The sequence below is a fragment of the Lutjanus erythropterus genome, chromosome 4 (genome assembly GCF_056507025.1).
Source record: "Lutjanus erythropterus isolate fLutEry1 chromosome 4, fLutEry1.hap2, whole genome shotgun sequence".
Classification (NCBI taxonomy): domain Eukaryota; kingdom Metazoa; phylum Chordata; class Actinopteri; order Lutjaniformes; family Lutjanidae; genus Lutjanus; species Lutjanus erythropterus.
In genome coordinates, this window is record NC_139320.1 from 887,662 (window position 1) to 1,031,840 (window position 144,179).

The following is a 144,179-nucleotide window of genomic DNA, read 5'->3' on the forward strand; positions in this document are numbered from 1 at the left end:
ATCAACGTGAGGCGTGATTGTGTGCTGAGCTGTCTGAGCATCCACCTCAATGAAGACCTGGGCACACTGGTTAAAGAATACATAGTAAGTATGTCAGCTTACTGTCCTTTGTGCCAGATGTAATTGATTTCCATCCAGATGTGCCTGATAACATGTGGCGTTCATGAGAATGGGATGGACATGAGGACACATTGACCTTGACCACCAATAGTTCATCATTGAGTCCAATGGGTTGTTTGTTTAGAATGAGAAATTCCCATAAGGCAAATGGTGGTAGTGCTGTCACTTTGTAGGAAGTAAATCCACTTGGTCCAGAGGAGCCTGAGGATAAAGTGGGCCGGGTCCTGGCACCTAAACGCCCCCACTATGCCAGGGACGACGATTCTCGCCCAAACAACAAGGTGAGGACACAGACACTTCATAGTTCTTATGAACCAGCAGTTTTTACTTCATTGACATGTGTTTTGGAAGTGTTTATTAAGAAATGCCTTTCAGATAATGTCAGGTCATTTTGATTCTTGGTTCTGATCAACTGGATTCTACTGTGTTTGTTTGTGGGGGGGTATCACTAGGATGCATGTTGTGGACTGTCTGCTTACGAACTCCTCGCCTCGAGAACATCATACAGAAGGAAGCCTTCTTGTCTTCTTTGAAGAGTACGTGGACATGTTAATTGGAACTCTAACCAATACAAGACTGATCAGCTGTTCTCCATTTCACTCTCTCTCTCCCTCTCACACTTTGTGTGTCTCCACCTACTCTCCTCTCGGTCTCTCTTTTTCTCTCCCTCCTGCTGTTTCACTGTTGTCCCCTCCTATCCTCTCCCGTTCTCCTTCTGTCTTTTTCTTTCTCTCATACTCACTTGTTATCTCCCACCAGTGTAACTTTATACATACATTGAGCATGGGATTTTAAAAGGGTGTCAAATTTGGTCTTAATGGGTTATTCTAATTTTTTTTTCTACAATGTAGTTTACAAAGGTAATGTCATTTCTGTCTTGCTCCATTAGCATACCTTGTAGTATATTTAGGATTGCTGTCCATGGAGAGAAACAGTGGGATAATTATTGTTTTTCTCTGTCAAAAGACAGCTGAGGATCTGAGGCAGTCAGTAAAGCCAAAGTCGGATGTCAAGAGGTAAGTCATAAAGCAGTGTAATTGGAAGCATGAATTGTTTTTGCTGTTGGGGCTGAATCTATTGACTAGAAGGGGGGATTTCCAACAGGTGTGGGGTAAAGGGAGAGAGAAGGTTAGGATAGGGAAAGGTTGGTCCTTTCTCTTCCTTATCGTCCTCCCTCCAACCCTCCTCTTACTCCTACAGTCCTCTCTTAGGCCAATGCAAGACAGCTTACTTTTTTACGGGCACTGAAAAGTTTAATCATTTCAACTTTTCAATGCTGCCCAGCACCTCCCCTGTTGATTACATCACAAGGTCAAGTTTTGTCACTAGGTAGCAAAAAACTGGGCAAAACACAATGTGAGTCAGCTTTAGACTTAACAGGCTTGATGCACACACTCCACTACTTCCTGAGTGGAAGACTGCATCTTTATTTCCTGTACCATACTATTGTTTTAAGTGATTTGTCAGGTGCATGCTGGGTGTGCCCAGGCTCAACTCAAACATGTGAGAACAAGACTACTACTTTAAAGGATAATTGTCAGATTTTTAATTGTTGTCACCTTAGCAGAAAAGTGCACAATATTCAGGAGTACTACTGCACACCTGATTAATCACTTAAACTTATAGTATATACAGGAAATAAAGATCTTCCTGTCAGGAAGTAGTGGAGCTTGTGCATCAAGTCTATTATCCCAGTGAGGAGGGTAAGAAGGAGAGAGAGAGAGGATGGCATGAGTGAGAAGATTTGGAGAGGGTTGGATAGGACAGGAGTAAACCTTACCCCTACAAGACCTTAGGAGAGAGGAGGTGAGTAGAGATGGTGGAGGGTAAAAGAGAGGGAGAGGGGGTTGGAGAGGTTTGCCTCCTTTCCTTCAATCCATTTTCCCTGCATCAATGAACAGTTTTTTATTTGGCTCTTACAGCTACTGGCTACGTATTTACATCACTGATCTCTGAACAAAATCAGTGGGGGGTTCCTGGTTCTGTATTTTTATATATCTATGTATTTTTAGTTGGTGTTTTGTTAACTGCATTTTTTATGGCAGGTCAAAGGCTTCATTGGGAAAAGAGCAGTCTCTGCAGTCTCCCCGGAAATCCCTCCGTCTTAAAGAAGCACAGAACCTTACCCTCAGTGGAGGATCAAACCATAAACATGTGAGAACAAGACTACTACTTTAAAGGATAGAAAAGTGCACAATTTGAGAGTAGGCTGTGTATAATCTCATGTTAACAAGAACACAAAATGCATCCTTATGACTTTTTCTTTTTTTCCAGGCTTTTAGGAGGTGATCAAAGGTCTTAAGGTCATTGTTACCTTGAACTTGCATCCATTTCATTCTCATGAATGCATATATACAGTGCCTTATATATCTTCAAATTAACACTCAGTTGGCCTAAGGATGAGCTGCTTAGATTTTGGTGGTCAAGGTTAGGGTCACACAGCCCATCGTTCTGTTCTCTTTATATTCCAGGACATTGAATCCAGAGAGGCTGAGGCAGACATTGCAGAGAAGACCATGGGCATCTACACAGTCCGAGCTGAGGGTCATGGTCCTGATAGTCCAGGTAATGGATGCTTTGCTGATGTCGGTGTTGTACTGGAAGGCGTGGAAGTTCTCCATAACCTGCAGAGTGTCAGCCATGCATGCGTGATGCTTTATGGACTGATCTACGCACTCAACTTGAGCTATCCAAAAAGCCTGAAGCGTACATTCGAGGTGTACCAGAAAATCCTGATGGACCTGAACTCAACCAAGCTATCACTGAAAGTACAGGCACTGAAACTCAAATTGCTCTAGTGATTTGGCTGGCAATAATGCACTTACACATCACCTGATTTTTCTTCTTTTTTTCCCAGTTAGACAGGATCTTGTGTTTAAATGATCACTTAGTTCTTGAAGGGTGCTTCAGGGAAATACCTGTTTGATAAATGTGTATCTGTACGTTTTGTTTTTTTTTTCTTTTGGTGTCCAAGCATTTAATAGGGGAGTGATGTAATGTGATGTATGAGTGTGGCTGTGTAGGTGGGTTCATAGATGGGTAGTTTCTAAAGTGTGTTAGCTGGCAGTGTTGTAGTGGCTCAGCTCAAACCAGATTTTTCTTGAATTGTTTCCAGATTCAATGGGAGCTAGTTAAGTGTTAAAAAGGTATTTGTTCTAAAAAGGTGCTTCAGTTCCTGCCAAAGCCTGTTGTCACTCAAGTAATTTTTTTTTTCTAATATTGAAGGGAAACTATGGCCAAAATGCAACCTAGGGTCTTGTTGTGAATGTACACAAGTCAGACTTATGACGGAAACGTCACTTTAAGATATAGCGTAATTTCTTTTCAAACAGCACTTTGAAACTAAGTTACGCTATATCTTAAAAGTGACCCTAGGTTGCATTTTGGCCATAGTTTCCCTTTAACAAAACCATCAGATAAACAAAACCGAACAGACCGAAAGACCACAAGTGGAGAGTATGTATGGGGTGGATAGGTAGTTTTATTAAGTTATTGCACTGGCAGTTTTGCACTTTGCTCTGTTGAGCTGAATTATTTCTGACATTTTAGACAGATTTATTGGACTTCTTTGTGTTGTTGCCTCATGTCATGCTTTATATGCAAATGTAGTTTTTTACAATTGAAAATTCTACAAGCCTTTTCTTTTTGTTTTTACAGTTAAGTCACTCCCATGTGGTACCAGCAAGGACTATAAAGGTTAACAGTGGTTATCCCAGCTCCGGATAGAGAAAAAAAGTAGGATGGGGAGGGATGTAGGATGGAGAGGAATGAGATGGATTAGAAAGATGGAAGTTTTTGTACGTGCATTAACATTGAAGAAGCAGAGTTCAAAGTGGACCACAAGGATATGTTCTGTCCTGTACCAGCTTCATGTCTTGGACTATGATATTGAGAGACTTTAATGTTAATAAATCTGTTGAATCAGCAAGGTGGTCTGATTATTCTAATGCATCATTAAGATTGTACTGAATGGAAAAGAATTACATAAATGTGATGCATTTTGATTAATTTGGTTTATTACATAAGCATAAATAACATGTAATTCAAACAAATATATGCTATTTATTTTGTATAGGTAACCTGATTATTATGCAATTCAAACAATATACTTTATGTATTTTAAATAAATACACTCATTGTTATTAATTTAAAGTAATTATACTTTATTAATACTAAATACATAAACCTGAGGATTATGCATTTCAAATAAATAGGCTTTATTACACTAATGAATATGCATCATGTAAAATTTATTTGGTAGGTTTGTGTTAAAATGATCTAAAATTACATAAATCTTAAAAGTTAGGGTTAAATATTTCTGTGAGTGCACGTGCCAATAAACCATTTCTTTTTACTTAGTCTCTCCTGATTGAAATGAAGCTCAGCGTAAGTTCAATCAGGAAGACCTTCTATTACGCTGCCTTCATTCATAACTTTCCTTTACTCCGTCTCTCTCCTCCTATTCCCTCTAATCAGCTGTTTGTGGGCGTTCACCTTTGTCTTTACTATCCAATCAGATTTTGCCACGGTCGCGATAGCCAGTCAATTTGCTGCTGCCAAAACTTTAAATCGCCTCTGTCTTTGCTCCATCAGTTGTCATTCAGTCAGTTGCGCGACCCTCCTCCACCCCTGTCTCCTCCAGTCATTGGACCCAGGTAGCCACAAGATGTTCACCTCGATCCTCCCTGACGCCCTCTCCTCCAATCTTCAGGTCCAGGCAGGAGGAGTCCAGAGCCACTTCACCTCACCAGTCTCTGCTTTGCACCTCATCACCACAACCACCACCAGTGTCTAGACCCCGGGGGGTTCTCTTCACTACAACTTCATCACCCCCATACATACATACATACATATTGTTTAACCTCAATGGGGTCTAACCGCCAAAGACTGTTCATGTTTCATATATCATGCACGTGCCAATAACCCATTTCTCTTTTACTTAGTCTCTCCTGATTGAAATGGCATGATATCACCTTTCTTTACCTTATCACTTGGGACTAAACAGGGAGATCAATTACAGATACAGATTACAATGTTTCTGGAACCCCTAGCCACAGCAATAAGGGACGAGAGCAGTATTAAAGGGTTGTCACATGGAGAAGAGGAACAGAAAATGTTTCTCTATGCAGATGATATTTTATTGACGATCCTATACTGCCAGTCCCTCATATTCTAGTTACAGTAGAGTCTTTTTCAAAATTGTCAGGTTATAAAATAAACTGGCAGATATCTGAATGCATGCCAATATCAATAGGATGCAGTCAATCAATATTAAGTACATTTCAGTTTAAGTGGGTCCAAACCGGAATGACATATTTAGGCATAAAATTATGTCCAGAGTTGGAAAACATAATTGCTATTAACATGTCTCCTTTAATTAGGAAAATTAAGTTGAATGTAGACAAATGGAAGCTGATTAACCTGACTCTATGTTGAAAAATTAATTTCATTAAAATGGTGGTGGCTCCACAGTTTAATTATATTTCTATGATGATCCCAGTAACGATTCCTGATGGAATCTTTAAACAATATAATAAATTAATTACAGAGCTCTTGTGGAATGGGAAAAAACCCAGAACCCAAGCCAGCTTAAGAAATTACTAGCTTCACGAGACTGTGGTGGATTAGCACTTCCAAATGTGGAATTGTAAAGCATAGCATTTGAGATGAGTAAATTGGTAAAACACTGGGGGACCTACATATATAATCCTGGGTGGGTTAAGATAGAACATAAACTTGCATACCCATTTAATGTTATGGATCTATTGTCACAAAAGAATACAGAGACAACAGGAAGGAATATAATTCAACGCCATTCTCAATGGGCATGGTCAAAAGCACACAAGATATTGTGGATTTCACAATATAAACAAAGCTATTCCTCAATATGGAATAATCCCTCTGTCTGTACTGGGAAAAAGGTATTCTTATGGCAAACATGGTTGAAGAAAGGCATACAGGTAGTTCGAGATCTGTACAGAGAACAATCATTTATGTCATTTGAGGACCTTAAAGAACAATTTAATTTAACAAATAGAGGGGATTTTTGGAGGTATTTACAGCTAAGAAGCCGTGTGGGTGCTGTTTTTAGATTGAAAAAAAAAGAGGAGAAAGAAAATGTGATACAGGAATTCCTTAATTCTCTGCAAATTCTACAATCTGCTTCAGTGTTCTATAAAAAAATGTCAGTGACCAAACTGTGTGAAAGCCTAAGAATAATATGGCAGAAAGATTTTGGTACGGACATAGATGAGGATGTGTGGCAGGATGTTATCTCAAAGGTGGGAAGGGGTTCAAGGGATGCTAGGAATAAATTCATCCACTACAAAATTGTTCATAGGTATTATTTTACACCTAATAAGTTGTTTAAAATGGGCTTAACCCAGGACAACAAATGTTGGAAATGTAACAAAGCAGTGGGTATATTTCTACATGCTCTGTGGGATTGTCCCTTAGTATTGCCCTTTTTGAAGGCAGTGCTGCAAAAGTTTAAAAGCTGGCTTAGACAACCCCTGCCAGAATCCCGACGGTTATGCTTGTTAGGGGACAGGTCTCAAATGCCACCAGGTCTGGCTAAGGCAGAAGCTGGAGTGATGGTAACAGGATTTATGGTAGCAGCCAGAATTATTCTGCGTATGTGGAAAAGCCCACACAGACCAGAGCTTACAGAGTGGCTCAAGCTTATGACAGAGATAGCTGCTTTTGAACTTATGATAGGCAGGGTGCAGAATAACTCAAGTTAAACTAGCCAAGCATGGCTACATTTTGACTATAGCATTGATACAAACTGAATAAATACCACACATAGCGACACAAAACACACACACACACACACACACACACACAAATAGTAATGTTTCTTCAATCATTTCAGATTTGTCTAAACGGTGATAGGGCATGAAAAACATGATATATATAGCTAAACTCTCGTTCGTTACTATGTGCTGGTTTTTTTACCCGGAAATAGTTGTAAACAACAAGGCGATTCGGGCTATGTGAGAGAAGAAAAGACGAAGAAAACCCGGTAATTCACTTCTGTGGCTTTTTTTATTTGCATCGTTCGTTGCTTTTTTTTTATTTGCAGCGGCGTTTCTCTTTATTTGCAGCAGGGTTTCTTTTTATTAGCAGTGTTTCTTTTATTGAGATTACTGGTAATCACGTTATCTATTACCGTTTGACATGAAATTTGTGTTGCGCCCCCCCCCCCCCCTTGCTTCTCTGTGATGGCTTGATTATGCCTCTATTCCAGATTGGACATCTCCATCCTGGTGTGCCTGTGTCACCCTCAAGAAATCGGTAGTTCCTGTTTGAGTGCTGGTGCAACTAAGGTAGTTAATGTTTCAATCACAAACTTTCCTCTGTGTGTGTGGGGTGTTTTATTTCATTATAATGATATTTATAATGAATAATAATTGTAAAAATTGTAAATGCACTTTACATTGAGTGAGCAATCTCAAAGTGCTACAGAAATGAACACTATGTATATATACCACTATCATTTTTGACATAGGGCTAAATTACAATGATCAATGATCATAATCTGCATTCAAACTGAAATTCGTATTGTTGGTTGCCTTTGTGTAATTTCTCCTTTTTCTTTTCTTTTCTTTTCTTTTCTTTCTAGGTCATCAGAGGGCGAGGCTAACCATCCTGTTCAGTATCAGGCTAAGAGTGAGGAGAAATAGATTAGGTAGGTGACTAGTTAACATGCACCACAATGTTTAACTGTAAATTGGTTGGCTGTGAGCATGTGTCTGAGAATGTGTATAACTATATTCAGCACACAAAACTGCATAGCAATGCCCCCAATTATCACTACCAGTGTGGGGTGCCTGACTGCTCACGGAGGTACAGAAAACACACAGGACTGCAAATTCATATGTATAGGCAGCATAGGTCCTACCTGCAGGCTGCTGGGCCTATACTGCCTGACACATCAGCTCTACCACCTGATACACCCTTGAAATGTCTGCTTGAGGCTTGTGCATTTAAGTGTGACACTTTGGCCTCTCTTATTAAGCATTTGAAGACGCACATAAGGGGAGGAATGGAATCTAGATGTCCATTTAGAGGTTGTGATTGCACGTTCGCACACGTGATGACTTTCGCTTTACATATTTCCAGAAAACATAGGTGTGCAGAGGATTCAGTTTTAGATGACCTTGTTTTAGACAGGTCTATTGCTACAGAGCCATTGCCAGGACCCAGTCAGTCATATTCAGAAGCTGCCGATGAACATAATGAACCACAAATGCCATTAGCTGTCGACGAAAACCTATTTTTACAGAACCTTACACTTTTCTACCTGAAATTGCAATCTAAGCTACTCTTACCAGCAAGCACCATTCAAACCATTATTGATGGCTTTCAAAGTGCTCATGAACTTGGCCTGTCCAATTCCCTAAACATTCTGAGTGAGAAACTAAAAGAACTCGGAATCCCTCAGGCCACTATAAGCAGCATCGTTGAGGAAATGAACAGAGATGATCTACTCACACTCTATAACAGGGGAAGGCTCAGTACAGATGCAAAGAGGAAGGCTGCTTGTAAAGAGTGTTTTAACTATGTTCATCCCATGCCTTTGCTCTTGGGCAGTGCTGAAAATGACAAAGAATTTTTTGCTCAGTATGTTCCTATACATGAGACATTGGTGACACTTTTCAAAAATTAGTTATTATTATTAGCGAACAGTATACCATGACATGTTTGCAGCCATCTACTGATGGTGTCTATCAGGATGTCAAGGATGGAGTAGGCTTTCAGAGTAATCCAATGTTGAAAGCTGACCCTTCTTCACTTGGTTTAATACTGTACCAAGATGCCTTTGAGGTTGTCAACCCCCTGGGCTCAGGGAAAAAAAAGCACAAGGTTTTAGCGGTTTACCTAACTCTGACTGACATCTTGCCTCACAATAGAGCTTCTATTGATCAGATGCAACTTGTTCTCTTATGTAGGGAACGGGACTTTAAGTATTTTGGGGTAAATAAAGTTTTTGCTCCCCTGATTGAGGACCTCAAAATTCTGGAGCAGAGAGGTGTAGTCACATCTGATGGATTTCCTGACTAATCCTATATCGTGTGGTACCAAAAGAACAGCCCAATCATACACAAGTCATTTGCAAGAGCAGGAAACTACTTCCACTGACTCTGTATGCAGCATCAAGTTTGACTCTCCTTTCAATCAGCTTTCACATTTCCATGTTTGCCAGCCTGGCCTACCACCATGTCTAGGCCATGACTTATTTGAGGGAGTCATAGCTTATGACCTTCCTTTATATATTCGCCATTTAGTTGAGGAGAATCATTTTACATACCTGCAGTTAAACAGGTGCAAAAACCAGTTCAGATATGAAGTTAACGATGGTAAGGACAAACCAGCAGACCTCTCTCCCAGCAGTGACAAGCTAAGTGCACCAGTCATTACAGAGGGCCAGGTTGCGTATCTTAAAGTCCTCATAGAGGAGTACATAGACAACAGGACAAGGCTTTTCCCCAATGCCCCCCTCAGACCAAAGCACCATTATCTGTGCCACTATCCATCTCTCATCATTCACATACTCATACTCATACTCATACATTTTACTAGAGAACAGTGATGAAGGGCTTCTTATGGGGAAGATTATGCTAGTTATTGTTGTTCATAATTCAGTCTATTTTGTGTCACAGAAACATACTTTTGTAAAGTTATGTGACACAGGTGTGTACTGTGACCTAGGAGTGGCCCAAGACAATTATGTGTGCATTAAGCAGGAAGATCTACTTGACTACTTTCCTCTTTCAGCATACAGCGTGTATGATCAGTCCCTTATTGCTCTCCACCATTCTTTTCCAGAGGCAGTATGAGCAGGGAGGAAAGTGGGGATACAGGATACGTGAGGAGAGACGTGAGTAGTACAGCAGAAAGTTTTTGTTTTTTTTGGTAGCCTTGAATAAAGTTGATTTTGTTTTTAATTTGCTTTGTTGATTGAACAGACTATAGTAGGAAATATGCATACAGTGTAGGGATGGCAAAAATGAGAAATTACAGTGTTTCACGATTCACTACTTAATGAGACTAGGTCAAGGAAGCAGTGTGGTCATACTTGCCTGGTCTCCCTGATGACCTTCTTACCACCATGCTGGATGAGCTTGGGGTCGAGTCTATTGAAGATCTGACCTTGGTGGAGTAGAGGGATCTGGTGAAATACCTCAAACCTATCCAAAGTCGGAAGTTAATGAAGGGCATCAAGGATGGTAAATTCATCTTTTCACCCATTACACTTTTCACTCTTTCATGTCACTGAACTAGGGCCTTAGAACATTGGCACAACTGGTAGACAACAGACTTTGTATAACTGTAATCCCAAACTCACACATTGGTTACCTGTCAAATGAAGTGATTAATCTCAGGTGTGCAGCACAGTTTATAGACCTTATTCATGTGTGCAGCATTTGTTCAGTGTGACGTAATGGATTGGGGAAATGTATAATAGGAATAAAAAATAATAATTGAAATTACAAACTCATAACTGGGCTGTTTTCACTGCTGTTTTCACATCTGGAAATACATGGAAGTGAATGCAGGTGATGCTTATTAGTTACATGCATTTCCAAACTTAATAACAAAAGCAGTGAAAAACAATCAGACCCTGTTATGAGTTTGTAATTCCAATAGTGTATTGGCCTGTTATTTTAACTATTGTTTTTTAAGTGGCATTATCAGAGCAATCTTTTAACATGTGTCAATGGACACTTCTGCGTTCTCCCAACCCATTATGTCACATTTGAACAAATGGCACTCGCGTGAATAAATTCCAATTACTTCATCCAATAGTGCTAACAGGAAACTAATGTGTGAGCTTCCTCCAGGAAGTACTGGAGCAGGACTACAGTTAAGCACGCAGTCTATTGACCCATAGCCCTACATCTTGCCCTATCTTAATTAATAAATTGTTTTTGTGCCTTCTAGGACTTGTTACTCTTAATATGGAGTTGGTCTCTGCTCCTGATCCAAGTGCTCCAAGTTCCCCAACTCCAAGTTCTCCAAACACAACATTCCAGCCTCCAAATCAGCTGTTGCCCAGCCCTCCAAGTGCTTCCCCAAGCACGTCAAGCGCTTCACAGCCTGGCGTTCCATGGTATATTGACTTTTGTCTCAACTGGGACCAGGTGTCATCAGCCATTCGACATAGAGTGGAAAAAGAAGAAAGACCATTGCCAGACGAGAGAAAGGCCTTCATGGTCGTGCTCGTGGACCAAATGATGCAGCACGACCGCAACCCATCCAGAGCCATGTGCCACAGCGTTGTGAGAAACATTGTCAGGTAGGGATGGGACTATTATCAATATTAGCTGTCAGTTAATCCCCAGCCCCACCCCCTTCAACTGTTTGTAGCGTTCACTGATTCATTCCCTGGACCTATGATGTCACAAGGGTGCAGAAGTGAAGACTTTGTAAACATGGTTTGTTTAAACAGAGCTAGTATATTCAAGAAAACCAGACTAATTCACATGATTTGTATGAAGGTCTTGTTCAGCCTGATGGTTTTTTTTAAGCGTGGTTCTTTCCTTTAAGTAATCCTTACATTAGCTGTACGCTTATGTGGTAAGTGCCACAATGGTGACATATTTTCTAATTATCCCACCCACATTTTCAGGAGCCATCCAAAATCATTTGGCGACATTGGCAAGCACGGTGATACTGCTGGAGACGGATGTCACTCTCTTCTGCAACAAGTAAAAACGAGAGTGGAGTACAAAAATAGGAATAATACTCTTGCTCAATGCCACAGAGAAAGAAGACTGCGCACGGGAATGGCAGGAGAGGCCAGACTGGCAAGAGGTCCTGTTGACCAATATGGGTATGTGGCAGTATACATGTAAAGTCTGTCAACATTTGATCGAAAGCATTGTATATGACCATGAATAACCCCCAACTTCTGAGCTATAACTGTCCCCAATAGTATTGTTACCCTGTGATGCCCACTTCTAGGTGTGTCAGGTAGGGCCCAGCAGATTTGCCAGAGGGGGAGACCGAGGCAACATTGGAGAATATGAAGAGGGATCTGCTGAACATCTACTCAGGCATGCCATCTACTGTCTTTTTGGGTAATTTTGTTTAGACTTTAGTAATTGGTCAAGATCTGAACACTGTGTGTGTTGGGCGGCTACAAGACCAAATTGTTACTTGGGTACTAACAATACATTTGTATGTCTGTATACACAGAGGAAGGAATGAATGGGGCAGAGAGAGCAGAACCAATGATGGAAAAGACATACATCATCCTGCGGAAATACCTTAACAAAGTGCCTGCTGCAGCGATGTCTGAGATCAAACAGGAGTGGCCATTTCTCTTCTCTCAGAAATGCCTATTCTCACACTTTGGCCTCCTGATGGACGTCGATGTCCTTCAGAAGCTACAGGAGGCAATTAGTCGACGAGGACAGACCATCCTGGATTACTGTGCAACACTGGACAACCCCAAGATCCGTGATGTTCTGGCCTGCTATGATCCAGACTCTGACAAGGCTGCCTGCATCCTGCTGCTCCTAATGTACTTCAAAGAACCGAAAGAGAGTTTAATGCTTGAAGTTGATGTAAGATTTTTTATTCAAATATTTAAAATTCAAAATGAGTGATTACATTATCAACATTTACCTTGTATGATTTACTACCTCTGACCAATGAACAATATTTATCCTTTATCCTAAATCCATGCTATTGTGTGTTACTATGTTACAGCCATGTGCCACTGCTGTGGACGTCAATACTGCAGAACTCCCCAGCACCCCCTGCTTGATCATTCAAGGTAATGTTACTTTGATCTAGTATGAACATTTCTAACTCATTATTTTGTTTTCATTCTAGAAATCTACATGACCACAATAAATAATAATTATAATTATAATAAGAATTACATTTGTATAGCCCTTTTTAACTGAAGCAGATCGCAAAGTGCTCATAACACATAATGTTGTATCTGTTCATTTCAGGTGACATGATGAAGCCCTCTGGATGGCTTATATCCATCGAGGGACATGTCGTGATGGGCCCACACCCTTTCTTTTTACACGGAGTAGCTGCTTTCTTCAGCAGCTATTACGTCTTCAACCTCGAGTATCCTGCCACTGGATCATCGACGCTGGAGTTCATTCAAAGGTATTTTATAAAGATCACTAATCTTGTAATTCACATTATAGTACAGGCTTCCAACTCAATGATTGTCTTGAGGTCTAAAATGCTGACAAACGAGGTACCTGAGGCTAGCCTGGTGAGACTAGCCTGATCTCACAAACTCATATTCAATTTCGCTCTGCAGATCAGTATGGGTATCTACACGTTATGCTGACAAATACCTGCTGGTCCAATCACAGCTGTTTATTCTGTTTTGGGGCAGGCTATGTGATTTCGAAACGTCTATTGCAAAATGCGAATGTATTGAATGAAGTAGAGGAAATTTTCTTTAAAAGCAGAACAAAATGCTCTCAGACCCTTAATTGAAAAGGATGCGTTTGTCATACTTTCAGCAGGGTTTGGTTTAATTTACCAACTGTTCAATTGCGTGAAGAAGCATTTCAGTGGCGGTGCACGTTGATAGGGCCTCTCATCAACCACTTGGCTAAAAAAAATTATGGTCACAGGAAGATCTAACAAGTTTGGATTATAAATCTATCAGGGTTTGATGTGGGAAAAAGCACAGTTGAACACCTTGATAAATGTTGCCTGCAATGCATACTGTAAGTCTGTTTAAAACTGAAACTATCTTTGCTTATTAACAGGTGCTTCCTGGGCATCAATCCTGAAAGAGGCTCAAAGACCAAGAAGCGGACAACAATGAACCCTCGTGTGAGCACCCTTTTGAGGAAACTTATTGACTTTGAGTGGGCATCATAGTTTTTTTGCAGAAGTAGTTGTCAGGCTCAGTTTTGAGTAGCCTAGTTCTTTATGTAATTTTTTAAGACAACTTTGCACTACAAGATTTTTACACAACGCTGTTGTTATAATGTTTGAGACTTCCTCTCTTATCTTGCCATGAAGGCCTTATTCCCATCCTGTCCATTACTGTTTTTGTGACACAGCTAGTTAAATAGTTGAATTGTGAGACAGGTAGTTGAATTGCAAGTTTGCACAATTTCGCTGCATTTTCTGCATTTTAAGATGGCTTTTATGCCTAGAAAGTTGAATTTCTTGAATTCTTGAAGTTCTTGGCATCTGCTGTACATATTGTACTGTACTGCTGTACAATATTTATTTGTTATTAAATATGCCATTGGGCTAACATTGACTTTACCTCAGAGTTGTTTGTTTACAATGATTGTAAATTCACAGTAAATGGAAGCTTCATCTGCATTACTTTAACAGTAAATTACTGGACAATTTTAGCATGACTTCCACAGTATACATTGTAAATTCACAGTAAATTATTGTCAACTTGTACATTACTTTCACAGTACACAATGTAAAAGTACAGGGCCTTGTTGTAATGATGTACAGCAAAAGGTTGTAATTCCCCAGTAATGTACTGTAATATCACAGTAATTGCTTTGTCATTGAAGCTGTAAAGTTACAGTGTTCAGTTGTGCTTTTACAACAATGCATTGTAATATCACAGATATAAAATTACAGTAAATTGCTGTGAGTATATTTCACAGTATATTGCTGTAATTCTTACTGTGAAAGTCATGCAAAACTTATCCAATTATTTATTGTAAATTCACAACAAAAAATTTTGCAGTGTATGTATTATATGTATACTAGGCTACACAATGTATATATCTATATGTAAACCTGTGCCTGGATTGTAGATGGTGGATTAATGAGTCGATCAGCAGTGGAGAAAAGCACTCTACTATTGATGATATTTTCATTAATGATTTTAGAGAAGAAAGATTGTCTAGTCCAAGGGTCCCCAAATGGCGGACCGCGGTCCGAGTCCGGACCCACACGCTGTCCTATACAGACCCGGACCTATAACCAATAAATTATTAAGAGATTTAAATTTTGACGGGACGCGTCTATTTTAACTGGCGCAACTTTTCTAGTCTTTCTGGCGCTTCTTTATCTGATGGGGAAACACACAGACCAACTGCAGAGAAGCTGCGTGTGGAGGAGACTGTTGTTAATGACAGAGTTTATTACAACAGAAACTAACTTGACGGTTAATGACATTATCACCAACCAGATGCACTTATAAAATTAAACAACTGTATAAGGAGGCCTGTAAGTAAAACAGGAGAGTCTGTGTTTCTCTGTGAGAAACTTTCAGCCCTTCTCACAGCAGAGTGAACAGGTGAGGGAGGAGAGGAGGGCAGACTAATCACTAATCAATCACTGATACCGTCGTCCTCTCGGACTGATTAAAAAATAGAAATGACAAAATTGGTGACAGACCAAGCCTGGGTGTCCACACAAATAAAGTCTTTGTGTAAAACACTGCAGAGTTTAACATCGTGCTGTTTACAGACAGTCTGCTGTCTGTAGTTTGACAGAGAGACAGAGAGGATCGTGTCTAGAAGGGAACCCTAGACCCGCGAAAGATCGCGCAAGTTTGATTATTTTAGTAGAAATGACGAACACAAATCTCACGAGAGTTGTGCAAATAAAGACTTACCTTCTAGACACGACTGAAAAAGGTACGCAGCTCCAAAAATAGAAAATCATGTCATGGTGTAGATGTTTTTAATGTGGCGGGCCACCATAAATAAAACACTATTCACTGATCCACAGAGAGTCACTGAAACACTGATCACTGACCTGCTGTGATGGAAAAATACTCAGATTCTTTATTTAGGTATTTTTACATCGTGGTATTAGTGTTTTTACTTAATTACAATTTAAAAATTGTGCATGTTATTGTTTCCTTTTTTGAAAAATCAACATTTTTATTGCTGTTGTTGTACTTAAATGGTATTCTTGTTGGTATTTTTTTTATTACTAAATACAGACGTGCAAACTCATAAGAGGAGAAAAAGATGACATGTTGGAAAACCAGTCCCCTGTCCCCTGTCCTCTGGGGGTCTGGGAGCATCTGTCCTGCTCAGAAGAAAAATGTTGTGATTTTAACATGTGAACATTCTGGTGACTGTTTCAGTTAAAAGAGTTAGTTCACTCTTCTGTTTGTGGTTTCTGCAGACATTACTACCTTTACTTTTACCTTTGTGCTAAAATAAAGTAAATACAGTAAAAGTAAATCTACATTAAAAGTAAAGTTACTTTGCTGAGTATTTTTACTTTAGCAATTTATAGTTGTTCATTTAATAGACCTGTCTTATCTTTTCTTTTGTATATTACCATTGTTCTTAAATAAAGCAAAAGTAATGTAATAGAAAAAAATGCAGAACAATATTTCTCATTTGATTACTCGATTAACTGGCAGAATAATCGGTAGATTATGCTTTAATTTTACTGGTTCGGCCCACTCGCGAAAGTTAGACATTATGATGTTCCGGACCTTTGCTTTAGGAAATTTTCTCTAACTGGACCTCTTTGAATTTTAATTGAATACCCCTGGTCTAGTCTGTTTAATTTATTTATTGGAGTCAGTCACTCTATCTCTATAAATTTCAGAATGAACTTGGGGTTTTGTTTTTCTCCACTTTCGCTCTGCTTCGTGACATTCTCTCTTAAATTGCCTAACAACCTCTCCATTACTCCAGTGGGCCTTTTGTTTGTCTAATGGGAGCAATGTTGTCAATGATGCATCGGATTTTTGAGTTAAACTTGTTCACAAGATCCTCAGTTTGTGATGCCATGAACAAGGATAACTCATTTATATTTTTCTTAAAGGTTGCGATTGTATTATTGTCAATGATACGTTTTTTTAATCATTTGGGTTCTCTTCTGTGGTACAGGAAAGGCAGACACATTAAACAAAATGCAGCAGTGGTCTGAGATGTCAACATCCAAGACAGACTGTTCAGTAATATTAAATCCTTTTGAAATGACTAAGTCCAGAGTATGGCCTTTATTGTGGGTCGGTCCAAAAACATGCTGAGTGAGGTTGAATGTCTCCAATAGGCTTATTAAGTTTATAGCATGCAGGTCTGTTTGGTTGTCAACATGGATATTAAAAATGCCTGAGATAATTAAACAGTCATAGTGAGTGGAGACCATGGACAGTTCAGAAAATTCATCAAAAAAGCCATGTTTAGGTGTAGGTGGCTACTATGAACTATTAATCAACATTGTAGCATCACAGGTCCAAGTCAGAGCGAGGTACTCAAAGGTTGTGAATTCCCCTAAGAGGACTTCCTTGCAGCTGTAAGAATCAGAGAAGACAGCAGCTATTCCACCACCTCTCTTGTCAGATCTGATGGTATGTGTAGATGTTAGTCCTTGTGTGTGTGAGAGTCAAGAATCACACTGGGCTAAGACAAAACTGCAGGATTTATTATTAACTGATGGAAAGCAGACCAGGTGGATACGATACCTGGATCCAGTATGGAAGAACTTAAAGTTAGGAGGTGCAGTCTCAATGAGTGTCACCACACCATTTCTATCCAGCCAGGTCTCAGTTAATAGGGAAAAGTCTAGGTTATGGGGGGTTTTAAGATCATTGACTAGGAAAGTCTTATTTGTGAGTGACCTTACATTTAATAAAGCCATATTTATTGTTTCTGGTGCACGGCTTTGTGGGGGATTCATAATTAAGGTCTGAACTGGTAATAAGTTGTTCAGATTCCTGCATGTTGCAGGGTGATTACTAGGTGTGGGTCTGTGGTTTATCATTAAAGGTATTTGTGTAACAGAGTGACAGTCAGAAAGAATCGGACTCACCAGGCACTTCTTCCACAAGGGGGGGCTGGCGGGAGCTGGTGTCTTTGTTGTGGGGGTAGGGGAGGAGGAGGGTTCAGGTGATCAAGTGTGTGATGTAAATATCACGTGTGATATCACGTGTATAGGATTGAACACCATGCTACAAGTTTGCTGCGAGCATGTGGCTACCTAGCATGTTCAGGTGAAGACTGTCACCTCTATACAGAGAGGAACATTCTCAGAATAGGTCGAAGTTGTGGATAAAACCAATGTTGTGTGCTGGACATATGGACTGGAGCCAGGTGTGAAGACTAAGGAGCCTGCTAAAACATCCCAGTCCGTGGCCAAGGGTGGTAATCGGACCCGAACTGAAGGCGGTTTTACCACAGCCCTTGAGAAAATTAAAAAGGCTGTTAAAATTGGCTTTTTTCAGCTCAGACTGCTGACGGACAGTCAACATGAGCTATTACTTTCTTAATTGTTGTAAGGGAGTCAAGAACTCCTGGGAGTTTCTCCAGGATGTTGGGGGTCTTCGTTCCAGGGAAACAGTGGGTAACAGCATTTACAAAATGGATACCTTGCACAATGGAGTCTCCAACAGTTAAAGTCGTTGAGGGAAAAAGAGGAGCCTGTGACCGTGGTGTCAGCCGGTAGTGGGGCGAAGTGGTTGGAGAGGTTTATGGACAGAGGCGAGGCAGCTCAGAGTCTTCCTTTCTTGCCTACTACCACTACGACCAGGTGGCCTGTGAGCTGGGAGTAGAACAGGAGGAGGGCCAGCACTGTGATGATGGGTCCCAGAGGATAGTATCTGAAAAGGCTGAGTTCATGGTTGAAATCACCTTGGATTGTGTGGCTGCGATGACAATGAACTCTGATAGAAGAGAATCCTTTTCTGTAGCTCATCTGACAGCCACCGGATATCCTCCTTGAGGTTAGTGATGTGTCTTTCTGCTGGCTGTTGGCTCTTGCACCTACAATCAAGTCCAATAATGGGCAATTGAGTCAGAAATTAAAAGGTGGATTAAGATCAGCGCCAGACATCCAGAGACACGAATTGTTAAAAATGCATTAAGACTAGTAACTAAAAGTTATTAAAAAAGCAATAAAACTGCAGTGGTCAGGTAACAAGCAGCCTTATGGCATCTGACGTCATCGGTCCTTAGCCCTATATCTTATTTTCGGCCCATAATTAAAAGACTGACAGTCTTTTGACTTTGAGCTTCTGTACTACAGGAACTGTTTGTATGATGAGCAAAGTTTTTCTGCTGAAATAAAGTTCTGTTTCAAAATAGAAAGTTAGTAGCCGCTAACCAATAGCACTGTTCACTTTCATTCACAGACTTGAGATGGCGTTATGCTGCACTTACTTTGTTTAGCATTGTCCGGCTGTTGAGATGTCCCCTGTCCTTCCGTCTGGTCGTCACCATTTAAAAACTCTAACGACTGACCACACAAAAAACAAAATCACGTTAATAGGCTCATGTGTTTGCCACAAAACGGGCAAAACATCATTCAGTTGCTATCCATCTCTGTCCATTGACAATATTAACAACTCGAAGTGGCCTGCTCCCATTATCACTTCTGGGTCAACTCCAGATTTGGGACATTCCCTGTCCAGTTGATTGTATTTGTGAATATGTTTTGCCACTTGTAAATTTGTCTCAACGCTTGTAAAACTGTTGTCTTCTTAATTTGTTTTCTGAAATGTATATTTGTTTTGGGACTTGTAAATGTGTGATGGTAATGTAATTTTGTTTTATGATATGTAAAAATGTTTTCCAAAATGTAAATTTGTCTCAAGCTTTGTAAAAGTGTTTCACATTTTGTAATGTTGGTTTGCACCACCATAGTCTTGCAGTAAGAAATTGGTACATTCGAGATGAGCCAGGCCTGTGCAGAATCGATCACCAGCAATCACTGCGCAATGTTCCGACTCGACAACAACAACAACAAAACATGTTGTGTCATGCACACATGGGCAACAATAACGAGATTGAAGCAGCAGCAATTCTTAGAGCCAGGCGCCACAACTGCTCTCCACCAATTGCAAGCACCTGGCTGTCACCTGATTGATGAGCTGACAAACTCTGATTGACTCTTAATTGTGAGAAGAAACACACCTAGTGTCGTATAAAATACTAATTTTACATTTTTATGTACAAAATTTTAATCTGTTAACAAGCATATATTTTGTGGTTGATAATAATAACACTTATAGATGGGCTTCTTGTTTGCAAATGTTACAGGGTTTGTGCACATTCAGGGGGAAAAACGGCATTGGTTGCTGGTCAAAAGGTTATAGTCAACAGTTGTATGCATAATATAAAATGTTAGCTAACAGTACTTAACTATCAGTATAGTAGTCAGGTCTCTGAATGAAATCACCCCACTAAGTTTGATATTCAAATAAATGCCGGGGTGGAATAATGGAGTACTTGTACTTGTATGAGTAGATTTTCAAGCCTGTACTTTTACTTGTACTTGAAGGATTGATTGAATCCTTCTGGTTCATGAGGGTGACAGCACAGACACTCTCTGCATCCACTCTCCATAAAACCTTTAGACTCCTTGAGGGCAGTTTTTCTTAGGCTCATACGCTGTGTGCTATTTTACTTTCTTTAGCATATATCTCAAGTTAATGCCATTATCGAGACAAAACACTATCACCAAGCAAGACACAATGGCTCAGATGTGCAAGAAGCTGGGCCAGGAGCACATGGCCCTGGCAGCAGTGTTGGAGGTAATGCCAAGATATTTTAAGGAGGCTGAAGCATGCTGAAGTCCCTGCTAAGAGGGTCGAAAAACAAATAGACTTAATGTATGCAGCGGACAGATTTAGAGCAGAAGAATGCATGATAGGTGTAACAAATTTATCAGACCATAGTGCCCTGTATCTGACATTAAACTTAAACAACAGGAAAAAAGGTACAACTTGGCAAATAAATGCAAGTATACTAAACGATATAAGATTAGTAGAGGAGAGTAAAAAGGAAATAAATCAATACAGAGAAGAAAATGAAACTGCAAAGTAGATTATACTATCCTTTGGGACGCTATGAATGCAGTCATTTGTGGTAAACTAATATCTCAGACGGCATACCGTAAAAAACAAAATAGATTAAATTTATACCAGAAATAGATTGAGAGCTCAACATTCTGGAACAACATAAATTCTCAAATGACTCAGGATTACTAAACCAAATTAAAAAAGTGAAGAAAATAGCGAATGAAATACTAGAAAATGAAGTATAAAAGAAAATAAGATATTTGAAACAAACAGTACAAAACTGGCTTAAAAGTTTATTTGCTTTGTATCCTGAGGAATAATGAAAATGCAAGCACAAAATACAATTCATAAAATAATGAACCATGCAACCAATATTTTAGAATTTGAACCAGAAAAAATAGATATTTGAAAATTATTATAAAAAATTTTGAAATTTTTAATTATTATTTAAATACACTGCATCTGCCAGCAACAGCAGAACACAGTTAGAAATTCATCACTGAAAAAGAACTGGATGGGGCTATTAAAAGACTAAAACCAAAAAAGACCCCAGGAAGTGATAACTTACCAGCTGAATTTTATAAAGTATTTAAAAGCGAAACTTTACCTTTTACTATTGGTAACATTCAGTGAACCCTTTAAAAAAAACAAAATTCTCCCTTGATGGAAAGAGGCCATAATTATAGTAATACACAAGGAAGGAAAGGACAAAGAATTTTGTGAAAATTACAGACCCATATCAATTCTGAATTGTGATTATATGATACATCCATTCTATCTAAAAGACTTGAGACCTTTATCCCAGAACTAATAGGCAAGGACCAATCAGGCTTTATGAAATTCAGCTTAAGTTCAATCAGGAAGACCTCCTTTATGCTGCCTTCATTCACAGCTTTCCTTTACTCTCTCTCACTCCTCTTACTCCTTCCAATCAGCTGATTATTGATGTTCACTTTTCTCTTTACTATCCAGTTAGATTTTGCCACAGTCTCATTAGCCAGTCAATTTGCTGCTGCCAAACTTTGAATCAGTTCTGTCTTCACTCCATTAGTTGTCATTCAGACAGTTGTACGACCCTCCTCCACCCCTCTCTCCTCCAGTCATCAGGTCCAAGCAGCCAGGAGTTCAGAGCGACTTCACCTCACCAGTATCTATTTTGCTACCTCATCACCACCACCATCAGTGTCTAGACCCTGGGGGTTTTCTCTTCACTACAGTTTAATGTCACAGTGAAGCGACAACATAGAAATATCTTGTGAGAACTTCGCAAATCAAGGGTTCCAGACACGACCTAATAAAAGTGTTTCAGGGTTCCGCAAACTCTGTAACACAACATTAAAATCAGACTATGATCTCGCCAGTAAATACCTGGTGAAATGTGAATAGTCAGGTTGGGTTATAAGATTTCTGAATCATATCATTTATGAACTAAGCTACATCCAGAGCTAAAGTTAGTTCAGCCGTTTGTATACCTGGCAAACAGGATGTAGTGGTTGTAGCACTGTGCTTCACCTCTCTGTGTCCTACCTCACGGTGAGTCCGGAACAAATTTCTTATCATGTGAAGGCTCCTTAACAGTTTAGGGAGTGGGACAAAAGAATTTCAAGGTTCATCTGGGGGAAAAAAAAAACAAATAATGAATAAACAAATTAAGTACACAACTCTTCAAATCCCAAAAGACAGAGGCAGGATGGCTCTGCCGAGCCTCATAGAATATTATTATGCTGCACAGATCTGACCTCAGTACGTTGGTGTGATACAAGATGGAAAGATATGATATTGAATTCAAAATGAACAGTTGTCATGCCCAAAGTATGACTACAAGTAGGGATATGTTCTCAAGAAAAATGAGAAAATGCTTGACCCAATCACTAAGTTTACTAAGTTTACTCTGGAAACCTGGTTTGCAGTAATCAGGAGGGAGAGAGAGGGAAGAGGGAAGTTAAAATTCTGAGTTGGGTGGCTTATGACTCCATGTTCATGTCAGACTGAGACATCCTTTTGATTTTACATGCTGTGCTTGAATTGATGTTGTTTTGCATGCATGCAGTGCATGTTTTTAATTGTTTCATATTTCTGGATTTATTTATATGGGTTTTATCAGTATTTATACCTATTTATATACAGAGTTTATTGTTTTTATATTATTGCATGGTTTTATGGTTTTATTTTTGTAATGCATGCTGATGGGATCTGTAGGTCGGCATGCTTTGAGGATGAGAGGAACTATGATTAACTGACCACACCCCCCAAGACTCATGATTGGCCAGCACAGGTCAGAGCGCTCTTTTTAAGGTGATTGGACACAGGTATCGGGAGGCCGGAAGAGGGAAGCAAGGGGCAAGGAGACACACAAGCATGACGAGAGGAGGACAACGTGCACACACACGTGGCATCGAGCTGGAGCACAGAGCAGAGGCGACCGCACAGAGGATCTGCACAGGCGAAAGGCAGCACAGAAGAGCAGCCAAGACGAGGCCCGGGCCAGCGCACGGACGCGGTGCGACGGAGACTTGGTCAACGCCTTCTCAAAGCTAAGTAAAAGAAAGTTGACCAAGCTAAGCTGTCCGGTGTGTGTGTGTATGAGGACACGTTCTTCTCCCCCACAGCAACTGCCACAGTCCGAGGGAGGAGGGACAGCAGAACCGCGTGGAGAAGAGACGCCAGGGGACTGAAAGGAACGGCGGGAGGACTACGAGGCCGACCCTTTACTACCACCCCTTTGAAAAGAATAAGTAGAAGCTTCCCCTTCCTGAACAATTTTATTTGTCACCACAGACCTGTTGGGAACTGTTTTAAAGACTTTATTGGGCAATCTGGTTGACTTGAAGATTTTTTTTGGACATTTGTATTTCTCTCAGCCATTTTAAAGAGCCCATTTTAACTGCTGTATTTTAACAGTTTTTATTCCCATTGTTTAATCCCTGCATTTGTTGATGCTGTGGTTTTATTGGTTTTAAATAAATTATTTAAAGCCACCAATCGAGTCATTTCTTAACAGTGGAAATACAAGTTGCTGGTATAAATAATAACTCCACACCCTTGTGTGACATTCAAACCTGAGACCTTGGATAGTAGGTTTGACCAGTGACAAAGCACAAAGCACAATAACTGACAAGGGTCAAATCAAATCCTTTCAAAAACTTGAGAATTTTACCTGGAGAATCAAGATTTGTTTAGGTACCTGCAGGTTGGGGATTTCTTTGTGAAAGAAATAAACCAGCTTTACCTCATGAGACAAACAGAGTGATTGAGACATTGTGCAGCACATTCAGGAACAAAACAGGTAGGGTGATATCAGCACTCTATCAAGGGCTAGTGATGAACAGAGGAATCTCCACACTCTATATTAGGGACAAATGGGAAAAAGAAAGCAAAATACAATTATCAAAAGAAGACTGGTTTAACATATGCAATATATAGCAAACAACTACTAGCTCCAGGATATGGAAAAAAATTTGTTGGAAAAACATAATCAGATTCTTCATCACTCCTAACAATAAAAAATAAATTTACATCTGTACAAGAGGCATGGTGGAGACTGTGGAGGAAAAAAAAATGTAGCTCATACTCATGTTTTTTGGGGATGTAAGAAATGTATGATGTATGGATTGAATTTAAGGCAATATTGGGATATGCAATACCAAACACATGGGAGGCCTTATACCTAAGCAACCTGACAAGAGAAACTGTTCAACGTAAGGATCAATACCTAATCAAAATCCTTTTAGCAGCAATGAAGAAGGCTATTACCAAGAAATGGCATAAAAAGGATCCTCCTTCTCTAAGTGAATGGAAAGACATTGCTGAGGAGATATATGACATAGGAAGACTCACTCTTTTACTGAGACTCCTACAATCAGAATTCACAGAAAAATGGACCAAATGGACTCAATATAAGGCCCATCACAGAGACACCACCTATGTTTCAGATAACCACTAAGGTGAATACTGTAATGCTCTATGTATTTGTAATGTACCTCAGTGACACACTTTTTGTTTTTTATATGTTTGTTCTGTGATAACAAATTAAAAAGCAATAAAGTTAAGTTATAAAAAAAAAGAAAAACAAATGAAGATGAACTCCATCTTGGCACGGCATACAGAAAAAATATGAGCTATCCGCTCTGAAACAGCCAATCTGCATGAGTGCATTACTAATGTGGAAGAATCAACAGCTGTATGCCAGAAGGATTTAAAAACTTAGGAAGCAAAGCTAGTAGAGCTGGAGGACAGAGCATGCAGGGATAACCTGCTAAAATTTAACCTGTAAGAGGGATCAGAAGACCAAAATGTTCTTGCTTACTTGATGGACAGTATCTGTAAGTGGTTCACTGGTTTTCAGTCAGCTCCACCGGAATTGATGAGATGTCACCGTCTCGGGCGGCTTCCCAGGGGGCCTGTCAGGAAACAGCAGCCCTCCCGTCCAATGATTATTAAGTTTCTTTGCTTCGCTGACAGGGATCGTGTGTTGAATGACGCCAGGAAGAATCCTCCAATGGAGGCCAGTATTCAGCTGAAATTTTCAGCTGTTTACAGCAAGACTACCACAAAAGATCAACAACCTTGCTATAAACTGATGCATGAGGCTTGTGTCAAAGGATTTCAGGCATTTTTGCTCTGCCCTGCTATGATTAAGTTCTTCAGAGGCAGCGAAATCCATAGGATCCAAAAGAGGACAAAGACTTTATCATATCCCTTGAAAAAATTTGAAGTTTGAAGTACCACTGAAGTCTCTAGGAGTTGTAGAAGTATGGACATAGCTACTGACATGGAAAATCAGTTTAATGAGGAATGATTAGATTTTATTTTTTTCCCTCTATTCTCATTTTGTATAATTTTTTTCATGCTGTTTATATATGATGACGATGGGAGACTTAAACTTTCTCTTTATTTGTGAGGCATAGTGACTGCAGGACACTAGTGTTGTGTGCCTGTTCACCTTGAATAATGTAGCTGATTAAGACGTGACATTTATTTGCCTGGGTCACTGCCAAAATTCATTCATTCCTTTTCCCCTGAGTGGAAGGTGGAGGTCATATGACTATTGCTCCTTTGTTATACTACAGCCCTGTAGTGTGCAGGGCAGGATGTTTATTTGTTTGTCTCAGCGTTGTCGTTATTGTAGTATGGTCCCAGTAAACTTAATCAGCCACCTAACATTATCACCATCAGACATTATATGGGCTTTGATGATTTAAATTGTGATGGAGACAATGAACAGCATTGCTTAATTATAAGTATACTGCTCCACACCAGTTGAAATGTATAAGTAATTATACTAATTACTCATATTTACACCTGAACATATAAGTCTGAACAAACACCATGATGAACTAGTCTCTTTTCTGACCACCACAGGTTGTGATGTAATTGGATGCAGTGAAACCTGGCTAAATGACAGCTCTTATATAAGTACTTTAAAGCTAGATGGCCACAGGTTCTATAACAAAAACAGATTTAGCAGAACAGGTGGTGGTTCATGTCTTTATGTGAATTCTTCTCTTTTGTTATTGGTGATGGTAAATCTGACTCTATTTTTATTGAGATGAATATTAACAATGGTAAAAACCTTATAGTTGGAGCAATTTATCGTCCCCCAGAAACTGATTTTGGCACCTTTCAGGTTAAATTGAATGAACTCTTATTTCCATAAATAGAATTAACAAAGACTGTATCATTCTCTGGGATTTTAATATTGATATCTCTAAAGATGATATTGCTAAAAAAGATCTTATTAACACACAACACTCTTCTTCCTTCTTACTTTTACCAGAGTAACACATTACAGTAAGTCATTAGTCATAAGTATTGATAACATCATTACAAACATTCATACTGTTTGTTCTGAATTGGGTGTGGTGCTTTCTGATATATCTGATCATCTTCATATAATTTTATTCATTGATCTTGCTAGAAACTCTGTAATGTCACATCATCAAACAAAAGCTAAAGTCCTAAATGAGAGAAATTTGCAGCAACTGCATGAAAGCTTGCATGCCAAAATATGGGATTTGGTTCATGTTTATGTTTTGCATACTAAAGGAATACTGAAGTCTATCAACCATAAAAATAAACTTTACAAATGCTACATTAATAACCCAAATGAGACAAATAAGAAAGAGTAAAGTACATAAAGGAATAAACACATATCATTCAAAAGAGCAAAAGAAATCACAATGCAGAACTCATAAATGCATCACAGGGAGATTCTAAAAACAGTGGACAGTGTTAAATAAGGTCCTCAGTAGGGGCCATAAGAATACTGTGCTCCCTGACAAGAAGATTTAAACATTTAGTGATACCTGTGACGATGATCTTGCGAACAATTTTAACAATCATTGTATCTCCATTGGTGAAAATATTTCCAACAAAATTAACCAACCCCAGGGTGCTTCTTTTAGGCACCTGGTAATTACCTAGTCTTTTTTTCTTGAAGCTAACTGATGGTAATGAAGTTTCTAAAATCATCATTAACATGAAAAGCTCACATACAGCTGGAGCAGATAAAATTTGTAGCAAAATTCTGAAAGCATTTGTGGAAATAAATGAAATTGTGGAGCCACTTCTCCCATTAATCTCTCACTACTTGTTGGAGATGTGCCAAAAATGCAAAGATAGCAAGAAATGTACTAGTTTACCAGTTTGTCTGCTGACAAAAATTATATGAACAACCACGGACCAATATCTATATTGCTTACATTCCAAGGTACTAGAGAGAATTGTGTATAGTAGATTAAGTGGTTACCTAGACAACTTAAATATTCTTGTCCCATCACAATATGGCTTCAGAAAGAAAAGCACTGCATGTATGGCAGTTCTTCATCTTATTGAAAATATTAATGATGCTACTGAAAATATTAATGATGCTACTGGAGAGTGTACTGGAGTGTGGCATTGGTATTTTCCTGGACCTGACAAAAGCATTTGATGCTATCAACTTTGAGATTCTGTTATACAAATCACATCATTATGGTGTCAGAGGTATTGCACTCAGCAGGTTCAGAAGTTACATGTATGGTATCTAAATGACCACAAATCATTCATTCATTCATTTTCTGTAACCGCTTATTCCGTAAGGGTTGTGGGCTGCTGGAGCCTATCCCAGCTGACACTGGGCAAGAGGCGGGGTACACCCGCCAGTTCATCACAGGGCTGACACATAGACAGACTCACACTCACATTCAATTTAGAGTCACCAATTAACCTAGCATGCATGTCTTTGGACTGTGGAGGAAGCCGGAGAACCTGGAGAGAACCCAAGCAGACACAGGGAGAACATGCAAACTCCGCCCCTGCCCCAGCCGGGGAGCTGGGGGAACAAACTCAGGACCGTGCCACCCTAAGTAACCACAAATCATTATGCAAATCCATCAAATACGGGGTCCCCCAGGGCTTTGTGTACCCTACATAAAAATTGTTTGCTGATGATACCAACTTGTTTTTAGTGCACAAGAATCAGTTTGAACTTCAAGAAATTCTACATAGGGAGCTTATGAAAGTGGACACTTGGTTTAAATGCAACAAACTATCTCTCAATATTAGAAAGACAAACTATATTGTTTTTTGCTCTAATAGGAATCAAAAAATGCTGAGCATATTTGCTTAAAATAAATGGGCAAGAAATTGTTAAGAGTAAATTCTACAAAATTTCTAGGGGACCACACAGATGAATATTTAAATTTCAAATATCATATTGATAATCAAACAAAAAACATTATCTAAATATGTGGGGTTTGTTAAAATAAAGAATTTTCTCAACACTCCTGACTTCGTACAAATCTCTATTTGAACCTCACATAAATTATTGTAATACCATATGGTGCAAAATCTTTTCATAGTCATCTCAAAAAATAAGAGATCCTCCAAAAAAAAAAAAGTTATACATGTCTTGTCATGGTCCAGAGTTAGTGCTCTTACCAGCCCTCTTTTCCACGAGTGTGGTCTTCTGAGGCTCACTGAGTGCAATGTCTTTCATAATGCATGTATGATGTATCAAATTGTTCATAGGTTAAACTACTGATTATGTCACCTTGTTCCAATCTGCCTCCCTCTACACACATGACACCAACTTGTGCATTTTGTGCAGAGGACCGCAGATATGGAACAAGCTAGATGATAACATAAAAATGTCACATTCTGTTTGCCTTTTCAAGAAGAAGTGCTGTTAAACAGAGCAAGGAATTTTAAACAGCTTTTCCAAACATCCTAATTTTATTTTGGATGCTAACATTATTTTATTTTGCACACAGAAACAAAATTATTTCATAAAAACCAAAAACTACCAGGGTCCAAATTATTAGCCCCCAATGCTAATAGTCAGTTGTGTAACCCTTTTGCTGAATAAGAGCCTGCAGTCGTTTCTGCACAAATCCATTTCAAAGCAGCTACAGATCCCAAAATCAACTGTGCAAACTCAACTAAGAATCACCAAAAAGCAGGTCTGCAATGAATTGGAAGTTGTTGGAACACAAGCGTCAGTGTCCATAGTCAGGCGTGTTTTACATCACCAGGCTGAGAGGCTGCTGAGCAAGAAGGAAGTCTTTGCTCCAGAAGTGGCACCTTAAGGCTCGACTGAAGTTTGCTACTGATCACATGGACAGTGAAAAGACCTTCTGGAGGAAACTTCTGTGGTCAGATGAAACAAACACTGAGCTATTTTGCCCAGTGACCAGAAATATGTTTGGGGGAGAGAAGGTGAAGCCTTCACAATACTTACTGTCAAAGCATGGTGGTGGTAGTATAATGCTCTGGGGCTGTTTTGCTACCATTGGAACTAGTGCTTTACATAAAATAAATAACCAAGAAGGAGGATTACCTCCAAATTCTTCAGGAAAAACTTGAAATTGTCAGTCAGAAAGTTGGCTCTTGGATGCAGTTGGGTCAGTGGTCAAGACAGTGACCCCAAACACACATCAAAAGTGGTAAAGAAATGCCTAAATCAGACTAGAATAAAAGTTTTAGACCGGCCTTCCAAAAGTCCTGACTTAAACCCCATCAAGAACCTGTGGACTGTGATGAAGAAAGAAGTCTGTGTCAGAAAGCTAATAAATTTAGTTGAACTGCACCAATTCTGTCAAGAGGAGTGGTCAAAGATACAACCAGAAGCTTGTGGATGGCTACCTAAAGAGCCTAATTGAAGTGAAAATGGTCAAGAGACATTTATCCAAATATTAGCATTGCTGTATGCATATTTTTGATCCAGCAGATTTTGTCATATTTCTAGAAGACCTGTAATAAATTTATGAAAAAACCAAATTGGATGATTGTTTTTTGTGACGACATGCATTTCAATCATTCCATCATAAAAAGTTATAGGAATCACTGAAAACTTAGGTCTAACATGATACACATACTCTTTACAAGTGTATGTAAACTTTTGACCACAACTACATGTTTACAGACTATAGGAACAACTTCATCTCCTACAGTGTCCTCCTTGATCATGTCTAGAGGGGAACCCTTTATTTGCAAAACTCGTGCAACGTCAGTGTTTAGGCCAGAATAATCACTCATGAGATTTTTCACGGCTCTGGGGTTCTCTTCTAGACACAAGCATCCTTCTGCCTGCCAGCACAGCCAAAGGAGGGAGAGGGAGAGAGAGACTCTCATGCTGTTTGCAGAATAAGTCGCTTCTTGTTACTTGCTTTTGTAAGTAAAATCACTAAAAGGGTCTAAAAAGTTGTTAAAGCTGTAGTTACTTAAAGCAGTAGTTGTGCTATATGGACAAGCCTGCTTTCTGCCCCCTGGTTATGTGCGCATCTCTGTGATGAGTTTGCATTGAAAACTGTCTACATGGCTCTGCATTGCATCTTCTAGAGGGCACTTTATCACAGTTATTCCTCAGAAAGGCATTTTTCCAAACAATGGTGAGAGGGGTGTGTGCAAAGGCTGCATGTGTCTGCTCTATATGTAACAGTAGAGCATATGAATAGGAATTCTGGCAAAAAACAAAAACAAACAAATAATAAAAAAAACTAAACAAACAAAAAAATTTATTAATTAAATCAGCAAGTCAGGCACATCTCTGATCAGTGCTTTTTATGAACAATAATTTACATCTTACAAAATGAAATAGTTTATTAGTAATTATTAGTTTAAACAGCAAATGTTTACATCACTGTACATCATATTCAAACAAACAGAGGCTTTACAATCATGCTTATACATAGTTGTTGTGTTGGTACATCACGACATACTACAGCTATTTGGCATTAAATTGCAATTACAGGATTTATCGTGTGTGTGTGTGTGTGTGTGTGTGTGTGTGTGTGTGTGTGTGTGTGTGTGTGTGTGTGTTTGTGTGTCGGTGTACACTCCTTAAATTGATAGTTTTAAAGTGAAATTACACCCAAGATCACACAAGAAGTCTGGAACACATACTGAGCATAATGATGAACAGCAGAGGAGTGGCTCACTCTGCAGAGTGGTCTACCCATATCTGTCAGTGGTATTGTCATGATCACAGGTCAGTCTCAAAAGAATGGGTCTTAATATGAGCCAGCCTTTGGAAGAGAAAGGAAGAGAGAGAGCCAGTAGAGATATGGATGCTTGATTGAACAGAGCTTTTTTCAGCTTTTTGTTGAGATCACATCCTTGGGTAAGATAGTGAACACCAAATCACAACAGAAGGAACAGCCATCTGGGTGTGAATGGCACCTTGCATGGCAGCCTCTGTCTCTGCTTAGTGTGTGAGTGTTTGTGTGAATGGGTTAATGGTACATGTAGTGTAAAGAAAGAAAAGCACTTAATAAAAGCCATTTGCCATATTTCATCGTGTGTTGAGTTTGACCAACAAACTTAATTAATGGCTTGATTCCACTGGGCATGGCTCAGCTGTGTTACAGCTGCACCACAACCGTTGGCTGCCATCCTACACAATACTTGCGATTCCACCAACAGGGCTGCAGCGTGTCCCAGAAGCAGCTCTCTGCTCTGCTCTACTTAAAATATGCAACAAGTCTATTTTTTAACAAATGCTGCATGAGTCTGTGCAGTGCACATTAAGGGGCCTAAGAATCAGACACAGAAAAAGCAGAGAGAATGCAGAAGCCCATGCAGACTCACAATCATTTAACTATGTAACCTAGTTATTCATTGTAGGAGCACAAAAAGCAAGTTAAGAAGACCAAATTAACAAAGTCTGAGCAAATAAACATAATCAGGCAGGCAAAATGCTTCACTGCTGAAATGGTGCTGGTGGGACCTGCTGCTTTGTATAGGGTGGATCAAAACCATGGTGCACATGTGCTGTGCCAAGTGAAATCAACAGATTAGGAGCATTATGGCTGATTCACTCTAGGGGCCCTATCTTACGCTGATCTAAAGTGCAAGTGACAGGCGCGAGGCGCAATGAATTTAATTTATTCAAGGAGTGTTTACCTTTGCCATCTTGTGCCAGGGGCAGGAGTGATATTTTGCCCTGCCCCGCCCTTTGCGCCACTAGCAAAGCGGGATACACCTATCAGATGTGCCCATGTGACCTCATTAATTCACAGGCAAGTTTAGGCCAAACATAAACATGTAATAAACCAATCACAAAGTCATGCAGTCAAATATAATGTCTTGTATATTTTATATGTCATAGATCATAATTGTTTAATCATTGCATTTCTGGATCATAACAAACAGGCAGACACAAACACTACAGCTGCTCCAGCTGTCATGCTGACTCATCTGATATAGACAATCTGACAGCTGTGATCCCGTCCCGTGTGCACTTTGAAGGTCTGTTTAGATTTATCAGGCTTTATAATTATATATTTTTTTCTTTATTATTGAGTTTATCTTTAAAGACACATGTGCGCACGGCTGTTTAACATTAATGAAAAGTGTTCTGTGATTATGGAGAAGTGAGTGCTCCTCAGCCAAGCGCGAGACACACGCGAACCCTTTTAACTTCAATATTTACAATTTATTGCTGATAGAAAACATGTTTAAATAACACTTAACTAATCCACACTCCCGTGTGAGGAAGAGAATGACCATAAATGAAGGTGTTTTGTGATTATGAAGACGTGTGTGTGTTTCGGTCAAGCCTGCCTGGTGCTATCTTGTCCTGAAAGACCACAGACTTTGCACTTCGACCAGGTTTTGGCTGGTCTAAAGCACAAGCGGTTTTCACCCCAATGTGCTGAGCACAAGATAGCAAACGTGCCTGGCCACACCTTCGTTTTGCCTTCATGCTTAGACCTCCCGCCCACAGCAGCACAGACCCAGTGCAAGTGCATTTGCTATCTTACCCACATGGCAAAAATGGCACTTGCACTGGTGTAAGATAGCAAAATCACTTGCGCTGGCGGCGCAATGGCTTTGCGCCAGGCGTAAGATAGGGTCCTAGATGTTTAAGCAGCCCATATGCCTGGTATTACCTGTTGTTTTTCATTTCAGCATCCATATTAATTTCGTCTTGCTCTGCTCCTTTCTCACTCCAAAAAAGAAAAAAAAATATTGTAATTCAGCTTTAGTTTAAACTGTAGCCTGTTGGCCAAAATGCACTAAAAACTCGCGCATCAATTCAAGCTTCTATTGCACACTGCAGGCTTCACACCACAGAACCAACAGTATTTAAGGAAACGGTCACTATTCATATGTATCTATTTATAAATGCCAACTTGAGTTGAAAGTTAGGGGGTCAAAAAGTGTTGGCCTATAGGGATTAATATTTGTGTGAAAATGACACATTTTCTATCCAGGGAACAGAGGTACACTATGCCAGTGTTTGTGGGTTCCAAACCTAACCACTTTAGTGTTTTACCTGCTAGTATTAATAATTATTATTGAGACAGAATAACATAATTTCAACATTAATCAACATTATAATAAATAATTGAAACTGTGCATGCTGTGTGCAGCTTGACCTTTGCTGCGGCTGCATGTGAGGATGAACTGCCAAGTTCACTGTCTCTAAACTGCCTCATGGGAGCAATACTTTACAATTCTTCATATTTTAAACAAATGAAATTTGTTAAAGTCATTTGGTGTTTTCAAAGTTATGATATTGAGCAGAAACAGATTCCATATTCTGTTCACATTCAGAGGCTGCTGCTGACCACAGCAGAGGGATCGCATAGTGCACGCTTCAATGTTCAACATACTTGGCTTTATAAAGTTAATGATCACAGTTAAAATGCAGAATTCGGGTGTGTTTTGGATAAACTATTAATCCAGTTCTTGAAGCTTTGGGCTTTCACCTAGAGATTACGAATTTCGCAGCAAACCTCAGTCTGGCACATTTTATCTTTCCAGTGCAGCACACAGTTTACATCTTCCTTGTTTAATATTTGGGAATATTTCCACACAATGCTGGTGGCAGACATCATGTTGTGTGTCTAATTCAGATGGTAGAGCCACAAGGTACTGTGTTAACTGCATTAATGATCAGAGTGTTTGAATTCATGGTGCTTTTTAAATAATTAATTAAAGGACTCGGTGTGCTCATCCAGTAACACATAAGAGCAACAAAACTCTATAGATGGCGCCTATGATAATAGTTCATTTCTTTAATAAAATATTGTCCTCTGAGGGGAAAAATCCTCACCTTTTTTCAGCTCAGTCTATATAATGACTGAACGGTGTGCAATAGTCATGTTTTTGTATTAAGGCAGCAGAATAATTAACATCAGTTTCACTCAGTTTACATCACTGAGGATGTTTTAGACCACAGCAGACAGCAAACTGAACACCATCAACAGTGAGGACATGACGAAGGAGAGACAGCTCTGGACAGTTCATCAACATGGCAGTTCAAAATGGTGTGGGTGTCTGAGCAATGGCACTTGGGCACATGTCAGACTCGTAGAGCGAGCAGTACCTGAGCAAAATTGAAGTGGGATGGAGACGCTCCATCCTTTAAAAAAAGCCACTCTGCGCTCCATCCAATCCTCCCCGCTCGTGCTCCCCACTCACTCCCGCTCCGCTCACATGCAGGGTAGTGTTTTTTTTCCTTTCTCTCTTTTCTCTTCTCCTTCTATTCAATCAGCTCTCCCTCCTTCCTTGACTCATAACAGCAAATTTCTTCTCTTCAAACTCTTCTGCAAACTCTATGTAGAAAAACATAACTTTTGAACCAGAGTGTGTGTGAGCTGCCGCAGTTTGGCAATGGTGCCGTCATGCACTGTTCAGGCATGTTGTGTGAACCAGCTGTTAGCAAGAACATAGCAACTTTTTTCCAGCCAGCAACAGTCTGGTACAGTCAGAGTTTCATAAGTTACATTTTGGGTGGAGTATCACTTTAGTTTGCTCACTTATTGAGTATTCATATACATTCAATATTCAATGGGGATTTTCATATAATATTATTTTATGGATTTATTTTATTAGATACTTGACTGTTTGTGTTGTAGGTGTGGGGTATAATTCAGTGTTGCAATTATTTTACAATGAAATGAAAAATTAAAAGTATTGAAACTTGACTGGTAACACTTTCAATTCGGTACACATGAAATAATCATTATTACTTAATGTAGTATTTGTTCTCCAGAAATTCATCATTATTCACGAGTTCATAAATATCAGTAAGTTAAAATAACAGTTACTGTTCTTGATAAACTCCAAATCAGCCACTAAGTGGCACAAACTAGTAAAGACTAAATCTCTACTCTTTTTGTGCCCTCTCAAGTAAACCATAAGTACTTGCTTACACCATTTTTACGCCAAAATTAGCTTGAATGTGCATGTAAACATGGGTGACCCAGCTAAAAGTGGGGGACTGACCCTTTTCCCATTGACCCCATTTACCTGTTTTTATCTCATGGACAGAGGACATAACAGAGAGAAAGGGATTTTTAAAGGTGTCTGTGTTCAGCTCTATGTACTTTTGTAGCTTGGTAATGAATCTCTGAGGTCTGAAGTTTTGTTTTTTTTCTGTATTGCTGCTTGTAAGGCTTCTGCCTTATTTTACAGTTTGCATTCAGCTGACAGGAGTTGTGTTAAGTTACAGCTGATGAAAACACAACAATTCCTGATTCTACTGCTTTTAGATAACAAGTAACAAGACTTCTATTGTGAAGGATTTTCATTCATTCATTCATTATCCATAAGCACTTGTTCTTGTGGTGTCCTGCGGGTGGGATGGGGGGGCTAGAGTCTATTCCAGCTGACATTGGACATGAGGAGGGATATGTCCAAGTTAGTGACTGCCATGCTTGATCACTAAATACACACCATAAATACCCGTGACAACTCAAATGACTATTTATTTGGCCCTGGAATTAATGACAATTGTACCCTTTTCCATTTAAGAGAAAAGCCAGATGTTAGCTGGTGTTAGTAGGTTTTTTGTCCAGTGTAAAAGGGGCTAAAGTGGTCCCTCATTACCTCACAATTACCTTACTATTACTTACTCTTTGAATAATCATTAAGGGGAAGTCATCATTATCTACAATATAGAATCAGTTATTCAAGGACTACTCATTAAAGATTTCCTTAATTATTAAATGGTTCATCACTTGTCCGTAGGGCTGGGTACCTGATACTTTTATGGCAATGACCAAATTGCTTTGATACTATCAAGTATTGAAAATTGCCTCGTCATTCGGTACGAAGTTTTGATATCTGCAGTGAGAAGTAAGCACACAACATGCTTGCACCAAGATCTAATAATGCTGGTGATTTGCTGCCCAACATTAAACATTGTAGAGGCATGCTGAAAAACACTATATCACATCCAGAGACAGGGATTATTGTTTTACCACGATTTACTTATAAAATTAGTATTGAAAAAAGTGTCGTCCAGGAACTGGTATCAAGTCAAGGTATTTGTATCCGTACCAGTATTGAACATTTTTGAACAATGCTCAGCCCTACTTTTGCTTAGTAACTACTCACATTTTTGTATACCTTATTGTAAAGTGTTACCAACTTGCCCATGCAGCTAAGGGATTTTTTACCTTACAAGAACTTTTAGGGTTCTTGCCAACCCCACACTCAGCTCCTGAGTTTTACTCCATGCATTACACACCACAGTGTGTGTGGGCCTAAAAAACACCTTCAGCACACATTTATAATAGACATGCAGCATCGCTAGGATAAAGTAATTAACTCTCCTTGATATTTTTTCCCAGATTCGGGATCAAAATTGGAGATTTCTAAAACCACTACACTTTCAGTGCTAAGTGAAAATCAAAGTAAGAAGATGTCATAGCATGGGAATTGAGTCACACGTATCCTGATCATTTTTCTCTTAGTGCATATGGCTCTTGGTGATGTTCATTACTCTTACTGCTTCACTGCTTTACTTCACTGCTTTCCCCCATTTGATCAATCCAAGGATTGGAGAAGTTGGAGACCTTTGGGGTGCGTCTCCCTGCCCTTAAACCAACCCTGGCCCCAGTCTGTGAGCCTCCTCCACCTTCCTGGGCCTGCTGAATCCGAAAGGCCTCTCTCAGGTTCTGAGCTCGGACCTCTTTACTCTGGATCTCCTCAACTACTCGACTAGGGAACCAGCCCCTTTCACCATCGTGGAGCCTTTCGCCCATCATCCAGCCTAGAACACAGAAGACGATCACAGGTGACATGAAGATGTAAAGTGTAAATTACAAAAAACAATACACAAAGGGCCTGATTTACTAAGATCCCTAAGGGTGCTAAATTGCGTGAGCATTCTAACATATTGCACATTTGGTTTGTGTGTGTTTTGTGGATGATGAACTAAGAATAATTACAAAAATGACAACAGGTGCAAACACTGTGGAGACTGCGGTATTTAAAAGAGGGTTTTACAGGTGTCCAGCATGGGGAAAGATGGAAAGCAGAATGACTGCAAGTGCAAAAATTAAATTCAATCCAATAGAATTAGAGGTGTTAGTGCAAGACATAAATAAACATATTGTTGAGCTACAGCAAAAAAAAAAAGTCAAGAGCAACTGTTGCAATTAAGAGAAGGCAAGACATAGAGCAAAATCGAAGATGGGGTAGAGGCAGTGGTGAGGTCTTTCTGTCCAAGCAGTCCCACAGTGGAGCAGCCAGGGACTGGAGAGGGAAAACAGGTATGCGCTGAATACAGGAGCACACTGGGGACAGAAATGTGCAAGCTTCCAAAAAACTCAGTTCAAAATGTAATGTTGGTGAAAAAGAGGAAATAGGAGGATGTCAATTTTCTTTAGGCTACAGTGGCTGTAAATTCAGTTTCTGTGTAAAGGATTATTGAATGAAAATAAAAAGAAAAGCATAGCCCAAACAGCTGTTCAGAAATGACTTGAAATCAGAGTGTCTCCTCCTTGCCACAATAACAGCACCTGTCTGTGTGCATCACTGGGCCATTTAGCACTTCCTTTCAAATGTATTAAATACAGATGTGGTCACAGTCACCGCAAGTGCATGTGCTAAACATATATGCATTTTATCCTCCCAGTATTTTGCACTGTTAGTAGATCAGCTTCCATATTTGTTTGCAAGTGATATCAAGTTTGCACGCGTTTTTACACACACAAATCTTTAGTAACTCAGGCCCAAAGTTTTTAAGCTAGACAATTATTTTTCAAGAGAAAGCAGATTTTTGCATCTACGCACCATCATCTGTTCTCTCTAGAAGGTTCAAAACATCAGCCATCTCAATGGAGAGTTCATCTGGCTCTTGAGATGAGTATGACTGAATACACTGCACCTGTGGAGAGTCTGATATATATCATAGATAGTTTAATTTCACATCTCCTGATGCATACTGAGAACTGCACTTAGTGTTGGTGTGATATTCTGTCTCACCTGGTTGGTGGGCACTGGTAGACATAAAGCGTGTGCGCCGGTTAGGGGTGAGAGCACACATCCATCGAAGCTTATCACTCCTGTCCACAGGATGCCATTGATTAGTGAGCAGTTAAAGATACATTCATTGTTGTTAGGCATGTTCGTCATTCTTCCACTAGGGTGAACTATTTAAGTTGAACATACAAAATGACTCTTGGACAGAGATATATTCTATATTTTTCTCATTTTGTCAACCAACCCCATGAAAAGAGCAAAACCAACAATGAAATGATCCTACTAACAAGTTTTGTCTGCCTGATATATTTTTTCTGTACCAGAGAGTTACCCAAAAACTAAAAACACATCAATGAGCCACATTGTGTCAGTGACATGTTCCTTTAGTACCATGAACACATAAGTTTATTGTGTGTTTTTGTGTAGTTCATTTTGGCTCAATCTAACATGCCTGAAATACTCATTAGAGTACCATACCTACGACTTGTTGGTTTTGCCATCCTGGTTTTATTTGTATTTAACTGAAAAGGCCCAAACCATCTTGATACCTGGACTTTTGTGAACAAAAAAAAAAAAAAAGATTTTTATCTGTTATTTCATATTTCAAATGCCTTGTGCAGAAAACAATCTACCTACATATTGATAATGAAGAAGTGCAATTTTCTTTCTGCATCTTGTGTTGTGTTTAGCCAGTGAGCTTTTGGTGCTGAATGCCACAAACAAGGTAAGGAAGCCAGAAACTATTGCAAGATGAACTAAGTGCTACACTTGGTCTTTTCATAATGTTTGCTAATAATAACAAAAAAATGACACCAGCCTTGTCCTAATAATCTACTAATTTTCAAGTGACTATGATACTAAACAATCCTGAGGCATTCAATCTAACTTTTCATATTTTATCAGTTACAGCAACTGGTGAGACCAGAGCAGAGTTGGTAAATGTGACCGAAGTGTCTGAAGTGTACATGTCTTATCAAAACAATAGTGGCTTCACAGTTAAATTCTGCTTTACTGAACACAAAATCTCAACATTCTTTATTAATAAGATGAGATAAGATAAAGATATTTGTGTTATGCTCACTATCTGCTGTCATTAAAATTTCGATAACATAAATGTTAATGTTTCTTTGCCCCAGCACAACTTTACATCGGTGCTATTTGAACATCTACTCTTCAGAGGTGAATTTTCCACATAAAAGTGACCACTGATCCTACAAAAATGCTTGCCCTAGGCTTCCGGTTGTGCAGGCAAGATGGAGTAGTTGCACTTTTCAATGCTCTCGACCTGCTAACTTCTAAAGACTCCTAAAAGTTCTACCGCAACAACATAACCAGCCATAAATACTTAGATATAATCACCAGCATTATCCCACATCGGAAATGTGTTTAAGATCTAAGAGAGATGAGCAAAAGAAGGTAGACTCTGCATCCAGTTATGTTACAGTTACGTCCGTTACGGCTATGCTAACAGCTATGCTAGCAGAACACAAGACAGCACTCCAGGCGGCATTCAACACAGCATTCTCCAAACTCGAAACAAAGTTGGACAATATCCAGGCCACCTTACTGGAGCACCAGCAATGTCTCTCTTCGCTGGAAGTGTCTGCCACCACGACCAGCCAGGATATGCAAGCCATGGAGATAAAGTTAACTGCAACCATGCTAAAAGCCAAGCTTATCGACCTGGATAGCAGAAGCCGCTGGAACAATATTAGGATTGTTGGCCTTCCCGAGGACACCAAGTGTCCCCAGACTACAGTGTTTTTCTGTCAGCTCTTACTCAAGGTCTTTGGGGAACATACTCTGACATCAGAACCAGAGTTAGACTGGGCTCATCACATGCTAGCAGCTAAGCCAGGCCAAGGTGGGAAGCCCAGGGCCGTCATGATATGCTTCCACAGATTCCAGACCCGGGAGCTGGTGGTGCGCGAAGCTCGAAAGCTGCGGGGCAAGCTGAAATACAAAGACAGTCCGATCCACATATTTGAGGACTACTGCCCTGAGATATTGGAACAACGCTCGGTGTATCACAACGTCATGAAGGAGCTCTACAACCTTGGCCAGCTCTCCACTACCTGGTTAAGTTGTTCATTATGACCACTGAGGGAAGGAGGAGATGGCTCACTTCCCTCAAGGACGCCCAAGATTTCATCAAGTCTCGCCGCCAACACAGCTCCGGGACTACAATTTTATCTGGCTATAGGACTACCATGGAAACATGACAGTCTATGCCAAATGGGGGCTGATTTCAGCTGCGTTATTGTTAGCGTTATTGCTCAGCTAAATTGAAATGACTAGCCCCTAGACTGACAGATAAAGGGCTGCTAAGAGTTCAGTACAATGTCGTGCTATGTTTTCTTTACAATGGCTACGTTCACCTGTGTTTACACTGTTTTTCTATTGTGTCATGTTACAGGTTGGGGTCAGACTCTGGCCCGGTTGTTTTTAGCAAGTAGCCATGTCTGGCGCTAGGTTAACTTGTCATTACTACCAAATTAAGGCTAATGAAAATTCATCAACATTTTGGACCGTACGTTCAATTTTCTATTACGGTGATTGTGTTTAATTAAGGTAAAACAGCTCTTCCTCTGTTAAACTTAAGAGCACTTTTCTTTTTTTTTTCTCTTTCTACTTCTCTGCAATGTTGCTTTGCTGGACCTGCTCATCTTTGTCTTATTTGTTGACTTACTCATCTCCTTAAATTTAAAGTAATTTACCTACTATGTTTGTGCCATGTTTTTCTGTTTACTCTTTATAATTTAGGAATCATCATCAGCACTGTCATTCATAAATGCTGGGGTTACTGTCCGCCATTTTGGTAACTCTACCGGGTAGCTGGTTCATTTGCACTTGAAGCTGTTTTTTCATTGAACTCATTGGCTATATTGAGATGTGGACAGATTGGGGCCAGGGCTGGAAGAACCATGCAGACACAAGGACAATGCATTACTGTGCAATGGACACATAAGGCTCCATTAATGAAATGGGAATCCCAGGTCCAGGGACTCAGGTTAAGTCGTTGGCCACGTTGTTCTTTACACGTGACGTGTATGTACATGTTCAGTGTATATGAAAGTTTTTTATTTTGTCTTGTACCCCCCCTTCCTCTTTTTTTCTCTCTTTCTTTCTTTTGCTCTTCTCTTTCTCCTTTTCCATCCTCCAGTATCCAACACTTCCTTAGTCTCTACAACTACCTGCTCCCGCACAATTACCCCCCTCCTCCCTTTCACACCGCAGCCCTGTTCCCCTACTTGGGGATGGTATGATATGACCAACACCAATGACACAGTCAGTAAGGGGTGCCACCAAGTCTGATAGGATCATGGCTCACATGCAACAGCTCAAAGGGGACTTATTTTTTATTCAGGAGACCCATCTCTGCAACAGAGAGGTACCATGGCTCAGAAAAGCCTGGATCAGCCACCTGTTTCACTCTAAATTTAATGAGAAGGCCAGGGGCACAGCTATTCTGATTCGTAAAAACATCCAATTTGAACCTCACAAAACTGTGGTGGATCCCGCAGGCCGTTTTGTTATCATTTCCGGCAAACTGCAGGACGTCCCGATAATTCTGGCTGTCTACGGCCCTAACTGGGATGACAGTTCATTTCTAACCAAGCTTTTTACATCATTCCCAAACACTGACAACTACCATTTAACTACTTGATAGATCCTCTAACAAGGTGTTTCCTCTAACCAAATCAGCTAAGACTCTAGGCTGGGCGGTATGACAAAATTTTGATATCACGTTTTTTTTTAAAATCATATCGGTATTTGATGAGTTTTTTTTTTTTTTATGCAACAGTGTTCTGACCCACATTTTCTTCTACTGAGAACAGAATTACTGCAGTTGACTGTCTTTAAACAGTCCATTTTACTGTCATAAGGATTGTATCATGTTTTTTTTTCATGTCCACACACAGCGAAAAGCATGACCCCTTCAAAGTATGGTTACCATCACATGGACGACTATACAATTAAACATCCCCACCCACGCTAGTCGGCACCAGAAATACTAGTTGTTTAAAATATTTAAAAATGAAATATTTATCAATATTTCATTCATGCATGATGCCAGTTATCTGATGCTGCACGGCACTGATCAGGCTGTGGCTCTGTCAGCCGGCAGCTCCTCTCACCCAGCGCGTATGAACCGATCACCGTGGCAACACCAGATGTTTACATCAGCGAAGTCGCACAGATGAATGTAGACTGTGACAGAATAAGCTGATGTATATTCACTCAACTAGTGAAACGTGACCACATTAAGCACAGACAGACACAAACCTGCAGGCGGAGATGCTGCTGCTGCTGCTACTACTAGCTGCTAACGTTAGCCACACTATGTGTCAGGCTGGCAGCTAATGTTAGCTCTGGGTCCCTTACCTGCAGACACTGTGACCCTCTTTGGTCTGAAAAGGTGAAGCATAAGCGTGTAAGGTTTGTATTGCACAGCGCAAAGTAGCGCACATTTCAGCGGCATTTAAAGTACGATTTGGCGATTGTAGACTGTGGTTAACGTCTTCAAATGGCTCTTAATACACACAGTATTTTTTCGGACAGTGTTTAACATTATAAATTAATAAATTCTGCCTTGTGTTTTCTTAGTGACTATTCTAAATTAAATTTTGCGTCTAATCAACAGAGAAATTAGTCGCCAGGAACATCCCTAGTACACACGCTCAAGCAAGCACACCTGTGGTGTTGGTGTGCAGCAGTGAATTGGGTCCCCGCTGAAACACTTTCCCGCCGCGCATGTTGTTTGGGCTATTCACTGGTATGGCAGTAAATGAAAAATTCATACCATAACGAAAATAAAGACCGGTTTTCGGTACGAACTGGTATACCACCCAGTCCTAGATTAAACCCTTTAGACAATGGAGGTTTAACTCTGTGCTCTTAGCTGAGGACCACTATAGACAATTTTTGCACTCCCAAATTACATTGTTTTTTGAGTTGAATGACTCGCCGGAAACAAAATCGAAACATCCCATACCGCAGAATTGATACGACAAATTAAAGATGTTGACAATAAATATGCATCCAACCCAGATCCTAATCTCTACAAAGAACGTCTTAAACTACAAACAGACTTCGATTTGGTATCCAATAATGAAGCAAAACTATGAATACTCAAATCCAGACAACGTTTTTTTGAATCTGGGGATAAGGCTGGGACCCAGTTAAAATTAACAAAACATTTGCCAAATTTTATACTGAACTTTACACTTTTGACCACCCCCCAACTGCATGACACATTTAACAATATTAGATGTCAAAACTGCAAGAGGCTTGGGAGGACTAATAACTGCTGCTGAGGTTCAAGAAGCCATTAAATCATTACAGAGTAGTAAATCGCCTGGTCCGGATGGCTTCACTGCAGAATATTATAAAACTTTCATTTCACTGTCTAAGCGCCTCTCGTGCTCTTTAACTCCATTTAGATGGGCTGACAATGGCTTTCGCTATTTGGGTAATTTTATATTATTTATTTATAGTCTATGTACAATATGTTCCATGCTAACTTTTTACCTTTGGTCGAGAAGACTGAGAGAGACTTTGACCGCTGGTCCACCTTACCATTATCCCTCACCGGTCGGATAAATCTGATCAAGATGGTTGTCATGCCTAAATTCCTCTACCTTTTCCAGCACATCCCCATATACATTACTAAATCATTTTTTGACAAATTAGACGGGATGATATCCAAATTTTTATGTGGGAACAAACTGCCCTGAATTCGAAAGACAACCCGTCTCCCAAGAAAATCTTATATTGGATGAAGGATGATTGTGATTCCCTGCCTGCCTGGACACAATTAGAAGAGGCAGCCTCGCACCTTTCTCTGTGCTGTGTCCTATGTTCCCAACTTCCCCTCCCTGTACTCTGAGCCAACTCAGGAAAACCCTTGGCTTGCAGGGCCCTTCCATCCTCTCCCCACTTTTTAGAAATCACACTTTTAAACCCTCAAACACAGATCTGACATTCAAAACTTGGCATAGTAAGGGTATCATCAGCATTAAGGATCTGTGCAAAGATGGTATTTTTTCATCTTATGCTGAACTCTAGTCAAGATTTCTTCTGCCAAGCTCCTATCTTTTTCGTTGTTTTCAAATTAGAGACTTTGTTAAAAAGAATTTTCCCCATTTTCTTAATCGCCCTCCTGAAACCCTGACGGACACCTTGCTAGCCGTGGACCCCAAACACAAGAAATGCATTTCAGTGTTGTACAACTCCCTTTGGTTGACTACCTTAGAACTTCTAAATTTGATCAGGACTGCATGGGAGAATGACCTGTCTATGGTGCTGACGGATCAGCAATGGGCCACTGCTTTAAACTTGGTCCACACCTCCTCCATCTGTGTTCTGGTCATGCCCTAAATTGACGACCTTTTGGCAAAGTGTTTTTGATACCATAGGTGGGGCTTATGGCCAGACTACTCCCCCTAACCCAGTATCAGCTCCTGACATTGACCTTTCTGCTGCAGCAAAGAGGGCTCTGACTTTCTCAACCTTGCTGGCTCGCCGGCTGATTCTGCTTGACTGGAGGCTCAGCCACCCTCCATCACATAACGGCTGGGTTAAAGAAGTTCTTTACAACCTGAAACACTTAGGTTTTCACTCAGTGGCTCCGCTGAGACATGCCAAAACACATGGCACCCCTTCTTGGAATTTGTCAATTCCCCTGTCCTAACTCTGGATGTGGAGGAGGACTAAGCTCTTGTCCCTTTAATCTCAAAATGTCTTATTCTTTAAAAATTTTTGTTGTTGTTGTTGTTGTTGTTGTTGTTGGTGTGTGTGTGTGTGTGTGTGTGTGTGTGTGTGTGTGTGTGTGTGTGTGTGTGTGTGTGCTGTTTGTCCCAGTCTGGTTTGGTCTGAAGTGGGTGGGTTTATGGGTGAGTGGGGCTGTGTTTAGAGGATTTGTTGACATACTGTTGTATAGCCATGTCTTTTTTCACATTGTTTGATACCGCTATATGTCACTTTGTTGGAAAATCTCAGTAAAAAGATTTGGAAAAAAAAAATGCTTGCCCTGCTCTGTTCTGTCTGTCACAAAAGCCATAGCACACTGACCCTGAAGAACAAATATGTTTATGTATAACTAAATGTGGAAGCACCTATGCCTCTTGTGTGTGATTATCCTGTCCTGTGTCACAAAAAGCTCACAAAACAATGACTGGTTATGAGCCTCGTAAGTATTGTTACACTGTAAAATGTACCCTGTCCTGAATAATGACAGACAAGTAGAGACTGGACAACAAAGCACCTTGTACAAAAATCAGGGATGTGCCAGGTTACTAATTTCCCTTAAGATTAAATGCAAATTTTAATTTCTACCAGTCAACCAGTCTAACAGTAAGAAAACACTCAGAAAGCATCTAAAATTGAGCACAATTAATTAATTGATAATGTTATGTTGTCTGTTGTTATTGTTTGTATGTACTGTTTGTTACAATGTCTCTAACTTTATGTTACTCTTGTTTGTCAAATTTTTTCATGAAAAACAGGAAAAATACACACACACACACACATATATATATATATATATATATATATATGTATATGTATGTATGTATGTAGTGCTTGACAAATTTATTAGACCACCACCCAATGTACAGTTTATGCCACAGGTGCCCTAAATTAACAGCACTGGTAATTACCAAAATCATTTTTTATGTTTCTGTAATGGTTAATACACCAGTATGTAGAAGGTATTTAACCGAAATTATATTTTTAATGCTAAAATAAAATATTTTTTGTTATCCATGAATTTGCAAATTTACTGTTTTACAAAAAAACCCAGAAAAAATAGTAAAACACATGATTATTTCTTGATTAAGAAATAATAATGTGAACAGAAAATTAGTTTTAGTGGTTGAATGCTATGCTTGATTAATTTCTGAAGCCCAGTGAGCCAGCTCAAATTTGGGTACAAAAAGGTGAATTCAGTTTGAAATTCCTCATTCCTGTTCAAAATGGTAAAACGTCGAGAGTGCACTGAAAATGAAAGAGTACACATTAAAACACTTCATGATGCTGGATGATCTTTGAGAGAAATAGGGAAAGACATAGTGTCTCACAGTGTGGTCAAGTAGGCTTTGGAGTCAATTGCAGAGTCTGGTACTTACAAAATGCGCCAAGGAAGAGGCAGGAAATGAAAGTTAACTGAAGCAAATGTCAGACACCTCAAGATTTTAAGTACTAGAGACATCTTTTCATGCTGTCTTGTCATTTTCTTGTTGTTAGCTTTACACAGTGTTCATTCACAACTGCTCAGTGGAATTCTAAGTTAATTCTGCTTCAGATACTCACATACTGGAGGTCTTGAGCATATAGCTGACTGGACGCTCCTCTTGGTTCTCAAGCAGCTTAAGATTAAATACATTGGCCAGTAGCTGGCCCTGGTCTTCAAGATCCTCGGTCCTCAACATGGCTCGCGTGCAGGAGTCAAGAACCTGGAACTTCTCCCCACTGACAACAAGTTGACTGAATAAATATTGTTGCCACTTTTGTCCATAACCTTTTATATCAATGAGGGCTAGCTAAATAAACACCTCTCAGTATAACTTAACGCAACTTAACTATATATATATATATATATATATATATGTATATATATATATATATATATATATACACATATATATATGTATGTATGTATTTACATAATTTACATACACACACAGTTGTTATTACAGAAGGATTTCACAGTGAGAACACTTTATCAAATGCTTACCTGGAGCTGCGCTTGGTGACCAGCAACAAATTGTTAAACAGGAACAAGTAAACTGGTTGGTAGAGCTTACGACTCCGCATGGTCCTTGTGCTCTTAGGTCCAGCCATTAGCTGCACTTCACCCTTCTTTAGCAACCAGCGTGAGTGGGAAATGATGGGCACAGACTACAGGGATTAACAGAGGTGAAAAGATAGGGGCAAACAGTAAGTTTTATTGTAATACTTTCAAATTTACAAAACTTAATATATTTAGAGGTCCTTGCTGACTTATGTGGGAAATTCTTCAATCACAAAAAGCCAAACAAAGCTTAGTGATGAACCTTAGTTTGTTTTTATAATCCTGTTATTCTGTAATACGGAATTACCAAATTATATTAAAATGACATACTATGGGCCTCAGTTGCATTTTATCAAAAGTTATCTTCATGGGGACCACAATTAGCAAGTCTAGCACTATTGGTGCTACTTTAGGAAAAGCATTAAAGCAGAGGTGTCAAACTCATTTTAGTTCAGGGGCCACAACCAGCCCAATTTGATCTCAAGTGGGCGGGACTAGTGAAATTAAAGCATAATCTATTGATTGTTCTAGTGATTAATCAAGTAATCAGATAAGAAATATTGCGTGTTCTGCATTTTTTTCGGTTACATTACTTTTGCTATATTTAAGAACAATGGTAATATACAAAAGAGAAGATAAGACAGGTCTATTAAATGAACAACTATAAATTGCTAAAGTAAAAATACTCAGTAAAGTAACTTTACTTTTACTGTAGATTTACTTTTACTGTTTTTACTTTACTTTCTACTTTTTTTTCAAGCACAAAGATAAAAGTAAAGGTAGTAATGTCTGCAGAAACCACAAACAGAAGATGGAACTAACTCTTTTAACTGAAACAGTGTTTCAGTGACTCTCTGTGGCTCAGTAAATAGCATTTTATTTATGGCAGCCCGCCACATTAAAAACATCGACACTGCGCTGCGCACCTTTTTCGGTCGTGTCTAGAAGGTAACTCTTTATTTGCTCAACTCTCGCAAGATTTGTGTCCCTTATTTCTATTAAAATAATCAAACTTGCGTGATCTTTCGCGGGTCGAGGGTTCTCTTCTAGACACGACCCTCTCTGTCTCTCTGTCAAACTACTGACAGCAGACTGTCTGTAAACAGCATGATGTTAAACTCTGCAGTGTTTTACATAAAGACTTTATTTGTGTGGACACACAGGTTTGGTTTGTGACCTGTTTTGTTATTTTTAATTTTTTAATCAGTCCAAGAGGACAACGGTATAAGTGATTGATTAGTGATCAGTCTGCCCTCCTCTCCTCCCTCACCTGTTCACTCTGCAGTGAGAAGATCTGAAAGTTTCTCACAGAGAAACACAGACTCTCCTGTTTTACGTATAGGCCTCCTTATATAGTTGTTTAATTTTATAAGTGCATCTGGTTGGTGTCGATGTCATTAGCCATCACGTTAGTTTCTGTTGTAATAAACTCCGTCATTAACAACAGTCTCCTCCAAACGCAGCTTCTCTGCTGCTGTGAAAACTGAATCGCGGGTGGATTAATATGTAGGGAAAAACCCAGAATGCGAGTTAGGTTTTGTCTTTTTGTCTTTATGAAACATCTTGCTGATGAAGAAAGTCAACAGATCAGATACAGACAGGGTCAGAGAATCACACTGACTTCCTCTGTGTGTGTGTGTGTCTGTACTGTACGTGTGTGTATGGAGGAGCTGCATTGACGCAGAGAGGAGAGATGCTGCAGTGCTAATAAATTACATCAAAATTTAAATGTTGGCGCTCATCAATACTCTGGTCTTTAATAACCCCCACATGCCAAACAGTGTGCTGTACACTTGTTCAGATTTAAACAGATTTTAGTCCTCAAATTACTCTAGGAATGTTTTTTACCCTAAAATTAATGTGTCACACTTTGCAAAGTCACGGACTGGACCCTCTGGCGGGCTGGTTTTGTCCCGCGGGCCGTACGTTTGACACCCCTGCATTAAAGGATAGTTCACCCCAAAATGAAAATCCAGTCATTATCTACTCATCCTCGTGCTGTTTGAGAGTCACCTTAAGTTTAGAAGTTGTGTTTGCTGCCCCTAGCTGTTGTGTGTAAATAGGAAATACTTGGGTAAGGCCCAACACCAAGTGTTCCATTTAAACTCCAAAATCACTTCTGGCCCTGGCTGAGCAATACAATGGCTTAAAGGGATAGTTCACTGAAAAATGAAAATTCAGTCATTTTCTATTCACCCTCATGCCGTTTGAGGACCGGGTTTATTTTGTTACTCTGCAAAACACTGCTGGAGTTTTGTCTGATGTAATCCAAGTCTCCTAAAGCCCCAACATGCTGTAACTCTGTGTGCATGTGCACATGAACATGGCTCCAAGCTAAGGATCTACAGTGAAGGTTCAGGCTATAAACATGGTGTAAATAACATTTTTTTAAAGTTAACTTAGCATGTTATTTTGGCGGTTGTTTTTTTTACATTTGTTCACCATTCACTTCCATTGTTTGGGAGATTCTGCAGTGCTGTTTTCCTGTGAAACTCCAGCAGTGTTTTGTGAGCTGGAGAAGTAAACCAGACTTTCAATCAGCATGAATGTGAGAAGATAATAACTGAATTTTTATTTTTGAGTGAACTATCCCTTTTGGAGCTTAAATGAAACACTTGGTGTCAGGCGTTCCCCAAACATTTCCTATTTATACACAGCAGCCAGGGGCAGCAAATGCAGCTTCTCTTTTAGACATTTGGAAAAGCTTAATTTCCTGGAAAATAATAAAATGACTTTTTGAAAGTAAGAAGCAAATAGTATAACAAACCACAAACCAATTAACAAACGTTCTGTTATATCTTTAGATATCATTTACTATGCACAGAGACAACATCTTCAGTCAGGCTTGCTTTATAACTGACAGGAGTCTGTTAACATTACTAAAATGGCCTAATAGTGGGGACATCCTGTCTTCACACCTTACAGTATGCACTCTGTGTGGGTCTTCATTACCTTTACCAAACAGCACCACAGCCAGTTAGTGGGCATGGCATGCACTAGTCTATACAGGCCCTTTCACAACATCCACTCCCTCTCAAAGTTTAACTCAATTGTAGCTCTGTGTCTGTGTCTCTCAAATGATATAAGAGTACTTCACCAACAGTTGTTCTTTTTTCTTTAACAAGAAAAATTATCAGCTCTTCAGCCTAGCTGTATTCTTTTTTCTGCTCTTTACCAAAATGTGCAGTCAATAGTAACACAATATGAATTTTCACAATGCTTGATTTTTTTATTTTTATTTATTTATTTTTATTTATTTATTCATTTATTTTGTCATTTTAGCTTCTATTGGATGGATGGTAGCAGACATGCGGCGGCAAAGGAGTAGAGAGACATAGGTATTACATGTATCAAAGGCCTGTAATCCTGGGCTACCAGGGTGCCCCAGTACCTGTTTTCCCCAACACAATTTCTATTTCAGTCTCTGGCTCCTATGTCGTTAAGTTGTGGTTGATTACTACACTAATTAAAGAAAGTAAACATTCATTTCTGTCCTTGACAATGTGTCCTTTCCCTCAAAAAAATCCTTTATATAGGCTGGTGGTCTCCTTATTTGGTGTACCATGCACTGCACTGCCTCCCTCTATATGTTTCACAGTATGAAGAACATTGTCCTCTGCTCATGTCATACCTATTTCCTGTGCCACTTCGCTCATTGCTGGTGGAGTTATTATATACCTGTCCTTGAGCTGCATCTCCTCACCTCCTCTGTATTACTCGTGGTATCCATTTTGGTCCTCAGCTTCTCACCTATCATTAACTTATCTTGTGATAGTTCAGTTGTTGATTGTAGAGTGTTCCTGTCAAAGTATCTGCATAATCTACTGTATGTGATTGGCTTGGCTTCTCATACCACTCCCATTGATTGAGTGCTGCACTAGCAGGAGGTTTTCTGTGGTCATGTCATGTAGTGCATGATGTTACTTTGCTTTCTATGTGAGGCTACCACATGTAAATTTTTGTCAGCCCCTCCATGTGGCTCATCCTTGGATGTGACTGATGGATCTTTGTGCACAGCCTTTGTGTTAATTGTTGCTTTTTGATACACAAACCTGAAGCAGAAGGTGTTCAGTGTTTATCTAATAGTAGATCAAAACATTTATTCAGAATTTCTCATTCTACTTTACGAGCAAAAGTTATTGACCTCAGTTTATGGAAGCAGGGTGTGACGTCACTGGTTACCTGAATCTATTCTGTGAGGGCTTTCAACATCTTTAAACCCAACCCAACCTGAACACAGACTTTTATATATACTGAACTATACTGAACATTTGTACAGGTGCATTAAATCCTTGAAAACCCTTGAATTTTGATGTTTTCAAGGTTTGAAAAGTGCTTGGATTTTGGATAAAGTGCTTGAAACGGCTTGAAATTGTAATCACATTACTTTCAGAATAAAATGCTGCCTGACTACATTTAGTTAGTAATCTTTTAAGATGATTTATCATTTATCGATTAATTCCCAAATAAGAATACAACTGATTAAACATGTATTAAATGACAATTAATCAATAGCCTAGAAATGGCATTATCTGCACCTCTTTTGGCATTGTTTTGTCTCACAGAGTCACGCATTGGATAAGGAAAAATTAAGAGAAAAATATTATTAATGAATAATCAAGCAATCAACTGTTAACATTTTCAACTATTGGTTAAAGAAAATGCACAAAATTTACCCTTATAGGAAGCTAAGTCTACTAACAGACAGGTGACCTCTTTGAAACATTAAACATTCTATCACAAAACATAATTTTGGTTGATAATTAGGGGTGCAACGGATCAAAAAACTCACGGTTCGGATCATATCACGGTTTTGAATCACGGATCGGATCATTTTTTGGATCAACAAAAAAGAACAAAGTGGGGGATTAGGATTAAATTACTTTAAAAATGCACTTGTCTTTGATCTTTGTCTGTCTTTAATTATCACCATAGTTATGTAATGTAATAATAATGATAATGGTAATAATATTAAAAACTTCAAACTTATACAGTGCTGTACTATGTGTATACTATACATACAATCAAGCCCGAAATTATTCATACTTCTGACAGATTTTGACTTAAAGTTACTGTTATTCAACCAGCAAGTTTTTTCTTGATTGGAAATGACACAGACGTCTCCCAAAAGATAATAAGATGTGTAAATGTACAAGAAGCATCATTGTGGAAAAAAATATTTCTCAGCTTTTATTTACATTTGAACAAAAAGTGGCATGTCCAAAATTATTCATATCCTTATCAATAATCAATAGAAAAGCCTTTATTGGCTATTACAGCAATCAAACACTTCCTATAATTGCTGACCAACTTTTTGCATGTCTCCTCTGGTATTTTTGCCCATTCATCTTTAGCGATGAGCTCCAACTCTTTCAGGTTGGAGGGTCTCCTTGCCATCACCCTGATCTTTAGCTCCCTCCTCAGATTCTCAATTGGATTCAAGTCAGGACTCTGGCTCGGCCACTGCAAAACGTTAATGTTTTTGTCCACTAACCATTTCTTCACCATTTTTGCTGTGTGTTTTGGGTCGTTGTCGTGCTGAAATGTCCGCTGGTGCCCAAGGCCAAGTTTCTCTGCAGACTGCCTGATGTTGTTGTTGAGAATCTTGATGTATTGCTCTTTTTTCATGGTGCCTTTACTGTGATTAGGTTCCCTGGTCCATTGGCTGAAAAACACCCCTAAAGTATTAGGTTCCCACCACCATGTTTGACAATGGGGATGGTTTTCTTAGGGTTGAAGGCTTCGCCTGTTTTATGCCAAATGAAGGATACATCATTGTGGCCAAACAATTCAATTTTTGTTTCATCTGACCATGAAACAGAAGACCAGAAGTCTTCTTCTTTGTCCAGATGAGCTTTTGCAAAGGCCAAGCAGGCTTTTGTGTGTCTTATCTGGAGAAGTGGCGTCCTCCTTGGTCTGCATCTGTGTAACCCAGCAGTGTGCAGTGTCCGTTGGACGGTCTGCCTTGAGATGTGGCCACCAGCACAGCCCAGATTCACCAGGATGGCCTTGGTGGTGATCCTTGATTCTTTTTCACCTCTCTCACTATCCTCCTGGCCAGCACAGGTGTCACTTTTGGCTTCCGACCACATCCTCTGAGATTTTCCACAGTGCAGAATGTGTTGTATTTTTTTAATAATACTTTGCTATGTAGCCACTGGAACTTGAAAACATTTCAATATGGCCTTATAGCCCTTTCCAGACTTGTGAACAGCCACAATGCGCAGCCGCAGGTCCTCAGTGAGCTCCTTTGTTTTAGCCATGACTGTTCACAAACCAACTGCAGAGAGCTGCTGTTTTTCATCTGTTGAGTTGATTAAAACAGCTGTTCCCAATGAATCAGGGTAATTAGATACTTTAGAACAGCTTGGACTATTTGGAATGGTACAGAACTTTGGATTTTCCCATAGACTGTGACAGTTTGCAAAGGGTATGAATAATTTTGGACATGCCACTTTTTGTTCAAATGTAAATAAAAGCAGAGAAATAATTTTTTCCACAATGATGCCTCTTGTACATCGTCTTATTATCTTCTGGGAGCCGCCTGTCTCATTTTAAAATCAAGAAAAAACTTGCTAAAAAACTTTAAGTCAAAATTTGCCAGGGGTATGAATAATTTCGGCATAACCATTATACACTGTACAGTATAATACACAACTATGCTCTGTAGTCTGGCTCAATGTCCCGCCTACAGCACAGCACATCTGATTGGTTAGAAGTCATGATCAATCAGCAGACACACTGTGTCACAGACGGGGTGAGACAGAGCTGCACCGGTGAGCAGAGAGGAGCTGTGTAGAAGTTAAGACAGCTGATATCACCAAAGTTTCAATGAACATCACAGTTTTATGATCTGTTTCTTTGGTGATAGCATAGTTACATCAGTGAAAAAAGTTATGGTCTGGATTTCACTCAAGGTGATGTGATAGTTTTTAAATCAGTCGCTCTTCACAGAGATGCGCTGCACACAGCAGCAGCTATGCATTGAGATTTTGGGTATTATAACTTATACAAAAGTAACAGTGACAGTAAAACTATGATGCTCACATGTGGTCCACGGATCACATGCGTGCCGAACTGTAGAGGGCGATCTGTACGGGACACGGATCAACTGTGGTCCGTTGCACCCCTATTGATAATAGCACAATAATATCCGATATAATGCGATGAAAAGGTGAATTGATCATTTTGTACATTAATATGTCAATAAACAGCTGTAAGGTGTTGGGAAAGCTTGAAAATTAAACTTAAAATTCCAGACTGGAATGGAAATTTCCAAGAACACACTGGCTGTAGTGTTGTTGTCAGAGAAGTAAGTGTTTCATTACAGCATGTTTCTTTAGTCTCTGATGACATATCATGGTCATTTCATGATTTAGTATCTTAAATACATTACATGTTTCTCCTTCACAAGAAAAAACACACTTTGTGTCTGAGATAAGGAGATAATGAACTTATGAACATTAGTATATTGCAACCATGCTTTGTCTTCCATATACAAACCCTATGTACTGATAAACATTATGTCCAAGCTGCTTTTAAAAGCAATCTAGTAACAGTAGTTTATATAAACTCTGTTCATTCATCTGTTTCTATTCTTTAAACCTTGCAGTGGCATCTTTAATTGGTCTTACCGATGTGACGTATTTACCACTGACTAATAATCATTTGAATGCAAATACCAAGGAAATATCGTGAGATGCTACCCATCTTCACAACTTTAAATAACCATGGCTCACATTGTGGAATAGAGATGGCTGGAAGCCAGTGCTTCCCAAACTTTTTCTGGCAAGTCCACCTTTCAGAAACTGAAAAAGGTTTGTGCCCACCAGACCCACAATTTTTATCAAACATTAACAATAACTGGGGATGGAACTCATAAAAAAGATTCAAAAGTTGAATTTTAGTGAACTCAAGGTCAGCAGGATAGACTAAGCAAACTTTATTTCTCCTAAATGGATCATTTAACTTTGTTTCACTCTTTATTTCTCCCCTGCCCCCCAGTTTGGGAACCACTGCTATAAGGGATAAAACACATCCAAAACAAGACAAAAGAGAGACACACTTCTCTGCTACAATTATTAACCCTTGGAATGGAAAGGACTTATTTTCTTTATGATGAATTCAGAATGAAGAGGCCTTGAAGAGGCTGGTCTCTAAATTGCCACACAGTAAGAGTCTGAAGAAATCCCCTAATCCATAGCATTACATTGCACTCCTTGAAATTTAGTAAATGATTGTCCTGATTCTCTCCTCCTGCTTTGTTACAGCCACATCAACAAGGACTTTTATTACGAAATGCAGGAAGGCAAAGAAAAAAACCTGGCTGCCACATTAAAAACAATACAGAAAACGGCAATATGCCTTTAGGAAAACAGAACTGTACGACTTTACAGCAGAAAATGCAAGATAATAAAACTTAGTTTACCTTGGACTTAAACTCCAGTGTTTTCTCAATGCTGATAAGTTCCTCAGTGCGACTCATTTTACGTACACCTTCATTACATTCTTTCACAATCTGAGGAAGACACAAAAATACAGCATCAGTCTATAACCTTAGAATGTCATATTATTTTGTTTACTGCCTCTCCATGTCCCATGTTTAGTTCTCACTGTTATGGGATATATAAAAAATATTTTTTTCCAATATTAAAAATAAAGTGAAAAAAAAAAATCTAGTTTCTTCATATTATGGAAATTCCATTGGCTGCAATCTCATTTATTGTTTATTTCAATAAAATCTGAGTTAACCTCTTGGAACTCTGAGGACACTGGCTGCACTGTAGTTTGGGCTTGATCTAATTAGTTAAGAGTTATCTGTGATTATGCAAAATTACGATAATAATATAAAATAATATTAAATAATGTTTATAATATTTCTATAATATAATAATAATGTATTCTTTAATGATAATGGCTTATTTGCTTTGCTCTGGTGTGATGCTAACAGAGTGGTTTTTTTTGGGTTTTTTTTTGTAGTAATCTGCCTCCCACACCTACAACACTAATCTGCTTTTGTTGCCAATCTGGACAAGCAGCAGGGTGTATAAAAGCTGCTTTAATATGAGTGGCAGACTTCACTTATACAATTTACCTTTGGCAATTAGACAGTGATTGTGGCCTGACGTTGTTTTCATAAACCAATTCTAATCAATACAATTTCATTTTAATCCTGTGTCTGTATCTCAGGGTAAAGACAAATTGAATATATGGTGAGGCATGTGGAGCCACTGCTTTGTCATAAAAAAACAAGCGCAAGTTCTTGTAGATTAACTGCGAGCTGGACATGGTGCAAAATCATGGTATGGCTACCAATCATATCTGACTTATTGTTGAAATGCAACTCCAGCCAGATGCACAACTATGAATCATTTCTAAATCTAAACTGCAACAGTCATTGAAGCAGCAATATGCCACATTTAGAATTAGAGGATGAGGGAACTGCTCACAAGCAGCTGGTTGTCTGAAGCACTGACAGCACCGGATGGCCTCACTCAGCTTGAGCCGGTCATACAATGATCACTCACTCACTTTATTCCCAACCAAAGGAAAACAAAACAACAAAGCAAATATGTTTTCTGGATTATAATCAGCAACTCTTTTGCTCCTTATTTTTCCTATTACTTTCTGTTAGTGGAAGTATATTCTGTCCTGGTGTTAATTAGGGAGAGGTCAATCATGTTTGTTATAAACTTTGCATAACACTGTACTCTGTCTGAGGACATGCATTTTATTACAATTATACATTTTATTACATACATACAATTATTAGAAGGCCCTTGGACTAAAATCAATATCATCAAAAAGGAGCAAGAGGTGACTTTATTTGACGTAAGTTGCTTCAGATACTGGTGAGATGATGACATATAAACCAGAGAGACTGTGAGACACCAAAACACTGTACAAATGTTTGTTTCCAACCTTAGAAAGTTAGGCAATAATTATTTAATCTCTCATCTCACCAATCAATGTAAAATATCCCGCTGATGATGCAAAGTAATATACTAGGGGTGTGTGCTTGTAGTTACCTGGTCTGGCAATGCATTGTGTTATTAAATGTAACAAAAAGATAGTCATAACATCATGTCAGCACCTTCCTTATAACTGCCTCAGTGTCCCTATGAGCCCAACCTGGGCCTGCCCCCTCACTAGTGCTCACCTGCTCCAGTTGCTGATGTGCTTTTATAGCATTCACTTCCCTCTCTGAATTTTCCTCTGCTTTTTTCAGGATATTCTGTGTAGAGAAAGAAAGTCAGATAAAACCAACAAAAAGTGGCCAAACCTCTCAGGCACTCTACAACTTTGGCATTAACTCAGATGACTGATGACTGGATGAAAGAAACTGATGAGAAAAAAGTTGTTTGTGCTGTATTGTTAGCTTTCAGTGTAGCATTTGTAATACTTGATCACAAGTTATTATTGAATAAGTTGAGATGTCATGGCTTTGAAGCATCTGCTATGACATGGATCAAAAGTTATCTCACCAACAGGAAATATACTGTACATTTTAATGATAGTTATTAAAGTTGTGGAGTGCCTCAAGGAGGCTGTTTAGGGCTGCTTTTGTTTTCTATTCTTTATTTATTTTTATTTTTTATTTTTTATTTTTTTACAAATGATTTACCTTTGGTCTTGCATTATGCCACCATTGCAAACATACATCAGCATAGACATCTGGAGAACTTGGTAGGGTTTTAAATGAGGAATTAAAATCAATAGAAGAATGGGTGGTGGTAAAAAAAAAAAAATGGGTTCTTAAAATAGAAAAGACAATAGGTACAAAATATTTGCTAAAAGTTGTGATAGCTTTGCACTTTACTATATGAGATAAAAAATATTGAACAAGTAAGAGATGCAAAGTTATTAAGTATTATTGATTAAGTATTGTTGATGATAAAATGTCCTTGAAAAGCCAACTTGATTGGATGGTGGTAAAAATGGGCAGAAGTATGGCTGCTATAAAACACTGTAGGAAATTCATGCCTGGCTGTTTGACCAAATGATAAGTACAAAAATTAGTGTCATCACAGTTAGATTACTGCTCAGTGATTTGGTCCAACACAACAGAGGGTACTTAAACACGTTACATGTAGCTCAGAACAAAGCAGCTTGCATAGATCTTAACTTTCCACATGGAACAACACTAAGTACACTGAGTACAATGCATGGTGTAAAAAGTGTAAAAAGTATGTTGCACTATTCTCTACTGCAGAGTTTGCACTATTCTCTACTGCAGAGTTTCCCAAACTTTTTTGCTGGAGACCCACTTTTTAAAAATGCCAAACCATCATGACCCAAGTCACAATCACCTTATCACTAAATTCTGTACAAATGCATTTGTGCATGAATTCGTTCAACGTTCCTGACCATTTTTACTGCCATTTCTGCATCACCCTATATTATCTTGACATTTTACTGAAAACTTACACTTGTTAAAACTTTATAAATGAGATATAAATAAATTTAGACTATATTTTCACTATTGTTAAAATATTAACGGGGACTCCAGGAAGAGTAGCTGCTGTTACAATGCAGTAGCTAAAGGGGATCTAATAAACAAACAAATAAGCAAACCTGTATTTATTACTGCAACTTTGACAAAAGTTCAAAATACATCAAACACTGCAGAAGTTTGCTATTTTGATGTACAGTATATACTTGTATGTATTTAGTTTTAACTCATGTTGGCACACTTACTTGTACTAGCAGCTTGAGCCTTGTGATTCTCTGGAAAGGAAGAATGAGGAATGAAGTGAAGGAAAGGCCCCTGACACGTGGATGGTTCTCCAGTGTAGCCATGGCCTCTCGAAATGCCTGGTTTCCCTCTCTGCACACACAGTCATGTTAAGATAACACAATGCTTAACTGATCTTACAGGTACATCAGACACATGTACAAACACACGCACACTCACTTTCTCTTTTCTCTTCAATGCAGTGATGAGAGATAGATAAAGCAACAAAAAGACACATCTCATATGTCATTAAAGGAATAGTTCATCCAAAAATGAAAATTATCATTATTATTAACAGTATCTACTCGTCCTTATGTTGTTTGAGGATCATGTTTAGTTTTTTATTCCACAAAACACTGCTAAGTTTCACAGGAAAATAGTGTTGCACAATCTCTCAGAACAATGGAAGTGAATGGTGACCACTTTTCAAATGAATAAACAACAGAAAGAATACATAAAATGCTTTCAAACTGCTCGTCTGGTGTAATTCAAGTCTCCTAAAGCCCCAACATGCCAAGCTGACTTGAAAGACCATGTTTTTAGCCTGAATCTACACTGCAGATCCTTAGCTTGGAGCCATATTCAATGCACACTGTCTGAACTGGGTGTGTTTGGTGTGATGGTGTGTGATGGTGACAGCCAGGGTTGGGAGGGTTACTTTAAAAATGTAATCCAGTACAATTACAAGTTACCTCTTAAAAATGTAATCAGTAACTTAGAAGTATCACAATATTAAAGTAATGTACCTGATTACTTTTAGATTACTTTTGGATTACTTCAATACCAAACATGCAAATAAAGACAAGAGAGTATGAAAGATGTGTCATCTGCTAAGTGTATTTTTTGAGAAACATACAAAGCTAAATAAATAAAGAATAATAATGATAATAATTGTAACAATCATTATCATTGTTATACTTATTAGATGTAAAAAATCACCACCTGAAAGAGGTATGTTAGGTATTAACACGCTCCAAAGTTACCTCCATGTAATTTGCCTGCCCTGGTGTCTGCACTGCCTGTGACATGAAATGCACAGATGCTGACTTTAATCACAGGTGTGTCAAACATGATCATCTGCTGAAACTGATTTCCTTTGCACTCAGAAGCAGTAAGTCTTAATGGCGTTGTGCCAATAGCCCTTTATGGCAGAAATCTTGCTATTATTACTAAAAATATGATTTGTTTCCGACCTCTAAAGCCAAGAAGGGCTTTTAAAGTGTTAAAAAGAGATTGGATGGTTATAATTAACAGCACAGAGCAGGTAAAATAATGCAGATGATAAACAAGAATATAAGACCAAACACACAACAGACGTTATGACGTTATGTTTATTGCACGTTACACATTGCATACCTCAACTTTAGCTTCCTGGATTTCTGAGTATTTTGGCAAAAGTTAGCGGTTTGTCTTCGTACCTGTAGATTTTTCTTAAAGTTGGACGTTGAGTCCCTGGATGATGACAGTATTTTGACAGCTGGGAGGAATAATTTGATGTTATTCCCCTTTTCTGATTTAAACTCAAAATGATGCCAGAGTTTCCATCCAGTGAAAGCATTTCTCTCCCCAGCAGTGGCCATAATGATGAAGGACCGTAGCTTACATTATGTTTACACACGGATTGAGGCTACGCAGCTGGTCGTTTCATGTGTTGATTTGTTGTGGTGTTGTGTCGTAAAGTGTCGCAATGCATGCAAACTGTGCATGTATCTGCTGCATTGTAGTATATCCCCTTTGTTTTTAAAATGTAATCCTGCTACGTAATCCCATTTCTTTAATTAAATATACTGGTAATCTTTTTTCCTGTAATAGATTACAGTTACCTTTTTTTGGTATCCTAATTACGTAATGCTGTTACATGTAATCTGTTACTCCGCAAGCCTGGTGACGGCATGTCAGGGCTATAGGTGACTTGGAATATGCCAGATGTGCAGTATAGAGGCATTTATATTTTTATTTTCTTGTTTTTTTACTTTGAAAACTGGTCACCATTCACTTCCATTGCCTGGGACATTCTGCAATGCTGTTTTCTTGTGAAAATCCAGCAGTGTTTTGTGGACTAAAAAAAACTAAACTTGACTTTCAATTGGCATGAGGGTGAGTAGATAATGACTCAAATTTCATTTTAGGGTGAAGTATCCTTTTAAGTTCCCACTGATCATCCATGGAGAAAGATTACACTGGCTGTGTTGATGACTCATTATTTTCATTTTATTCAAACTATTAGTTCACTTAGCTGATATTTGACTTTTCAACACATCCCATGAAGAGACCAAAGCCAACAATGTGTTACTCCTTATCACAATTTTTTTTTTTTGTTAAGTCTGAGCCATCGTAGACTTTAGCAGATGTTATAAGTAAGGGCTGAATATGTTGGGGACTATTTTCAGCATTGGATTACTGTACTAACATTTGGTGTTTTGAGTAAGTATTTCCAGCAACAGGACAGCGAATGTGGCATTAGGTCAAAAACTACAGCGTGTGTATTCATAGTAGAGAGGGAATGTGCAGCGGTGAAAAGAGTACTGAAAATCTGTACTCAAGTACACGTACTGTTATGTTGCTAAAATATAACTCAATTACAAGTAGAAGTTCTGTCACCATCACCTCTCCAAACTAGGGCTGCAAAATTTGTTGTTTAACCAGTAGTTGAGACTGTTAACAACTGATTAATCATTAAAAATTTATGATACAAAACATGCTTGTTTTTTTTCTCATTTTAAGAGTAAGTTTAATTTTCCTTACTCAAAAAACATTTCCACCAGACGTGTCTGTGTAGATTCTCAATCATCCAGGTCATGGTATTCGTAGCAAGGTTTGTCATAGGCAACTGGACTTGATAGAGTTCTTGAAGATGTTTCACCTCTCATTTAAGAAGCTACTACAGTTCCAGATTCCACTTCCAGAACTGAAGAAGCTTCTTGGATGAGAGGCAAAACGTCTTCAAGAACTCTATCAAGTCCTGTTGCCTACTACAAACCTTGCTACAGATCTCCACCAGACAAAACAATGTCAAATGAGATGCACTCACTGCCATGTCTATTGATTAAATAACCATGAATACATTAAATTGGTTAAATACTTAACAACAATTGATCGATTAATGATTAATCATTAACATCCTAATCCTAATCCTAATGTGTGCTGCCGCAGCATTTTGTTTTGTTTTTCATTTGTATGTCTTTGTTTTCATTGGCCCGTTTGTGATCACATCACCTTATTGGCTACCAAAATGCAGATGAAAGGTCTGGATATTAATTTAAATTGTACTCAGTATTCCACTATGATTTTAAAAGTAACTAAGAAGATTACAAATATGGAATGCATAGTTATGTACAAGTAAAAGTACAGACTTGGAAATGTACTCATAACAATACAAGTGCCCACAAAAACAGTTTAATTATAGTATTTAAGTATTTTTAATTAGTTACTTCCATCCCTGGGAACATGTCACTCAGTACAACAGCATGGCTAACGTTTGTGTTTTACACATAGAAAACTTGATTGAAAATAGCATTTCTTCCAAACCAACAGGTAGGGATATAAAGTAAAAAAAAAAGAATTTGGAGTTTAAACATCAAATAACAGCAGATACACTAAACTGTCTGTACAAAATGGGATTTAATATTTGCCTCCAATCTATTTACTATTTTTCTTTGAAATAGAAAACAGTGAACTAGGAAAAACATTTCTAAAATATTCCAAAGATACAGGAATATATTTAGAAAATATGTGGGCCTTGTTTACTTTCGTAAAACATGTTCCGTAGCTGTATGTATGCTGGTTAAACAGCTGTGTGAGTGACAGCAAAAGACACCAAGCATTTAAATTAACTATTAACAAGCACAAAGCACCATGACCTCAAACACGTCTGAACGTTCCTTCAGTTAGTACGGTAGCTACAACGACGTATCTCAGCTACAACAACACGATTTCTGTAACCGGCTTTGTGGGGAAATGCTTCCAAATATTAAACAATAAAGATGCAAAGTGTGCACTGCAATATTTAAAATCTTAGGCAAAACTCCAAGTGTTGCCCAAAGTGTTCAAAAACACTGGATTCATCCTTTCTCCAAAACACCTCTATGTAAAATACTGGCAGAGGTGGCAGAATGACAGATTTACATTCAACATTTGCTGTGGTGAAATGCAGCTCTCACTGAGGAAAGACAGTCAATATATATCCCGAAGAATCCATCTGAAATCTTGTAGCGAGTCAGAGCTTTTTGAGAGCTTTGGTTTTTAATTCTGAGTGATCACTGACTTCAACCATTCACCTCTGAACATGAACTGAATATGGAGTCTGTCTCTGCTTAATAGAATGATTTTAAAAACACCAAACGACTTGCTTTAACAAATTTCAACAAATTTCTTTCCAGGATCAATGTCTAGTTTTCAGAAAAAATATTAATCCATAGTATATACCAACACAGGCCCTCCCTTGAACCCTGCCCCATCCCTTCTGGGAATCTCCCCATGGCTGATGTGCCTCACACTTTTAGCTATGCACTGCATACTTTCATAGTTAAACATACTTTCAAGTATTTTTTCAAGATAGGTGTGTTTATGTGCATGCATGTCCTCCTCTGCATATGTGTATACATATATATATATACGCATTCATAATTTAAAACTAGAAGAGGTCATTCAGTAGAGTACAGATCTCTCCCAGGCAACAGATGGCAAAGTAACTACTGCAGTGACTAAGTGTAGTCTAATGTAGTGTAGCATACGTATACAGTTGTAGTATAGTGCAAGGTGTCTTATCTAGGTGCATAGAAGATTTTTAATCAAGTGTTTCTGATAGTCTTCTTTAAGATGCATAGAATAGCACAACAGTGTTCTAACCAAGTGTCCTGAGTTCACCTGACTGTATAAACTTAAAGGGATAGTTCACCCAAAAATAAAAATTTAGTCATTTCACAGGAAAATAGTGTTGTGGAATCTCCCAAAAATGGACAGGAAGTAAGGTTGGAATGGCTATTGCAAAGCACATCATTCTTAAGGTCTGGCATAAAGAGACAGCTCCTTGGCTTATAAAGTTCTCTAGTACTTTATATATGGAGAAAATTAAATAGGAAATGCTGGAAAAAGCAAGGACATTTAAACAGATATGGCAACCCTTTCTTCATGATATTACAGTATTGATGGAACCCACATGAGACATCAAAGGCTTTTATTTACACTTATATACTTGCTCCAACATATTTCTTAAAACTTAAATTGCATAAGTGGATGAAACCTGTGTAGTAGAGTACACCATTTAACTCACCTCCTCATATGTGAATGGAGGGGTGGGAAGGGCACATAATGTTCCTGTCTGTTGACTACCCCAGTGTTCTCTTTCTCCTCTTAAAAAGCTATAAATAAAATACTTTTTATTTTTATTTTTATTTAAAAATTGTGTCAATGTGCAAAAACTACTACTCCTGTACCTCTATTAGTGAATGTGAAGTAAAAGAGCAAAATGTATACATATCATAAAACAAATCACCTTTGTTTTATGATATGCAGCCTGGAAATAATCTGTCCTGGAATGAATGTAAGTGAAAATCTTTTAAGGATCTGCCAGCCTACATGAAGAAGAAATATGGTTTACAACTGAAACAGAAAAGGAAAGCAGCTCCTTTTCACCAGATTATTACATAATTAGCCACTGTGATTTTGCACAGTTTTGTCACATTCTTTTCAAGTGATATAACTAACATTTCCACACTGAGGCTCAGCCACTGATGTGATTGAATGTGATAAGTAATTAGACTTGGCACTCTTAACACCCTTATTAGTGTGATCAGACTGTTACACCAAACCTTCTGAATAGATTTTGCATAATGTCATTAACATCCAGTGGTGGACAGTAACGAAGTACATTTACTTGAGTACTGTTCTTAAGTACATTTTTTGAGTATCTGTACTTAACTTGAGTATTTGTTTTTTTTGGAAACTTCTGACTTTCACTCCACTACATTTCAAAGACAAATACTACATTTCTAGGAAGGTTGTTGTTACTTTTTGACTAAGCACATCGTTGCAGTCAGCTGTTGCTATTTCTTCTTTTCTAAAATGCAATTGGTCACATGCTGTGTTCCTCACAGAAAGAAACCAATCACAGTAGCTCCTCTCAAATGGGACTCATGTAAAAGCAGAAATACATCCAGACGCTCTGTAACAAGAACAAGCAAGCTCTCCCTCTTTCATTCAAACAAAAACCGGTAATGGTGACAGCAGGAGAAAGACAAAATTAAATCTCAAGATGTTATTATAATTATTAATTATTCCAGGTAGCTTTTAATGTTGGATTGTTTTTATCAGGGTGAAAAATACCACATAATTCACGTATATATACTGCCTCTGAAGCCAGAAAGAAATCTCAGTTATTTAACAGACTTGGAGAACTCCTTACAGTTAGCTTCAATCTGCTCTTATGCAATGATTTTAATACAGTTACATTAGAAAATGACAACAGCTGTCCTTTTTGATTTTGATTGTATTTCTATGCTGAAGTGTTTATAGGTGTTTCTATAGGCTTTGTGTAGCACAGTTGTTCTACAAGCAGGTCAGTGCATCATCAGGTGGTTTCAGAGAGTTACAAGCTTCTGTAAATGCATCATGAAAACAATACAGTATGTATTGATATTAGAAAATGTACTTTGTAATTTGTACTTTTGAATAATTAAGTATTTTTTAAAACCAAGTACTCTAGTACTTTAACTCAAGTAAAATTTTGACTGAGCAACTTTCACTTGTAGTTGAGTAATATTTTACCAGGAGTATCTGTACTTTGACTCAAGTACTGGGGTTGAGTACTTTGTCCACCACTGTTAACATCTACAGGACATCTAATAAATTGACTTTCTTAGTGCTATATATCGAAAAAGTTTGTTCATAATCTAGTCACAGGCCTCTGGATTTTCAGAACACACTTCATGTCTCAATTTGGAACAACCAGCAGGCCTTAGAGGTTTTTCCAGTAGCTGGCAGAGGTCCCAATTATTGAAGGGACCTGCCCTCTGCAGCGCGTGGGAACATCTCTCTCTCACTCAGGTATGTAGTTGACGAAGAGGGACTTATTATATCCAGCCACACCCTGCACATCACATTTGTCATAATCAAAAACAAACCTGTTCTCTACTGAAAAGACATGGGCTGCCAACATTCACAGACATAAAAAACACAGCTATGTATGAGGGATGACACCTATTGTTCTTTCTCACAGATCTCTCCAAACATGTATTTATCATAAATAGTCAGTCAAGCAGGCCACAATATTGTTCTAAGCACAGGCCTTCTAAAGACAAAAATAGTATTTGTCCAAAAAAAAAATCACACTACATTTTGATAAACTGTCACATTTGCTTCAACAAGAAATGGCTAAAAGCTACTTCTACACCACTCCACAATTAACTACTAATGTATTCATAAAATAGGTACTCACAAAATACGCCTGTAGTTCTTCTCCTGGTACACCTGGTTAATGACGTATTTGATGAAGACATTGAAGTGTTCCACAGCGTGGTAGTAAACAATATCACACACATCAGAAATCAAAATAGACTTCTCAATTCGGTGCTCAAGATCCATGAGGAACCTGAAAACACAATTACCCAGGGACATGACAAACAAGTTTATTTGCTGGACTACTACTTCAGAGATGAGATATATGATCAGATTTTCAATCATAAACTCATTTGTGCTAACCAGGACTTTGTTATACCTTTCACTGGCTTTCATGACTTCCTCGATGTTGGAGAACAGAAAATGCATGTCGGATTGGCTGAGAGTGCTGATTAAAACAGGGTTATGTAGGAAGTGAGTCTCCAAAATCTCCAAACTCTTGTAGTAGGATGCCTCTGAGGTAACAAGCTCAAACATGGCCTAGACAGAAAAGTAAATTATAAGGTCACATTAGCCATATTATCTTCATCCAGTGAGAAGATGATATGATGAGAAAATTCGGATGAAGTATGATGTCCTGTTGGCATAACTGCCTGAGGCACATACAGTATAAGGCTCATTGTTTTCATTTGACTGATTTTCACAGAAAAACTAACAAATAACTAGATTTAAATGATGGATGTATGCAACAGTGGATGAGGTTTGTTAACATGACATCTTTTGTTAACACGCATCTCACCTCATGGTGAGACCTTCATCAGATAATGGTGTTTGATTGTAAGCCCAATCTTGGTTCAATTATTATTTTTATTTATTTATTTTTTTAAGACTGAATATCACAAATAGGCATTGGCTATCTGTTAACACTAGGCCAGATAAACTTGAGTTATCACCTCTCTTAAACTGTTGAACTGTAAGAAGAACATTATACCTTCATGAAATTGGGATTTATGAAGAGAGCCTGGCTGCAGACGAGATGGCAGATGTCAACAACAAAGTCATTTGTTATCCATATACATGAAGTCTCCTGACCTCAACAGCTGGAAGTGGTAGCTTTTAAAAAAAAAAAATCTATCATCTCTCAGTTATTTTTTAAACCTTTATTTGATACAATAATGTAATTTTCTTGATTTATTTAAAGGACCACTGTATAGGATGTAGTGGAATCTAGCAGTGAGCTTGCATATTAGAAAGGCCTCGCCTCACACTCCCCCTCCAAGTGTGTAGGAGAACCTGCGGTGGCTGTGCAACCTGTTAAAAAAATGCAAAAGGCCACATCTAGGGCCAGAGTTTGGTTGTCTGTTCAGGGCAACTGTATAAACATGGTGCTGCAATATGGACCCCACAGAAGAGAAGCCACTCCTTCTGTGGCTATAAATTGCTCATTCTATGGTAATGAAAACACAACAATTCTTATTTTCAGGTTATTATACACTAAAACATATTTACAGTCCATTTCTGCCATATTCTGCCAATAAATCCCTATAAATCTTATCATACTTAAACTTTAAAAGACATGTGTGTTACGATTTAAACAAGGTGGAGGACCCAAATGCAGACCACACAGAGGAGCGGTTCAAACGGATATTTAATTAAAAAAACCAAAAGAACACAAGGGCTTACATAAATCCAGCAGGTGAGGGTCAAAAATCCAGGCAGGGGAAAAAAACAAAAACCCACATACAGAAGAACACTGGGAAATAAACAAGCACTGAGACGGGGCGAGAGGGAGTGACAATGAACCGACAAAGAAAAGAGGACAAGACACAGGATTAAATACACTAGGAAGGGGAAGAAAACAAGACACAGGTGAGGGCAATCAGAGACAGGTGAAAATAATCAGTGATCGCAAAGGGAGGGAACACAGACAAAGACAGGAAGTAAAACCAAAACACATGAGGAGGAACAGAAACTATCAAAATAAAACAGGAAACAACCAACAAGAATCCCAAACCATGACAATGTAAATCTAAGTCTTGATTTTATACCCACCTAAATGTAGTGGTGGAAAAGTTTGTATAACCTAAGCTTTATTGCTTACTTCCTTGTGCTAGTTAGTGCTTAAGGCATCTGTCTTTTTTAATGAGATGATTAAGGAATAATGTACAGTGCGCATGTCATTATTGTGAAATAAATCTCAACATGGTGATGCAGGATCCCAAAAAAAAGTGGAGGGGAATTGAATCATCTCCAAGACAAACATCTGAATATTCACCGATAGATAGTCCATATAGCCACACAGCCTCTCTCTCAGACTTATCATCATCACCATAGAAAAACACACAAGGAAAAAGGTTCATTTATTAATCTTTGTGGACTGGTAGTAGAAAGGTAGTAGTAGTAGTAAAAACAACAAGTTAATGGTGCAAACACTCTCCCACTAAACAGGTGAACATATATCTCAGGGACAATGAGATGGTGAAATCTTACAAGTACCTGAGTGTTCAACTGGACTTGACAGACAGAGCAAACGCACTGTATTACAAAAGCTCAGAGCAGACTGTATCAGCAGAGAGCACTCCTGAGGAATTTGTTTGATTCTGTGGCAGCAACAGCTATCTTTAATGCAGTGATCTGCTGGGGGAGCAGCAATTTGACTGCTGACAGGAAGAGACTGAACAAACTGAAGAGGCCAGCTCTGTCCTGGGATGCCCTCTCAACACAGTGGAGGTGGTGGGAAAAGAGAGAATGATAGCTAAGCTATTATCCATGACAAGAACATGTCCCACCCAGTGCAGGACACTCTGACAGCCATGGGCAGCTCCTTCAGTGACTCCTTCATCTGAAGTGTGAAAAGTCACAGCCTGATACTTCCTTCTTGCTGTCAGACTTTACAACCAGACCACTCCCAATAGACCACACACACCAAAACTGACAAATCCATTTCAATACCAATGTATACCAACTGTGCAAATGCTCAGTGTTCAATAAAAATTGTGTACTGTGCATAAGATCAATATTTTCTGTGTGAAATGGTGCAAACTCATCTGTTTAGTTACTTACTGTTTTATTTCTTCACCAATTTATTTTGCTCCTTTACTTATTTATTGCTTTTTATTGTTGCGTCTTGCTATTATGCCATTCCCTTTGCCGCTGTAACACAGCAAATTTTCCCATAGTTGCATTAATAAAGGATTAACTTATCATTTTATAACACACGGTTGTATAATGAGATGCTGGTTGTAGTTCATTTAATGCAACTTGTTACGTATTCAGCATTAAATGGGTGAATAAATATTAAGTCAAAATAAAATAATGTTCATGATGGATTGAGGATGAATTTGGGAGTCTGAAGCTGCTGTGTAGTCTGGTGGTACGGCAGTGGATACATTCAGTATCATTTGGCCATGCACATCCCATACTAGTTTGTGATATTTCCAGTCAGGATGCTTACTATTGTTCCAATGTAGAGTTAACAAGAACTTGGCACAACTTGACCAAAACAACTTGCCTTCTTAGGTTTTCTTAAGAAATAGAGCCATTCTGAGTCTTCTTTACCAGAGATGAGATGTGAGAGAGATGTGTAATGTCCACGATTGTTTCTCTATGATGCTGATTCCTAAGAAAGTAAAACTGCTCACCTGTTCCACATCAGCTCCACTGATGTACAGAAGGAGTGTGTGTCTTTGTCTCCTTTTCAGAAATTTAACAATCAGCTCCTTGGTTTTGCAGATGTTTTGCAGTAGGTTGTTTTCTGTGCACCACTCTGCAAGACTGTTGATTTCCGCTTAATATGAAGTCTCACTGTTTGAAATTCAGCCGATGACTGTGTCAACTACGAACAACAGAGTTGTCTCCATGTTGCAGGCTGCAGCATCAACAGGAGGGGGCTGAGCACACAGCCCTGGGGTGCTCTGTTTTTTAGCGCTAGAGTGGAGGAGGTGTCACTGCCAATTTGAGTCCAATATCCAGTTGTGTAGTATGGTAATCAAAGTGTTCAGTTTGCCAATCACTTTCATGGGAGAGATTGTGTTGTGAGTGCTGAGCTGAAAAAATCATACAGTATTCTGATATACAAGGATACCATGCGATTTATTTATCATTTACAACAAGGCTGTATAACCAGCTTTCGGTGTAGTTCCCTCTTGACTGATTGATTGGAATTAAAATGATGAACAAAAAGAGAGAACCAACTAATTTATAAGGCAGAGTGTGAAGGATAAATTTATCACAGCCTTAGGGAAGAAACTGCTCCTCAGTCTGGTGGTATGGCAGCAGATACTTCAGTACCTTCTGCCTGATGGCAACAGAGTGAACAGACTGTGGATATTGTCTTTTATTATCCTTTGGGCTCTGTGCAGACACCATACTTTCCCAATATCACTGATACTTGGGCAAATGGGCAAAAATAAAGTTCTGGATTCAGTGACCCGCTGTAGACTTTTCTTGTCCTGAGCTCTGCACATCCCATGATATCAGTTTGTGATGTCTCAAGTCAAGATGTTTTTTATTGCTCCTCTGTAGAAGCTGACAGTACATGGCATGGAATTTTTCAGCTTGTTCTCAGCCTTCTTTACTAGGGTGGAACTGTCTGATGTCCATGACAGGTTCTCTGTGATGTTGATTCCCAGGAACCTAAAACTGTTCACCAGCTCCACCTGTAGGTGTTGTTGTCCTCAAAGTAAGTGAAGACTTAAGTGGAGGGCAGTGGAGATGGCATCCTGTGTGTATCTGATGGTTTTGAATGCAAACTGGCTGGGATGCTGTTCTTTATGTGCTGGAGAACCAGTTTCTCAAAGCACTTCTTCAGAATACGGGTGAGTAAACAGAGCAGTAGTCATTCAGACTAGAAACCATAGATGTTTTAGGCACAAGGATGATGGTGGCTGTCTTGAAGCAGGTGGGAGGACTCCTGTGACAGTGATGTATAAAAGATGTCAGGCATCCTCAGGATAAAGCTACAGAGTTTACAGAGTTTACAGTTACCAGTGAATGCGCTAAGTGGAGGGAAATGGCAGAGTATGAGATGGTGCTGTAAATGTCCACTTTAGGTTTGAGTTTGTCTGTGAATAAAGGCTGCATCTTCTGAAGACTGTATAGTCTCTTTATTGTTTAAGTGGAGCTTCTTGTGTGTGTGTGTGCGTGTTGTTTCCTAGCTGTGGGAATAGTGTCCCTGTGACGATCAGCTCCGTCTGCTTCATGGGAGTATTAAATACAGTGAAGTATAGTGTAGTTAAGCATTTTGCACAATTTTTACACAAATAGTATAAAGGTATGAAAAAATGGATACCATCCAAACCTAGCTAGCAGATATTTTTAGTACACGGCCAGAGATGTTACCGGGTACAGCAGCTTTACTCATTCTCACTCAGTTATTCTCCGTATATCTGCAGTGGATACTGACAGCGGCTGATCTTCTGGAAGTGGAGCTTTGGAACTGAATGTTTGTTGAGAAGAGCATAAAACATGTTTAGCTTGTCTGGTAATGTAGCCTCACACATAAAGGGACTGTTCCTGCATTTGAAGCCTGTGATGTTTCGGATTGCTTGCTAGATATCTTTGTTGCTGTTGTTGTTGAGTCTCTGCTGATGCTTCTGTTTTAGCTTCTTGATGCCAGCTTTCAGTCTTGCTCAGGCAGTGCTGTAAGCTTCCTTGCCACCTGACTGAGAGGTAGTGTTTTTGGCTCTCAATAGAGCCCTCTCAATTTCCCCAGGTTTTCTGGTGGGGAAATTACTTTGTTATTGTATTTGTTCTTACCACATCATCAACACCTTTGCTGACAAGGTGCTGACATATGATGATGATGATGATGATGATGTATATTCCTTAAAGTAGATGTGAGTCTCCTGGATGGCAGAATCTTCATCTGTCCACACTATGGCTGTTTTTACTCATGGTTTGACCCTTTATATTACCTGGGTTTAGGTAGACAGAAGAAGCAAGAAAATATGGTCCGATTGACCAAAGTAGGGACAAGGAAGGGCTGGAGTTCAGCATGGAACATGCTTTACTTGTCAAGTGCAATACCTTTGTACGGGATGTTGTGGTGGAGCCAGGTCTTTGTAAACATGTGAGCACAGCAGTCTCTGATGTCCTGTTGCTGAGTTAGCCATATGTAAGCTGGTAGTGGAATATCTTTAATTCCAGACTGGGTTAGATTAGCTCTTTATCACTGTTCTTTTTTTCCTCTTTTCTTGAAGTGATCACACTGCTTATGGTTACGTTTGGCCAGGGTGGTCTGCCGGAGTGGTCAGTGAATGCCGTGGGTGGTGATCATCTCAAGGTCTGTTTCACTAAATCCAATTCCGTCACTTCCTTCCCCAACGCAGATGAGTGCATTTCTGTCACAACTGATACGTACTTTAGTATGTACTGCTGTCACCATGGTAATGTGCACACACACTGTGCTTTTGGACAGATAGAAGCAGCACCAGCTCTTCTGCATCTACATGATTAAATGTTTTTCAAACTGCAGATGAATCAATGCCAGCTCAACTCTGTACTCTCAGGGGAGCCTGTGCCATAAATGAATTTTATTTACATGGCTGAGTTGTGTTGGTTATGGAAGTATGATGTTTTATGATGGTAACATTTCAATTAATTACCCAACCCTACAACAAAATTGTAAATAAAAAAACTAGTTACAAACTAGTCAATGAACAAAACATGAACCTGGATCCACTTGCAGCTGTGCAGAAGTCGCACACATCGCTACTTTCCTATATTCATTCGCAGTCAATCAAAGGTAGACTAATCTCAGACTGTCAAGTTGTTTCACTTCATCTCCATATTCAGTCTGACATTGCTCCTGCTTGAAATGACGTTTGTGAACATTCTCAGTCATCCTAGGCATAGTATTCGTAAAAAAGGTTGTCTACAAACTGAGGAAGCCTTTTGGATAAAACGTCTTCAAGAACTCTACCAAGTCCAGTTGCTTACAAAAACCTTTTCTATGCTTGAAATGATCTCACTAGGGGTGGGGCAGTTCACTGTTCCCTAAGCAATCACTAGAGACCAAGGTCATTTTGAGCTGATGCTGGTGCGTTGTCATGACAGCATACTTTTGTTTTTTTCCCCCAGGGTGTTATTATGAGAGAATGAAAATGGGTAGAAGTCGATGCTAAAGCGTCGATTCTGATGCCTCCGCCTGCAACAGTTTCATACAACTGTGACTTTTTGTGTTCCCTACACCTGATTGAAACCATTGATTCATTATAAATCCTATTTGCAAGTGTCTCAGGAGTTTGAGAATTATGGCTCTATTGATACAGTATACAGTTAATGAGAAAAGATTGCAAGGAAAGAGCTATTACCTTTATTACCTAATAGTATTCAACATAGTTATTCAAAAATATATCAAGGTCAAATATAAAAAAGCTTTAAAATTGACCAAGTTATTGGCATAAGTGTGTTTTCAGAGACAGGTCTGTCAGGCGGCCATTTTGCGGCCATCTCGAAAGCGTTGGTCTCCAAAATTTAATCAGTTCATGTACCTGTTATAGAGTGTTAGCAAACAAGATTTGGTGCAAATCTGTCCACCCGTTCAAAAGTTATCGCGCAAACAAAAATCTGTGACGGACAGACGGAAGGACGGACGCATGGACTCACGTATGGCTGGACAACCGGTGAACAGTATGCCTCCAGCCCTGCACCTTCGGCGGGCGGAGGCATAATGAGTGTGTTAAGGGTAGTAACTACAGTGTCTTCATTCACTCCTCACAGCAGAGTTTGCAGAAATGGTAACAAGCTAATGTTTGAAAGTTAGCAACTACAGGTCAGACTAAAGACTGCTCTGGAGCTGCAGAGCTATTTCACTTCATAGCACACTCCTCTGGAAGCTGTGGGTAGAGTAAGAAATGTGATAAGCACGCTTTTTTGAAGTTAGCTCATAGTTGCTAATTAGCTAAATAAACAAAGACATTTATTTCTTTTCTGTGGCAGCAAACACGACACACAATCTTTCTATAATTATTACACTGCAAACTGAGCTCATATACACATTTCTCTTCTTTAGTTGACCTAAAAACAAAAAAAGCAAACAAACAAACAAACAAAAAAAAACAGCTTTGATAGCAGCGTCTATAGTGGTCCCCCTTGTTGTTATTACACCTCCTTGGTTGCAGTGCACAACTTGACAACCCATGACAACAGCTTAACAATAGCCTTAATCCTATCCATGGCACTGATTGGTCATTTATCTTGTTGTTTCAAGAAGCAGCTGTTACATGTCACAATGCCAGACCAGAGAAACAGCCAACTATGTGGAGTGGGCAGAATTTAAGGTCTGGACTCAGGCTAAATGAAAGTGGTTTTCTGTGGTCTTTTTGAACTACCTCTTATATGTACACAGACTAAAGAAAAAACATAGGGAAACAAGGATGCTTTTAGCTGTCCGCTACAGCCACTTAAAAGAATGACTCCATCTCATCATCAATGATATTACAGTTGGTGGTAGCTTCATTAGCTGCTGACTTGAGCCCTCCATAACTGAACTTGGGGACTGTTTGTCATTGATGAGGGTGGGGTGGGATAAGATTAGCTTTTGCCTTTTATTTTTTCCAATAGTACCTATCTTTGGTGTGAAAATAATAAAACATGTTTTTTTATGCTGGTGGTAGGGTCATCCATTTTCCCATAGTCACTAAGGGAGGCTCAGAGAAAACTATTTGTTGGTCGATGGCTAAATAAGATAAGTAACAATATATAAAGAAAAGTCCCTTATACTACATTTTCACATGGAAGCTTTTGGTAGGTTGGCAGAAATGGCCAACAGAACAGTGAGGGGCTTTAAAATCTGTTTTCAACTAATTAATCTTAAAAATGGGAATTAACCTGTGTCCAACATCACTCCACCTGCAGACACTAGGAAAGACTCCAGCATTCAGCTTCTCCAGTGCTGCTATCTTCTTTAAGTTAAGTTTAAGTTTAAGTCTTTAAGTTACTGCAGACTGGCTGAATTATGTTGGTTATGGAGGTATGATATCTGCTTTGGTAAATTTTCAATTAATTACCCAACCATTACCAATGTTAAAATGGTACATATAAAACCTAGTTAAAAACTAATGAACAAAACATGAACTTGGATCCACTTGCTGCCATTAAGAAGGTGTAAACACTGTTTCTTCAATTTTCTGAGTTACAGCAGACTCCATTGTTGTCTTCGTCTTCACCCTCCTGTGTATAAATTCACTGAAAACTGTTGGAGACCAATTTCCAATGGTTTCACAGCATAATTCCCTGTATATGGATGATCATTGTGGTTGATATCTGCCATCTGGTCTGGATCCAGGTTCTTTGCTGGTTTATTGCAAGGTGTTTTCCATTATACTGGCATAGCTTTAAGTATGTGTACCTAATAAACTGGCAACTGTGTGTATACCAATATTATGATCCGTATTAGTTTCATATCTACATTGCCAGTCCACTACTATTATCTACCTACTATTTGGTTTTGCTCATTGCACAATCCTCCTTTCTGGAGCAGCTTAGAGGATTTCTTGAACAGTGAATGGTGAAACCTTTCTGGTAACGCCTGCTTCTTGAATGGAATATTCTATTGTTTGTATTTCTCCAAATAGCACTTCATCTTGACAAAACTGCTTACCTCTTGCATTATGATTTCTTTTTGCCGTAACTGGGTGAGCAGGCCACTGGCCTGCACAGCCTCCAGATTCTGCCATAAGCTCAGTGAGCGAGCACTGTTCCTCAGCTGCAGCTGCAACACCGGAGGGGACACGATACCGGACCCTGCTACCTCAGTCCCTGCTGTGACCCCAGGAGAAAGGTTCTCACGTTGTCGTCGTTGCTCGATCTCCTGCTGCTTGGAGTTGTCCCGGTATTCCTGGTACAGGAACGCTGAAGGGTCAAAAGAAAATATGTATGCATGTAGCATTACTTTTTAAGTTTAGCGAAGGGCTGGATTACAGGGCTGGATGGATTACCACTGTGCCTACATGACATTTTCAGGACATTATGGGAATGGTTTTACCATACTTGCCACACTTATACAATTGTAACAACTGATTTCAGCAACAGTGAGGAACTCTGACTCTGTCATTCTTCTACCTTTCTGCCTACACTGAGAGTTGTATAATTTGACATCTGCTACACCTACATTTTAGCAAATATCCATCCTGTTTTGTAACATGCTGCATAAAGGACTAACAGAGCTGCAATAAATGTGAGACTTTCTACTACAGCAGTCTGACAAACATCCACCGACATCTACACTTATTAATTTTAGTCCTTAAATGCTTGTAATGTCTTGTACACGTGATGCCAATGGTTCAGTTACCTTTGCAAAAAAGCAAAAGTGACAATGGACACCCCTGTTTTGTCTTTTCTCTGGAAAGAGACAAGAAGTCAGAGGAGGCACCATTAATGATAACTGTTGCTTTGGGATTTTTGTAAATTGACTTGATCCATTAAATGAAATTAGAGCCCACATTAAATCTGTGGAAGACTGAAAAAAAAAATCCGTTTGACCCCACTAAAGGCCTTCTCCACATCCAATGAGAAGCAGAGAAGGTGTCCGGCAGGTGTCCAAATAGTTTATCACATTCAAAAGGCCTCTAATATTACAAGCAGAATATCTTCCTTTTATTAACCCTAACTGGACTGGATTAATTAATTTAGGCATAATAGTTTCAAGGTTTTATTGCTAATAACCTAGTAATAATCTTACAATCATGGTCCAGAAGGCTTATAGGTCTAAATGAGGATTTTTTTTTAAAGATCCTTTCCACTTTTGTTACACTTATTAATTTGATCGGTTCTCCTGTAGTGCTGGGATAAGCTGGTCCTGTTCAAACTGATAAAAATTCATACTATACTATTAAGAAAATATTTATTACACATTGTGCAGTTGGGTGTGAGGGTATTTTAATTGATATTTATGACAGCTTCCAGACCAACAAAGCAAAAATTAGTCTTGTTTATGTTTAGTGCACATAAGTTGGTAAACATCAGTATAATTGCAATTTTTCGCTCTAGTACTTCAAGCTAATGTGCTACTACAACACACAGTAAGAGGTAGAGGAATATGTTTGATGTTAAAGGAGCAATACAAAAATGAGCACAACCGTCCAAATAGCAGCAGTCCAAAAAGCAAATTGGAGCCATAGCCATGTATATTAAATAAGTTGAAATATATGGTTGAAATACGGTTGAAAATACATAACATGGAGTTGGAGTTCAGTGACTGCCTGCTTCTGCCTGCCAGACTCTGTTGAATATATTGCAGTTTAATCATTATAAAGATCTACTCCCTCTTCAAGATTACTAATGATTTCTTACAACTCAGAAACAGACATTTAATCATATGGCAAACATTCAGCATTAATTTTAACTCTAATTAACGTGAAACGGACAAATAAAAAGTACGGGCTGGAATAGAAATTTCAAAGGGGGACACCATGGCTGTAGTGTTGCCAGAGAAGTGAGAAATTCAACTAAGCATGCTACCTTAATCTCTGATGACACATCATGATCATTTTCTGATTTATTAAAAGAAATACATTACATATTTCTCCTTCGACAATATCTGCAATTATGATATGATATTTCTTCATCACTGTGTGTGGGGCAACAAGTGATGATTGACTGGTAGGTTTGGTTAATTTTATTCCATTAAAGCTAAGTTAGCTGATAAGAATAGATGCTCTTTTCAGGGAACACTGACTATTTGTATAAGAGGGAAGGTGACTTTGAACAACAGGGGCTTGTTGCGTAATCTTCCTCATACCGTATACTGCAGACTGCTTTGGTGGGTGTAGAACTGGACTGAGAATTACATAAGAGAGAGTGTAACAGGCATACACAGCCAAAGAAATGCACAGAGAGAAATGGTACCTGTACATATATCTGTAAACTACAGCCAATTGTTTCGCTCTTTGTTTTTTTTTTTTTTTAGAAATATTCCTGCCTTTTTGTTGACATTTTGAATTGTTTACCATAGCCCTGCATGTAAACTGTGTTGAGTGTTTGCCTGCAAATAAGCATTATGGTGTGTACACTACTGATAATGTATACATAGACGACTATGGTAAGTAAGTATAGCCAACTATCAGCTTAGAGAGACCTCAACCTTGATGAAGGAGTCAGAGATATGCAGTAGCATACAAGTCACTGGCAATCCTGAACACTGTCAGGTCTACTGTTAAGTTAATACATTGTTGTGCCTGTAATAAACTGTCTGTGTTCAGTATTAGTCATATAATATATTCACAAAAAAGAGATGATTTTGTAGCAACAGTTCTGGAGGTGGAAAACGTGGGTGGAATATATATGCTACCCTCACCCGTTCACAAGTCTTTTCTCACCAATGTTTTTGATGATGTTGAGGCTGTAGGAGATTGTCTGGGAGCTGTCTCCATTGCTCAGCAACCTGAAAGGAAAGAAAAAGTAAATAAAACAGGCAGGCAGGTGGGTAAATACATTCATTTTATGCTTCATTTTGCAATGATGAATTATGCACGCTGTCTTCTCCACTAAAAATAACAGTGTGAACCCAAGCAGGGGAATTCATCTTTGCCTTATTTGATGGGATGGATCTCGCTACACCTCTTCACAATGAGCTCCCCCTCAATCATTTTAATGTTGTCTCATAATATACAGTGTATTTGTCATTTTATTGGTCACAAGCAAGAGTGCTAAAATCATTATTCATTAATGTTTGCCTGTTCACCACAAAGACTATCTACTGAAACCCACAGTTTAAGCTTTAGGAAAAAATGATCATTTTCTTTTCTACCCTTTAAACCTATGTCTCCACTGTGATTTGGTCTGACCTGAGGTTGATGTTATCCCGGTCTGCTCCATCAGAACTGGGCTGCTGTGAGCTCGTGGTTCTTCCTCCGACCTCCTGTACAGTGCAAGCTGCAGCTGTTTGCTCAGACAGCATTTTTATGTCTCCGCTATGAATGCTGTGAGTCCGGTAAGTGATCATGTCAGCTGTAAAATCTCTATGCTGGCTGTTGGAGGCAGCAGATATGTCCACACTCCTCCCTCCTCCCACTCTTCCTCTTGTCCTATCCGCAGCATCCCTGTTGCTCAGAGCATGTCTGCTGCTGGCCTCACTATTGCTTGGCAACACAGTTCTGGAATGATGGAGCTGTGGTGAAAGCTGGGGGCTGCAAAAAACACACACTTTAGAATCACATCTATAGTAGCCATCTTTATGTAGGAAATGAAATTCTTGAAATTGCTGAAAAGCATATTCTCTCAGAACAATAAGGTTACACACTGCTGCCTCTATACACTTGCATGTGATTTTGACAGAAGTATATTTCATTGGTTAAAGTCAAGTACATTCTGTGCTTTTCCTCGACAACAGCCTTCACTTTACATCCTGTGTCCTGATTTGGTGGCTGGATCCACAAAAGTCTGCATTTGTAGCCCAAATACTGAAGGTTTCAACAAAAGTGGTCAAGATATTCAACCTTCTTTTGACCGAATTTTGTGGACACAACAAATGTATCATTTGTAGTCCTGAAAATCCCATAATCCCTAGACAAACTGCTCACAATATTGTCTGCGAAGGGGCCAAGGTCATTGTCCTGGACATTCACATTTGATCAGATGACAGTCTCTGAACAGAAACAGGGGTCACCATCTCCATCTCACACAGCACATCAGTAGTGGTTAACACATGACCAAAGTTTAACACTGACGCCTCATAGTTACAATGTATACCACTGGCATTTGCCCTTTGATAGGTGTTTGATGGGTACTTCCTTGTGATAAACTGGCTGATGTTTGACATTATGGGCCCTATCTTACACTGATCTAAAGCGCAAGTGGCAAGCACAAGGCAAGTAAGTCCTGTGACAGGGGCAGGAGTGATATTTTGCCCTGCCCCGCCCTTTGCGCCACCAGCGCAAAGTAGAATACACCTATCAGGTGTGCCCATGTGACCTCATTAATTCACAGGTGAGTTTAGGCCGAACATGCAATAAACCAATCAGAAAGTCAGCTCTCATCACCTTTAAGAGGCAGGTGCGCCAGCAGCACAAGCAGTGTCAGCATGACGGCGGATTTACCAGGAGGAAACAAAGAGAAAAGATTTTCAAAACCAGGAGACAGATCTCCTGGTTCGAGGAGTGAGAACACGATATATGGAGACAGCAGGACGTCTCTAAAACAGCTTCATGTGTAAATAATTTATTTTACATTAACGCCTGCAAAAACCAATACAATAAATGAACCGCAAATATCATGCAGAAATGTAACTGCTTATATTTTAACCTGAAGCACGTTGAAAGTATGTTGTATTTTATTTTTTATTATTCCTCTGACCCGCTGCAAAACAATTAGAGAGAGTTCCTGAAGTTTGAAGTGCGCAAAATTACTCACAGATATATCCAACCAGCTCTGATAGAAGCACACATAACTTTTTCTCTCAGGTTGGGCTGGACTTGTGTGGTCAAATATAGTGTCTTGTATATTTTATATGTCATAGATCATAATTGTTTAATCATTGCATTTCTGGATCATAACAAACAGGTAGACACAAACACTACAGCTGCTCCAGCTGTCATGCTGACTCATCTGATATAGACAATCTGACAGCTGTGATCCCGTCCTGTTAGCACTTTGCAGGTCTGTTTAGATTTATTAGGCTTTATAATTATATTTTTTCCCCCTTATTATTGAGTATATCTTTAAAGACACATGCGTGCACGACTGTTTCACTTTAATGAAAAGTGTTCTGTGATTGTGGAGAAGTGAGTGCTCCTCAGCCAAGTGCGAGACACAAGCGAACACTTTTAACTTCAATATTTACAATCCACACTTCCGTGTGAGGAAGAGAATGATCATAAATGAAGGTGTTTTATGATTGTGAAGACATGTGTGTGTTTCGGTCAAGCCCGCCAGGTGCTATCTTGTCTTGACAGACCACAGACTTTGCGCTTCGACCAGGTTTTAGCTGGTCTAAAGCGCAAGCGGTTTTCACCCCAATGCGCTGAGCACAAGATAGCAAACGCGCCCGGCCACGGCTTCATTTTGCCTTCATGTTTAGACCTCCCGCCCACAGAGGCACAGACCCAGCATATTTGCTATCTTACACACATGGCAAAAATGGCACTTGCGCTAGTGCAAGGTAGCAAAACCACTTGCGCTGGCGGTGCAATGGCTTTGCGCTGGGCGTAAGATAGGGTCCAATGAGTTGTAAAAGCATTAAAATATACAACAGAAATATTCACTGACTCTTTCACCAAATATACCATTATTTTTTGTCTCTGTCTTCCTCAAATGATTCCGCTACTTAATTGGGACACAATCAGGTTTACAGTTATTACCATGTTTACTTTAGAATTTCACATTAAAATGAAAACACCAATATGTGTCAAATGTCTACACTAGCTATTCCAAACTGTTTTCTAGAAATGTTTTGTCATCTGTAGTGAAATAATCTGCACAAAGTGTATAGCAGTAAAGGACTGTGGCCTTATTAATATGCTGTCTTCAAGGGATAGTTCACTGAAAAATGAATATTCAGTCCTTATCTACTCACCCTTGTGCCAACTGAAGGTTGAGTTTAGTTTTTTATTCCACAAAATACTGCTGGAGTTTCACAGGAAAACAGTGTTGCAAAATCTCCTAACAAATGCAAGTGAATGATGACCAGTTTTTAACAGAATAAAAACATAAAATGCCTCCATACTGCTTGTTTGGTGTAATCCAAGTCTTTTAAAGAACAATGTTTATGTGTTGTGACAGTGTACAAATGGCATGTCTGGGCTTTAGGAGACTTGGATTATGTCAGGCAAGGAGTATTTCCCAGTTGCTTTTTACATTTGAAAACTGGTCACCATTCACTTCCACTGTTTAGGAGATTCATTTTGGAGATTTGCGACACTGTTTTCCTCTGAAGCTCAAAAACAGCAGTGTTCTGAGTGCTAACAAAATAAACCCAACCCTCAATCAGCATGACGGTGAGTAGACAATGACTGAATATTCATTTTTGAGAGAACTATCTCTTTCACAGGCATGGTGAGATACAGCACTCTGTTGTCTAAAGTTTTGATCTGTCACATCAGACTCTTTCTCTTGTTGGCAGATGGATAAAAGAATAAGATTTAGATTGTTAATCTTATCTGTTGATCAAATGTAATTCCTGATGTGCTACACTGAGATCTTTGTGCAGTTCAGACAGCATGAACAGAAACAAAGAGATGAATGACACATCTATCAGTATGGTTTGGATAGGCCACCAAACAGGACAGGCATAAACTATAATGGACAGTCAGGCTTGCACAGAAAATCACTGGTACCCGCCCTCCACTCAGGATATATAGATGTCCAGAGTCAGACACTAGAGAGGCAAAGACCTTCCCTTCCATTGTGCTCCATAGCACCTTATTTTGGATGAAATATGAACGGCAGTCAATGGTGAGAAACAAATAATTTTTAGTCCCCCTTTGAATTGTGTCTCAAATTACACATATGATATTTGTCTTTGAAAACATAATTTTACAAGACAAGAAAGTCACAATTTGTGGTAGATTTGTTTAGTATTATGTGAAACTGCAATAACACTTTATTCTACAGGTCTATAATTTCATGGTAAGTAGGTGGTAATTAGATAGTAACATATTTGAAATTTCTATGAGCTCAGTAGTGAAACCATTTACTTAACACAAAGACCACGTTTGTATCTAATAGTCATGTCAGGGCAGCAGGGGATGAATTGCAACTGCAGAGCTTACATGTAACTTAATTGATAACTTAAATTGAATTGTCAAAGCTAAACTTCTGACTACTTCCTGCACACTCATTTAAAGTGAGTTGTTGCAGTTTGATTTCCAGTTAATTTCTGCATCATGATCTGATCTGATCATGCCAGCTTGTCCAACTGTCCAACGTCTGCTGAGTGGGCCACCTACTAGAAGTGACCTGTTGCAGCTTTATTTTCATCTAGTTTTTATCTAACTTCTGGAGGCCAGTAACATACTGGCCTGAACAACAATAATTTTAACAACAGCAACAACAAGCCATTCAACAACTCACTTCAATTTAGTGCAGGTCAGCAGAAGTTAGACAGAACCTAGTCAGATGTTAAGCTCTAACAATTCAGTTACATGCTTGTTATGCAGAAGTTACATATAAGTTCAGCAGTTACTGTTTGTCCCATGCTGCTCTGATGGGGATATTAGGTGTAAATGTGGTCTTAGTGTTCAGTACAACCAGTGTACAGTATCACTACTGATGTAATCGGTAGAAAATATAGAGAAATCTGGGGGTAAATTTTAGAGTAATGTGGAGTAATTTAATAATGGAAATTTTAAATACTGTAGGAAATTATTACAGAATTGCCATCTACTTATCATGGGATAATTTCAAAGAAATTTCAAATATGTTTCTATCTAATTACCACCTACTTGCCATGAAACTGGGGATCTGTTTAATAAAAATTACCAAACCCACTGAACTATATTTTGCATCTCACACAATATACTGTACATCAACACCAATAAAGCTGTCTTTTGTAACGCTATCTTACTTCAAGCTTTTTTGAGCCAGCGACTCTTAGCTTCAGTGGTTAATGTTAGCTTTTGGAGGGAGAATGTCATGACGTCACTCATGCAACTTTTGGGTGTGCAGTCCTTCTATTTAAGTTTTACACCAAATTGTGACTTTCTTGACAAAAAATATCTTTTAAACTGTCAAACATCATACAAGTGATTCATGGCACAATTTAAACGGGATAAAAAAAATCATTTGTGTCTCACCATAGACTACAGTTTTTCAAACCATGGGAAGTAAGTTCCCATGGTTGTCCATCGGTTGGGGTGTGACCACTCTCCTCTATAGGCAGGACACCCTGGGTACAACCTGTTCCAACTTCTCCCTTCTAGTCAGAGCTGAGGAACACTGTACGCCCCAAAAAACAGACACAATAACAGTTTCTTCCCACACATCATAACTCTGAGGAATAGTTAAATCATAACATGTCAATAATCCTCCAATGTCTGAACCGACTGGCTGATGATGACTCTTGGCAAAAACACACTAAAAGCCTCTGACACTCGCATTTTGAAGCAAACCAATTAAAATTTAAAACTAAATGGTAGAACAAACACTGAAAGCATCTTGACACCAGCCAAACGGCCTTATAGCTTGTACTCCAAGCTTGTTCAGATTTTGGAGTATCAAATGAGGACCAGAGTTTTTCTTCCTGCAGCTGTAGTATGTGTTTGAGGAGAGTCAAATAGACAGATAGACAGACACTCATCTCCTCCATGAAACATCTGCTCCAGTCTCTCCCTCATGTCCTTGGTGTACGTATGTTTTGCTGCCGGCTAAAACATCCTCAGTGAAAATGGTACAAAAACATGAATATAATGTAGCGTTAAGGTTAAGACCTCCTTTTCTGTGAACTGTCATAGTTTACAGTCCAATTTAGAAATTGTGACATGAGAATGGAGTTGGAGGTTGATGTCTTTAAACACATAGATGCGTATGAATGCATACAAGTTTAACAATGGTTCATAAAAAGCTAAATCACTCTTAGACTTTTGCTGACACTGCTTTTAACCAAACACCACTCTGCATTTAACCAAACACCACTCAATGTGACTGGTCACTGCTTGGACTACAAATAGAAACCAAGATGCTTCTAAAACCAAAATCTTGTCCCTTGCCCACAGATTCTACATTCCTTGGCTGACAGCTGACTGTTGCTTGGGAAAATGGTGTGATCAAGTATCAATAGTCATGTTTTACATGACAAGAAGAGCAAAGAAACAATTTTTTTGACTAAATAATTCATGCTGTTGTTTTTCTGTCCGTGTTCAGTTTCTCTTCAGTAAGTTGGACTCTGTCCCAGTGAGGGTTGGCCTCTATCACGGCTGCACCTTGTCATAATCCTGTTTGTGATATCCAAGGACAGGATCTTGAGGTGTAGTCGTGGAAGGGAGGCTTTGCAGTTTGGAGGGCTGAGGATTGCATTCCTTCTTTTTGCAGATGATGTGGTCCTGATGGCATCATCAGTCTGTGACGACCAGCACTCACTGTTCACATCTGAGTGTGAAGTGGCTGGGATGAGGATCAGCACCTCTAAATCTGAATCAGAGCAGCGGGAGCAGTATTGCATTCGCTTTACTGCACTGTTGTGACAAAAAGAAAGCTTAGCCAAAAGGAAAGGAATGAGATCGCGACTCAACAAAGAACTGCTGCTCCTTTGTGTAGAAAGGAGCCAGCTGAGGTGGTATAGGCATGATGTTTCTTTAACAAGCACACAGGCGACACAACATGTATCCCTGGTTTGGCTTTCTGGTCTTATGAAAAATAAGTGACCACTTGACTTTGAAGATTAATGCTTTTTGTCGTATGCTCATTCACTTGTAGCTGTTAGCTTGTCTTGAAATAAAAGAGCAACAGTCCTGTCACAGGGCTGGTCCTTGAACCTCGAGCACACTGCTTCCTGTGATTGCAGTCGTCAGTAAAACTGAGCACACCAATAGACTGCTGTTTCAGTGACAATGAATTAACCTTCAGGCAGACTGGAAAGGCTTGTGTGCTTATCTCAGACATGATAAGAGTGCCAAGTGTGAAGTATAAAAGTGGCGTATGTACAGTGTTCAAACAAGCACTGTGTGTGCTTGTTTGTTTTCTGGGTGTGTTTGTGTTCATTGGTAGGGTTGGGCAGTGAAGGTATGCAGACTCACCGTCTAGCCCCGGGCAACAAAGGTGATTTTTGGGGTGGGAGAGCATTAGAGGAGGAGACTCCTGCTCTGTTGGATGGGCTGTGGTCTGAACCAGGCCTGGTAGGATCTGGAGAGAGGGAAAGAGAGAGGATGGGAGAGGAACAATCACATATTTTTTAAAAATTAAAGCTGTTAGTCAGTTACAACTCACACAGGGGACAACAATAAATGTCAAATTATTTAGATTCTGACCCATTAAAAGAGAGCTTTACTGGTACAATTAAAGAGTAGTCCACTGTTATGGACCGCTTTTCTGTATGTAAATATTATCACATTTTTGTGGGTGGAGCTTAGTTGGATGCAAAAACAATTACCTAAACATGTTAGATAAACAAGTAAAGTTGGCAAGTTTTGCTTTATAGTTTCTTTACTCTTTCCCTGCCATTGATGAGATATCTTGTCAACTGCTGTTTTCACTTAAAAAAAAAAAAAAAAACACTGGCAGGGAAAGAGTTAACAATAGCACAAAAAACACAGGTCCATGAGTGTCACTTGATAAAATTAACATTAACCAATGCTAACAGACTGGTTGGCTGACCCATACACACTCACTCAATGAATGAACCATCTTTCTATGGACGTATCAGCAGTTGCTTTTTGTTTTTCTTTGTTCTTTGCCAATTTAATGGTCTGCATGAGTGACACTTGCTCCTCCACAATACACTCTCACTCAGAGCACTCACAACCTTTATTTATTCAAGGAAAGTTCACTGACAGTGATGCTCTCTTTTGGAGGAACACCCTAATCACATTCACTCAGTTACACAGTGACACCCACAAGATGCTCAGTAGCTGCTCAGTCTTATCTGCCAACCACTGAGCAGCCCCACTGGAGTAGTTAGGGATAAGGAGCTTTGGACCTCAGTGGCCACCTTAAGGACACCACCACTGTCCACAAGTGACAAGCAGAACCACTGACTGGAGAACAGTGAGGTAAGCCAAGAGGATGAGTGAGAAGGAAACCAGCCTGTGAAGCTGGACTATTTCCACATCTAATACAGTGAATTAAGGATTTATTTCAACCAACCCAGAGTTGTTTTTTTATTCCAGCGGAAAGGTGGAGCAATGGGGCAATTAAAGATGGAGGAACTTGAATTCAGTTGTAATTTTCTGTTTAATAAGGAAAATAAGCATAAGAATATTTTCAATATTTCGAATGTCATGCCACTGCAAACCAAATGTAGGTAAGCAGAAATGGATGGACGCACAACCATCAGAACAGTGTTGTGTGTGAAGTGCAGGGATGGCTCCCAGATGAGGACTGGTAATACAACAAACTTAAATTATCACCTCAGCTGTCAACATGTCCCTTTCATAAACCTAATGATCAATACTTATCAATACTGACCAACAGGTTATTAACTTCACTATTGTGATAGACTTTTCAGTGTATAATCACCTGAAAATAAAAAACAAAATAAATAAATAAATGAGTCCTTTATATCTATAGAAGGAGCAGCTGCTCTTCCATAGAAGTAGGCATGTTGCACCATCAGTCACACCAAACACTGTCTCTAGATACAGCTTTTGTGCAAGTTATGTGGCCACCATAGATTCTATTTAATATTTTATTCATGTACGATTCTCATTAACTGGTGCTTCCAAGGTCTTCTTCAGCTGCCTGCCACTAGTTGGGGCTGTGGTCCCATCAAACAGCAGCCCCCCTTGCTTAGCACATATGGCACACAGATGGCCCACTTTTTATCAGCAAAGCTGGACAGATGACAGCTCTTAAAACCAGCACTGTTTGTCAATGTTTTGATATAAAAAATGGAAATAATGTTGAATGTAGGCTGTGACAGAATAAACTGGTATATAACCACCAACTGGAGCAACATGTGACCACATTCAGCATAGACAGGGTCACAGCAGTATGTGTTCTTCTGTCAGAGCCATATGCTGGGTGGATAACCTGTGCGTAATTTTGCATATGGGTTGAAGTTGCACCTCAATCCAGCTCAGGTGGATTCAGCCGGGGACTTTGTGGCCAATCTCTCCATTCCCCTGCTCCTCACTTATCTCCCCTGCCCCTGCCAACCGGCTCCTTCTTCTTCCTACTTCACATAATACAGATGATGATAATTCATTCATTTTCTGTAACCACTTATTCCTGAAATGTCACAGGGAAGTCTATCCCAGCTGACATTGGGCGAGATACTCCTACTTTAGGAGCAACTTTTTGGAAGCCTGTTGAAAAGGAGAGGAGGCAGGCAGTGGCTTCCTGGTGTTTTTGGATGAAGAAGCAGAGTGATGACTGATGATGTGTTCCACTGTATAAACTTCAAGTTACAACTGACCAGTTCAGTGTGTAAAAAAACAAAGACATCTGGGCTCTTTTGGTGGCATATGATTGAATTTACTAAGTATCCACTCTGGATAGCACAGCAAAATTGTGCATCTCTTTTAAATTTGTGAGGATACAGTCCTGATTGGTAAGAAATTTTAATCAAACTTTTTTGCACTCTTATGCCTTTAATCTACACAACAGCTTAAGATATGATAGGAAAGGGGGAGAGATCCAGGGAATGACATGCAGCAAAGGGCCATAGGCAGGACTTGCAGAGGACTCAGAGCCTCAATACATGTGCTGAACACTCCACCACCAACACCAACACCAACTGAGCTACCAGGCCACTGTATTAATCAACTTTAAGCAGTTTTCACGCTGTTATGCAGTAGCACTGTTATTGTTTATGTAACACCTTTAGTAAGTGGTGGTAACAGCAAATGCAGATCATTACTACACGTCATAGAATTCTGGGGAAGCAAAACAAACTATTTATGTTTTAATAAAGAAGTAAATAACTGGTCTTTCTCCATCACTCTGTGATCCGATTTTAGTCCAAGTTGTGTCTGAACAGCAAAAGTGAAAAGGGCTGGTTACTGTACTGCAAAAGCCTACAATATCACTGCAGAGAAGGCATGCTTCTATACTGCCGTTGTCTTTTTACACTGAACCAAGCAGCGCCGGCGTAAAGCCACCCCAGTGTGTCAACACCAGCTCAACTGCGAGCCGATGTTGTGGAATTAAAAGAGGTGAGACATAACACACACCAGTCAAAAAGTAATTCTGCTTGTCTGCTCTTTTCAAATCACACATAGAGCTGATAATCTCATGGATTTATAACATAAAGCTTTTTATATGTTCAAGGATAAATGGAGCATTGCATCTTCTGCAACAGCTGAGTTAAAAAAAATTGCCTTGTGTGATGATCTGTGGGAGGATTTCTCCCTTCCTGTGTGCGTATGTGTGTGTGCATACAGGCTATGTCAGCTCTGGAGGAAGTCTCTCTCTCTTTCTCATCTCTCTGCCTCTGTCTGTGTAAACACACCTAACAAATATGTAGGATAAATCTGTGATTTGAAGAACACAGTCACAAACAGCAGAGAACATGTAGCAGCGTCCTGTCCCACCCAGACGGCTCACCCTTGCACACAGACATGGATTTGGCTCTGTTATGGCTCTGTTACTGCCTCCACTGGCAGATTAGAGGTGAAATGAAAATGATGACCCATTCTGCCTCCATAACTAAAAACAGACAGTGAGGCCAAATAAAGGTGTGCCTGTGGCTGCTCCTGACAGTTGCATTACTCCTGTGGCTACTTTCTGTAACTACTTCATGATAAAAGTCAAGTCATGTTTCAGTAGTTAAATGCTTTGAATGTGAAGCTGCAGCACTGGGAACTGTTCTGTTTGTATTAGCAGTACGTGGTGAGGGTCTAGGTAAGAAGACTTTGTAATTCCCTGCCCCACCATTACTGGCATTCCTGGTGAAGCACAGTCAGCTGGGAAAGCGAGGCTGACTCCAGACCACTGTCAGACACATGAAAAAAGGCTAAGTTGGGACTACTGGACGGTAATGAAGGACATTCATTGTGGACCTAAACAAGACCTGAATGAGTACTAAGGTAACTAAAGACGAATAAAGTTGTTGAGCTAAGTGCATAAGTTGAATTGCTGGTTTGATTCATTAATGCTTGCCTGTTGAGGAGAACTGCAGCTAAATGACAGATGTTGAATACCAAACTTTGTTAAAGGAGCCATGTCAAATCATGTTACAGAGTGACACAATATATGTATGAGGGTCAATGATGTGACGGTCAATGATGTGACACTCATATCTATGGTTTAAAGAAATTTAAAAGGAATAAAATTTGAAATTAAACTTCATAACTACTTCCATACATTCCCATTTTGATAACCTAGTCTAAAATGTCTGGTTTTAATCAATTTTGAGAGAATATTTGGGGAATGAAGGCAAAAGTGTGCATGTACTGTAATGATAAAACCTCAGTACTAGATAATGCAACTTGTTTTAAAAAGGTGAAATTCTCAATAAGACTTTAATGTACTAGTTTGGCATAAATTTTACATTAGTACAGTGGTTCCCAAACTTTCTCTGGCATGCATCTCTTTAGAAGCCAGAAAAGTACAGACTCCCCTACCTCACAATTATTAACAATCACTGACAATAATTGGGGGAACAAATGATAAAAAGGATTCAAAAGATTAATTTTAATGAAAAAAAGGTTAGCATGATAGCATCAGCAAACACTTGTTTGTTGATTTCCCCGATTTCTCCCAGAATTCCTATTCATTCAACTTTGTTTTACTATTTATTTCTCCCGTGGTTGTCCGTGCCCCCCGTGCAGTAGCTCTGCGCACCCTAGTTTGGGAACCACTGCATTAGTAGTAATATGTACTAAAAGTAAAAAAAACACCATTATTCTCAAGATTATAATTAATCTGGATTCCTAATGGGACCCCTGATGACTCAAGCTACTACATGCTGCTAGAGACTCTTTAAAATCTAATATGACATTTTTAGCTTATTGCCAAGTATGCTTTGGTTTACATGACCTGAGGAAAACACTGATAAGTCATTATAATTATAAAAGTATGAGTATTTACTTTAAAAATTATTTTAAAATCTTTACACCAAGGTCATGGTCATTGAGCCACTGGCAGTGATGCAGGCACTGCAGTAAACCCACAAGATGGGCAGGCCAGGTCATAAAAATTATGATTATATTAATGATTAAGAGCAGATGGGCTGCAGGTGATTGAAATAGGATGGAGTGTCCCTGTGTGTCTTAACTGTTTGTGTGTGCTTTACACACAATCTGAGGCACAAAGATGGCTGTTGGTACATTTTATTACATAGCTGTGTTGTGTACTTGATTCTGATTGGTCAATTACAGCTAAGACCTAAGATCTGTTATTTCTTAAAAGCAGACTGTTGCTATGTATGACAGACCATTGTTATGAAAAACAGACTGCTATGGGCACAGTTCTGATCATAGACTCTGCAGGAGCAGTAAAAATGTTATTAAATTACTATTATTATTTTAGTAAGTAACCATGTAATAAGCAGAATAATGTATGTTGAGCAGGATGTTATTTTGAAATAAACCCCTTCAGGATGATTCAAAATCGCTCTGCTTCGCCTCACGGTCCTGCATCACCCTGTCAGGATTTATTTCACAAAAAACAACCTGCTTAATGTGTATGATGTCTTACATAGTGCACATAGAAATGTCATCATAGTACATTAATTACTGAAAGTAAAATCTTATCATTGCTATCCTGTCATTGCTGTGAATTACAACATACAACAAAGAAATCACCTTGAAACTTTGTACTGCCTGACCTCATTGAAACAATGTTTAATGATCAGAGAAGCTGCTTTCAGTTTTGTTTCCATGTGTGCAATGTCACTGCAGGAAATACTGTTAATGTTTAAGAAGAAAAACTAAAAACTGTAGCTAGAAATTTGACAGGACAGAGGAAACTCTTCAGAGGAAACATAGAAAATATTTTTTTAGACAGCTCTGATGGAAGTCAGGATGTAATTGGCTGTTCTACTCCACACAGTTACATTGTATGAACTGAAACTGTATGTGAGACTATTTGGATGAGTACAAGAAGACAAAGCATTAATTATCAGATCCTGGCAATCCTGTCGGATTTAAACAATCGATAAAGTTACAGCTGCTATGTGTAAATGCTCACAGCATCTCTCTTATGCCCACACAGTTTCATCCTGTTTCACCTACTTGTAATCATCCCCAAATATCACCCAAATACACACACATGAGTGGCCAAAAAGGTTTCTAAGCAATGAGCAGGGGAGCTAAGGGGAGCTTGGCTCCTCTGAAAAGACACTCTTCTGAAGGCCTACTTTAAGACATGAATAGAGAGCTCTAAGACATCAGGTTCCTGAAATAAATAACAGTATAAATATGTCAATATGTGTGTGTGGTTATTCTCTTATTACATCCCAATTTCCAAACACTGACCTCCACAAAAAAACACAATGCTGTCTGCGCTGACACTTCAGTGTGCTGCTGCAGCAGTTGTGCTGTCCATGGTTCTGACACGAAGTGGAGAACATCAGTAGACAACAGAACTTTCAGCCCCAATTCCAAATGGCCTGTTTGTAAAATTCTGGTTTGTAGTTTTGTAACTATTCATAGAATAATAAGATATTGACTATAGCTTAGCAATTAGCCCTTATATGTATGAAGCACACATATGTAAGAATGCACAATTGAAGAAACAGAGTGTACTTCATGTTAGACAAACAATGAGAGAAAGGAACAAAAATGTAGAATACTTAATGTGAATAAAAAGTTAACAGATGTTTTCTCTTGGAGTATGATTTTATAAATACTAGAGAAACTTTTAAATAATGCATTATAACTCACTCAAACCCATTAAATTTTAGTCAACTAAATCTACTGTAGATTTACAATGAGCCTGTGTACTTGCTTCAGGCGTGTGCACGCAGATCAGGTCTGAGAGGCTACACTTGACATTTAGGCTAAAAACATGGTGTAAATGGTGTCGTTTTTGGTCAAATTTTAATGTTGCAGCTTACGGACACTTGGATTACACCACACAAGCAGTATGGAGACATTTTATGTTTTTTTTGTGTTTTTCTTTTACATTTTCAAACCTTTGACTTCAATTGTACTGGATTTGGCTGCAAAACTGTTTTCCACTGAAGCTTTGTGTTTTGTGAACTGGAGATCTTCACCCATCCTCACATCAGCACAGGGGGGAGGAGATATTGAGTGACATTTCATTTTTGGGTGAACTATCGCTTTAAGAACAAATTTGGTCATACCGGTGATTCTTGCATGAGGCCCAATGTCTTGTTTCCTGTCTGTCTACACATAATAATTACACACAAACATGATGCAAATAAGAAAAGTTTGGAGTTGTAAGAAGCCAGACACCTTTGATGGGACAAGACGAGCCATTTTCCTGGCCTCCAGTGTGCGCCAAATCTGTGTCTATAGGCTACTGGACTCCAGGAGACACAACACATTTATCTCATCTAGTGTTACTCCTGGTAAGAAAGAAAGCCACCTTGTTTCCCTGTTGGCATATCTTTTTAATATTTTTATAGCTTTTAACGTAACTTATTGCTCTAAGAAATATCTCAATATTTCAGCACCAGCACTCTTTGAAAATTTAGGTTTTCTAAAAAGTAGTTCTTGATTATCTTGATTGATTCTTTTCATTATGAACACAGTGAGAAATGGTAGTTGAATGTAACACAGCAAGTATATTTGTGGTGCAGTGATTTATCAAAAATGCTATCAAAGCAAATACCATATGATCAAATCTCTGATGAAATGCAAAGGATAAGGTTATCAATGCCTGTGCAAATTATCAATACAGAGTGATAATGAATGATTATAATTTCATTTAGACTCCAAACATGAAACACACATTACTGCTTTTAGCTTCCTTTATACTTCAGGTCATTAGTAATGAGGTGACTGTGTTTTGTGACATTTTTCAACATGGCTCAATGTTTTATGACCTAACTTTACACTTTTATCTGCGAGTCTGATGCTGTCTAGTTATGTATTAAGTTATGACTTTGATCCCTCCCTTTGAGACTGGGCAAAGTCTAAGCTCCAATACTTCATCTGGTGTGGCTCTACGAATATAGTGCATTCTCATAGAAAACTGTTTTCATCCTGTACTAAAGTGCTGGATAAAAACATTTGGTGACACTAATTGCCACTGTTAATCTATCACTCAGTTTTGGCGACTGTATGTTGTATTACTAATCCGTGAGCACAACGCAGGTTGGCAAAAAAAACTCCCACCAGAACAACTTTGCAAATCATTTCAGACTCTGATGACATAACAGCAGGTATATTGTTTTCAGTTGTTTTTAGCTTGAGATCATGAAGTGCTGGGGATGACATGTGGAAAGTATAAGTATTACTCAGACTATTGTGCTGTTCAAACAAAACTGGTTTCTCAGGTTGTAGCTTATTCATGCAGATTTATAATGACGGACCAAGCCTTTGTTCCACTTTCAATAACAACTGCACCAACTGTCAATGGGTCAACAATATAGAGCAATAATACATAGTATTAAAATCTGTTACCAAACCAGACAGAACCCAATAACATACCATGCTGCTAGTGCTTCAGGGCCAAAAAGTCAGCTTAAATGTTAATTGTGAGACATGAGCACAGGTTCCACAAACACAATATTAAATGACAAGCCCAGCAGAGGCATGATGTTCTCTTACTTTCAGGCTGCTCAGATGAGACAAGCCTCTTCTTCCTCATTGACCGGTAAAAGCGGGAGTTCCTGCGGATAGGCTCTCTGCTGAAACCACCTTTGGAGTCATCCTCATCATCGTCCTCGTCATGACTGGGTTGAATCACCGCTGCTCGTTTCTCTGGGGTTTCCTGTGACTTCTGTCCCCACTTGCCCCTCAACAGGGCAGTCACAGACATGGTACGTGATTCACGTTCCTTTCTTTTTCTTTTTTTCTTTTTTAAAGTGATTTAGGAAAATCCTGTTGACTTTGAAGCTGGGAAAAAAATATAATTAGCCAGAATCCAGGAGCAAATCCATGCCTAGAAAGGAAAAGTCCTGGGGACAAATAAATCCCAGAATGAGTACAGTACAAACAACAACTCTGAGAACAGAGAAGCAGTTCCTGGGCCCTGCGTACCTGCTGTCAGAAAGACAGCAGTGTTGTTAGCTACGGTGGCAGCCTGTGGAACCAGGGAAGTTGCTTCGCTTTTTTCTGCCTAAGCTGTAATTATTGCATTTATGACTCTCTCTCGCCTGCTCTTTGTCCCTCCTCTGTTTGGCTCCCTCCCTCCCTCCGTCCCTCTCTTTACACTCCCTGTTACGTGCTGACATTCCTGAACTCAACCTGGCCTTACCAACCTCCGTGTCTTTCTGCTTTAAAGCTCTCTCTGTTGTAGAACCTGAAAAGCCACAAACTACTACTGACAAACTATTGTCTGCTCTTGTCTCTCTGCTTTCAGATTTCTGATCCCGCCACAAAATCTATGTTATTACTCTTTGTCCTTCTTATTCAGGTAAAGGTTCAACTATTCAGGCTAAAGTAGAGAACAAATAATAAAAATACAGAATGCATGTTGCAGGTAGTATGTTATTTGCTTGGGCAGAACTGTGTATGAAAGTAATGGGTGTAATGTTCCTGGTCATGTCAAGCCAGGGCCCCATAAAGTATTATCTCTAGTCAGCTGACGAGGAGAGTTTAAAGTTCACTTTCTCTTTTTTCCTCTCAGCAATAAGCCTGCATTTTCTGCCTTTCAGCAATGCCGAGTTGTGACATCAAAATCAGAAACAACATGATGTCCTAAGAGAATGAGAGCATTTCCAGCATTTTCGTCCTGTGGAAAATGTTAGTTTCTGTCCAAGAAGGTGAAACAAATCATTGTCTTGGATTGCCCTTAAATGCATGATGGATTAGTTTAGGACAGGGGTCTGCAACTTTTATGATCACAAGAACAATTTTTAGCCCAAAAAAAAGGAAAAGGAAATCTGAAGCGGGAACTATTCAATTTTCTCTTATCCCTGAAAACTTTTTCTTTTATTTGGCATCCACAGCTTATGGAAACAGAAGAAGACGATGAAATATCAAATCTTTTTTCAATTTAAAGTACAAGCTACATATTTTTACAGTTGGAAAATGTAAGAATCACTTACACTGTAAAAAAGTTACTGCAATGGCAACAACGTACAGCAATACATTTTCAAGGTTTGAGACAAACTCTTTTCAAACAAATTTTAAAAAGTTTTTCCGACCTATAATCTTTAGTTGAGATAATGTACTTTTCTTCTGTAGATAAACTTGAATCTTTGAGTTTTAAAAACTGTAAAAAAAAAATGTATTTCATAATTTGGTCATAGTGAGTTGTGAACCTGGTTTGTCATTATTTTGATGCCTGAAAATTAAATGGTTTTAATTGAAAATATTAGTTTCACTTTCATTTGAATGAAATTACTCTATAGTTTTGTTAAAATACAATTTCTCAATTTTCAAAACTTGAAGATTTCAGTTTATTTAAAGAAGCAAAGTAAATTAGCTCAATGAGAGATCGTAGGTTGGCAAATTTTTTTTCAAAACATATGAGTTTGAGTTGGGCTAAAAAAAAAAAAAGTCTTTTGCAGTACATTGTCTTGAAATTTTGAGTTGTTTGAACTTTTTCGTAGACCCATAATAATGATAAATAAATATTAAAATGTTAAAGAAATAACCATTATCCATTTCTATGTATTTTTTGCCACAGTCACAGGGAGCCACTGGAGGGGAGCTAAAGAACCGCAGGTTGCAGACCCTGGTTTAGAATGCATGCAATGTCTATGCATTTTGTGTATACAATTTGTTCTGGTTATACTGGAAAACTCTTTAACCTTCAGTATTTATTTGGTTGCCCCAGTTGGTGGAGTGTACTGAGCTATCAGTCCTCTGCAGCAGCCATGGGTTCAATTCCAACCATCATCCCAGGTCTCTCCCCACTGTCCTGTCTTCACTTCAGTGGCCTCTATCAAATAAAGGCATAAAAGACCAAAAACAATTAAGTTAAAAACATTAAGTTTCCCCTTTTACTTAATACCTTATTATTATTATTATTATTATTATTATTATTATTATTATTATTATTATTATTATTATTGTCGTTGTTGTTGTTGTTGTTGTTGTTGTTGTTGTTGTTTTTGTTCTTGTTGTTGCTGCCCCCAGAAAGGGTCAACCAGTGTGAAATTTGAGCTTTAATGCTGTCATTTATGTAGAGTTTGTTTTTTTTTTCCCTTGACTGATTAGACCAGCTTTGGGTCGCCTGCAGACCCTTGTAGGAGGGGACTGGCCCATTGTGGACCTGACCCCTCAAAATAAACTGCTCCCAGATCCTAATGAGGGGAACAGTTAATTTGGGGTTGACAGTCAGCTGAGTGGTTTTATTTTGGTTTGTAAGGACAACTTAATTGACCCTGCCTTCCTTCCCTCCTCTGCCCACTCTAGAGTTCTTAAAGGATAAGACTGGTGTTATTCTATATTTTAATTCCATTCAGACATTCAAATATTATATTCAGTCCACTGAAACTGGTTATCTAAATCTATTATTTTAATAGAATTGAAAAAAAAAATGTATGCGAAAGGCAATGAGACAGATTTAACCTACTAATGATATATTCACCACATAAAAGACAATCTGCTCTCCTGGACATGAAAGTGCATAAGCTGCTTTTCTTCATAAAAAATATCAGTATCAATCTTAGTAATTCTGGTCATGTATTACTTGGTATCAGACTTAAGTAGCCAACATTTAAAAGTGCATAATTACTGCTGTTTAAATGTGCATCCATGCATAACAAAGGAAGGAATAGCTGGATAAATACAATACATAAACATAGATAAAACACACATAAATACAATTAATAAACCGAACAGGTACAGTTTGGTTTGTCATCTGAATTCTCCAAATCATTTTCCCAGCAGATGGCGTCCTTTCTATTAAAGATGTTTAATGAACACAGGTCATTACATGGTAATCAATTTCTTACATAGGCATGATTCATGGCTTGACTATCTTGATTCCTGACTTTCATAATATCTATAATGACAGTTTATAATGACAATTGTTAATTGCCTTTTGAAGAGTGACTGTAACATTTTGGCCCTGATATTTGCTTGAAGAATCAAAATAGTAGACCTATAATTGATGAAGCTCAGTCAGGGTTTACCATAGACATGTATCTCACATTATCAGTAGATTTACTTGATTATTCTCACATGTTTCAGAAAACATATATATTTTAGACTTCATCAAGGCTTATAACACTGTTGAGCACAATTTTCTTTGAGATGGCTTTCTTTTGTGATGCAATTAAAACACTGCATAGTAATGCCAATTGTTCAATCATGATTAAAGTTTTGATTTGATGTGAAATGTGATACCCTTTATGGCTGTCCATTTTTTGTGAATATATTAATTACTTTAAAACAACCAATAGAGGGCAGTAATTATTTGTTACTTTACTACTATTACTTTTTAGTAATTACTTTACTTGTTAAAAGAAAAGAGGAGCTCTGGTCATCGCTTAAATTTTGAAATAAAATGTGAATGATCAACTGTAGATTAACATCTTAACTGTCTCCACGTGTTGATTATCACATGGCAACAATAGAGGCAAAAGTTACACCTATATTTGATACTGTATGGAAAAATTCCACTTATTTGAAAAAGAAATTGTAATAAGATTATAATGACTAAGGTGGCCTTCATCTTTGGAGTTCACTAGGCCTACAATAAATTACACTTTTATAACAAATTGTATTACATATTACTTACTAATTACAGACATTACTGGGATAACCTGGAAGGCAATAAGACTTTGCTCAGCCCTCTGCGATTTCAAACAAATTACTCAAAAACTGCAAGCCCTGTTGCATACAGAATAATACTGGGTGAGACAAGATAAACTTTTTTGATGTGATCATGTAGAAATTGTACATGAAGATTATAAAACTTCCATAGTAGAAATAAGAAATATAATATCATACATTGTGAATATGTTACATTTCATATATAGCTGAATGTTATGACACATGTATATATTTATTATCAACTATTACATATAGAAAGCGGTATACTTCATTTTGTTCAAACTGGCATATTTACAGAGCCTAGACGAAGGATCTGCAACCTGCGGCTCTGGAGCTGCATGCAGCTCTTTAGCCCTGTACAGTGGCTTGCTGTGACTTTGGCAAAAAAAAAAATATGGAAATGAATAACGAAAAAATTGAGAAAACTTTTTTCAAGGCCACACACTGTAATAGATTTTTGAGTTTTGAGCCCAACTCAGACTCTTTAGTTTTTTAACGGTTTTATCAACTACTAATCTTTTGTTGAGATATTTCTTTTCTTTAGATAAATTTAAAGCTTTTAGAAACCCCAAAAATGTATTTAGAAAATATTGATTAAATGCATTGAAGTGGAAGTGAATGATGTTTACAATTTTGAGATTTTCAATTAAAACCATTTCATTTTCAGATCATCTCAACTAAACTTTTTTAAGGATATTTCAATAGTCAAAAAGTCCTTCAGTTGGGCTCAAAACTCAAAAAATCTATTGCAGTATGTTGCTGTGAAGTTTTCTAAACTCAGTTTTCTAAACTCAGTGTAAAGTGAATCTTACAACTGTAAACATATGTCACTATACACCAAATTAAAGAAAAAATTGTCACTCCCTACATCTATGGCTCAGTGGCTTTTCCTCTAAAATTGATGATGGCTTGTCTTCTTGAGTCTCTATAAGCTCACTGTGAATGCTAAATTTAAAAATAAAGTTTTTACAGAAAAAAAGACAATTAAATAGTTGCAGCTCCAGACAGATTTTTTTTTCTTCTTTATGACCAAAAATGGATCTTTTGATCATAAAGGTTGCAGACCCCTGGCCTACACAAGTTCTACTGGCTTTTTACTTGACATACTGGCTTTTGACTTGTTCTGCTACACCTATCTCAATACAGTTTCTTTGGAAAAAACACTGATATGTGCAAGTTTGCAGTTACTAGCCTCATAATTGATATATAAACACAACTTTTCACCACATTTTGACATTATTTGGAACAATAGAGACATTTTATTTAATAACAAATCACTCTTCTATGAAAGGTGTGTTCAGAATTAAATTCTGCTCGTGAGTCAGCTGTTCACTAGGGAGGGACTATTGTTGTCTTAAAGAGAATTTTTATCTAAATACAACTTCCCTGTAACACCCAAGGAATTTGCAATAGTTTTTGACAGCATTCTGGCACCCTGATACTTTTCAGAAGTATAATTAATCCTGCACATACCGTCCTCTCCCTAACCCGGCTGACTTTCTAGTGGGTAAGATTTGTTTTTCTACTGCATCCCCCTAACAATGATAGAGCTATATGCGCCTTTTTTTTTTTTTTAAAGCGATGTTTTCTCTATTCCCATGTTACAGCATATTGGAATTGGTTTGTTAATGGTATATATTTTTAGAAGGTTTGGATACTTTCTCATAAATATCTAATCACAAATAAGATTAAGGTGTCCTATAAAGTCATTCATACATGTTACCTCGCCAATCACTACATGCAGAAATTTAAGAGATATATAAATATGAGCTGTTGTTTTTGTGATGACTATGAACTTTACAGATTTATCACTGACCAGATTTTCAAAGACTTAGTTCTATCATGGGATAACATTAAGGTTGGTTTCTTTATTCACCCCACAAAAGATGACAAATATTTTTTCATTACAAATGTTAATCATATTAGCAATTTTTTAAATTCACAAAAGTAAATTCACAAACAAAACATTTTTTATTGTTTTCTTGAGGGAAACTGAAAGATATATAGTGTTATAACTTTCTTTTTCTTCGAACAAAAATTATATTAAAACGTATAATTTATGTATGTATTTTAACATTTATATGTAATGTATTTTAATGTACCCCTGGTGCTTCTGTTGCGTTTGTTTTGTATACTGTCCCCATGTATACTTTCTGTTTATCAATAAAGAGTTTTAAAAAAAAGGTTACCCAAGTTACCGGAAGTTACTCAGATGTCAAATTAAAATCACTGGCAAGAATAAATGAAAAGTTTTCACATTGGGCATTTAGTCTTCACAATAACCCTATTTATATTTAACCATCAAATCCACGACCAAAAAAGACGCAGTGTGGCAGTGACATGCATATACGAATAATATAATAAATATAAATAAATATTTATGTGTATACTTTTGAAGGCAACGTTCAAATAAATGTACTGTCCTAGAGCCTCATACTTTTATTGTGACAAACCAAAAACCTACCGGATGTCATTATCCAGTAGTCTACATGCTGGCTGCAGAGGACAGACGGGGACAGAGACACTGACTGTCGAGTGTTGTCGATAAAACAAGCCAAATGGCGGGCAGCAGGCTGGAAAGGTTCGGAACAGTGTTCAGCCGGTAAGAGAGGAGCATGTGACAATGTTTACAGATCTTTACAAAGCTTACAGTTCATATTAGCAACACTGCTAACCACATCGTCGGTGGCCTTGAAGGAGATCACGTGTAAAACTGGTTCTGTTGAAAACCATCTGGTCACATGGAGTTTTCTGAAATATGCCGCGATGGTACGGAGTTGAAACTATCAGTTAAATTGACGTTAATCACAGAACGTTACCGCTGGCCGGTGTTCATCTGAGGCCATCGCGTTAACCGGTACGTTAAGATTCACTATTTCTCAGACAATACTGACAGTATCACACGCGTTGTCTTCTTTGGATTCGGCAGACTAAACGCTATGGTGGCATATTACTGCCGTCTATTGGTTGTTTTTAAGTTCCTACGCGTTAAGAACTGTACGACAACGCTAAAATAAACACACTAGTATTTTTGAAGAGCATGTGACCGGTTCAGTGTGAAAATTTTCCTCCCAGGATGGCGAAGTTAAGACCCGCCCTAATCATACTATGATTGGCTAGTACTCTGCTTTTGTTGGTTTTGGTAGGTTTAGGAATGATGAGTGTGATTGGGTAGAATCCAGGCTCATGCCTTCGCCATCCTTGGAAACATACCTAAATGCGACGTCATAGGTATGCGACAAACACTTATGTTTATTTTTTTCGTATTGAGTAAGAACTTTGATGTACAACTTGCACACAAAGGATCACAGCAAAGAAAAAAACAAATTAAAGAGAAACAAATACATCTTTGAAACGTGAGAGGGTAAATAAATAAATAAACAGAGAATAAAAATTTATATATATTTTTTTCAACTTTTGTTTCAGAGAGTGTCATCTTAAATACATGTATTGCTTGAATTTCCTTCTGACTATAACAAAGCTCAGCGCTGCCATTTTTCCCTGTTCAAAGGGTTTTTGGAGAGTTTTTTTTCGAGGGTTTATAGGACAGGAGTGTTTCCACAATGTGCACATTGTACAGCCTTCTGAGGCAAATTGTGATTTTGGGCTGAACAAATTAAAGTTGAGTTGACCTGACATTGTATTAATAAGTTTACTCATGTATAAATTGTTAGTTACCTGCTGTATACCATCTTCCAGGAGACCAAACAATACACTAATACAAGCAAAAGTTAATTTAGACTATACGACTAGTAGGGATGGGAATTTTCGACAAACTTTTTGATCGATAATCATGAGAATTCACGATCAATTATCGATTTAATCATTAAAAAAAGTCTGATAGAAAAAATGATTAAAAATACCACAGGCAGGCTGTTTTTTCTCAATTAAGTATTTATTTCAAGAAGAACCTTTAATCCAACAATCCTCTTGCACAATTTAGGCTACAGTTTAAATGTGCAACTGTTAAACAATAGAAATAGACCTACGTGGAGGCGTCGGGACTCGGGATCTTAACAAAATAAGAGCCAGTAGGCTATTCTCTAAAACAAAATAAATAGGCTACATTTCGCCTCTTTTAAACACAAAAATAAAACATCATATTATTAACTAATAGTCATTTAATCAAAGAACAAAGTAGACTCGCAGCTGACCTTTTTTTTTTTTTTTTTTTTTGCCAAAAGGCACGGCTGAGAGATGGAGATCCCACATAACAATAACACATTATAGGCCTATAGGTTTACATGAAGGCTACGGTGGTAACTGTCATGGGCTATAGCTTACTTAACCTACTTGTTTTTGTTCGCCGTGCGCGCTTCATGATTACTACCTTCAGATACGGCGGCAGGGCAGAAGTGAGCTCGCAGGTGGTTTTCTCTGCTATATCGCCCCCCGCTGGTGGGATATTTTACTACCGCCACATAGTGAAATTCATTACATTGCTTTCTCGACGCACACTACATGAACTCTGTTTAACACTGTCGAAAAATCTAAAAAAAATTACGTGATCGACAAAATTCTTAATGATCAATTATCGATCATCGATTAATCGTGCTCATCCCTAACGACTAGTCAAACAGTAAGAAAAAACTCAGTAAACAATTAATATTAACCCCAATTTTTAATTTATTTTAATAATTGATCATTTTACACACCGTCTAAAACATATTGTGTATGTTAAGAGCCATTTGAAGCCATTAATCACAGTCTACAATCCAAATTTTACAATCCCAAATCGTATTTTAAATGTTGGTGAAATGTGTGACATTTGCACCATGCAATATGAACATTGCACATTAACCTACAAAACATAGCAACAACTCACTAAATACTCTACCTTTGCAGACCAAAAGGTATCACAGTGTCTGCAGGTTAACAACATTGTTCGACAGCATCGAGCTAACGTTAGCTGCCAGCGTTACACACAGTGTGGCTAATGTTAGCAGTGCTAGCAGCAGCAACAGACTTTGTGTGGACACCCAGGTTTTGTTTGTGACCTGTTTTGTTATTTTTATTTTTTTAATCAGTCCAAGAGGACAACAGTATCAGTAATTGATTAGTGATCAGTCTGCCCTCCTCTCCTCCCTCACCTGTTCACTCTGCTGTGAGAAGGTCTGAAAGTTTCTCACAGAGAAACACAGACTCTCCTGTTTACTGTTTTTTATAGGCCTCTTATACAGTTGTTTAATTTTATAGGTGCATTTCACTGCTGCACACCAACACCACAGGCATGCTTGCTTGAGCATGTGTACTAGGGATGTTCCATGGCAACTAATTTCTCTGTTGATTAGACGCAAAATTTAATTTAGAATAGTCACTAAGAAAACACAAGGCAGAATTTATTAATTTATAATATTAAACACTGTCCGAAAAATATACTGTGTGTATTAAGAGCCATTTGAAGACGTTAATCACAGTCTACAATCGCCAAATCGTACTTTAAATGCCGCTGAAATGTGCGCTACTTCGCGCAGACAGTGTCTGCAGGTAAAGGACCCAGCGCTAACGTTAGCTGCCAGCCTGACACGCAGTGTGGCTAATGTTAGCAGTGCTAGCAGCAGCAGCAGCAGCTCCGCTTGCAGGTTTATGTCTGTGTATGTATTTAATGTGGTCACGTTTCTCCAGTCCAGTGAATATATATCATCTTATTCTGTCACAGTCTACATTCATCTGTGCGACTTTGCTGATGTAAACATCCGGTGTTGCCACAGCAATCGGTTCATACACGCTGAGTGAGAGGGGCTGCCGTCTGACAGAGCCGCAGCCCCGACTAGTGGTGTGCAGCTGCATAAAATCTTAGAGGCAACAGATAACTGGCATCATGCATGAATGAAATATTGACAAATATTTCATTTTAAAATATTTTAAACTACTAGTATTTCTTGTGCCGACTAGCGTGGATGGGGATGTTTAATTGTATAGTTGTCCATGTGATGGTAACCATACTTTGAAGGGGTCATGTTTTTACCTGTGTGTGGACATGAAAAAAACATGATACAATCCGTATGACAGTAAAATGGGCTGTTTAAAGACAATCAACTGCAGTAATTCTGTTCTCAGTAGAAGAAAATGTGGGTAAGAACACTGCCGCATGAAAAAAAAAATACCGTGAAACCGATATGATTTTTTAAAAAAATGTGATATGAAAATTTTGTCATACCGCCCAGCCCTAGTCAGCACTCATAAATACTCTGGTTTTTAATAACCCTCACATGTGAAACACAGTGTGCTGTACAGTTGTTCAGATTTAAATGGATTCTAGTCCTCAAATTACTCTAGGAATGGTTTTAACCCTAAAATTAATGTCTTCTCTGTAATTACATATGTTTGACACCCCTGGTCTAGAGCCAGAGGAGGAGAAAGCGGACCGGTGGTCTAACGTTAAGCTAAAAGCTAATCAGCCTTCACCTCAAAGTCCGTCCCTGCTATAAAACTGGACTGAATTGAGGTCATTAGGTTTTTACTCTCTCACTCACACACACATACTTGTACTATCACGGACTATTTCCATATTGATATTATCAGCAACCTTGCTTGCCGCTTATGTTTATATAACGTTACTGGGCTCACAGTAACGTTACTAGTAGTTGTGAATTGTAGAGAACTGGGATGTTTATTACAATTTCGGGAGAGTCTGCTGCCTTAACTTACCGTCGAAACATATCTGCTCTCCGGAGCTTCTCCATTCCACAAAAGTTTTTCTACTCTGCCGTGTATGTCAGCACTGTGCATGCACAGCTTTCACTGCTGATTGGCTGTTACCCGTGCTGTGGCTCTGCGTGTAACCAATCAGATGGTGCTGTGGGTGGGACAATGCTGGAGACAGAGTAGGGACTACAGACAGAGAGGCGCAGTTGCATCAATGCCAAAATAACCCAGTTTTAAATTCATCTCTTATTGGCTGTCGAATAAAAAAAAAGGCAGATGCCTATATGCGTCAAAATAAATAATGTCTTTCAGATCAGCTTGGATTGTCGGGCTTAAGGAGACTTGGATTTCACCAGACAAGCCGTATGGAGTATTTTAAAGGGATCATTCACTCAAAAATGAAAATTCAGTCATTATCTACTCACCCTCATGCCGATTGAGGGATGGTTTATTTCATTTCGCAAAACACTGCTAGAGTTTCACAGGAAAACAGTGTTTCACAGTCCCCCAAACAATGTCAGTGAATGGTGACTAAACATAAAAAACACTGGGAAAGAAAAAAAAATGCCTCCATACTGTTTATCTGGTGTAATCCAAGTCTCTTAAAGTCCCAACATGCTGTTTGCATACCTTCACACCACACACACCCACTTCAGACAGTGTACATGTGCACATGAACCTGGCTCCAAGCTAAGGATCTACAGTGAAGATTCATGCTAAAAACATGGTAGAAATAACATTTTTTTTAGTCAACTTGGCAATTTGCGGCTGAGACTTAGATTTCACCAGACAAGCGGTATGGAGACATTTAATGTTTTTATTCTGTTGTTTTTTTCCATTTGAAAACTGGTCAGCATTCATTTCCATTGTTTGGGAGATTCTGCAACACTATTTTCTTATGAAACTCCAGCAGTGTTTTACGGACTTAGAAACTAAACCTGACCTGACAGAATGAGGGTGAGTAAATAATGAATGAATTTTCAATTTAGGGTGAACTATCCCTTTAAAGTGAGTCCCCTCTGTTTATCCTTAATAACTGATAATCCTAACTATAATACTTGTGCTTTGTTATTGGACTATCAGAGAGCTTTAGAGAGCATTTCTTACTGGCCATAAGTTCACACTTATTTATACTCCAGTACAGGTCATTTGTCAGAAACGTCTTTGCTGGGTTTCCGATTCAAAGTAGCCAACACCCGAGTCATGGTGGTAGGGGAACACTTTTATTGTAAACATTTTAAAGACTTAAAGTAATAAAAGAGCCAGTTCATTAACAAATAACCTTCTGAGTCAGTCTATCAGCACCTGATGTTTTGTTTTTTCTTAGAACACTAATTGCATTCTTAATCTCCTCAAATGTGATAGGTTTGTCACATGACTCCATTTTATTTTTCCTTGAAGAGTTCAAAATTTTTCAGTTGAATCTTGGCATTACTTAGAACTATGCAGATTTTTGTAAATGTTACCACAGTAACTGAATATTACTACTGTAATAACTCCATTAATATTTAATTTATTAACAATGTTACTTTTTGACTGTATTATTAATCTAGTTTTGGTTCATTGTGGATTTGGCTGTGAGACTACCAAACTTCCATAAGAATTTCCAACCTTTCAACCTTAAAAGTGCCAAATTATTTCCATATTGTTTTTCTTATTTGGCTTTGGAACAGAAATGTAAGATAACGTCTTCATTTTGTAATAAAGAGCTATTCCGTTTCTAATGCATAGAGTGAGCATATCTTAATGTATCTTTGTTAAAATAGGCTTGTGTGGTATAAAGGTATTGTGGTATACAAAGGTATTTAGAAATCTGAAAGGTATGATTTTCAACACCATCGTTGTGACTAAAGTTATCTGAAACACAGAAGTTGCTTTTTTCCTAATGATGGAAAATGGAGCTATAAAATGAAATTTGGTTATTACAATAAGGAACTTGGCCAACAGTTACAATTATTTGGATACAGAACTGGCCTGTCATTTCTGCTCTGTAGCCTCAGTCTCCTGTGAATTCATTTACATATAACTAGATATGGACTTATGAAAATATTGCCTCATATAACTTTATTTTGACATGACTTCTTCCAACTATAAACACAGTTTATTGATAGAAGATACATCTGTAAATCATCTCTGTTCACCCAAATGATGTGTTGGTCTCCATGGCAACAAGTGTCATCAAGTCCTTTAACAAGAATCCATGGAATAAGAGTGCTTATTATTCTGTGGGCCATAAGAATTTAAACTCTGCAAGACTTGTCTAAGAAGGCTAATTGCATACTGGACATAAAGCATTGTAAGCTAGACCATATCATATACGCTACAGTGACTTCACCAGCATCACCCAGTTTTTAATGACTTGTTTTGTCACATGAATAGCATCATACACCATATACCCTGCTGAAATGTCAGGAAGGTCTGAAAAAACAAAATACCACCTAGGGCTGGGCGGTATGACCCAAAATTTATATCACGGTATAAACTGAATCCCTTCACGGTAACGGGATTTATTGCGGTATACATGTTGCGGTGTAAAACTTATAATAGAAGTGTTTCTGAATGGGTTTTGTAGTCCCTTAGCAAAACTAAATTGATTTAAACAACAACAACAACAAAAAAGCAAAGATATAAAAAATATTTTTTTGACCATTTATTGTGCAGAAGAACAACAGAAATAAGGATAGTACCTGAGAAGTACAAAAATTCTTAAAAAAAAAATAAAGTGGCTATTGTAAACAGTACTTCAAGTAAGAGAGGTTTTCTATAAGGCAAATGGCAAAAACAGTGAAAAGGTTCTGTAATCCTGTAAAAATCTGTAAAAAAAAAAAAAAAAACCTAAGTAAAGAATGTGAGTATTTTTCCATCACAGCAGGTCAGTGATCAATGTTTCAGTGACTCTCTGTGGATCAGTGAATAGTGTTTTATTTATGGTGGCCCGCCACATTAAAAACATCGGCACCACGACATGAGTTTCTATTTTTGGACCTGCGCACCTTTTTCGGTCGTGTCTAGAAGGTAACTCTTTATTTGCACAACTCTCGTGAGATTTGTTTCCGTTATTTCTACTAAAATAATCAAACTCGCGCAATCTTTCACAGGTCTAGGGTTCCCTTCTAGACAGGACCCTCTCTGTCTCTGTCAAACTACAGACAGCAGACTGTCTGTAAACAGCACGATGTTAAACTCTGCAGTGTTTCACACAAAGACTTTATTTGTGTGGACACCCAGGTTTAGTTTGTCACCAATTTTGGCATTTTTATTTTTTAATCAGTCCGAGAGGACGACGGTATCAGTGATTGATTAGTGATCAGTCTGCCCTCCTCTCCTCCCTCACCTGTTCACTCTGCTGTGAGAAGGTCTGAAAGTTTCTCACAGAGAAACACAGACTCTCCTGTTTTACGTATAGGCCTCTTTATACAGTTGTTTAATTTTATAAGTGCATCTGGTTGGTGTCGATGTCATTAACCATCACGTTAGTTTCTGTTGTAATAAACTCTGTCATTAACAACAGTCTCCTCCACACGCGCTTCTCTGCAGTTGGTCTGTGTGTTTCCTGATCAGATAAACCAGCGCCGGAAAGACTAGAAAAGTTGCGCCAGTTAAAATAGAAGCGTCCTGTAAAAAAATAAAATCTATTAATAATTTATTGGTTATAGATCCGGGTCCATATAGGACGGCGTCTGGGTCCGGACTCGGATCGCGGTCTGCCTGATAGGGACCCCTGTCGTAGACTGAGCTGGTGTTTGAGCCGAGCGCAGGCTCTGGCTCTCTGCATACTCGAGCACATGTTTTGATTTCAAATGGGAAAATAAATTGCTTGTGTTAGCTTTGTTGGCGGTCACAGTTACTCCACACATCTTGCAGATGACATTTTTCTGCTCAACATCCGACTTCTTAAACCCGAACCACGTCCAAATCACGGATGTAGCACTGTTTTGGTTTTTTTTGCTTTTTTTTTACCAGCCCCTCCTTCTCCGCCGTTACTGTGCTTGCGGCCATTTTCACACAGAGGCAGGTGCGATGATGTCATCGACTGTATGACGGCAGAGCACAAATCTCTACCGTGGCCAAATTCATACTGTTTCTACCATCATACCGTGTATACCGTGCAGCCCTAATACCACCAAAAATCCTTGATGGACTTGAGCCTGTTTTGTTGCTCCATGTAGCCTAAATGATCTATTGTAAGGGTGTTTTCACTCTCCAGACACCTACAAGGCTAAATCTATCATGAATCTATCCAAAATTAGTGATAGTTCTATTTACCTGACCAGGAAGCCATTTATCCATATGTCCACATGACCATTCAAAGTACTGCATCTACCAATGTGTTCTCTATAGACGAAATAATTATCATTTTGTATTTGTGTGTTATAATCAAATATTGATCATATTATGAAGATTAGGTCATTGTATTTTATTGACTCTTCACTAAGCCCTGCCTCCAAAAAGCAACTGTCTAATCATAGCTTAGCAACCATAACTAGAGCTGTCAAGCTTTCCATGTCTCTCCATGTTGAAGGTGTGCAGGAGGCTCTGAGAAAAGCGATACTCAGCATTTCATGAGTCTGGATGGTGGCGTCTTTTTTGCCGTCTCTCAAAAATGTGAAACACAAAAGCACACGTGTGAGGAATGGATTAAACTCTGTCCTCATCTGCTCTAATATAAGCTGCGAACGTTATGTCTGGCTAGCTAGCTGCAATAACTTTTCCGTTAAATACCACTGCATATGCATTTCCTCTGTGGGGGTTTGAGAGGAGGATGTGGGCTGATACAGAATCTGATAAGATGAACAGAAAGTACAAAACGGCAGTTCACAGCAGTGGTGTTGACATTACTTTTAACATGGGGGTGATGAAGAAACATGTAGAAAATCTGTCTTAAGTGGCTTCTACTAACAGAAAAATGTTCCACTTGTTGATAATCCTCATATATCATGTTTGGGTGCTGACAGAAAGTAAACAGGACGATGCTGCTGCTGCAGCTGCAGGACAACAGGTCACTCAGTGCTTCACTTCCAGCACTTGTGTGGAGAAGTTTGTCCTGCTATGATAAGTCATCTCCAGGTTGTGAAGCTAAAGAGAGTCAAACTGTTGCATCTCTATCTAAAATACTCCCACCCTTTTGATGATCGCAGCAAGTCTTGTTCCTGCAGCTTGTTCTTTGGGTGAATCCATGTTCTGACCAGGCATAGCAGTTCATAGCGATGTGTCTACGCACAATATGCAAATCAATGTATTTGTATTTTAACAAACTACAGAATTCATCCTAATGATTTCAAAATTGGTGTGTGTCATCTAGACTACTTTGTGATCAAAAGCTAGTGAAATATTTTGCCATCATTGAAGGGTCTGGCAGTGGCGTTGTGTTGAATTTTGATGTTTTGCCATGAAACACGAATGGTCCAATCTGCACCAAACTTCACACTGATTAAGTGAGTTCCAGCCTAAACACTTGAAAGTTGAAAGGTTGCGGCTGCAGTGTGCCCCGACAGGCATGGGGGGTGTGAGGGCCTATTCAATGCTTCTCACAGCTTTAATTATTATTGTTATTATTGGTATTTATGTGTAAGGTTACATGAGGCTGAAGCTGAACTTGAGTGGTAAAAAGTTCTGTGTCAGTTGATGTCGATGGACCGTTTTCACCACCGGGGTTGCTTGTTTAATGTTCATGGCTTCCTTCAACCACTGTGGGGTGCTGTAGGATTCAGACTTGTGAGGTTCACTTGTGCTGCAGATATAATAGGTGCGTTTGTGATAAGCCAGGCCTGTGTAGAATTGATCATGAGCAATCGCTGCATAATGCATGCTGGTTAAATGTGTGTCTGACTTGATTTTATGTCATGCACACGTGGGCAATGAGGGCCTGACAAGATCAAGGTGGCTGCAGTTTTTCAGCCAGGCAACACAGTTGCTCTGCACCAACTGAAAGTGCCTGGCTGTCAACTGATTGATGAGCTCACAGACTCACAGATTGTAGTAGTGTGATTGTAACATTTAACAGTAGATATATTAGTCTTGTGTAGAGTAATGACGTCTTTATCAGTCTACAAGCAGATATTTCGTGGCTGATAATATTAAAGCTTATATATAACTTATCAAATGAATGGTTACAAAGTGCTTTACAAGGCAGAAAAAAGAACAGAGAATCATCTAACAGTAGGGTGATTTTTTCTATTTCACTTTCAATTAGCAATTAAAAATCAGCTATTTCTAGCTATTTAGCTATGAAGTGGTCTGCAAATTACATGTAGCCTACAGCTACAGCTCTGTATATTGTCTGAAGTCTGCTGGAAACTGCAGCTATTTGTCACCGTCTCCTGCTGCGGCCACCTGATCTCGTCTAACCTCGAGAGGCACATTTCAACATCCTGGCTAAGGTTTCTGTGACGTGGTAGAGCTCATTGTCCCCAGTGCATAGTATATGCAGTAAGAAGTAAAGGTTAAGCTTTGTTTTGTGTTAAAAGTTGTAATTGTATGCACAGATCAAAAGTGCACATGTGTGCACAAGTTTAATTAGCGTGGGAATTGATAGCAGAATTGAATATACAATATCTTAATGATGTCGGTGGAATTGTAACTTTGGAACCGGTTCTAAAGTGGTCTCAATGCCCATCCCTAACTAAACCATGACTTAGGTGCAGACACTCTCTAAAATTCAAATTGACTTTTGGCCACTGGTAATATTGCCATCTGACACGGGCACTTAAATGTTCAAATACTTACAGAAAGGCAAGGCAAGGCAAGGCAATTTTATTTATATAGCACCATTCATACACAAGGCAATTCAAGGTGCTTTACAGAACTTGAAAATGCATTAAATTAGAAACAATAAAAGAGCATTAAAATTGCATTTGAGATAATTAAAAACAAAAGCTAAAAGCAGGACAATAAATAGTTTAAAACATTACAGAAATGCATATAAAGAGAGAAGCAAACATAAAACAAAAGCGGCAGTAGACAAATATAAAAACAATAGCTACAGATTATCCTAAAAATATGTAACGTATCCACTTCACTGGTAGGCTGCAGTAAACAGTAATGTTTTAAGACCTGATTTAAATAAAGCGACAGTTTCAGCTGACCTCAGGTGTTCTGGAAGTTTGTTCCACAGGTGGGGAGCACAGAAACTAAAGGCTGCTTCACCTTGTTTGGTTCTGATCCTGGGAACACTGAGTAAACCTGTTCCAGATGATCTGAGGGGTCTTGGTGCTTCATAACGTATAAGCAAATCACAGATATATTTAGGCCCGAGACCATTTAGTGCTTTGTAAACTAGTAACAAGATTTTAAAGTCTATCCTTTGACACACGGGAAGCCAGTGCAGTGATTTAAGCACTGGTGTAATGTGCTCCACTCTCTTGGTGTTGGTGAGGATTCTGGCAGCAGCGTTCTGGACAAGCTGCAGTTGTCTGATTGATTTTTTTACTCAGACCTGTGAAGACACCGTTACAATAGTCCAGCCTGCTGAAAATGAAAGCATGAACAAGTTTTTCTGTATCTTCCCTAGACAGAAATCCTTTAATTCTCGCTATGTTTTTAAGGTGGTAGTAGGCTGATTTAGTAATTGTCTTTATGTGACTGGTGAAATTTAGGTCTGAGTCCAGAATGTCACCAAGATTTCTGGCTTGATTTTTAGGTTTTAGTGTCATGGATTCAAGGTGAGCACTCACTTTTGATCTTTGTTCTTTAGGGCCAAAAACAACTATCTCAGTTTTGTCTGTGTTTAGTTGTAGGAAATTCTGGCACATCCATGTATTGATTTCATCAATGCACTTATTTAACAGATGTAGGGGACTGTAGTCATCTGGTGACACTGTAATATAGAGTTGTGTGTCATCTGCATAAGTATGGTAGGAGATGTTGTGATATTCCATAATCTGAGCAAGAGGGAGCATATAAATGTTGAAGAGAAGAGGCCCAAGAATGGACCCTTGAGGAACTCCACATGTCATTTTTGTTCGCACAGATTCATAATTGCCAAGTGACACAAAGAAATCCCTGTCTTGTAAATAAGATTTAAACCAATTTAGCACAGTACCAGAAAGTCCCAGCACAGTACCAGAAAGTCCCACAGAAAGCACAATATTTCAAAAAATGTGTTTTTTTTGTTTCCATTCCTAACATATTTTTGTCATACTTATCATACAAAAAAAGGGAAAAACCCAGCTGTTTCTATACATTTTTCTATATGTTAGTTAGCCCTGCATTGGACACACTTGCATTGGTCATTATGACCTCTAATGAAAATGGATCGCTGAGCATTGTTGGTTTTGTTTATTCTTTTGCCAAACGCCTTAGAGTATGCAATGAAAACTTCAGCTTTGTTGTTTAACTGATTATAAAAGTCACTTGATAACTTGCTATTCATTCTGCCACTGTGTTTACTGATAGAGAAATATTGTTATTCTTAAGTCATTCTTTTCTGGTCATAGAACATAAATGAACTACAACATGTAATCCTCAGTAAATAAAATAGTTTCATGGGCTAGACATATAGATTGTGTTTTTGACCTGAGGGGTGGGGCTGGGGTAAGTAAAAAGATATTATTTACTTAAAAGAAATCTAAAGAAGCTCAAAGTAACACTAATCAAACCAAAAACCAAAGTCAGACCAAAATTTTACTCTTGTGCAAATGGCTACAGGAAGAAGTCATATTACAATAATGACAAGAATGAAATTGCTAACTGATTTGAAGTTATCATTTATCTCTGTAAATTTCTGATTTACAAGTCATGATAATGCTGTCAAATGCCACGATCGACAGGGTTCGAGATCTCATGCGTTCTGGAGTCATAAAGTCATCAGAGAAACCCATCTGGTATGATGTATACGGGGCCTTTCCACCAAAGAGGGACCCACTATATGTGAAGCCACATACCAGACGCTGCACCAAGAAACAGGAGACAGTGCCTGAGATCTTCTACAGAGAGGATGAAGTCAGAGCGTAAGTTAACTACTCACAGTAGTGACAACAGTAGCTACATACTCACTTTGTAATGATTGTGAAAATAACACATAGATCACGTGTTGTCATTTGTAAGCAGTACTGTATTGTTGTATTTCATTAAGTGCCATATGGCCCCTGCTGTCTGATTTGAGGATATATTTTAGATCTTCTCCACTGTTGTGTTTCTAAAGACACACATTGACCTGCAGATGTGCTCATAGCCAGTTTGAGGCATTTTGATGCCCTTGGCAAAATTAGGTTTTGGTGCCTCCCCAATACAACTGACACCACACTACCCCATGAGGTGGTTTCAAGACAAAAAAACATTTTTATTATAAATTAAAATTACTTCTCAAACAAATGAATCATGTATCAAAGAATGACAACATTGTATCTTTACCTGTTAGTAATGTGGGTGTGTACTTGATGGTGTTTGACCAGAGGACTGTACTCCAAAGCAAGATTAATGTGTTAGCAGTAATGGTGAGTGTAAAGCTAGAATTTTCAGTGTCACAAAGGTGGTTCTCTTTTAACCTTGCTAAATCACCTTGGCAACGTAGGCTTGAACTCATAACCAGGGGTGTATTCCATCAAGGCTGATAAATTAATCTTAAGGGTTTCCCCTTAAGCCTGCCTTGAATTAACTTAAACTTCCACTTAGGACTTAAACTGGCAAAAAGCTATTAAATTCAATTTAGAGAAGATACACAAGCTAACAATGTTTCTTTTTTTGTTTTCACAGCATGAACAAAATGAGTGAATGAACAAATAACTTAAAAACAACTTTGGCACATGTTTTCCTTAGACTCTAAATGTATTTTTTTTTTTTTAATAAAAGGCTGTTGGCTTTTGAAGACAGTAACATTTGTGAGACAACTTTGTTTAATACGATGTTTGAAACTAAAGTAAACACATAAATTCATTCTTGATCACATAGAAAAATTTGTGTTTCTGCACAGATAGAAATGATGTGAGCGCAAAAAGACACTTGAGGGAACTGTCTTTAACACACAGCTAAATAAAGCTCAACATTTAGCCTGCCACAGAGCAGGCTAGTTCAGTGGTGTAAACTACCACATGGTTACTGAGCAGGGATTCCTTTAAGCCACAATAATGGAGCGGATTTTTCACTTATATGAGACAGACTTATCAAAACAAGCCGGGCTTTGCCTTTGATGAAATACGCCTCTGGTCAGGAGCAGGTTATGTTTAGAGTTTCAGATTAAAATGGCTGTAAAAGCATCACTCTTTAGCCAGGTCTTTTCCTGATGATGTTCTTTACAAGCAATATTCTAAACTATATAGCAATATGCTATATATGTTATAAAGTTGCACAGCTGTGTGTTAGTAATGTTACCAAACAAAGCCATGTGATTTAAAAATGTAACATGGTGTAATGAAACAGCAACACAAACTGTATGCATTGCATTGTCATGGAAGTATTTGGTAATGTGGAGTCATTTTTTTCCCATCATATTAAGACTTTAAATGTGACACAGCAGATCATCCACACACTAAAAAAAATAATGAAGCAAGTACCAACACTTCGAATATTTCCAAGCTTGATCCTGATTTGCTGTCAAGTTTCTTTTGCACTGCTGATATTCCAGCTCAGAACACTGATTAGAAAATGTGTCTGTCATATTTATCAGGGATAATATTAAATCACTAACATTTATTTTACTTTGATTTTCTCCAAAACAAATTATTTCTACGTATCCTTTATTATGGGACAGTATCAGACTGACAGCGTCGGGTTTAAAAATAAATGGCAGGCATTCAGTTGATTAGTAATTTTCTGACAGCCTGTCTTATTTACAGCAACTGTTGTTTTTTTCTGCAATATATTTTTCAAATTTTCACATCTCTCCATTATAACAACTTGATCATTTGATCACTTTTGCACAGAAGAAGGTCAAATGACACATTAAACGCCCTTTTTTATGTGAGCACACAGAAAGCCAGAAGAAGAAAGCCTGAGTTGACAAAGTTGATAATGTTAAGTGATGCCTGTTATCTCTGACTGGGGTTTTAGGTTTTGTTGAGTAGCTCATGCAGAGAAATCCTGGCTGTGCTGGGCTTCCTTCATAGTAAGACCATCTGCAGGCCAGTGTTTCACTGGAGGTAGCAAGAATAAATAAATACACAATACAACAGCCAGTCACAACACAAAGGGGTTTTACAGCAGCCAGTCACAGCTCAGGTTGTTTTTACAACAGCCAATAACAGCAAAAGTTTTTATTTTATTTATTTATTTTTTTACAACAGCCAATCACAGCACAGGTGGTTTTTAAGACAACCAATGACAACACAGGTGTTGTAACAACCAGTCAGAACAAGATTGTGTTTTTACCACAGCCAATCACAGCACAGTGGTTTTGGGAACAACATGGGATGATTTTACTACAGCCAATTACAACACAGGAGCGTTTTACAACAGCCAATCACAGCACAGTGGCATTTTATAACGGCCAGTCACAACACACAGGGATTTTTCAACGGCCAATCACAACACAGGTGTTTTTTTTACAACAGCCAGTCACACCACAAGGACATTTTTCAACAGCCAGTCACAACACAGGGGAGTTTTACAACAGCCAACTACAATACAGGTGGGTTTTACAACAGTCAGTCACATTACCGCTGCAGAAGTGGTGGAAATTTATTCTAAATTCTACCAGCCACTCATATTTTTTACCAGCTACTACTTTACAATTGCACTTTTGCGTAGGACTGAATGATTTTGAGAAATATCTAAATGTAGTTATTTTGACTGATGTTATAATTGTGATATGATTTGTGATATCAGAGGTAATGATCATTTTTAAATGAATCTATTATTTTTTTTAATAAAAACATTCAAATGTTTATGGTGTATTTTTTGTGGGGATCTGTGCCAAACAAAGATGTTTTCTTTTTTTTTGTCACAACTTTATTCGATTAGCATTCAAAATACACCCTCAACAAATACGCAGAAGATTTTCCCCAACAACAAACATAATACAAGGGATAAAGCTAATCGAAGAAGGTGTAGGCTGAAGCACATGCTTATTATGCCTACCCTTTTTACAAAAACAACTTTAACACGGCAACGTCTTTAGCTGCATGGTCCGAGTTACACCATAAATAAAAAAAAAGAAAAAAGAAAACAAGAGAAAGAAATGAAAAAAAACAAAGAACAGACAAACTCTCAGACATGTTACAAAAGTAAATAAATAAATAAAGTTCCGTAACAGTAGGAGTGGGCGATATATCGAATATACTCGATATATCGCGGCTTGCTCCACGTGAGATGTATGAAATTACTATATCGCGACCAGTGAGTACAAATTGTCACGTAAATGTTTTAAGACGTCGGTATGTAATTCTCTTTGGAGTTTCGCTTATTTCACTCTCTTCTGGTGCTTGTCTCACAGCAAGCAGCACACGCCCCCACCCATCCTGAAAACTCTCCTGCGCGCATGCGTGTTTCTGTATCAGGAGAGGAGGGAAGAGAAAAAAGTTAAGAGTTTACGAGTTACGAGTAAGAGACGTTAATTGAAGATGGAGACGGACGACTTTGATCCGAAGAAACACAGCACTGGCTCTGTCATCTGGCAAGGAAGACGTTGAAAAAAATACAGTTATCTGCAAAATATGCCGCAAAATCATTGCCACCAAAGGTAGCAGTACCATGAATTTATTTCACCACCTGAAATGCCATCCACTACAAAACGAAGAATGCCTCAAACTCCGCATGTCCACATCTCTCCCTACACCACATAAAACATCAAAGGAACCAGCACCGAAGCAAATGACTCTGGCTTCTGGCTTTAGTCCCATATGACAAAAAAAGTCCAAAATGGAAAGAGATCACGACCGCAGTGACAAAATACATCGCCAAAGACACTAACATGTGCCCCAGTTAGTGTTGCGGAAAAGCCAGGGTTCAAAAATCTCATTAAGACACTTGACCCAAAGTATAATTTGCCTGGTCGCAATTTTTTTTGCAGAAAAAGCGCTACCAGACATTTTAGTAAGAGAAAAGGTGGCCCACCAGCTAAAAAATGTGACCTACTTCTCCACAACTATGGATCTGTGGTCCAGCAGAACCTGTGAGCCTTATCTCAGCTTAACAGTACATTACATCGACAACTGGGAGTTGAAAAGTTCGTGCCTTCAAACGAGCTTTTTTCCTGATGATCATACAGGAGAGCTCATTGCACAAGGGCTGCAAGATGCTCTCATGTCATGGAACTCGTCAAGTGTGCATCACCACAGATAAAGGGACAAATATAATCAAAGCTGTAAGCCTGAATAAATGGACAAGACTACAGTGTTTTGGCCATCGGCTGCACCTTGCAATTGGTGAGTATTTGTGCAGGTTTGCCTTCCTGTAATGGGAAAATCACTTTCATTATCAACAATGGTAAATGTAACTAAGACAGCATTTCATGATTTGTCACGTGCAATTAAAAACTACGTCAAAGTATTTCATGATTTCTTTTTCATGACGTTTTAAACAGTTTTTTTTAATGATTTTTCAGCAGTTACAGTATAACTGACTAAAGAATGACTAAAGACAGCATGTTTTTAGTCATCACTAAAAACATGCTGTCTTTAGTCATTTTTTTCATGCAGTTAAAAATTATATGAGAGTATTTCAAACATGCTGTTTTTAGTCATTTTTTTCATGCAGTTAAAAACTATGAGAGTATTTCATGATTTTTTTTCATGCAGTTAAAAACTATGTGTGTCCGCATAATGCATTTATTAAGTATATAGCATATATTGCCAGAAAACTATTTGGTTAAAGTGCATTTGAAATCTGTCTGAGATCTGTAGGAAATGTACAGTATATAAAACTAATTTCCAATTTTAGTCTAGTGTTAAGCTGAGTAACTGGATTGCTGAATTTCTTTATGGCATATTAGTATAACATTTTAAATGTTTGTTTTTATCTTCAGAGAAGCTTGACAGACCCCATATTGAGCGTGCTGTTGCTGTTTGCAAGAAGATTGTGAGCAGCTTCTCATTCAGTTGGAAGAGGAGGAGAGACCTGGCCACAGCACAGAAAGAGCTAAATATCCCTGCACATCAGCTGATCAGCGAGTCTCCTACCAGGTGGGGATCCCGCCAGAAGATTATTGGGCGGGTCTTGGAGCAGGAGCGGGCCATTTCTCAGGTATTGGCTTCAGACAAGAAAACATGACAATTTGTTCTGACCTGGCAAAACCTGGAAGTCCTTGAGTCAGTGCACAAGGCTCTAAAGCCCCTCGTCGAATTCACTGATGCTCTGTCGGGTGAGGACTACGTCACAGTGTCCTATGTCAAGCCTGTGCTTCATCTCTTCCACTCCAGCATTTTGGCAGTTCAGGAGGATGACACTCCACTGACCCAGTCCATCAAAGGCTCCATCCTGGATTACCTGAGTGAGAAATTTGACCCTGCTACCGATGCCCTGCTAGACATGGCATCGTTAGTGGATCCCAGATTCAAGATAACATACATTACTGCAGAAAAGGTGGAGGAAATCAAGTGCAGAGCCATATCGGAGATGGAGACGGAAGCGTTGCTGTCTGACCAGGGCACAGCAGGGTCAGCTGCTTCACAGCCTCATGGAGCACCAACAGTCTCAGAACCAGAGCCACCAAAAAAGAAAACCCTCGGAAGTTTCTTCAAAAAGTCAACAGCATCCTCTGCCACATCCACACCATCACTCAGAGAGCTGATGAAAACAGAGTTGTCTGCCTACTTGCAGTCTGTTAGTGCTGACAGTGAATCTGATCCCCTGCAGTGGTGGAAGGACCATGAGGAAATGTTCCCAAACCTGAAAAATTTGGCAAAAAAGTATCTCTGTGTGCCTGCCACTAGTTCAGAAAGGGTATTTAGCACCAGCGGGAATGTGGTCACATGTCACCGGGCATCACTCAAGCCAGAGGCCGTTGACAGGCTTGTGTTTTTGGCAGAAAACCTCTAGATAACTGTTACTACTGATTGGATGTCTCAAACACAAACAAACCATAAATACACATGTTCCCACTCCTACTGTTATGTGACTGTTATTGTTCAGAGTGGTTTTTCATAGTCACAGCCTGGACTTCTGCCTCTGTGGTTTGCTCACAATGCTAATTTTATTTTACCTTTGTAAAATGATCAGTTGTTACAAACATGATCAAGCAGAAAAAGTGCACTTTAATATATATAGTTTTGAAATGTCTTTCTCAGGGATTCTTGTTGAATGCATTTTTTTGTTACTTTGAGCTCTGTTTTTATTAAGGGTCTTTGAGAACTAGGCCACAGTAGAAAGGCCTACCATGCCATTATTTATTTTTATTTGTTAAAAGCTTGTGAATGCAGCAGCCTCGTTTGACATAAAAGATTTGCTAAACTTAACTTGACTGTGATTTTCCCCTTTTTGCATGCAAATTTAAAAAAAAACTCCAATAGAAGGGTCTGCTTGAATCATTATACTTGGTCATTTTATGCATCAAAGGGTTGAATTTAACATTTATACAGTGATTTAGAGGAGAAATCAAAACATCGAAATATATATCGTGTATTGTGATATAGCCTAAAAATATTGAGATATTGGTTTTAGGCCATATCGTGCAGCCCTACATAACAGTAATACAAGCAAACACAACCAAAAATTTCAATATTTTCATTATTACTCTTCTTCATACCTGATTTATATATTTTTTTATTAGTTTAGTTTTATACATATTTTTAAATGAGGAAAGTGAACTACACATTTTTAATTCATCCTCACAACTATTCCACAAGTTAACACCTCTAACAGAAACACAACTCTACTTAATATTTGTTCTTGTTTTAGTTTTTTTTTAAAAAACCTGTTCCCCTCAGATCATACCGACTCTCTTTGATTTCAAATAGCCTCTGAGTACTGCGGCAAAGTCAATTATTGTGTGCTTTTTACATTATCTGTGCTGTTTTAAATTCAACTAAATCGTAAAATTTAAGGGTAATTAAACTGACAAATAATAAGTTGATTCAAGGAAGTTTGATCAATTTATAAGTCTTATAGCTCTTTTTTGTAATTTAAAAATAGGCTGAGTGTTAGTTTTATATGTGTTACCCCATATCTCCACACAATAGGTCATATATGGAAGTAACAGAGAACAATAAAGTGTGTATAATGACTTCTTGTTAAGAACATCCTTTGTTTTATAAAGTATAGCAATGGTTTTTGATATTTTACTTTTCACATTATTTATATGTGGCTTCCAACAAAGTTTATCATCAATTATCACACCAAGAAATTTGTTCTCATTCACTCTTTCTATTTCAGTGCAATTAATCCTGATTTTAACCTGGTTTTTAATTTGTCTAGTACCAAAAATTATAAACTTTGTTTTGTTCAAATTCAGAGATAACTTATTAATGTCAAACCAGGTTTTCAGTATATTTAATTCATTTTCAGCTATAGTCAGAAGCTCTTCTAGGTTTTAACCAGAGCAGTAGAGAGTGGTGTCATCAGCAAATAAAACACATTTTTACAGTTTGGAAACATTGCAAATATCATTGATATATAATATGAATAATTTAGGGCCTAACACAGACCCTTGAGGAACCCCACAAGTGACCTTCAATTGATTTGATTTTACATTGTTTAGTTGCACATACCGATATCTGTCATCCAGGTAACTTTTCATCCACCTGTATGCTAACCCTCTTATACCATATTTCTCTAGTTTATTCATTAATATACTATGATCAATAGTGTCAAATGCCTTTTTTAAGTCTATAAAAACACCAACAGTGTATTTCTTGTTATCTATCGCAGTAGATATCCCTTCCACAAGTTCCATCACTGCCATTGAGGTGGACCTTTTTGCTCTAAAGCCATATTGGCTGTCACTTAAAAGATTGTATTTTTCAATAAATTTATCAAGTCTACGAGCAAATAATTTTTCAAAAATTTTTGAGAACTGCAGAAGTAGTGATATTGGTCTGTAATTGGTAAATTGATGTCTTTCTCCACTTTTATAGATAGGAATAACTTCTGCTGTTTTCATTTTTGAAGGAAAAATACCACTTCGAAAAGACAGGTTACAGATGTATGTAAATGGTTGCACTATATATTCTATGATACTTTTTACTAATAACATTTCAATATCAAAACAATCAGAGGACTTTTTATTCTTAAGTGTTTTCACAATATCAAGTATTTCTCTATCATTTACAGCACTAATAAACATGGAGGAGGAGTTTTTAGTAATATGTTGATCTATTTCATTATTAGTTCCTGGCTCAGGAATTTCATTTGCTAAGTTATAACTAACATGTACAAAAAAATCCTTAAATTCATTAGCTATTTCTTGAATTTTATCAATGATTATATCTTTAGCTTTTGTAAAGTATTCTGGATACTTATTTTTTTAGAACCCTTTTTGATGATGCTATTTAATACTCTCCACATTTCTTGTGTATTGCTCCTGTTCTGTTCCAATAATGAATGATAATATTCTTTTTTACTTGTTCTTCTAATGTTTACTAATTTATTTTTGTCTTATATTTTATTTCAGCATCTTTTGTCCTCTGTTTTATAAATCTCTTATATAAAATATTTTTCTTTTTACATGCATCCCCTATTCCCTTTGTGATCCATGGCTTATTTAAGCACTGGTGCTTCCTGGTAGCTTTTATTAAAGGGCAATGCTTCTCATATAACAGGTTTAAAGTTGACAGAAATGCATCATATGCATTATTAGGGTCTTCATTAACATAAACCTCACTCCAGTTTTGTTCCTCTAGATCCACCTTAAGGGCAGCAATGGTTCTTGGTGTCCTATGTCTTATCATTTCAACTGTATAAGTCTTTTGTTTAGTTTTTGTCCCAAAGTAATTTTGAAAAATTGCAAAAACAGGGAGATGATCACTTATATCATTTATGAGAAGTCCACCTACTATTTCATAGTCAATTTTATTTGTGAATATATTATCTATCAGTGTAGCTGTGTCCATTGTTATTCTACTTGGTTTTATAATTACAGGGAAAAGACAGTTGCTATACATTGTGTGGATAAAGTCTGATGTTGTTGGTGTCCATTTGGGTTTAACAAATCTATATAAAAATTATTTGCACTTTTTTGTCATTTGAATTGCTAAACAAAGCAGCTAGTTTTTCATTGAATGTGTCAAGGCATGATCCTGGTGTTCTATAAATACAACTTATGATTATATTATCAGCTTTTTGAATATGAATTTCAATGGTTAAGTATTTCAATAAATTATCTATAGTATTTGACATACATTCAATCTGGCTGCATCTCAAAGCTCTGTCCACATATAAAGCAACCCTCCCCCCTTTTTTATTCACCCTGTTCATTGTAAACAATTCATATCCTTCCAATCCCATGTCACTGACTTTCTCCTTATCAAGCTGATGTTGCAATTATATTAAACCTATTAAGTTTACTCAAGTATTCTTTAATTTTAGAGATTTTTTTTTATAAAGGCTTCTACTATTGAAATGTATAATCGATAATGCATTTTCCATTTTAATATTTATATTGAATTGGTCATCTGTGTAGTACTCATAAGTATTGTTGTTAGTGTTGTTATTATAGAAGTAATTGTCTGGGTCAAAATTACTTTCAGGGTCATACATCTTGTGCTCTGTATATTCAAAGGTTTTAAAGTTCATTTTTTCAATGTGTGTACTGGATAACTGCCCATCTTGACAGTAATTTCCACAGAAATCTTCTTCAAAGTCTCTGAATGGAAACATAATCCTCATCCAAACTTATCATTTGTTCATTTGTTGTTTTCACTATCCGTGGAAGTACTTCCCTACAGACATCAAAGCATTATCCACAATCCATTGTCCATAATATCCAGTCCTCACACATTTCTACAGAAACGAGCAGACTTCTCATTGACAGCTGCAATCATTTCACTTTTTATTTATATTGCTCTAAATCTTTGAGTTCTCTTATCATCACAACTTTTGCTTCCTCGGGTGTACCATTCAGTTGTATCATTACTTTGCATTTTCTTGTCCACGAGGCTTGTATCTTATTTTATTTTCTCAGGCTACGTGCCTGTCTGGCGATGTCCACGTTCTTTTTTGTTAGATGTTCATTTAAATACACACCAGTCCCCTTTAGTTTCTTTGCCTGTTTCAGCAGTTCAGTCTTGGTCTTACGGCTCACAAACTGAACAATGACTGCCGGCTTTGTTTTAATATCTTTGTTTGTGTGTAGAATATGATATGTAGGCCAGGACATCTCTGCAGCATAACAATATTCAATTTAAAATGCTATTCTGTCACACATTTTTGTTTTTAGAAAGATTGCGCCTCCTGTGATTTGACAATTTTTAACATCTACCAAAGAGTACAGGAAGCTCTCAGCAGCATGTCTTATGAAGTTAATTGAAAATTCCAAGAAAACAAAATAGCTCCCCAAAGTTTTAGAAAGTAAAAATTAATAAAAGTAGTAAAGCTGGAATTTGTAATGAAATGTGAGTCCTCTTGTCCTAGTCCCTGTCCTCAGTAATAGTTATGTTTCAGCAGCAGCAGGTTGAGTTACAGAAACAGTAAGACGACTTCTGTGCTTCTCATAAAATGCAGACTGTACTGAACACATGCTCACACAAAACAGTCAGAGGTTATTTTACTTGACTGTATGACACAACAAAGTGCATCACTACAACAAAATGCAGGGACTCCAACTGATTAAAAAAAAGCTGTCACTTTTGATTCTGAGTGAAACCCTGAGGCTGTGACTTTGGGCATTTTCACTGGTATACCTGGAAATCTTGGCATTCTTGTTGTCATAGAAATAGGTCATAAGATTGTGATGCATATTGTAACTTCAGGGATATCTGCCAGCTTCTAGGTTTTGACAAAATGAGTATTCTGATGATTGGGATTCTTAAGTTAGCTAGTAAGCTAGTTTCAATTTTGAGTCATACAGTAATAATACTTTCTGAAGTCATCTGGAGAAAAAAATATTTGATGGAATGGAAAACAGCTGTTAAGGAATTGTTGTAAGATGTTTTTGCAGACTCCACTCACCCATAATTGTCTTTGCCTTTCAGGAAGTTCTATGAACAGTATGTGACGGGTCTTCGGCCTTTTGATCTGTCAAAGTCCAACTTTGTTTCTACGTGTCAGAGGTATGTTTTTTCCCCTCTAGTTGAAAAGTGGTTTGGCTGTGTTTTATAAGTAGATTGTATATACATGCATGAAAGCATCTAAATTATATAGTTAGGTGTAGGGTTTTTTGTAATACCAGAAGTGTTAACAGTACAGTATGTTACCAAACACATAAAACATAAATATTTCCATGCTAGAGTTGCTAAATGTTTGTTGTCCTCTCACATTGATTTTGCAGGTTTGTAGAGAAGTACACAGAGTTAAAGAGCAACACTGAGCTGGATGACTCTGCTTTGTTTGAGGAGACTGGGAAGGCTTTACTTAAAGATGGCATCATGCTGAGAAGGAGAGGAGCTCCTCCTGTAAGAATCTTGCATAAGTATAAGTACTGACTAGGGCTGCCACCCACACAGTCAAGGATCTGCTGATTCCAACTTCATGTTGTTAATAAAATCAGCTTTTTTTGGCTCCATTGTTGTAAACAGAGCAAAACAATTTCAAAGCATAAGAGGCTGCAAAATTATACAAAGTAAGTCTTGTCTTGAAATGGCCAAACTGAAAACCCAAATATGCTAGCAAGTTTGGCTAAACATGGCTTAACATATCCATCATCCACTATTGCATCTTCATTGATCTGCCAACTTCCCACCCCAGCCAAATGTATAGAGATTTTGTAATATTTTGGCACTGTAACTGTTGTAATCAGACCTGTAGAATCGAGGCTCCATCTCCAAATCAGAATAGAGAATGAATTTCCCATTAAGCACAGGTCATTTGTGCCATTTGTCACCAGACCACTAGATTTCATGATAGAGGAATTGATTTTAGCATGATTTCAAAAGCTAAACTGCTAATACCCATCAGCTGATTATTAAATCTCTTCAGGATGTGATCATATAATTGATAAGACATGTATAGCCTATATTTATGAAATTAATTTAGTAACTGGTAAGTACTTCAGCGCAGGTATTTTGCCCAATTAACAGGTGTTCAAACTGCTGTGCTTGTATCCAACTCTGTGTGCTTTGTCAGATTATAGGGGGGTGCCCCTATAGCTCAGTTGGTAGAGCGTGCACCTGATGTACTGAGGCTGTCAATCCTCTGCAGTGGCCACTGGTTCGACTCCCGTCTGTTGAACTGCATGTTTCCTTTTTTTGTAAAAACTCAGTGTGAACATAAACCACACCAGGACTAAAACACAGACCAAATCCAGATCCAAACCCAGACCAAATGAACCAAGCTACAGGTATGAAAATGCCCTAATACAGAGTCTTTACCAAGTCCAGAGTATATCAATACCAAGACAAGACCAACACTGCTTTTCATTGGTAGTTTCACTTCCCATCAATGACTGCCCCTCAGCCCGTGGTGTAACCTAACAGCACACATCCCACAGACATCCCCCTTGTAAAGCAGTGGGTGGAGCAGGAGCTTTAAATGAAACACACTTGCCCTCGTCCACTTTGAGACCAAACTGTCATGGATTAACTGCCAATTGTAGTTTAGCATTATACTTCTTATTTCAGATCATGCAGACTCATTTCAATGAGGCAAACGTGTCTTCAGCAGTTGGTAAAGAGTTGTACCTAGGGAGGTGAGTTTGGATTAATTTTGCTCTTTACAGCCTACATCCATTAATTATGCAAAATGATAAGAAATACAAGTGGTGCTGTAGTCTGGCGCTCCCACCTTAATGAACTTTGATGCAGCATTTTAAAGTGCTATCCTTTTAGAGGTGCTTTTGAAGTTTGCTTTGCTGAAGTTATAGAAGCACAAATATCACAATCTCACCAAGGTCACTTAAGGTTTGCAGGCAAATGGAATGACACGTGTGATGGCGGTGGGAATTTGCCCGAGAGGAAGTGAACAAAGGTGTGTTGAATGATTAATGACATGCAGACCAAGACTTGGAGGGGTTGAGACCAAAATCAAGGCAGGACGAGCTGTTTATGCCTTTAATGATAGGACACGGGAGGCACGAGGCGAACCCACAGCCACTGTAGAGGACTCACAGCTTCAGTACATAGGGTGAACACTCCACCAGCTGAGCCACCACGACACCAATTACAGTAATGCTATTAAGAAATAAATTGTACAAGGCAATTTAGGTTGCTTTCATACCTGTAGTTTGGTTCATTTGGTCCATATCAGAGGAAAATAAAATCATCAGGAACCAGTGGTGGACAGTAATGAAGTACATTTACTTGAGTACTGTACTTAAGTACATATATCTATATATATATCTGTACTTGTTTTTTTAACTTATAACTTTCAAATACAAATATTGTACTTTTGACTTCACTACATTTCTAGGAAGGTTGTTGTTACTCGTTACTTTAGTCTTGGTAATGGTGACGGCAGGAGAAAGACAAAATTAAGTCTCAAGATGTTGTTATAAGTAGAAAAAGAGAAATAATTCCAGGTAGGCTTTTAATGTTGGATTGTTGAAAAACACCACATAATTCATGTATATATACTGCCCTGAAGACAGACACAAGTCTCAGTTATTTAACTTAGACTTTAGACTTAGAGAACTCCTTACAGTTGGCTTCAATCTAATTTTTCCCAGTGATTTTAATGCATTTACATCAGAAAATGACAATAACTGTCTTTTTTGTTTTTGATTGCATTTCTATGCTGAAGTTTTTACAGGTAGAGTTGTATAGACAGTTACAAGGTTCTGTATATGCATTTTGAAAACAATACAGCAACATATTGATATTAGAAAATGTACTTTGTAATTTGTACTTACTATTAATACTTAAGTATTTTTAAAAGCAAATACTCTAGTACTTTAACTCGAGTAAGATTTTGACTGAGCAACTTTCACTTGTAGTTGAGTAATATTTGACCAGGAGTATCTATACTTTGACTCAGGTACTGGGGTTGAGTACTTTGTCCACCACTGTCAGGAAACGTGTGAGAAAATCAAATTTCAGAGATTGACAGAAGTTAATGTAACGCTTAAATGCCTCTGATGTGTACTTTTATGTTCTCTGGTGTCACAAAGAGCTCATGAGGAAATAACAAATTCTAAGCATTACTGAACAAATTGCTGCTTGCTGATGACTGAACTGGTAGAGACAGATTGAAAGGGAGCCATCTTGTAGCCTACAGTACACGGCGCATCTCACTGAACTACTGTGACTCCTACATGCATGGTATCCACACACAGACAGCTGCTACAGTGCTGCTACTCACTACCTCTAATAACCTGCAAATGTTAAGAATTTGCACAATGCACATAACCATAATTTATTTTAGAGCTGCTATAACTGGTGTTGATGTTTGTATATTTTTATAATGCTGTACTTTTTAGATGTGTATATTTTTCTGAGTCAAGGAGAGAAGCCATTCATAATTTCATTGCATCTGGGTATAATAACAATAAAGATCTTTCTGATTCTACTGTCAGCCCTATATCTTTCTATATTGAGTTTGTTGAAAAGTTGTTAGGAGGAAAAAAAATAACCAGTGAGCAGAATGATTTTTGTTTACCCTCGTTTGGAGAGAGAGAAAAAAATACATTGCAATTACAAAACATGCACTAGAAAAATACTGCCCTTGACACAATTTTTTTCATATCTGTTACATTGCTGTCACACAGCTTTTAATCAGACCAAGCATGTTGAGTTGAATACAAGCACAGCCCTTTAAACAGCTTTTGATCAGAAAATACATAATCATTTAGTCCACACGTCTGACTAAATGGTTTGTATAAATACAGGCTACATGTCTTATATATATTAATTATAAGGTTGCTTCGTAGACAGATTTCATGATCAGCAGATGAATAGCAGGTAAGCTTTTAAAATCATGCTAAAATCACAGCTTCCACACCAAAGTCTGTTTCAAACTGGATTGAGATTGGTTAAAAAAAAACCAAATTGTTTGGTCTGCACCAAAGGTTAATAGATGGCTTTAACACCCACCCAAACAAATCACACAAACCTGGAAAATGGGCCGTGATCCATTTTGACCAGACCAAACAAGATAACCGTGAAAACTCCCCACGTGACATCCCTGCAGTTCTGATCTTGAAATTAAATCCAGAGTCCTCTTTGCCTGAGACCAAGACAAGACTTTCAAAAAGTGGTCTTTAGACTGTTCTCAAGACAAAGAACAATCTGGAGTACTACATTATTTGTTGACAGTGTGTTTTGTCTACCTCTAAAGGTACTTTTACAAGGAATTGTTGTTCTACCACCATACAAGCCAAAGAATAGCATTCAAACAACTAGATGACATTTGCTTCTTAACTGCAGTCCTGTCTTTAAATTAAAACATAATTTTACAGTTACAAATATTGTGAATCCTAGTAAAAGAGGGATATATTCATTACATTTTAAAATCAGGAGAAAACCTTCAGTCCTGTGTCATACTCTGGAGTAAATGATCACAGTTCTGCTTTTATCCTGCAGGTGTCACCAGAGTCCCGAGATCCAGTGCTTGAGCTGAAGTTAACAGACATGTTGGCAGAGCAGCAGTCAGTCGGTGCTGACAGTGAGGAGACAACAGAAGACAACACACACACTGCACATACACCACAGACCTCAGGAGTTTAAGGACCATTTGATGAGCTGCAGATTCTTTTCACCTGATATGCTGTTTGACTGACTTTTAAAAGCTGTAGTTGTGTTTGCGATGTTCATCTGCAGAAAGCAGTTTTATTTCAGCCATGCCTTTCTGGGATCACAACCAACATGAAAAAGAACTCTGTGGACGGCCCCACGGCCCCACTTTGAGTCAATACGAATGGCCCACAAAACTGGAAATAGTCTATACAAACATATATATGTGGAGGTATGTAACTGTATGTGGAAATGAAATGTGAAATTAAAGTTACTCTTGTAACAATTATTAAGTGTTTTCCTTTTCCAGCACAGATATACAGTGTGTAAGAATATCAGTCACATGACTTGGCTGGAGCATGGTCAGTCTTTATTTTGCAATGACTGTTCTATGTAAGGGGAAAAGTAAACTCTGCCAAGTGGAGGGGTCTTGAATTACCTTCACTGTACATTATCCTACTTAGTACATGGCTATTTGCTTTTTATTTAAAGGAGAAGTGTGTGATTTCCAGTGGCATCTAGTGTTCAAACCTTAGATTGCAACTAAGAGGATTTCCCCCGACACTGCCCCTCTCTCACCATGAGTACGGTGGCCGTCAGTGGACAAAATGGCGAGCGAAAGTTATCTCACAACAAACTACAATTATGTGTGTAGGATGAATTACCTGTCCAGCAAAAAACAGGCAACCTCGGTGTCACTGTGAAAACGTTTGTCCTCCATCAGCGATTTCCATCATGTAAACGCTATGCCGATGTTGATTTGTGTTTTTGCCGTTTCCTGTCATGCTTGCGTTTACTTTCTTCGTGTCTCCGTTTCTTGGATGACGGGGACGCTGCTTTTTGTTCTGGTACAGTGTATGTATGATCCTCCATTTGTCAAAACTGTGCCAGTCAAGGTTCACAATGCTAAATGGTCTGCCAGCAATCACCCGCGTCTATCCTCCCCGTCTACTTCCGTGTTTACGCTGCGGCGTCTACATAAGGTCGCCATGGGCTTCCCAAGACTCACTGTTAGTGCAGTTTGTCCGCTCTGCGCTGCTGTAGACGGCGCAGGATGACAATCTCCGTAAGGCGACCCGACAGTATGTAACTATAAATGGCTATTTCTAAAGTAACGGGAACATATAGATTATGAGTTTACGTTGATTGATAATAATAAATAACATACTTATATAATATATACAGTTGTATGAAAAAGTTTGGGCGCCCCTCTGAGGCTGCATAATAATTTACTTTATCTTCACAGGAAATGATCAAAGTGGCATGCCATTCATTTCCTAATCAAAGCTGAGTACTGGGGTGTTTTTGAGACAAAAACTTTAAGTGTGGCGATATTCAATTGTATGTAATTAAATCAGAGGTTAGAAATAGGCTGTGCAAAAATTTGGGCACCCTTGTCATTTCACTGATTTGAATACCTGTAACTACTTATTGGAATACAAAATTGGTCTGATGAGCTCATTCAGCATTGAACTCCACACACAGGTGTATCCAATCATGAGAAAAGGTATTTAAGGTGGCCAATTTCAAGGTGTTCTTCTCTTTGACTCTCCTCTGAAGAGTGGCGACATGGGGGCTTCAAAACAACTCTCGAATGACCTGAAAACAAAGATTACTGAGCATTATGATTTAGGGGAAGGTTACAAAAAGCTATCTCAGAGATTTCAGCTGTCAGTTTCCACTGTGAGGAACATAGTGAGGAAATGGAAGGCTACAGGCACAGTTCTTGTTAAGGCCAGAAGTGGCAGGCCACAAAAAATATCAGAGAGGCAAAGGCGAAGGATGGTGAGAATGGTCAAAAACAACCCACAGACCACCTCCAAAGACCTTCAAGATCATCTTGCATCAGATGGTGTGGATGTGCATCGTTCAACAATTCAGCGCACTTTGCATAAGGAAAAGCTGTACGGGAGAGTGATGCGGAAGAAGCCTTTTCTGAGCACACGCCACAAACGGAGTTGCTTGAGGTATGCAGAAGCACATTTGGACAAGCCAGCTTCATTTTGGAATAAGGTGCTGTGAAGCGATGAAACAAAGATTGAGTTATTTGGGCATAACAAGCGCCGTTATGGAGGGTGGCAGAAGAACACAGCATTCCAAGAAAAAAACTTGTTACCCACAGTAAAATTTGGTGGAGGTTCCATCATGCTGTGGGGCTGTGTGGCGAGTGCTGGTACTGGGAATCTTGTTAAAGTTGAGAGTCGCATGGATTCCACTCAATACCAGCAAATTCTTGAGAATAATGTTCAAGAACATACAACTGTATCTCATTTATGTACATAAATTCCTGTAATTCTTACACACTGGTCCTTTAAGTCAATTTTGCATAAAATATTAATTAAAAAATGATTTATTGCTCCTCCAGAGTCTATGATTATAACTGCATCCATAGCGACTGTCTGCTATTCATATATAACAGACCTTACAACGTTGTAATTGGCCAGAATTCAGAATCAAGTATTTCACTTTACGTTTTAACAAATGCCTGTACAGTAAAAGCAATATCTCTGAAGTTGGTGGAGGAAATCACCACCCGGTGCAATTTTCCTTACGTTTCCTCACTGGATCATCATGTCATTTCGCCCCAAGCAGTTAAGAGAAACCTTTGGGGGTGAGTAAATATTGACTGAATTTTCATTTTTAGGTGAACTTTTAAACAACAGATTTAGTAACCATGACAGAAATTATCTGGTGGAAAACAGCCATAAATAATAATGTGCATTTAGATTCAATTTCTATTCCATAGGTCCACATTAAAAAGCTGTATAAAATCCAAGCTTATATTTGAACTGGGAACATTCTTGAACTACAGAATGGTCCCTTCAGCCTTCACCCAATCAGAAGATCACAACACAACAGATGTTGTTTTAGTTTTTATCCTCTGTGATGAGATGAACTTGGCAATGGTATCCTGCCTCTCACAAAGAAAATTGTCCATCAAGTCAAGTGAAGCTTTATGACATAATGGAATGAAGATGACCTGATATTAAGTCACTGTTCTGCACCTGCACAAGGTAGACAAATGGCAGCTTTGGGCAAATATGCCCACAGACCCCAGGACTAAGCAGTAATCAGCTGTTCAAATCATAGTGACTGAACTAAATTTATTAAGGAATACAGACTGAAGCAAAATATAAACTAAAAAAGTACATGTTAATAGATTTAAACTTTGGAATCCTTTCACTCACATGTATAAACTTGACTGTATATCAATATTTCCTATGTGTAATGCATATTTTATATCTATTTTTTATAGTTCCTCTTGTTTATATTACTTGTTTACTTATTTATTTTTGTTGCTGCTCGTTTATGCGGCTTGTTTATCCACTATGCTGCTGTAACACTGTAAAGTTCTTCATGTGAGACTTATAGTTATGCTTGTTATTATTATCATTATTATTATTGTTGTTGCAATAATAATATGTTGTGTTACGGCCCCCTGTCAAACAAAGAATCACACGACTAAAGTAGGGGTAGGAGAATGCAACATATGATGAAGGACGCCACAACAAAATCAGGTCTAACCCACAAGCTTTATTCTTACCAAACCAAATAACAAACAAACAAAAGGGGAAAACAAAAGGGACTGGAGACCCTGGCCAAAATGAACAAAAGAGGGAAGACGCTGGGCCAACCACGCGATGGGCCGTCGCTCCCAGCGTCCTCCCCTAAACTGCCTAAAAGAACACTAACCTAAAATAAACAAAGACGAATAACAGAACTGCTGGTAGTCTCCAGCCCAAACTAACACAACAAACTAAAATAACAAACCCCAGCACCTAGGCGTGCATGGGGGGGAAAGAACCTGCTTGGGGAAGGAAAAATGCAATAAAGAAGGAAGGGAAAAACTCCTTCCTATACCTGATTGAATGTGCGTCTTGTGCCATGCCGAGCCCCCTCTCTGTCTCTCCGCTCCCTGTCCCTCTTATCCCCTCCTCCTCTCCCTACCTAAGTGCCAATTGCACTCAGGTGCGCAGCAGGCAGAGGGAGGAGGGAGACAAGCCGGGCAGAGAGAGAGAGAGGACAAGAGCAGGCTGCTGCACGTAACAGTTGAACTAAATATTATGATATGGCTTGGTTTAGCTCATCACACTCAGCTGTAGGCTGTTTCCTCTCAGAACAGAGCATTAATCTGTGATCATAGTGTGTTGAGGCTCATATCAGGCCACAAAATTATTTTGTGTTGACTACAAATGTCATTGTTGACTGATCCCTGGAGAATGATTGGTTACTACAGAGAGGATGGATCAGTCCACTAGGGGGAAGCAGAGCTCTACTCTGAGCTCTGGAGAACCCATCTCACTCAAACACTACATATCACTTCTGTTACAATTCTTACATTTTTTTCTTATTTATCTTTTTACTTTTTTCACTCTCTTGAAAGACAAGACTATATATGGTTGGATGCCTAGTTATTGGCCCTAAAATGTGAACTAAAGAGAGAGTAGATAGTGCCTTACACTGTGTGCCCTGATCAGGCTCTGACCTATGATATATCTTTTTAGTGACAAACTTATTTGACTTTTTAAACCAATGAGTTTATTTGTTTTTATCTGCAACACGTAGTTTCCTTAATATTTATTTATAAAAGGGTACCATGCAGAGAAACATTGGGCCTTATGAATGTTTTCTTTCTTTTATATTTTTTTAAGCAAAGCAATAAGAGCAAAATACTCAAATCCTACGTAGGATTCATGAAACATGCACTGACAACCAAATTTGTTCTTACCCACCTGGGTATGCTGATGAGTTGTGTTAGATCTTCAGTTGGATGCAAGTGCCAGGAAGTTGCAATTAGCATATGGAAACACCTAAGCAAACTCACAGAAGGGCAGCAGACTGAAGTGCTGTGTGCAAACCACAAAGCAACAAACTCTGACAAGTAACAGGTGACGTTAGACTCAGAAGAAATGAAAAGGAAAGGAAATGATGCAGTCAGGAGGGTGCACCATATTTTTATCCTTTGGTCTATATCCCACATATTGAGGCAATGTCCCACATTTTGATTGGCTACAGTTGTCAAAGGAAAACACTGTAAGAGACTTTTTTTTTTCTGATAATGGCTTTTATCCAATGGCTGTGAAAATAGCAGCGAAGGCTGTCATCATGGGGCAGCATGTGTGCTGTCAGTCCAACTGCACATACACGGATCAGGCACAATCAGGTCAATCTATTGTTGTCTTCTCAAGAGACTCAGCACACAAGAGGCTCACAAGAAACATGGTCAAAAAGAGATGTAACAACCTACACCAATCAGGCATAACATTATGACCACCTACCTAATATTGTGTTGGTCCCCCTTTTGCTGCCAAAACAGCCCCTGACCCATCCAGGCATGGACTCCACTAGACCCCTGAAGGTATGCTGTGGTATCCGGCACCAAGATGTTAGCAGCAGATCCTTTAAGTCCTGTAAGTTGCGAGGTGGGGCCTCCATGGATCAGACTTGTTTGTCCAGTACATCCCACAGATGCGCGATTGGATTGAGATCTGGGAAATTTGGAGGCTTAGTCAACACCTCAAACCATTCCTGAACCATTTTTGCTTTGTGGCACAGAGCATTATCCTGCTGAAAGAGGCCACAGCTATCAGGGAACACCGTTTCCATGAAAGGGTGTACATGGTCTGCAACAATGCTTAGGTAGGTAGTACGTGTGGATGGCAGGACCCAAGGTTTCCCAGCAGAACATTGCCCAAAGCATCACCTCCGCTGGCTTGCCTTCTTCCCATAGTGCACCTTGGTGCCATGTGTTCCCCAGGTAAGTGATGCACACGCACCTGGCCATCCACGTGATTTAAAAGAAAACGTGATTCATCAGACCAGGCCACCTTCATCCATTGCTCCGTGGTCCAGTTTTGATGCTCACGTGCCCATTGTTGGTGCTTTCAGCCGTGTACAGGGGTCAGCATGGACACCATGACTGGTCTGCCACTATGCAGCCCCACACACAACAAACTGTGATGCACTGTGTATTCAGACACCTTTCTATCAGAACCAGTATTAACTTCTTCAGCAATTTGAGCAACAGTGGCTAATCTGTTGGATTGGACCACACAGGCCAGCCTTCGCTTCCCATGTGCATCCCATGTGAGCCTTGGCCGCCCATGACCCTGTCGCTGGTTCACCACTGTTCCATCCTTGGACCACTTTTGATAGATACTGACCACTGCAGACCAGGAACACCCCACAAGAGCTGCAGTTTTGGAGATGCTCGGACCCAGTTGTCTAGCCCAGTGTTTCTCAACCCTGGTCCTGAAGGCACACTGCCCTGCATGTTTTAGATGTTTCTCTGTTCCAACACACCTAATTCAAATGATCAGGTTGTTATCAGGCTTCTGCAGAGGCTTGATGATGAGCTGATCATTTGAATCAGGTGTGTTGGAGCAGAGAAACATCTAAAACATGCAGGGCAGTGTGCCCTGAGGACCAGGGTTGGGAAACACAGGTCTAGCCGTCACAATTAGGCCCTTGTCAAACTCACTCAAATCCTTACGATTGCCCATTTTTGCTGCTTCTAAAACATCAACTTTGAGGACAAAATGTTCACTTCCTGCCTAATATATCCCACCCACTAACAGGTGCCATGATGAAGAGATAATCAGTGTTATTCACTTCACCTGTCATTGGTCATTATGTTATGCCTGATCGGTGTGTAGGCACATTGGAGGGGGACCCTGAAGACCTAACATATCAGTATTTCAAATGTTATATTTAAATATATTATCTTAGGCAATTCTCTTCAACCTCATTTTCTATCAACTTGGCTACAGAAATGAAAGGGTTACTGTCCTGAAAACTGCAAAATAGTTTTCCAATCAGATTTTTTTTGTTGTTGTCTCTAGGCGGTTAAAGGTTAGAGCTGGCTCACTCATTGGGTAGGACTTCATCACTGGGACAGAAGGACACAGCCTATATGTATTTTTAGAAAGTGACAGGTGAATTAACCAATCACATTTTGATTTACGGTGGATGGGAGCAAAAATAATCCCCTTAGTCCTTCCTGAAGGACAGAGATATTTTGCTGAAGTTGAAGCAAATGAGACCGACACTGTTGTTAGGTGGCTAACTTGATCACTTTAGCAGCGTAGCAGAGGATCTGCAAAGGAATTGCTCATCCCAAAGTGTTTTAGAAAACAATTTTCAGACACTTGAATCTTCTTTTTCAAAGCTACCTCTAACAATGCAGCACAGCAGACAGAGCTGTGTTGGCAGACAGAAATAATAGAACTGCAGATCTCTGCTACATGGAACTGAAGTCCCAGCTCTAATACTCACAGTTCGCCACTGGAGCACAATACTACTGAGAACTAAAGATGACTGTCAGACAGATAACATAACAGCAACTGAAATAATGAGCATTGACCACACTGCTGCTCTCCCAATCATACAGGACCTAATCAAGTGTGAAATTCAAGTCAAGAGCAACTTGGATACAGCTGTAAGGATTTCTGCACCTATGCACTCCAGGAGATGGCTTTATTGTAAGCTGCAGGCCCAAACTAAAAGTATATTGTCAAGAGGAACATCAAAGGTAAAATGAACATTGTTTAGAATATAAAATAGAATATTATGGCCCCTCTAAATTGCCCACAGGTGTGAATGTGAGTGTGAGTGGTTGTCTGTCTATGTTTCAGCCCTGTGATGAACTGGCAACTTGTCCAGGGTGAACCCCGCCTCTCGCCCAATGTCAGCTGGTATAGACTCCAGCCCCCCACAACCCTTTGCCAATAAGTAGTTAGAGAAAATGAATGAATGAATGAATATTATGGCCCCTAGTGTTGTGCTTGATTGTAATACTAGGCCCTGGCTATTCTTGTGTTTCCAATAGGTGCTCTCCATGGTGCTGGAAGTGTGCACAGCCTGTGTTGGGCCTGTCTGCCGTTGTTGCAGTGATGGACACAAGTGAAGGTTTATTTAAATTTAGTTTTAAAATTAAAGTTTTAATGCTTGGTTTTGTTCCCTCCTGACTAGTTTTGATTCGTATTAATCTTGTTTTATTTTATGTAATACTTAATTTTGTGCCTCATGTTGAATGAAATGCAGTAGTTGGATTTAGGATAGGAGGATAAATTGAAAGACTTAAGTGACTAATTGCTGTTACTTTGTTAAGTATATTGTTACTTAAATTTTAATAAATGTAGACCTATGTGTAAGTCTTTCCTGTAACCTGATAGTTGTATGGATTTAGACATTGTCCCCCATAAAAAAAAAAACTCTGGGCCCTATCTTACACCTGGCGCAAAGCCATTGCGTTGCCAGCCCAAGTGGTTTTGCTATCTTACACCAGTGCATGTGCCATTTTTGCCATGTGTGTAAAATAGCAAATACACTTGGTCTGTGCCTCTGTGGGCGGGAGGTCTAAGCATGAAAGAAAAACAAAGGTGTGGCCGGATGCGTTTGCTATCTTGTGCTCAGCACATTGGAGTAAAAACCGCTTGCACTTTAGACCAGCTAAAACCTGGTCGAAGTGCAAGGTTTGTGGTCAAGATATCACCTGGAGGACTGGGCCAAAACACACACACGTCTTCACAATCACAGAACACCTTCATTTATGGTCATTCTCTTCCTCACAGGGGAGTGCGGATTATATAAGTGTTATTTGAACATATTTTCTATCAGCAATAAAGTGTAAATATTGAAGTTAAAAGCGTGTGTGTCTCGCACTTGGCCGAGGCGCACACACATCTCCACAATCACAGAACACTTTTCATTAATGTGAAACAGTCATGCGCGTGTCTTTAAAGATAAACTCACTAACAGAGGACAGAGGAGCGAGGAAGGAGGAGCAGATGAGGATTAGGTGGGAGAGGAGAAGAAGGAAGAGCATGGATCGCGTAACTGCTCCTCCACCTGGCTCAGGTGTGCCAGTAGAACCGGGAAGCTTTGCGGCTAGAATGGATCTGTTCGTCTTCCCTCTCTACTTCACCATCTCTCCCCCCGCTCCTCAGCCAGCAGAGTTAATAGTGTTGATGATGATTAATTATAAAATACAACACAATTTCAAGGTGCTTCAGGTTAAAATATAACCAGTTACACATCTGACATTTGCAGTTCATTTATTGTATTACTTTTTGTTAATGTAAAGTAAACTATTCCCACATGAAGCTGTTTTGGAGATGTCCTGCTGTCTCCATTTATCGTGTGCTTTTGTGCTTTCACTCCTCAAACCAGGAGATCTGTCTCCTTGCTTTGAAATTCTTTTCTCTTTGTTTCCTCCTGGTAAATCCGCCGTCATGTTGACACCGCTTGCACTGCTGGCGCACCTGCCTCTTAAAGATGATGAGAGCTGACTTTCTGTTTGGTTTATTGCCTGTTCGGCCTAAACTCGCCTCTGAATTAATGAATTAATTAACACCTGATAGGTGTATCCCGAGAGAGAAGAGTCGGACAGGGCAAATATCACTCCTGCCCCTGGAGCAAGACCGTAAAGGTGGATTTGGACACTCCTTGAATAAATAAAATCCATTGCGCCTTGTGCTTTCCACTTGCGCTTTAGATCAGCCTAACCCGTAATTTACACCAGATGTGCTTTGAGACGTCCCGTGTGCGCCGTGGTTTTGTTCGTCATACGAGCGACCGCAATTTCCACCAGCAGCTTTTCAGAAGCATTTCAGCAGTGGAGCGTTTTGCCCATCTGATTATGTTTACTTACTCTGATTTTGTTGGTTAAGTGCTCTTTCCTTGCTCTTCGTGCTTCTACCATGGATAAGCAGGCTACGTAATTAAACTGTTTATTTTCTGTCTGTTTTTGTGATTGTGAGTCTGCACAGGGTCTTTTATTTTGAAAATTAACCAGATTTTCCCTGCCTTTTCCGTGCCTGACTTCCTACCTGTTTGACCTTCTCTGTGCCAATTGCTGCAGCGCATCTGGTATAAACACAAGCATTAACTAGAATGACCATGAATTGGCATGAGTGTCGCCACGCAGCCGCGCCTCGTGTAAAATGTAAGATCTGGGCATTCCAGCTGTACTGCAGCAAAAAGGTGGTGCTTCCATGGTGTCCATCCAGCATTAGGAGCAGTTAAACAGTGGACTGGGATATGTCAGACCTATCACCAGTCTCTCTTTGGAAGGCTAGAGGCTAACAGCAGTAAGTTCTTCTAGAGGAGCTGAATTAGTTTGTTTTGTTTGTTCTGATCTAAGTTGATGGTCCAGAATGACAGACAGGTTTTGAATAATCTGTCTCAGTTTAACCTAGTCATCTTTCAGTGTAAACATTTAAAATGATTAGATTCTTGTATAACATTTTTCTTCCACTTTTTTCATGATGACTACTTATATCTCACAGCACAAAACATGATTTAGCTTACTGGCTTATGAGTGGTCTGGGGCACTGATGAATGCCACAGAAGATTGTTTGCACAAACAATTTAAGATAAAATCTGTGTGAACAAGCATAGTTACATACACAGGCTTTTAAGTCTTATGATATCAAACAGTGTTGTTCATTTCCTCTGTAAGATAAGCTTTCAGTAACTTTTATAACCTGCTGTGTGTCTGCATATTCTGTTTCTGAATAAAATGTATGTCTCTTCTTCTGAAGCAGCTCTGTCCTTGCAGTGGCCCAGGTGCAGGATAAATTAGACAATATGAAGTGTGACAGTGGTAAATTCACAGGAGCGTAACGGTCACTCATGGAGAGACGTTTCGAGGTTTGGATTTTCAGTCTCACACCGCCCCCCCAAAACAAGTCTTTGATAATAGCAGACTAAATATATCAGTGAGTCCCCATGACAACTGAAGAGGAACAAATGTCACGCTGTGCACTAGTTGACTGGCAGGCATCTGCACCCTTCATCCATAACCACAGCCAGTCATGGCAAATAGCACAGGATGCATCATGCAGATGCTGTAGTCACAGCACACTGGTCCAGAGACACAATGAGGTCTGAGGATTCAGAGCTTTAATGTGCTCTCAGACCTGAACTCCTGCTTTCTATTTGAATCTATTCAAACATTCACCTTTGCATGAAATATCATCTCATATTATTTAGCTATTTTTTTATGCCTCCATACCTGCGACAGCCATGGCCAGAGGCATTGTGTTGTCCATCTGTCCATCTGTATGTAAGCACATTTGTCAGTCCATCCTTCTGTCCCATTCTTATGAACACCTTGAGGGAATTTCTTCAGACTTGGCACAAATGTCTACTTGGACTCTACAGATTAGATTTTGGGGGTCAAAGGTCACTGTGCCCTCACAACTGTCCCATTCTCATGAACACAATATCCCAAGAACACATTCAGCAAATTTCTTTAAACTTGCTGCAAACGGCCAGAACTAGCATTCTTGACAAAATTTACAGATTTTTCAACACTCACAGATTATTCAGTTCTATGAATATGTTATGAAAAGAAAGAACAGATCTCCTAGTTTCAGACACAAAAAATGTTTTGTTCCAGTTTCATTCATTCTTTTGTTATAAGCACTTGAATGGTTGACTTCATATTACATGTGTGACATCACTGTCACCAGTGTAGCTAACATTCTCACTCTGTCTGAGAGGCCCGAGATCTGGAGTGCTCTCTGCCCCAGCTGTGGCAGGTTGCAGCAAGCTGGGGGAGAGGCAGATGAAATCTACTGAAGAATAAGTGCAAATCACTTTTGGTCCCACTTTTGGTCTCCCACAGCCTGGGAGTGGGGTTCCTTGTAAGCAGAGATGGTTTTCAGGCTGAGGCTATTCTGCTGCAGATGATCCTCCATCTTTCTCTTGTAGTTGTTTTTTTCCCCTCCCCTCTTCTCCAGAGCTCTCTCTGCATAGCCTTCAGCTCCTCTGTATTTTCTGAGTTAAAGGCGCCCTTTTGACCATCAGGACATCAAATACATTTTGGGTTAGTGAAACATCATAAGCACAGGAAAACAATGAGAAAAAATAAGGAAATACAGGCAGAGGGCAGGCAGCAGATAGAGCCTCTAACACTTCCAGTGTGTCATAAATTATGATTGAAAGATGTATTATTATGTAATATGAGTATACATGTTTTTCAAAGGAAACTGTTGCAGATTATACTTTTAAATAACTCTTAATTCATAACAATACAGATTGGGTGAAACCATAACCTTCTAATTATTTGTAATAATTCATGATCAATAATATTACATGCTGCTATAAAATAGCAGTATGACAGAATGACACCATTGACACTATGACACTATTTTCTTCTCTTCAATTTCTCTCTTCTTTTCTGTATGCATATTGAAAGTCAATGGTTCAATTATTTATTAAAAAACAGCATTTAATTTGTTCTCACACGATTCTCTCCTCTATTTTACTTAAAAAAGGTAACTATTATTAGGTCTAGAGAATGGTAATTTCCTATTTTTGCACAGTGGTATTATTTTTCTATTCTTGTGAACATAAACTTGCGATGGAACTCAGGTTTATAATTTGGTTTATAATTTTTTCAAGTAGTTTCTCGTCAAGGCTGTCAACAGCTGGTGGTTTATTTTTACAAGGTCTTGGCATGTTTTCTATCTTACTTATACTTAGGCAAATTTAAAACCGTTATCTTTGCCTTATTTGATTTTATGATGTGGCATGATGATGATGATGATTTGGCATCTAATTAAATTATTAATTTTAGCTATGAAAGTATTGAAGACATGCGTATATGATACTGGATTAATATACTGTTCAGATAGGCAAATGCAAGTGCATAAATGTGGTCATCATGTCATCACACTCACAGCCCAGTGGTGATTTGCCAATGGGGAGCTGAAGCCACTGTATATTCACTCAAAAACATAATTTTACGTTGCAGGACATGGGAATTGCTGGACCACCACTGCCTCAATCTGTGGCAAATAGAAAATTAGAAAAAAATTTGAAACTAACTGACTGACTGAGACAGCAGTAGCCCTACAGCTCATGTGTCCTGCAAGGTAAAATTACAGTTTTTGTCCTCAGAGTCTTGGTGTGTGTGTGAAAACAGGATCACAACTTCCTGATGTTCCCTGTTATGTCTTGTTAAAAGGCTGTCTGATGGCGAAGTAAAGCGGTGAAAATGTTGTAAATATAGCATTCCCTTAAAGTGATAAAAATGTTTTGGTGGTACATTTACCCCTTAAATTAATATTGATTTCTGCAAGGTAAAATTAATGTTTGCAGATTAAGCTAACGGTAGGAGAGAAGTTTTGTTGCACCTATTCAAGTGGGACAACTCAGCGATTAATTGTGACAATATGACAATGACAGTATTTCCAGTATTCACAGAGCACCACACTGTTGGATCTGTCTAAATATTCACACACTTTAGATCAATGTTTCTCAGTCTTTTTTCCTGGGGACAAACCATTGTAACCCAAATCACAATAGGCCTTATCAATAAATTCTGGGAAGAGTTCATTCATGCATAAATGAACGTTCCTGATAATTTGTACCACCATTTCCGCATAACCATGTACACATGTTGCAACTTTAGAAATGACAAATAAATTAATTTCGGCTAAGTTAACAGTCCAGTCAATTGTTTTTAGTTCCTCTTATACTAACACTAACACAATTTCCTCCATAGTCTTTTATTTATTTGGTGATCCAAATAAAATCTCCTGTGACCCACCTGTGGATCCCAACCCAGTCTTTGGGAATTGCTGCTTTAGATGATCATGAGTGGCGGCTGTTAACTGCCACTTGTCGCTTTAACAATCTGACTATCTCGCTCAGAGAATCAAGACCGCTAGTTGTCATAATCGATCATGTTTCTTACATCAACACGTCTCATTCCCCACAGACTATCTGTTTATTCAAAATTTATAAATACTGGATGTGTCCAAAATTTGACACTGTACTTCATTTGGTCCTCAGAAATACACATGCCAAGTTGGAAATAGATCAGATGAGTGATTTTCTTGATATGTGAGTTACATACACACATATACGTGCATACGTGCAGACAAAGATTCCTTTATTTTGAAATCCAGACCTTGACCTTGAAATCCAAAACTGCAAAGTAGAGGATATCTACTGGATATCTAAAAAGAAGCACAAATCACTGTTGTGATGCTGCCAAACACAAGACATCGGTGCACTATATTGAATCACTAATTAGCTGTTTGACGTGCTAATAAAGTACTTCATATATAGTATA

The 144,179-nt window shown here is 38.7% G+C and overlaps 3 protein-coding genes and 1 pseudogene across 5 annotated transcripts in view; 3 read left to right on the forward strand and 1 right to left on the reverse strand.

Moving 5' to 3' along the window:
* LOC146327335 (uncharacterized) overlaps positions 1-3,398 on the forward strand; it is a 4,242-nt pseudogene extending 844 nt beyond the window's left edge. The window contains exons 3-7 of the transcript XR_014769931.1: positions 1-84; positions 294-401; positions 573-651; positions 2,087-2,274; positions 2,592-3,398. The exon at positions 1-84 is cut by the window's left edge and continues 9 nt beyond it. The product of XR_014769931.1 is annotated as an uncharacterized LOC146327335 (transcript). The remainder of the gene's footprint in view (positions 85-293; positions 402-572; positions 652-2,086; positions 2,275-2,591) is intronic.
* Positions 3,399-12,122: 8,724 nt separating this feature from the next.
* On the forward strand, positions 12,123-13,999 carry LOC146327336 (uncharacterized). Its single transcript, XM_084716304.1, has 5 exons — positions 12,123-12,206; positions 12,325-12,695; positions 12,841-12,907; positions 13,092-13,257; positions 13,878-13,999. Exons 1-5 carry the CDS (start codon positions 12,152-12,154, stop codon positions 13,990-13,992), a joined length of 774 nt encoding a protein of 257 aa, XP_084572430.1. The 5' UTR covers positions 12,123-12,151; the 3' UTR covers positions 13,993-13,999.
* A 21,999-nt stretch (positions 14,000-35,998) lies between these two features.
* On the reverse strand, positions 35,999-95,518 carry ngef (neuronal guanine nucleotide exchange factor). The gene is made up of 15 exons (XM_084716750.1): positions 94,695-95,518; positions 86,094-86,199; positions 79,212-79,553; positions 78,744-78,808; positions 76,028-76,278; positions 66,803-66,963; positions 66,524-66,676; positions 59,052-59,181; positions 57,514-57,588; positions 55,783-55,872; positions 47,298-47,461; positions 46,874-47,032; positions 38,564-38,643; positions 38,372-38,476; positions 35,999-37,346 (listed from the first exon to the last, which is right to left on the reverse strand). Exons 1-15 carry the CDS (start codon positions 94,903-94,905, stop codon positions 37,087-37,089), a joined length of 2,352 nt encoding a protein of 783 aa, XP_084572876.1. The 5' UTR covers positions 94,906-95,518; the 3' UTR covers positions 35,999-37,086.
* A 5,757-nt stretch (positions 95,519-101,275) lies between these two features.
* mrps23 (mitochondrial ribosomal protein S23) lies at positions 101,276-130,379 on the forward strand. Of its 2 annotated transcripts, XM_084716757.1 has the most exons (6): positions 101,276-101,418; positions 114,233-114,412; positions 125,462-125,539; positions 125,758-125,881; positions 127,046-127,113; positions 129,941-130,379. In XM_084716757.1, the coding sequence occupies exons 1-6, from the start codon at positions 101,375-101,377 to the stop codon at positions 129,975-129,977; spliced, it is 531 nt and encodes a 176-aa protein (XP_084572883.1). In that variant the 5' UTR covers positions 101,276-101,374; the 3' UTR covers positions 129,978-130,379. The 2 variants fall into 2 exon arrangements, with proteins under 2 accessions (XP_084572883.1, XP_084572882.1); XM_084716756.1 differs by lacking the exon at positions 127,046-127,113.
* The last annotated feature ends 13,800 nt before the right edge of the window (positions 130,380-144,179 follow it).

Bases quoted from the DNA above. Each gene is read 5' to 3' on its own strand.
- ngef (XM_084716750.1), bottom strand. From the start codon at position 94,905: ATGTCTGTGACTGCCCTGTTGAGGGGCAAGTGGGGACAGAAGTCACAG. The intron at 79,554-86,093 runs GTGAGTCTGCAT...TGTTTTTTGCAG, and splicing joins TTGTTGCCCGGGGCTAGACG to CCCCCAGCTTTCACCACAGC. The intron at 47,462-55,782 runs GTAAACTAAGTT...TAATCCCTGTAG, and splicing joins CACTGGAGTTTAAGTCCAAG to TCTGTGCCCATCATTTCCCA.
- LOC146327336 (XM_084716304.1), top strand. From the start codon at position 12,152: ATGAAGAGGGATCTGCTGAACATCTACTCAGGCATGCCATCTACTGTC. The intron at 12,908-13,091 runs GTAATGTTACTT...TGTTCATTTCAG, and splicing joins CCCCTGCTTGATCATTCAAG to GTGACATGATGAAGCCCTCT. The intron at 13,258-13,877 runs GTATTTTATAAA...GCTTATTAACAG, and splicing joins ACGCTGGAGTTCATTCAAAG to GTGCTTCCTGGGCATCAATC.
- mrps23 (XM_084716756.1), top strand. From the start codon at position 101,375: ATGGCGGGCAGCAGGCTGGAAAGGTTCGGAACAGTGTTCAGCCG. The intron at 125,540-125,757 runs GTATGTTTTTTC...TTGATTTTGCAG, and splicing joins TTTGTTTCTACGTGTCAGAG to GTTTGTAGAGAAGTACACAG. The intron at 125,882-129,940 runs GTAAGAATCTTG...TTTATCCTGCAG, and splicing joins GAAGGAGAGGAGCTCCTCCT to GTGTCACCAGAGTCCCGAGA.